General features: G+C 36.1%; 1 protein-coding gene across 1 annotated transcript; it reads left to right on the top strand.

The window, feature by feature from the left end:
* The first annotated feature begins 4,296 nt into the window (after positions 1–4,296).
* LOC129277719 (laminin subunit beta-1-like) lies at positions 4,297–65,576 on the top strand. The gene is made up of 35 exons (XM_054913867.2): positions 4,297–4,429; positions 13,192–13,907; positions 16,141–16,362; positions 17,971–18,091; positions 18,732–18,899; positions 20,498–20,653; positions 21,371–21,483; positions 23,588–23,806; positions 24,946–25,092; positions 25,669–25,798; positions 26,524–26,627; positions 27,037–27,217; positions 27,893–28,042; positions 29,276–29,407; positions 34,524–34,647; positions 35,647–35,786; positions 36,419–36,647; positions 37,206–37,461; positions 40,328–40,450; positions 40,842–40,967; positions 41,616–41,832; positions 43,224–43,384; positions 44,311–44,467; positions 47,972–48,168; positions 48,831–48,924; positions 49,971–50,114; positions 50,868–50,900; positions 52,416–52,520; positions 54,302–54,453; positions 55,674–56,306; positions 56,732–57,012; positions 58,205–58,346; positions 59,982–60,158; positions 62,386–62,548; positions 65,240–65,576. The coding sequence occupies exons 2-35, from the start codon at positions 13,233–13,235 to the stop codon at positions 65,377–65,379; spliced, it is 6,312 nt and encodes a 2,103-aa protein (XP_054769842.2). The 5' UTR covers positions 4,297–4,429; positions 13,192–13,232; the 3' UTR covers positions 65,380–65,576.
* Positions 65,577–125,915: the final 60,339 nt, after the last annotated feature.

Here is a 125,915-nt window from a genome sequence, read left to right as displayed (position 1 = left end):
AGATAGATAGATAGATAGATAGAAAGAACATAATAAGAATTGGGAAAGAAAATAGGAAAATGCGAAAGAACTGCAGCAGCGAGGCAGAAAAGAAAGAAAAGAAGAAGAAGAAGAAGACTAGCAAAGACCTTATTGAGTCTTTTGGGGGAATCCTCCCAAGTACCAAGAAGAAGAAGAAAAGAGAGAAAGAGAGAAACTATAAAATCATTTGGCAAACAAATAAAATTCTATATGCGATTTTTTTTTTCAAGAGAATTTCAATGTTTTATTGTTAAACATATATAATATAATCTTGCATGCAGACTCAATAGACTGAAAATGATGAAATGCATCTATGCGGCCTTTTCCAAACAATTCTTTCTTTCTTTTTATTCTTCCTTCCTTTTCTTTCTTTATTTATTCATTTCGTTCTTTCCTTCTTTCGTCCTTTCTATCTGTCCTTTTTTCTTTTTTTTTCTTTCTTTCTTTCTTTCTTTCTTTCTTTCTTTCTTTCTTTCTTTCTTTCTTTCTTTCTTTCTTTCTTTCTTTCTTTCTTTCTTTCTTTCTTTCTTTCTTTCTCTCTTTTTCGCTTCTTTCTTTCTTTCTTTATTTCTATCTTTCTTTCTCTCTCTCTCTCTCTCCCTTTCTTTCTTAAGTTATTTAGTTTCTTTCTTTCTCTCTCTCCCTTTCTCTCTTTCCAAGAGCGGTTTTAGAAAATGTTCGGCGTTGGTCTATTCAATAATGATGGAAATGGCCTATCATGTTTCCCGCCCATTTCCCCGCCCCCCCCCCCCAAAAAAAAAATATCTTTCTGATGTTATATAGGCTTCCATATTCGCACTAAATAAAGAGAGAGTTGTGTATTTTCCATTAATTTCAGAGTTTATTTTGTTTTGCGAGGGGTGTAGCAACCTGAGCGAGAGAATTTTCGAATTTGAATAGTAACAGCTTTAAGGACAAGTCACAAGTCCAACCCAACAAAAAGTTGATTTTGATAAAAAGAGAAAATCCAATAAGCATAATTATATAACACTGAAAATTTCATCAAAAAATTGGATGTCATAAGTTAAGCCTAAGTTATGACATTTTAAAGTTTTGTTTAGTTTCACAAAACAATTTATGCACATCCTGTTCAGTATGCAAATGAGGGGACTGAATATCACCCACTCGCTATTTCTTTTGTATATTATTATATGAAGTATTCTAATTTTCTCCTCATTGTCAAGTGAATAAAAAACTATCAATTCATTCCCGTGTCTTGCGTGAACTGGCATGTATTCTTGCAAAACCTTTGAGTATTATTTACTCAAACTCTCTTGCATCAGGCGTAGTATCAAATGTGTATAAAAAAAAAACAGTGTTAAAAAGGGTGATCGTAAACTCCCTTCAAACTATACAGACCGATAAGTCTTACAGCATGTATTGTATATGTAAAATCATGGAGTCTATCCTGAGGGATGAAATATATGAGCATGTGAGGAGCAACAACCTTCTCAGTGCAAAACAATTTAGATTTGTATCAGGTCGATCAACAATGTTGCAATTATATGTTTTAGATGATTGGACAAATATGTTGGAGGTTGGTGGTGCAGTTGATGTGCATCTACCTAGATTTCATGAAAGCCTTTGAAAAGGTCCCACATCAGAGACCTTTAGCCAAAATTGAGGGATTTGGCATATCAGCTCATATGTGAGTGGGTCAGGTCATTATTTCTTGGGTCGACAGCACCCCAGTGTTTGTGTAAATGACTTATTTCACAGGTATGACCAGGAGGTAGTGCCAGATTTGGATCAGGTGCATGGGCCTACCAGAGGTCATGATACAAAAATTGTATATAAATTCCGAGGTCAGTAACTGAGAAATGTAGAAATTCTTTTTACATACACTGCAATTTCTGCAAAAAGGAATTAATCCACACCAGAGAAGTGCTAAACAACACCAGTTTGGTTTTGGTCTAACACCAGATAGGTGTTTATATACAACACCAAGCGCGAAGCTTTTGGTGTTTCATGAATTAAAATGAACTTAAGGAGCCGTCTCTCTTGTCTCTAGTACCTATATCAGCTCCAATTCAGTTGACTATATTGTGATTTTAAACCTTGTTTTCAAAAGTGATTGTGAACGCACATAAAAGGAATACAATGGAGGAAATTAATATAATAACCCCGCGCGAAGCGCGGAAGCTGAAGCGTTTTATCAATTTTTTTTGCCATGTAAAGGGTCCAGAGAAAAGGGTATTCTCAATGATATATTGAATACTTCCCTTGGAAAGATCAGATTGATTAGAAACTATTTAGCGACAGTGCACATATTTAACTCGCAAAACAGAGGAGAAGAAGTGTATATGCCGGGAGGAAGATATTCCTCCCCGCGCAGAGCAATGAAACTCTGGAATTTCAAAGAGCGGACGTTTCATCAAATGCAGATATCTCTAATACCCCATCGGCTCTAATTCAATAGATTTTCTAAGATTATTGAACTTCATTACAATGATAATAGTGCGCAAAAAGTTGAAACTTCTGTGATTTATTGAAATTATATAAAAAAGGATGCCTAATTTCTTTGACTTATCTTGAAGCGTTTCATTTTGAATTATAAAGAAACTTAAGTGTCATTCAAAATTTCAAACTGAGGGCGCAAAACAGGACAGGAAATGAATGTGCAGAGAAATGACATGAAGTTTAATAGAATTTGATAAAAAATATTGTACTTTTTTATTTAATACGACACGAATTTTATACCTTCCTCTTTTAAAATTAGGTACCTGTTTGCCCCAAAATCATGGTTGTTTAGTAATGAGCTGAAAAGCGGGAGAAGTTGACTTATGGAGGTGACGGCAGAAATTGATATAAAGATTTTACACGCCCGGAGCCGACCAGACCAGAAGTTGCGCGATCAATTAAAAAAAAAGATAACTCCATATACTTCGGCCTATATAACCTTACTCTAATTCCATGCCCTAATGTATATATTTGAACTTTAACTGGCAAGAAACACATATAGCTGAGGTAGAAAAACAGTGTTGGGAAACAATGGAGAACTTCAGTATTGTCATTTAACCGCGCGCAGCGCGGAAGCAAAATTCATATATACATTTAGAGCAAGAGTGAAGGACTTTGTCTTTTGAGAAAAAAAAAACAAAGAATAAAAAGAAAAAAAAAACCACAAAGCTACCTTTCTTCCCTTTCCTCCCTTCCCTTTTCCTTTTCTCCTCTCTTTTTTCCCTTCTTTTTTTTTTCTTTTTGGGGACGTTTTTGGGGGGGGGGGCGACCGCCCCCACCGCCCCCCTGGCTACGCGCCTGTTTAGAATCGGTGTGTACAAAGGTTTCTCGAGGTGTAGGTGTTATATGTAGGTTAAGGTGTGTTTTACCTGGGTCTATTCTAAGAATCTTATATACACCAGCATTGTGCTCCCCTATCTGACTTACTGCAATGTTGCATGGGGTAATACTTTTAAGACTTACATTGACAAACTAAAAGTTTTACAAAAGAAAATCATAAGGCGCATCAATTCGACTTTCAGACACCCTAGTAAACCTTTATTCCTTCAGCTAAAATTGCTCCCTTTTGACGAGTTAGTTGCATTCAATTGTCTGATTTTCATGTTTAATCTTCATTTTTGCCCCCAAATTTGCCAACTAAAAGACTTATTTCCCCTTAACTCTCAGATACACAATTACAATACACGTCAACATAACTTTATCCACCGACCTTATGTAAGAACTAATGTATCCTTAAATTCTTTCATAACAACCTGTATCAAGGAGTGGAACAGGTTACCTTCTGATATTAGGAACTGTACAACTCTTTATCGGTTTAAAGTGCAATGTAAAAAATACCTCTTTGACAATCTATTATCTTAGTTAACTTAGAAAGTTTTTCTTCCATAGAGTCTATTATGTTTTACATGTATCTCGTAGTTGGCCACCCGAGTCATGTGTTTGTGTTTATGCTGACACTTGTTTAATGTACATTTTGTACATATTTGTAGTCGATATATCTGTTTATTATGTATTCTCCTTTGTAATTTTATACATTTAGATCTACATCTTATTTAGAGGTATATATGGCCCCACTCACAAGCTGTGCTTCTTCGGGGTCCTAGAAAACCGTTCATATTGTATCATGTATTCTTTTGTACCATCTGATCATTGATTTGTACTCATAATATGTCTGGTTTTTTTAATAAACTGAACTTGAACTTGAACTTGTGTCCACAGCGGTCCACAGCTTCAAGAATCGCATATTCGCCTCACCGCCGTTTTATGATCGTCTAACAAATTCTCCCTAATATTAGGTCTCCTCCCTCAATGCTCAAATCCATTGGCTTCATCAACAATCGAAGAACTTGATACGGTGAAATATGGGTGATGATATTGCTTGATTCTAATTATTTGCAGACTGATGTGCACAGTGATGCCTTGCAGTTGCAGTTCGAGAAAAGATAAGGTAAGGTGTGAATTTGGAGGAATGGTATTTTGATTCTATTGATTTTTCTTAGTTGTAGATCAACTTTTTCGTCGCATCCGAAGTAACGATGCCGGGTGGTGGCGATACCGTAGCATGAGCAAGAGAAAGCCTTCATCACCCCGGGAGTTTCGGCTCTCGAATAACGTGCAGTGTAGCTACTGACTGTGGCGGGCTTAGCCTGGTCCTGGAGGCGTCTGGGGAGTAAAAATCATGGTAGGTGGGCTCACGTCGGCGCGCGGGTCGGCTCCTACTAGTATGATGGTGGGCCCCAAGTCTGCGCACCTAACAATTTGAGTTAAGATTTCACATGAATTTCTTCTTATTTCACAAAATCTTTCAGTTAATAAGGTTCCTTATATTATCATGAGTAAGTGTACCAAATTTCTCATTGAAAAATGAAAGAAAATATAGGATTTTCTTGAAAAAACCTCGGGCAGTCATTTTCAGATTGAAAAAAAAATAGTACCCCATGTCTGCGCACTCATTTACTTTGCACACGATTCGGGGATTTTGATGAGAAAGGCTGCATTTTGAGGCCGTCACATGAAATGCCCAAATTTCATTAGTTTTCCACCATTTTGAGTCAGATTTTTTTATGAATACCTGTCTATGTATTGCATGTGTAAACTTAAAGTCTGTATTCGTTGCGTATCTTCTTTTACTAGAATCGCGCAAATATGCGTGTGCGCAGACAAGGGGGACTGCGCAGACTTGGGGGAACTTGCCATACTAGACTAGAGACTGAGTCCTAATTCATGTATTAATATTATCGGCCTTATCATGAAATTTGTCACCTCTCTTCTTGTGTGTGTCGGTGTGTGTAGCCAGGCGGCTTCTAGTTCTAGAGAGTAAAAATCATATTTACTAACGTAAGGTTACTCTCATACGAAGCCAGGCCTTCTATTCCATAGACCCACACAGAGCCAGCCAAAACCTGAAACTTTCACCCCCGAGATTTCTACTTTCCTTCTAAAAGATCTAGCTCTAAATCATGTACATGGGATAAAACTTCATTTCCGACATTTCTACGCTCTCGTTGTTATTTTTAAAACAAGAATTCATCAAAAAAATGAAAAAATATTGTGAAAAGACGGAAGAGACTTGCCCGATGTTTACGCCGCCATCTTGTTTCTTATTGTACTTCCCCCAACGTTACGGACGCGAGCGTCGCGTAACGGCGTAAACATCGGGCAAGTCTCTTCCGTCTTTTCACAATATTTTTTCATTTTTTTGATGAATTCTTGTTTTAAAAATAACAACGAGAGCGTAGAAATGTCGGAAATGAAGTTTTATCCCATGTACATGATTTAGAGCTAGATCTTTTAGAAGGAAAGTAGAAATCTCGGGGGTGAAAGTTTCAGGTTTTGGCTGGCTCTGTGTGGGTCTATGGAATAGAAGGCCTGGCTTCGTATGAGACTGAGAGTAACCTTACGTTAGTAAATGATTTTTACTCTCTAGAAGCCGCCTGGCTAGGTGTGTGCGCGCTCGTTGTGTACAAAGTCAATGGGAGTAGAAAGATGTCACCACCGCTGACGAAATAAACGGCAGTGAATGGACTGGTGACATAAACCACGATAATGCCATATTATCTATATTACTCAGCGCCTCTTACTCAGACTCAGATGAGCTCCTTGTCGACCTAAATTATACGAAGTGACGTTACTTAGTGTAAGTTAGGCTACTCCTTAGTGTATGGCAGTGTTGCCAGTGTATCCTACTCCTCCTAGGCTACAGTATGATGGGGGGACTAACCTCGCATGTTGTGTGAGTGGGGGGGACCTAAAGCTACGCACATTGTTTTCAATTTCAAACAATAAAAACTATCCCAATTTTAATATTTCAACAAATATCTTTCACTAATTTGTGGCAAACATTCTGAAGATCATTAACCAAGAAGAAAATATCGCAAAACTCACTAATACGAAAATCCAGCCATGTTTTTCGAACACCTTGATTTCGCCACCTGATGTAGAAGGGGTCCTAAAGCTACGCACTCGATTTATCATGCAAAAAAATAGTATTTCCTGTGCCTCAATTTCTAGAATATATTCATAATATTAAAGGATAAAATGAAATTTAAGTGAATATAACTCCAAAATTCCAAAAAGTTTTTGGTTTTCTCTGCATTTAGAGATTTACTGCAGCCTCTGTAGAAAAAAATGAATAGGAATCGTTCGTCACACTGCAGTGACAGTTCCACACACAGAGTGCGCATTTGCCATTAAAAACTGCATGCGATAAGTGGTGCGTAGCTTTAGGACCCGCGTAGCTTTAGGACCCCCTACCATACATGTATTGCCGGACACCGGCGGTATACCTTTATTTCACATTTTCAGTGCTTTAAAAATGGCAATTAACGTTAGAGGAAATAAAAAAGAAAAATTTGCACTTGAAAATTATGAATAGACCCTATGATATGAGGCTATGGTAAAATTATTTTATATTTACCAACCGTTTTCTTTGCATCGCACTTGCCGCATGCCCGGCCTCCACAAAAAACAATTATTAAAAAAAAATTTTGTTTGCAAACTAATCTTTTTCGTGTGTGACAAATAACATCATGATTCCGGACTGGACCCTCAAAAAAAGGAAAAGTTAGACATCCATGTCACGTTCATTCACGGTATCGATCAGCCATTTTGTTTTCAATTTTGAAAGAAGGAGAATGAACGTGACAGAACTTTTCCTTTTTTTGAGGGTCCAGTTTGTGCCTTGATGTCAGGATTCTGTGTCACGAATCTCACGATAGACCTTCATCCATATAATCGAGGTAAGTGCATAATTTTATTTTTTCCCCTTTTATTTGGGGTGCTATTGCGACCTCATTCTACCCCAGTTTGGAGAGTACCCGCTGCTTCGCGGGCCGGAGCTCCCTGGATTAATCGAATCTGAGCAGATGTTTGTAATAAATATGTGTTTGTTGGCTAACTAATCTTATTTTTTCTTTTTAGCTGCATGTTCCAATCCATGGCTCTTTATTATGCTATGCTCATTCGTATCAAGTTTTATAGATGCGCTGTCGATCGTCGTCGGCTCTAATTACGGTAAACCTCATGCACGGTAGCCTATATACCTTGAACTAGCCGTCAACAATCACCCACAATACACCACACCTCAACATGCGATCAAAGGAGTGGACGGAACTGAAATTGGGCACATATCAGGCCCATATTTCCGTCAGAAAATATAGGCCTGCATGTATCATTTCTAATATGCAAAACTATGTTGTATGATAAGCATTTTCTGTCATTTCTTAGATGAATAAGGTTATAAAATAAAAAAATGTTCGCCTTGTTTTTACAATCTTGATCTGTGTATTGCTGTGTGAAACGGATGATGATGATGATGAAATTGAACTGCGGAAGTCTCACGGTACGAAATTTTTTTCGTACGCAGTAATATGCACGTTTGGAATCATGATAGTGTCTGGTAATACAATACATGACTATACATCATGCATACAGATGGCTAATTTTAAAAAGAGCAAGGCTAATGCAGTTGCGCACCTGTAATTAACCAATTCATTCACGACTCCATGACTTTTTTATGAGTCTCGTGCTGTGAGACTCATGGATTCATGACTGGTTAATTACAAGTGTGCAACTGCAGTATGAGAACATATGAGGCATGGAGTAATGAATGTTGTGACTTGCGTTATGTTTGATGAAGCTTTGTGTCGTGCAAGTTGGTATTCGGTCTCATAGAAGTCCCGTTTCTATTCGGTTGCAAAAACCATATCGAAATGCATGAGCCGTGATATCAAATGTCAACATTGAACTAGTATCTATCATTCATGCACTGGGCGTGTTTACCAGTTTCTTTTTCTACAATACATATGTTATCTTTTCAATATTAAAATGAAAGTTTGTTTTGGATTCGCACTAGATCTAGACTTTATAATGCTTTTGCCTTTACTCCAGATCTTGCTTTCTTTCTCGTTTTATTGTAAAATATAGAAACATATCTTTGATACTCATCTTCGAACACCTTCATTTTTATTTTTCATTTTATTTGCTTCAATAGTAGAATACAATCTACTCAGATTATTTGATTTAAAAATTGCATTCATGAATTTCTTCACAATACATTTTCTTTTCCACAAACCACAAGTTTTCTTTTCTTCTGATTTCTTTCAAATAGACTTGTTATCCCCGTTATCGGGAAGAGTTCCTTTTGCGACAGCCACCCGAATTTAAAATAAATATGGAGAAGGTTCAAAATAATATATTTAGCCCTAATATTGGACATATATGATGGGAGGGAGGAAATAATACCAAAATATGGATTTATTCCATCAAATTTTCGAGCAAGATTGAGTGCGTGTAATTGTCAATATAGTCAGTAAATGGTCTGAAACCCTAGACTAGTCGAAGTTGTGGATTATGCTTGCTAGAAAACCCCTTCCGGTATCAGCGCTTCTCGCTAACATAGCGGGAAGCATCTTGACTGCAGTTACAAAGACGTATGTAAGTTCGAGTCTCAAGTAAGGTAAGAAACACTACAAAAAAAAGATAAACAGAAAGTGCATGAATCGGAAGTCTCGCCAATCTTTTGTTATTTTGGGTGGTAGTAGACTTGTTAACTGCAAAAAAAGGGGTGAACGCTGCATTTTTGAGTACAAATGTCCCACTTGGCACAAATGTTCCTTGAGTCAAAAGAAAAAGATTCATCCAAAGAGACACGCTGTATCTATGCAAATAAGCAAGTAATTTGCATAAATTTGCATATTATGTCGATATAGTGAAAACAAGTATTTAAGAATATACATTTAACCAGAACTGCCCTAAAATTGGAAATAAAGACTTAGGGTAAGAAAGGGAAAAAATTGTCATAAAATGATTGAGATATCCTTGTTTATTATTACCTAATTTGCATAAATTATGCAAATTATAATTCAAAACAGAGTATTTTTTCATGAATCCTCAACTGTTTTATAAATAACAGCAATTAATACACAATGTCAACATTCTACATGAAAGAGAATATATTAGCGAAAACATCGATATGCTTCATGACAGTATTGGTGTCATAATTTGCTTAGAAAGAGGGCAAATATGTCAAAATGTATGACGTGATATTGCGCTAAAACGAGACCAAAGCAACCACTATGTCACAGTCACACTCACAAATCCGACAATAAAGCGACCAATGGTATGTCATTCGAAATAACACAATCCCAACACAATAGCTTCCATCGGCTTCTCGTATCGTTTTTGTTGGGTGTGTCTGCTACACCGTAATCTATGATATATACGGGCAAAATGCATTTCGGTATCACCATTTGTTTTATTTGTTTCTAATTTGTTCCCCTTGGGAAATTAACAGGAGACATTGCTTTGCAGGTTACTGCTTTAATGAAGCTCTGGACCATGAATCATGACGAATGTACCCCACCTCAATCCATATTTTAACTTTATTGAAATATATATCTTTTGGAGACCCCGAAGTGGCAAAACTGCATTCCCCCGGCATTCCCGCTACTTTACAAAATCAGCTTGACTTGTATTATCGACTTGGAAAAGAAAGATGTATGAGACACCAGTCAACATATGTTTCCTGAAGAAAGTTTTTTATTTTATTTAAGCATAGGCCCACGGGAGCCCTCCGAATTTAGCCCATCCCTTCTCCTTATTTTGTTGAAACTAGATAAAAAATATCGTGTTTTAAAGCCAGCGCAACTTGCGTTTATTGGTATAATAAAGCAACTTTTTATGTTTATATTTATCAATATTAATATTATTATTATTATAATTATTGTTATTATTATTCTACAGTTTGTAATAATGCTCTAGCACAGTAAAGGCTATAACCCAACAGAAGCATGCCTAGGATACCCTTTCCCCTTTTGGTTTTATGCATTCAAAAATAGTTTATTGTCTTTAGAACTCTTAAAAGATTACTTTTGTTTGCATTGATATATTGGAATAGATTGAGTAGAAAATACTGTACAATTGACATGTAGAAGAGCTGTGGTACATTGAAGAAAAGCCACACGTAAGCTCCAAACTACTCAAAGCCCTTTATTGATTCCACTCTATGTTAAATTTAAATATTTTTAGAGCCCAATCGGAATAAATATGCATTTCTATATACTGCACAGTAAAGCCGCTTTACGTTCTCCTCGTGGAAAAAAAAATAGAAGGCATTGTTGTATATCGCATAAAATAAGTTCGTGTATATGACCATGATGACGGTGGCCTGTCGAAGTTGCCCAACCCTTTATTTTGTTTTGACAATATATATTTAGAATATCGTCTAAATGAAGCCCTCATTCTGGAAAAGGGCACTTATTAAAGGCAGCATCTACATTACAGGCCCTAGCACTGGGAAGCGGGGGCTGAAGCACCCGCAATATTTTCGGGGGGGGGGGTGCTGCGTGTATTATTCTCCATAGACATCTCCCCCTGGAATTCCGGCAGATGTGACAAAACGAAAAAAAGAAACTTAACCAAAATAACCTTTATTTTGTAGTGCAATCCTTTTTGTTTATTTGCTTGTTAAATTTCTTGATGTAAATTTGAAATGCAAAAAAGGTTCAATGTAAAATTTTGGGCCCAGGAAATATAACAAGCAAATGAATAAAAAGGATTGCACTACAAAATGAAGGTTATTTTGGTAACGTTTTTTTTTCTTCGGTTTTGTCACATCTGCCGGAATTCCAGGGGGTGCTGTCTATGGAAAATAATACATGCAGCACACCCCCCCCCCCCCCGGGAAATCTTGTGGGTGCTTCAGACCCCGCTTCCCAGTGCCAGGGCCTCCTCTATATAATGTAGATACTGCCTTTAATAAGTGCCCTTTTCCAGATGAGGGTTTCATTTAGACGACATTCCAAATATATATTGTCAAAACAAAATAAAGAGTTGAGCAACTTTGGCAGGCCACCTCATGTACACGAATTTAGTTTATGCGATATAAAACAATGCCTTTTATGTTTCTTTTTTTTTTTTGGGGGGGTTATTCAAGAGGAGAACGTAAAGCGGCTTTACTGTGTAGTATAAATGCATCTTTCTTCCGATTGGGCTCTAAAAATATGTAAATTTAACATAGAGTGGAATCAATAAAGGGCTTTGAGTAGTTTGGAGCTTAAGTGTGGCTGTTCTTCAATGTACCACAGCTCCTCTACATGTCAATTGTAGAGTATTTTCTCCTCAATCTATTCCAAGATATCAATACAAACAAAAGTAATCTTTTAAGAGTTCTAAAGACAATAAACTATCTTTGAATACATAAAACCAAAAGGTGAAAGGGTATCCTAGGCATGCTTATGTTGGGTTATAGCCTTTACTGTGCTAGAGCATTATTACAAACTGCAGAACAATAATAATAATAATAATAATAACAATAATAATGATTATGATAATAATAATAATGATAATAATTATAATAATAACTTTAATAATTTTAATAATGTTTATAATAATATCAATAATGATGATTATAGACTTAAATATATATAGATATAAAAGTTGCTTTATTATACCAAAAAACACAGTTTGCCTTGCCGATGGCTTTAAAACACGATATTTTTAATTTAGTGTCGAAATACGGAGAGGGGATGGGGTAAATTCGGAGGGCTCCCATGGGCGTAGGCTTAAATAAACAAAAAACTTTCTTCAGGAAACATGTTGACTGATGTGTCATACATCTATTTTTTTCAAGTCGATTATACAAGTCAAACTGGTTTTGTAAAGTAGCGGGAATGCCGGGGGAATGCAGTTTTGCCACTTCGGGGTCTCCAAAAGATATATATTTTAATAAAGTTAAAATATGGATTGAGGTGGGGTACATTCATCATGATTCATGGTCCAGAGCTTCATTAAAGCAGTAACCTGCAAAGCAATGTCTCCTGTTAATTTCCCAAGGGGAACAAATTAGAAACAAATAAAACAAATGGTGATACCGAAATGCATTTTGCCCGTATATATCATAGATTACCGTGTGGCAGACACACCAACAAAAACGATACGAAAAGCCGATGGAAGCTATTGTGTTGGGATTGTGTTATCTCGAATGACATACCATTGATCGCTTTATTGTCGGATTTGTGAGTGTGACTGTGACATAGAGGTTGTTTTGGTCTCGTTTTAGCGCAATATCACGTCATACATTTTGACATATTTGCCCTCTTTCTAAGCAAATTATGACACCAATACTATCATGAAGCATATCGATGTTTTCGCTTATATATTCTCTTTCATGCAGAATGTTGACATTGTGTATTAATTGCTGTTATGTATAAAACAGTTGAGGATTCATGAACAAATACTCTGTTTTGAATTATAATTTGCATAATGTATGCAAATTAGGTAATAATAAACAAGGATATCTCAATCATTTTATGACATTTTTCTTCCCTTTCTTACCCTAAGTCTTTATTTCCAATTTTAGGGCAGTTCTGGTTAAATATATAATCTTAAATACTTGTTTTCACTATATCGACATAATATGCAAATTTATGCAAATTACTTGCTTATTTGCATAGATACAGCGTGTCTCTTTGGATAAATCTTTTTCTTTTGACTCAAGGAACATTTGTGCCAATTGGGACATTTGTACTCAAAAATGCAGCGGTCAACCTCTTAGCAAGTCTACTATGGCTGTCGCAAGAGGAACTCTTTCTCAATTATCATTGGAATATTCATTTTTGTCCAATTTTGTTTATAAACTAAATTGCTTAGAACTACAATTATTTGATTTTTATTAAAATTAAAATGTTTTCACTCTTTCCACATTTGCAGCAATCTTTTCAGTCTTGAAGTTTTCAAGGACAACCATCAAGATGAACTTATTTCAAAGGACTAGTACAAGTATAAGTAGAACATTAATGATGAGGCCTGTCTCGACAGTGATTCTTTTTTTACTTGCCTTGCCTTCTTGCCCAGTGTATAGTCAGGGAGCTTGCAACCGAGCATGCTATCCACAGTCTGTAAACTTGATCGATGACAATTCCTTCAGGTTGGTCACGACAGACTCGACATGCGGCAGTCCCCCATCAGAGTTCGATATTCCCGTCGCCAGCAGTACGGGAGACACATTCATGACAATATTGTGCAATGCATCCGATCCGGACGCATCTTATCCTATCGAAGCTGCCTATGATTTCACGTCGATGACATTCTTCGGTCAGGTGTTCACGTCGCCGCTGTTGGACACGTGGTGGCAGTCGGACAGTGAAGCGTCTAACGTTCACCTTGACCTAACCCTCGGGAACGAGTTCCTGTTTCAAAGGACGGTGATCTCGTTTCGGAGTTACCGGCCAGCAAGTTTGGTTATCGAGAAGACGGCTGATGGAGGGGCGAACTGGAGTCCCTTGAGATACTATGCTGGAAACTGTGCTGAGACATTCCCAGGCGTCCCTCTGATTTCCACTGGCTTCAACTTCACGGCAGACTGCACGCAGGAATATGTCTTTGGACACGGTATGACTGAAGCAGATGGAGAGAATATTCAAAGGGTTTGTATCAATCAATTACTTTGTTCTTACAATTAATTTTGTTCTTATTGACCCTAGCCTAGAGGACCTTGTGATTATATTTTTTTAATGATTTTGATATATTGTCATTACAGCACGGAGCCTAGACACGCATATGGGACTGTGCCTAGCGAACTTTCTACACAAGAAGAGAATTCCCTTCATATTTAACATTGCAACTGCTGATCACATTTTAAACTAACAAGTAACATTTTATTAAATTATATACCTTTTATACACCTAATGCGTATCAAGGTATGACCATTTCGCACAAAAAATCAGAAAAGTGAGAGATGTTTCTTACCAGACCGATCTCGTGTATCCAATCGTAAAGTAGACTTGATCCTTGAACCAATTTGTTATGACATAGCTTCGATGAGCCGTTTTGAAGAACAATTTATAATTTAAAATTATTATTTAACAAATGATAAGATTGAAATTTTGATTGTAAATTACCGTATTATTATAATAATGATTATTTGAATATTGATTGTAAATAATTATTATTATAATAACAATTATTTACAATCAAAATTTAGATTTTATTATTTATAATGTCATGTACATGTAGTGCTAACAGATTTTTTAAAAACATAAACAAGGCCATTTAAAAGTTTTTGTCACAACAACAGCAAAATAAACACACAAAGAGCCCAAATTGTAGGATTTATTTTTATTTGTATGTTTTATTGAGTCAACAAAGTTTAACAAAAATAACAAATCAAACATAATTACAATATTTACAAGTAATCATAACATCATTAGAAGAAAAATATATAAGTAATGGAAAATACCACAAAAAGTGGAAAGTTTTATTCAGTGACACAGAGACTTTTACACAGCAACTTTGATGGCAAGTATTTGTTTGCTCATACAGAGCTAACAGGAGACACATAGACAAAACGATAACAAAAAATAAAATTAAAATTTCCATTTCTTGAAATGAGCCAAGAGTTTGTGTCTTTTTTTTGGCTAAACAATATTCAATTTCTTTTTTTTTTGTAGGAAGTTTTTGCTCTTCAATACTTTATGGTCTATTAGAGTTCACTCTGATCCCAAATTTTTCCTCAGCTTTCTCTGATTTTAATTTTGGGTATAAAAGAAGTGAAAAGTTCTTCATTTCAAGTACCAAAATATGGAAATGTTATGAAAGTTCTAGACCTAATTATAATAATAATTCTATTTTTTTAAATACTGTATATAGCTTTCACATAGGCCTACTAATTTCTGTAGGCTTCAGACGAGTGCTGACTTGCGTAGATGGGGAAAGTATCGGCAGTCCAAGAGAATGGGAATGTACAATAGGAATGGGAATGCCACGCTGCCGATACTACCCCATCTACAGCGAGTCGGCTCTAGTCTGAAAAACCCTGCAGAAGCGAGTAGGCGAAAGCTCACAAGGTAACAACCAAATTGATTATGAAAAGATGAAATTTTATTATTATTATTTTATTTTAAAGTTACCAATCAGATGAATCTTATTTTGGATACTTACGATGGAAATTCTGTACTGTCTGAGCAAAAATCTTAATTAAGGTAGATCAATATCTACCCAATGATGTTTGTTTTAGTCAGTTGAGATTTTATGTATACAGTGAATCAGAGTAGGCTTCTGGTGTTATCTTTGTGCACTCACAGTGAAAATGTTGCAATGTTTACCTTTTTGGCAACAGCTGGAGACTCGGTTTTGCCTTTACAACAGTGATTTTTTTGTTCTCACTCTCTTCAATTCCGAGCACAGTTTAATCATTCTTGCAAGATAAGAAAAATTTTGTTCTCATTATTAGACATATGTACATGTAGGCCACTTGTTTTGTATTTTTTTTATTTGATACGAGGAATTTGTTACATATTACTTTTGTAATACATGTATGTTGTACAGCAAAGTTTTGGCAAAATGAAAATAAATATAAGACTTATTTCCAAATAAACACCAAACTACATGTTTATCCTGTCAAAGATCTACATGTATATATATTAAGATTAAATAGGCCCATGCATGATTAACCTAACAATGTTACCGCAATATTGTTTGCCACTTTTTTTAAAGGAACCCATAATTGTGCTATTTCTGAAAAATCATTTGGTAGAAATCATATTTCTTTGTAAGTACATGTATTGTTCATTTCTGTGAAGGTTTTATTTTCTGTTGTTACCGGTAACATATTTTATTTTTAAGCATTGCCGTAACTACTGTTCACTTCATATTTCTCAGGTAATTTACAATCCAGTCCAAGAGTTAGAGGAGCTGTACTCTGAATACGAATACCAGCGCTACTTTGCTCTCACCGGTCTGCGGATCACACTTGTTGAGCCTGGCAACCTGGAGTCCGTCAGTCAGGAGTCTCTGCCGAGGCGTAGCTTCTTTGCCGTGGCAGACTGGATTGTAGAGGGGCAGTGTCTTTGCTATGGTCACTCTGCTTCCTGTGTAGGCACGGTAAGGCCTGAGAATAGGGAGATTTCACTCTATAACAGATTCAAGAACATAAAAAATATATTGTCAAATTCCCTTCATAACATACAAAGAATAACCAAGAAGCCTTCGTCAAAAAATGGGGATTCGAAACAGCAGTTTCATCCTAGAATATGACAAATGACATACTGTATTTGCAATTTTTTGTCAGCTCCAAAACTTATAGGACGAAACTGCTGTACTGGTTCACAAATTTTTGACAAAGACCTCCCAGCTGTTCTTTGTCATTTGACGGGCATTTTTAGTACTGTTTTCTTGAATCTGTCATGCGTCGTTAAAGGTCAAGTCCACCCCTGAAAAATCTTTATTTGAATAAATAGAGAAAAATCAATCTAGCAGAACACTGAAAATTTCATCAAAATCGGATGTAAAATAAGAAAGTTATGGCTTTTAAAAGTTTGCTTATTTTTTCACAAAACAGTGATATGCACAACTCAGTGACATGCCAATGAGAGAGTCGATGATGTCACTCACTCACTATTTCTTTTGTTTTTTATTGTTTGAATTTTACAATATTTCATTTTTTACAGATTTGACAATAAGGACCAACTTGACTGAACCATAGAGTATTAAGCAATGCTAATTCCACATGTTCAGGAGGAATTAATCATTGTTTCACTTGACAATGAGGAGAAAATTAGAATATTTCATATTTCATATAATAAAATACAAAAGAAATAGTGAGTGGATGACGTCATCAGTCTCCTCATTTGCATACTGACCAGGATGTGCATGTAACTGTTTTGTGAAATTAAGCGAAACTTTAAAATGTCATAACTTTCTTTATTTTACATCCGATTTTAATGAAATTTTCAGTGTCATGCTTGTTGGATTTTTCTCTTTTTATTCAAATCAACTTTTTGTTGGGGTGGACTTGTCCTTTAAACTCCCTAATTCCATGCAATCTGATACAATTCATTTAGTTTTGATTAGAGCTGAGGCCGACCAACAGGCCCTCTGGGTGCCACAGCAAATACTCCTACTGGTGTTTAAAGTCTTGAATGGCCAAGCTCCTCGTCATTTTCCAGAATCGTTTCCTTAGAAATACATTCAACCACAAAGAACCTGCGAAGTGGTCATGGTAGATTCCTTTTGAAAATACCCTAAGATACAAGGGCAACTGTTAGAGATTACAAGTGCATTCAATCAACCATTTCCCATTACTATTATAATTCACCTGATCAAGGTAGCCATGCTAAAGCCAGGGTAATAATAATAACATCATCATGTCAAGCAGGGCCCGCTGGGAGAACAGTTTTTAGAACTGAAGTGGATTCCCTGGGTAAAATATGACATTGTTCCTGTTTTCAAATCGTTATTGAAGACCATCTGTGTAGGGGAGCATTCAAGTAGATCATCATTTTAAATGTGCACTATTCAAACAACAGTACCATATCACAGTAGATTTAATATGTCTGTATATAAATCAGAGAGGATGCTTTTGATATTTTGCAAGTATTTTTTCAATGGGTTAAAAACAAGAACTACAAATGGAACAATGTAAATGATGTAAACTGCTTCAATTTTTTTTTCTTGCCTGAAGTTTCTTTTTTTAATGTCTGTCATATAAAGAATGAAGCAGAATGCAGTTGCCAACATAACACAGCTGGACCTAACTGTGATTCATGCCTCCCCCTCTACAACAACAAACCCTGGCAAGCAGCTGTGGGATCAGAGACCAACGCTTGCGAAGGTAAGGTCTTCAAGCTACAACAATACCATAAAGAACCATTTTCTTTGTAAAAAATCACCTTCAGCCACCTTCTGGGCAATTCCATAAAATGATCAACCTTTTTGTACATCCGACCCCCATTTTTCTCTAGTCTTCACTTCATAAACTGACCAAGTCATGGTCAATTAGAGAACATTACAGACTGTCAAAAGAACAAAAAATCAGAGACAAAAAATTTCATTAAGTTCCCACATATAGGGGGTCGGACGTAGATATTTTATGGAATTGCCCTTTTGTATTTCAAAAGGCTTGGCATTGAAGTTTGAAATCTAAAATGCTGAAATTATTACCCATAATGCAACATTCTATAAAGCAGTGTATCTTGTAATAGTGGCCCACTTGAATGATAACATTCTAATTCAGTACCCGATACATTAATATCAATGTGATCATGTTACCAAGTTACAAAACAACCACGGAATTAGTGTCTCAATACATTTTAGTGTATCTAATTCTAATACTATTTTGTGTAGTAGTAATAATCATTATTGCAAAAGGTGTATTTCAAAACTAACTATTTATAGCACACATTCAATGAGAAACAGTTCTCATTGTTGGTCAGGTCGCTCTCCCTTTTACGGTTTGTTTCTTCCTTTTCCAGATTGCGGTTGCAGCGGAAGAGCGCAGAGTTGCGTGTACGATGAGGTCAAAGGTTACGGTGTTTGCCAGGACTGTCAGGAGAATACCTCTGGCGACAAGTGTGAGGTCTGCTTAGCAGACTACTACCGGAATCCTTACACTGACCCTACCTTCAACGACACTTGTATTGGTAGGGTGTTTTTTTTAAATCAAATATTAACCCTTTATCTACTTGAGCCTTGCGGGCCCTGTTTGAAGTCTGTGGGAATTACAGAATTCAGTAGTATATAGGTTGAATCAATGTACAATAAATGCGATTGTTATGTTTATATAGCCATGTGTGTGTACTAATTCCCATCCATCTTCATGAAAATCCCTAATTAAAGTTTATATGAATGTTTGCTGTGTTTTATCTAATAACATCCAATTCTAAACCATTTTCAACTAATCTATTTCTCCCCCCCCCCCCATTGTGTTTGAAAAAATGCTGGCAGCCAATACACAAAAGCTGTTTGTAAGTTGTGAATGACTGGTGACCATTTCTTACAACTGTTAAATGATGTATCCCTATGCAGCTGACTTACAGAAGCACCTAAGAAACATGTTCCCGTCGTTTGTAAATTCTCACATAACTTTACCTTTCTTCTATGATTCAATTTTTTTTTCTGTATTCATTTTGATTACTGGAAAAGAGTAATTATAGATATTCAAGTAAAATTGACATTTTACACGATACCCCTTTCATTATTGTTTCCTTAGAACCATATGTACATTGTACATGTACTTTGGAATAAGGTGGTTTGATTTTAATAGTACTAACTGGTGTTTTGCGATAAAGGTCATGATAAGGGCCTTGTCATTGATGGATTCTACCAGCTGATTTATAAAAAACAGAAGTTGGAAATAGTTAAATTGATCCAATCATGGAAGCTTTGTTTAATGTGACAGTATAGGGACAATGATTTTCAGTTTATTGGTAAATAAAAACAGAAAATCTGTTTTAGTTATTTACATCCGAGTTGTTTTTCATTGTGTTTTAATATGTTAATCAGAATGGTTTTCTTGTCACATAGTATTACATGTCATCATCATAAAAGGCCATCTCATTATCAAACAGTAACTCTACCCATGTTGTTCACCTGTATATGATTATGTTTCCCCCAAAATGTATATCCCACTACTAACCCAATTCTTTGTACTCGGCATGTTTTCTTATTTACCGTAACAGATGTGGATTCCCCTTTCCCCTGTGTACAATATTGCTGGCGTAAGTAACGGCCAATATATGTACATGTACAATTTTATATAGATGTTTGAAAGTATTCACTCTGTGGGGGTGTAACATCACACATTTTATGCAAGTTCTGAGCATTGTAATAAACTAACACTGAGAAAATGTGACGCCATGTTTAGTGGATCAGAACAAATCTATATATTACAGACATTGTTAGGATATATCTTATACATGTATGAGGATGGGATGGAACTTGCATGTAGTTGTTGGATAGATCAAATGGTTTATATTTGAAACTGTTCTCGCTATAGATATGTCTTTAAAGTTGACAAGTTATGTACCATGTTTGGTGTTTAAGCTAAACTGTAGCAATCTATTGGGTATTGTCATATGATTAATCAATACATGGTAACCGTCTGACTTTTCTTGTGTTGAGAGGGATTTTCAAAATTCCAATTTCATTGTGTACATGTATGTATAATTGTTCGATTTTGTAGTTGATTCTGTATTGATAGTAAAAAAAATATATATATATTTGTTTTTTCTTCTTCCAGCTTGCAATTGCACTGTAGAGGGCACTGTTCCAAACAGCGTCTGCAACGAGACCAACGGGCAGTGTGCCTGCAAGGCCAATGTTCAGGGGCGAGCATGTGATGAATGCAAGGATACATTCTACAATTTGCAAGACTCCAATGATCAAGGCTGCCAAGGTATGTTAAAAAAAAACCTATTTTCATGTCAGGGACCGGTTTCATAAAGCTTGTTTTAATAACAAATTTACAAAACAATTAAAAGCTACTGAAATCATTCAATCTGATTGGCTGATTGATATTGTTATTAGAACAAGTCCTTATGAAAGGGGTCCCTGTTTGTTTGTTTCACATATCAATTTGGTTCGAGTGATGGGGGGTGGGGCTTCATATATGTAAGATTATTATTTAAGATCTGGGGTCCGTAACACACAGGTTAGCAATTAATCGTACGCTTGATTTTCACGATTGATTGTACATTGTAGTAAATGCAATCAATCGTAGAAAAATGTTCTACGATCATTGCTAAGCTTTGTGTTACTGGCCCCTGATGTAGTAATGCACAGCAGGCTTGTTGCGTACCCCATCGAATGAAAGTGCTTTGCCTTCTTAAGAAGCCCCCTGCCCGTTACAGCTGCAAAAAGTTACGGTGCGCTGAAGTCAAAGTGATGTATATAGTAGGAAGAGTCTATCTAGGCAAGATATGACATCTTGGGGGTGTTTCGCAAAGGGCAGAGGGCACATTGTGCACTTCCCCATATCAATCATTCTGATTACGCGTTAGATACATGAGCATTGGCGTTTAAACCCGACTCTATTAAGGTCACACTTAACTCTGTGAAACCCCCCCCCCCCCCAGATGGCTTTGATAGACATATCACATTTCTTTTTTCTCAGAGTGCGACTGTGATTCAGTCGGGACGATCAGAAACATCAACCTTTGTAACAAGACTACAGGAGAGTGTATATGTAAAGACAATGTGATGGGAACCCGCTGTGACCAGTGTCAGGTAAGTAAGGAGGCCGGCGGCATGTTGCGGAAAGGGTTGCCATTAACCCTTTGAACCTGAAAGGCTGGAAAACCGACCGCGCAGTGGACTTCCAAATAGCCACAAGGCTGGAATATGCCTACTGACCCAAAGCCACGTGACTTGAAAAACATGGGTTATACATGTACATGTAAATGTCACTTGGGAGGTGATCTTTTAAAACTGACGTCATCTTGCGAGTTCGTTTAGGGATATTCAGGCTATAATTTCAGTCCATAATGGTATTGATTTCAGAAGGATTTTTAGCATTAAAAATAGCCACAGTGTGGCATGTGTGGTAATACACAGTGCAATACACTGTGGGTCATCTGCCGACTATGGGGAAGCTATTGAGCAATCTTACTTCAGTCAAAAGATGATAGTCCGTACAAGAAGCTTCACAATTTGAGCCGGTCTGGGCTGGGTACCAGTGGGAGAAGATGCCACTTGGGCTCGACTCATGGGACTTTGCGAATGTGGCATGTGCATACAGATGTACATGTATAATACAGGGTAGGTTCATGCATGAGAAGACAAAAAAACGAAATAAATATGCAAATTATATATGCTCTGATCAGGAACTGAATAAAAGAAAAAATTAATTTAAAATCACAAAATTTGTTGAATAAACCCCATTTTACATTCTCCACTTCATCATTAAAGAGCATACAAAACGTGGCATGTTACTTTGGGGTAAGGGATATATATACTATAGTATTTAATTGATAAAAGTAAATGATACCTAAATTATATGAACAACCATGTTATCCCATTCAATTAAATCCTAACATTCCCTTTACCATGCACTTTCTATGAACCAAGATCAATACTTCAATTATCTACCACATAATCCTCATTCATAAAAACAAACAATAGGGGATTTTGCACTGCAATAATGTGCAAGGTCACTCGGGTTAATTTCTTTTATCACCAATTTCTAAAGCATTATTGATCCAATAGTTTTAAGTCAATAGAGAGCTACAGTACTCTGTGTATAAACCAAAAGGAAAGTCCCTTGGGAGATGCCATGTGGCATTGGGGCTGGAGAGTGCGTGTGGGGGGGGGGGGTGACTAAATGAAATGAAAGCCAGATGCTAAGGTCTCACTCATGACCGTAAGAATGTACATAATATGTTGAGTGTTTGCTGCAGGGGGGTATGAGTTGAAAGTCAAAATGGAATAACCTGGGGTTGCAATAGGATAGAATTTTGACAATGGTCTATTGAATAAAACCTTTGACCTAAACTTGGGCAGTCACTCCCCTTCCCTCCCTCTTTCCTATATTATCCATACATGCAGTAATAATAAGACTGCATTTGTATAGATAATGCAGGAAATGGGGAGGGAGAGGGTGTAATGTCCAAATTTTTAGGTCAAAATTCAGAAATTTTATTCAAAGTAAAGAAGAGGACAAAGGAGAGGTGGGTAGGGGGAATATAATCTCCTGCTTCATTTACTTGTAATGTATAGTGAAAATGATGATCTGGAGCCCGTCTTACAAAGAGTTGCGATTGATGCGATCAATCGCAACTATGGAAAGCCAGCAAAGTCAACATATAAATGCATGTTTGTTCAAAAGATTTTCTAGATATGAATGTACATGTATATCCATGAATTCATTGATTTCTTGACATTTTGGTGTGTTCTCCTTTGTTTGCAAAGGACATTTTGCATATTGTAGAAAATATTATGGCACTGATGGATTTCCATAGAGTTATGATTGATTGGATCAATCGTAACTCTGTCACTGTGTAAGACGGGGCCCAGGGGTTCGTTGCAGAAAGAGTTGCGTTTAAACGCAAGTAAAAATAATCAATCGCAAGTCCAAAATGCACAGTGTTGATTGGTTGAAAATCAAGTTGCGCATGATTTTTAGAGTTGCGTTTGATTGCAACTCTTTCTGCAACAGGCCCCAGATTTACCACCAAATTTACATTTTCTTCGTGAAATTAGAATACAGATGTATTTTTTTGGTAGGAGTTTTGCCTTTCATTGGTGTTTGAATGTATTGTAAATGGTGTGGATTATCATTTCTCTCCAAATATTTCACTGTCTTTCCATTATAATGCTATCAAATCTTTTGCAGACTGGCACGTTCAATCTCGACCCCTCCAATCCAAAAGGCTGCACGTCGTGCGATTGCGACCCGGGAGCGGCCATCAGTGGATCATGTGACCCCGACACGGGGGCGTGCACCTGCAGGCCGAACGTGATTGGCCGTGCATGCAACGATACTGCTCCAGGATTCTATGTACCGAGATTGGATGGAATAAATATGGAGGGTGAAGTCGCCGCTACTGATCAGGTACGTGTATATCATTTGTTGGCATCAGTTAACCCATTTGCCCCTGAAATCTGTGACTCCCATAGGCTTTGTACAGGGCCTGTCCAGCTCCAGTTGGCAATGGGTTAAACAGGCTTATCTCTGTTATGATGAGATGCATGTGAGCCCAGTTGTCTTGAAATGATACGCATGGATATTTAAGTCCAAGGCCATAGAGATAAAAAAAATTGTCAATTGCCAATATCATACAAGTATTTTGATTGGTCAATATGGGTATTTTGAACAGTGTATTCATATCACTGCAAATTTGATTGGACATTGCAAGATTTTACAATCGACTGCAAACATTTGTATTAAGTGCTATATAAATGTTGCATATTATTATTATCATTATTAAATGTCATTTTCCAAAAGACTGATCTTGAGTTAAGTGGAGTTGTTTGTTCAGAGTCAAGCTACATGATTTACAAAATGCATTGTTGCAATATTTTAACCCCTAGACAAATATCGCAACTACACAGTTGTACAAAATTGTATGACTGCTACACTTTCTAACTTTTTATTTTCTAGTCTTGTGCATCTTTTGAGACCATATCTTTGTGAAAATTAGATGTAACTTTAAGATGCTCTACAACTATGTATACATGCTTGTTATCGCCAAATTCGCTCAAAAACATATAGTGTAAAAACTCAATGCAGATTGTGTTATCAATAAAAAAATCATAAATGTCTTGCTTATTTTGGAATTGATTTATTTTATGCTGTTCAAATTGGCTATTAGGCGTAGTGGCTTTAACAAATTCATCTGGGGCCCGTCCTACAAAGAGTTGTGATTGATCCGATCAATTGCAACTATGGAAAGCCAGCAAAGTCAACATATAAGATGCATGTTTGTTCAAAAAAATGTCTAGATATGAATGTATATCCATAAATTAATTGATTTCTTGACAATTTGGTGTGTTCTCCTTTGTTTACAAAGGACATTTTGCAAATTTCCTGTAGAAAAAATTATGACACTGGTGGATTTCCATGGAGTTACGATTGATTGGATCAATCATAACTCTTTGTAAGACGGGGCCCAGATTCAATTATTTTCTTAGCCTTTTTCCCTCTGATTGATGTATGATTCTCATTTACTACGCCTTGCATTCTTCTACCAGCCTTCCAGGATTGAGGAGAGATCGCTTGGTGAGGGCGCCCTTCACACTGGCCCTGGTTTCCTGGTGGTGTCTCCGTCGACGGTGATTACACTGAGCAGCATGACTGTCCCTCGAACGCAGAATTATGTCCTTGCTATAAGATACGAGGTGAGAAATTATTCTTTCAGCAATAGAAAAATAATAGTAGAAACTTACTGTATTCTGAAAAACGTTTTATTGGACACTTCAACATAATATTATTATTATTATTAATGTTATTATTATTATTATCACTATGGTCATTATTATTATTATTATTGTTATTATTATTGTTGTCGTTGTTATTATTATTATTATAATAATTATTATAATTATTATTATTTATGTACTGCGCTTTTTCCAAATTGGCCCAAAGCGCTTACAACAACAAAAGAACACATCAAGTATATTTAACATGATCACTCAGTTCATGGTTTTTGTAAAGAAAAATTCATTGTAATAGCCCCGAGGGGATTTAATTAAACATTTGTCATATGTAAATTTTATCATGTTAATTTCAATGTTATCAGCTGACAACCTGTCCTTCCTTTGGAGAGACTGCGAAGAATTGCTCTCCGACTGTTACTCTGGTAATAGCTTGGTACTTGCATTCCTATGTTTTTTTATATGTGATCTCATGTTTTTACTCAGGGCTGTTCTATGACCGATTTGAGTCTGAATATGTACTTGTTTATTTCATCCTAGACCTTATCTAATTGGAGTGATGTCACAATAGAAGTCGACCAGCAGAATCCGATAGCATTTGAATGTCAAGGATCATCAAACCCCGGGACCTCATCAACTCCAGTCAGCCTTCCAGCAGCAGAGTATGGAGGTAACATAACCATACTTCTCTATTTACCCAAGCAGAGATATTGTGGATTAGTGGTTAACTCTCCAGAATTTGAACCACAAGATTCTGGGTTCAAACATTTTTCGTCATTTGCCGCTCTTTACCCAGGTGTAAATTGGTACCTGATATGCTTGATGGGAAGTGAATCTAGGGAGGCATTAATATTTATTGTAATATGCCAAGCAGTGGAAATGGATCTTTTGCTGGATTTCTGCATGTACCAAGGAGTGTTAAAAGTGCATAAATTGCGGGCAAGCCATGATCCAATGACTTTTGTGGTTTGGCATTGACTGAGGTAATAGTGCCTAAGGACCACAAATGTCACAAACTGACGGAAACGAATGCTGTAGGAGGTACAAATTATCAATTATTATTTTATTATTTTTCATTTCTGTTGAAGCTACTGGGAATTTGATAATATCTCTAAGAAAATGTATAAGTGTGGTATTTTTTATCACAGGTTATATAGATTTTTGTGCACACTGCAACTTTCTTTGTGGGGAAAGTAAGCAAATAGTATGTCAATTCACAACATTTGTTGAATTCTTTATGAAATGTTTTATCTTGTCCTTTTGTTCTTAATGTGATTAACAGGTATCTACATGTATTATCTATCTGAGTAATGCCTTGCTGGAGGTGTCCCTTACAATGTGACCATTCTAATAAAAAAGTTTTCTCTTGTTTCCATCTGTTCTTGTGATTAACAGGCGTATATGATCTGTCTGAGGGATGCCTTGCTAGAGGTATCCCTTACGATGTCATCATCAGGTTGGGAGTACCAGACACTCAGGAACAGTTCCTCTTGGACTCGGTAAGATTATGAAAGTACAGAGCTGCCAGTTATAACAATCCATGATTGTTTTGAATTTCAGAACGCTTCGTGATATTATGTATGTTTGCACAACATTTATGAATTTGAATACATGATACATGTATATACAGTACTTGCTCCAATAGTACCAGTATATAATTTTCTAGTCGTTTTATAATCCCTTAACGGAAAATCGCAGATTCTTAATTGGCATCGCTGAATCAATACTATGTGTACCCACCAGAAATATGGCATATGATGGGGGGGAAGAGGGAGGGGGTAGGGGGAGATGTCACATGAAGTTCATCCTAAATAACTTGATATGAGAGAAATAAGCTATCATTACTGCATAATCATGAAGTCAAAGCGATCTGAAACATACTGACAGTTTTCTGTCGTCCAATTTTAGATTGTACTGCTGCCTGTGTTATCTGACCTGGAGGTCTACCAATCGAACCGAACTAGCCAGACTTTGCGAGCTGACATGGATGCGTGCTGGTCTGCAGCACTGTCGGCCCAGCACCCAACCAGGATGAACTGCTCAGATATCGAATTTGGAATCATGGCCGAGGTCTTTGATGGGGCTATAGGTAAAGGAGTGCTTAGTAGACTTTAAGAATGTGTAACGCCACAAATTTGCATGAATTTATATAACATCTGAGTTATACTTTACATTTTGAGTTGTATTTGACATGTAGTGAATTAATAATTGCTAAATCGATTTTGCATTAATATGTTAAGATTTTACGGGATTGAATTTAGTTTCCATGCTCATTTTTTCACAATAATAACTTTTGGATGATCAATGAGGTAGTTTCTCTCATGGATTTTTACTTCCTTTTTTTCTGATCACCCCTATTCTCTGAATATGTGACAATTTGTTAATATTTTGTTGTTATGCCTAATATCATGAATATGTTTGTATCTATGTGTTCAATTCAGTCACCAGCTGCTAGATAAATTTACAATTCAATTCAATTTACAATTCAAAATTAACCATGAATAATAATAATGGGGGCATTGTAAGAAAATTGTGAATAAATTGTAAGTTATAAATACATAAAAGTGCCCTATAGGAAAATAGCTATGCCTCTATTGAAATTTTATGATAGAAACATATTGTATCATGCTTGAAGATATGATTGAAAATTTACATCATACATTGTAGATTTTAAAGAATTTGATTTATTTGAACTTCCTGTTTGTGACAAATATTTTCTTCTTAATTTGATAGTAAGCCATATATTTTTAATATATATTTTCAGGTTGTGATTGCAGCTCTCTAGGGTCAGACAGTAATCCAATATGTGAATCTTACGGAGGTCAATGCCCTTGCTTGCCGGGGGTCACTTCCAGGTCGTGTGACACCTGCTCACCTTTCTACTACGGCATTGAATCAGGCAATGGATGCACAGGTGAGGGAACCAGGGCCCTGTCTTACAAAGAGTTGTGATTGATCGGATCAATCGCAACTATGGACGGCCAGCAATGTCAACATATACAATGCTTGTTTGTTCAAAACTTTTCTAGATATGGATGTATATCCATTAATTTATTGATTTCTTGACAATTTGGTGTGTTCTCCTTTGATTACCAAGGACATTTTACAAATTTCCTCTAGACAAAATTATGACACTAATGGATTTCCATACAGACACGATTGATTGGATCGATCGTAACTCTTTGTAAGACGGGGCCCAGGGCCATATCTCACTATGTGTTGTGATTGATCATATTAATCTCAACTATATGGAAATCCATCAATGTCATCTTTTTTCTTACTGGGAATTATCACAATGTCCCTTGTAATCAAATAGCAACATACTGAATTGTCAAGACAATGATAACATTGTGAGTATCATAGCTAGAAAATATTTGAACAAACATGCATTGTAGATGTAGGAGTTGCTGGCTTTCCATTGTTCTATCGGATCAATTGTAACTCTTTGTACTATTTTTATCACTAAGTCCTTAATAAATACATGTACATGCCATAAGTCCCTAGTGAATGTGGATATTCATAATTTGGCAATGGCCATTTCAACCTATTTGTTCCTATTTTGAACTAATTTGTCTGTAGTTGTGTATAGGAAAATCAGGAATGGCCCTTTGATTTTAAATTTATGTCTTTTTCTCTAATTTTTGTTGTTTTAATGTCAGAGTTCACGGGTATATAACTTTTTTGTACATCCCATTATAACAGAATTAAAAAGATTCTGTTCTATCGTAAGTCTTCAATAAAACCATTCTTCTATAATAGAATCAATTTATCAAGTCAGATAAATGTGTTGTTACATGTACCTCTTATAAGATGGCTCCAACAGATTTGAGTGAGGCAGAATTACCCTTACATTTACATCATTAAGAAAAGCAGTTCTTGATAAATCTGTGGCATGCGTATCTTCATTTCCTTCCGTTGTAATTCTCAACCTGACGAAGTTTAGGAATTTATATTACTTTACACACATTAATCTTTATTTCTTTAAATGAATTGAAAATTTTGTCACATTCGTTGACTGAAAATTGAACATTCAAAAGCAATATTTGATTCAATATCCTGAAATATATATTACATTATTGAGTAACAAAGTAACATACCTTGATTTATTGAAGATTTGTTTTTGCTATTAAATTCATTTTATTTTCAGACTGTGGCTGTAACTTAGAAGGTTCAATCACACAGTCATGCAACCAGACATCTGGAATCTGTGAATGTAAACTGAATGTTGAAGGAGACAAATGTGACACGTGTGCCACTGATCATTATGGCCTTTCGACAGGTAAGCAGATATTCTCCATAAGTGATAACCTGTGTACTTCATACATAAATATTGAGATACGTTAATCAGGGTGAGTGGTGGGGGTGCAATCACTGCTTTGCATCCCACATCAATACCATTTTTGTCTCGCCTGCACAGCAGAGCGAGTCTATAGGTGCCGTTTTTTTCGATGGCGGCGGCATCGTCAATTAAATCTGAACCGAAGGTTACCTTTTTGAAATGTCATCATAACTTAGCAAGTATTTGGACCTAGTTTATGAAACTTGGACATACGAGTAATCAAGTATAAGTGAACATCCTGTGTGAGCTTCAGGTCATGGGACGAAGGTCAAAGGTCATTTAAGATCAATAAGCTTTGGCCATGTTGGGGATATTTATTGTGGACATAAGTATCACTTAATATCGTCTTGCACAAGTCTCACATGATGAAGGTGAAATGTCATTTAGGGTATATACACTGTAGTATGTTATTATCATATGAATAGTTTTTATTGGGAATAATTATTCAATAAGCGTTTTCAAAGTCAGCACTGCTGCTACATTGAATAACATTATGCAGGCGTGACTGCTAGAGGTGTTCCACTTGTTCAATATTGACAATACTGGTAGTAAATTTTTTGCCAGAGCTTCATGGACAATAAACGTATTTCATGTGGGTTAGCTGCATGTGACTTGCTGCTGCTATGGGCCTCTTACCAATTTTCTGCACAGTAGACCTCTACCCCTTCAATCACCTACCACTCACCCGGAACAAGTTTCGACCATGTTCAAAACTTTGCTGCGGGTAAACCGGACTTGTGTGTGCACCTGCGGGAAACTACTTGCAAAATATGCGCTAAGCTCTATCAAGTGCCGGCGATCTGCCAAATTGAATGCCATTGAAATAAATATTGCTGTACAGCATAGAAAGTACATAAGGGCAAGTTTGCCCTCTTGACAGCCCAAATTGTCCCTAAAATTCTCTAAAGTTGCTTTGAGGCGACCATTCTTTTTAGAGTCGCCCCAAGATCTGTCTTGAATATTCAAGATTATTTTAAAAATCAATATTTTAACTACATTTATGGCAGAATGTTATTTTCTTTTACTGCATGATTGCTTGTTATCCCTAAAAAGTAGCCCTTGAAATTAAAGAAATAGCCCCCAAAATTCTTCAAATCGCCCCAATGTGGAAAAAAAAGTAGCCCCTAAAATAAAATGATTTCGTACCCTGTTGCTATAAAAAATATATATACTTTTCTCTTGCTCCATTCCATAAGAGGCCTCATTTATTCAATGTTTGGAAACCTATACCATTTACATGTACTATCAAAATAGTAGTGCCCTACGTGTACTTTACCATTGTGTAAATTTCACTTTATTACCTACCCAAGACACGTGTTTCCACAACGGTCAAACGTGTAGCTGCACTTGCCCTCCTCCTGATATACCAAAAAGACCTACATTTTTTGGTAAGTAGTATCAGATGGAAAATGGAATGAAAAAAATTAATTATTGTTTTGTTCTCTTGGACATGGCAAATATACATCACACTTGCAGCAATGGCTTGTACCCATCCTTCAGTGTACATTCCGTCCTGAATATAACTCTCTTTATATATTCCTCCTCCACTTGCTTCTTGTATTTCTTCTGTGCTCTCTGCCCTCCTCCTTGAAATGTTTACCTTATCTCAAAATTCCCTCTTAAATCTAAATGGGCTTTTAATAGGTTGAAATCCGCTTTTAAAGTTGATGTGGTTCCGAAGTAACACAATTATTTTCTGTTGGATATTGGGTTTTTTTCTCGATATAATTTGTTTTCTGTCACTTTTTTTTTAGGCATAATCACAAGGTTAATGGCTGAGATTTCAAAAATTGGGTAGGGGATGGAAGGAATCTACCCCTTTCCCTTTATCCCAGCCTAGTCAGAATTAAGATACATGTATGCTCATCATCTGTCCTAAAAAAACATACACCATAAACCTTTGCAGTCATGTCTTTTATCTCTCCAACCCCAAGCCACCATCTGCATCAATTCTCAATCTTTCCAATCAATCAACTTTGCACCACTTATCCCTCCCACCATTGCTTGCTGTATCCTAAATTTGCTTCTATCCTCTATCAATGTCATCTTCCTAAAAAAACTCCCCCCTCCTAGCTCACCATTATTGGCCCAAGATTCACTCTCCGACACCTTCCATTTCCAAAATCTTTTCCTCGGTCCTTCCAGTCTCCCCATTATCTCTCTTTGGTATCAGTTATTAGTTATTACTCTCCGACACCTTCCATTTCCAAAATCTTTTCCTCGGTCCTTTCAGTCTCCCATTATCTCTCTTCGGAATCAGTTATCAGTTATTACTTACCGACACCTTTCATTTCCAAAATCTTTTCCTCGGTCCTTCCAGTCTCCCATTATCTCTCTTCGGAATCAGTTATCAGCATCTTACTCATTAAATCATCTCTTGCACCCGCTGTAATCGTATCGATCACATTAGAAAGTATAAATGGCGACAGTACAGAGCCTTGATGCACACCCACCTCCCTATCGTGGAATTACTTTACTCTAAATATAAAGACCTGTTCACTTTATACGGAACTGAAACAACCTCCTAAATGTGTCCCACAGGGTAATAAAGTGTATTTACTTGAAAAATGTTTGAGCTTTATGTTACAGTGGCAGTTTGTGAAACAAATGCATGAAGCTAAATACCCCTTGAATATATTCTGTTGGAGAACGGCAAAGCGACAAACCTGTGATTTTTTTTCAATATTTACTATTAGGTACTGGTATGTTATATAGTAATGTATAGGGGATTCAGACTGAACAATTGATTGCTGAATTTGTACCGTTTGTACAGTTCACACTGAGTGTGCCTCTGATATTCTGAGAGAAGAATTTATTGCACTCCTGGTGGGTGAAAAGCGGTCCGTAAGTTAAAAGTGACTTTACAAGCAAATGGTGGTCCTTCTGGTAAATGATGCGCATGATAGTCCCGTAACACAAAACTTATCGATGAATAGCAAATATGAAAGAATTCTTCTGATTGGTTCCTGGTCAGTATTTTGAATTAAATGCGCATGTAACATTGGTCTTGATTGGTCACTCCATTTTTTAGCGATTTATTAGTAATCTGTGTTACAGAGCCCAGATTTTTCATTCTGTTTCTGTTTATGATATCTCGCGTAGGAATTGGCAGGACAGCATTTTTGCTGATAAACGCCAAGCTGGTATATAACCAATTACCGAGGAAACATTTTACGTCGAGGTTAATCATCAATCATAGTGGCTGACGTTATAGACGACAGATATCACTCTCGGGCCTTTTTATCAAAGTGGAGACAATGACAGAGTTGGGATTCGAACTCACAACCTTGCGATTATGAGTCCAATGCTCTAACCACTGGACCACACGACCCACTATTGGTGTTATAGTTCCTATTAAAGAAAGGATCATCTGTTGTTGAGAAAGTCACTCATATCTTTCGAACACCCACCTGAGACATCATCTGGAAGTCTTCACTCCCTACAACTTCTCCTTGGGCCTTACAGAACTCTTGTGGTAGAGTGATAAGACTTTCAAGCACATCTGGGCCCTGTCTTACAAAGAGTTACACTTGATCTGATCAATCTCAAGTATATGGAAATCCATCAATGTCATAATTTTTTCTTTAGAAAATTTGCTCAATGTCCTTTGAAAACAAACAGAAGCATACTGAATTGTCAAGAAAATAGTGAATGTATGAAATATACATCATTTGTAGAAAATATTTTGAACAAACATGTATTTTAGATGTTGAGGTTGCTGGCTTTCCATACTTGCGATTGATCAGATCAATCGTAACTCTTTGTAAGACGGGGCCCTGGGCCCTGTCTTACAAAGAGTTTCAGTGATCCAATCAACCGTAACTCTATGGAAATCCATAAGTGTCATAATTTTTTCTTTGGGAGATTGGCACAATGTCCTTTGTTAAAAAAGAGAAGCACAGTGAATTTGTAAGAAAACAATGAATGCATGAACATCATAGTTAGAAAATATTTTGAACAAACATGCATAATACACGTTGACGTTGCTGGCCGTCCATAGTTGAGTGGGTTTAAAGCAAGTGAGACCTACACTGTAGTAGCATTTGTGATTATTATTCATAGATGCAGGCTATGTTGCAATGGAAAACACTCTGTCCCTCGGATAGGACGTTAAATGGAGGCCCCTTGTAGAGGAGAGTCACCACCTTTGCACTTTAAGAACCCACTGCACTATTCGTATAAGAGTAGGGGGAAACCCCAGTGTAGTGGTCCACCTGCACTCCCCCCAATCAGTTATATCGGGAGGAGAGACCTGCAGGTCACTGTAGTGATTCAGTTCGCTTTTCGCCTCCCAGGCACAGGTGATGCCAAACATAATAATAATAATAATTAGCTTTTCATAATCGACAATATTTTGGGCATAACATGTTGCAGCGATATATGAACTTAATCATAAGACCATGTTCAATATCAGAATTTGATGAAATATCAAAATATCACCCAGCACTAGTATCCATATTTGGACCTCGTCTGGTGTACTGATAAGCAATGCCAGCGGTGACCCGGAGACCGCCTTGACCGTTTTCTGCTTTGATGTTTAGATCATAATTATTCCAGGAACTACTGTACATGTACTTGTCATGCGTACAGAACATATTTTATTGTATTTCACTACCAGCACACTATTTATAGTATTCACAAGCCTTTAGCTTTATTTAGCAACATGCAGTCTCTAAACTTGTATTCTGAGCACCAACATACCTGTTCTAAAATGTTTCACATCGTATTGTTAGATGAATTAATCATGATTCAGTTTGCCAGGTATTCCTAATTTGACTGGGCTATTTGAGACCAGGATATATGGGGAGGGGGGAGGGTCAATTTGATTTGCACAATTGTTATGAAAATATCCTGGTCTGAAATAGCCCAGTTAAATTAGGGTTAACCATGTTACAGGGCATCCCAGAAAAAGGAAAAGAAACCAGATTTATAAAGCATTTTTTAATTTAGAAAAAAATAGTAAATTATGGAAATCTTAAGAACCCAAGAAAGCAAAATTGTATTTTTTTAATTTTTGTGTGTGAATGGTAGCATATTTTCTTGTATCTTTTTGTAGGCACTGGTTGTGAACAATGCAGTTGCACACCAGAGTACTCTCTAGGGACGTCCTGCAACGATGATGGTCAGTGCTCATGCAAGACAGGAGTTGGAGGCCTACGTTGTGATCAATGCGCACCAGAGTAAGAGCCAAAAAGTTTGCTTCTGGGGCCCGTTGCAGAAAGAGTTGCAATCAATCGCAACTCTAAAAATCACGCGCAACTTGATTTTCAACCAATCAACAGCGCGCATTTGGGACCTGCGATTGATTTTTTAGCTTGCGTTTAAACGCAACTCTTTCTGCAACGGGCCCCTGATCTTGAAATTTCCATTTGTTTTGTTTAGGGACTAGGGTCCTATTGCATAAACGTTACTATCATGGTGACCTTGCCATCCACTGGTAACTACCATGGTGACAGTGCTAAGCAGCCAATTAGAATGAAGGATTTCATGAAAGATCCACTGGATAGCAACATTTATATGATACTTTTATGCAACAGGGCCCTCTGGTTCTGGTAGGCATTGGCTAAAAGTAATTTACCCTGTAAGAACTTCTGAATTCTAAACTTCGCACATTGCCCATGGAGAGCTGCGAAGTAGTACTGATTTTCATGTATCTAGTACTGAAATATGAGAAGAATATTGATGGTTTAAGGTAAAATACTGATTTCCAAATTCCAGTTTCACGTGTTGTCCTATGGATTTTCTTTGGATTTCTTCCACACAAAATTACCGGTTTTCAGCTTTTAAAATACTAAAATGTTCTAATTCAGATTGGCAGCTCGGTCCGTGGCCCATCTGAGTATCCAATGGTTAAAATTGTGCTTAATATGTTGAATTCTGAATTCAGACATTCACATTCTTCACACAGGCCATTCGGTTCCCGTAGGCAGTGGCAGTGAATAAGTTTAATCTTTCGCCTACTGATATCAGAAGCTAAAAAAATCCACAGTATGTCAACAGGCAGGGTTCTCTGTATTAAAAATAAAAATAAGTCATTTACCTTATAATCAATATTAAGGAAATTTGCTTATCTGAATGTAGGTTTTGAATTGGGCAACCATGTATTTTTGTCATTCTTTCCTTTGGAAACCTGATATGTATCACACAGATTGTATTAACACAACTCTTTACCCTACCAGATTCTTTAATCTTACGACCGATGGCTGCTCAGAATGTAGCTGTAACACCATAGGGAGTGTGGACGGCAACTGCGACAGCCAAGGCCAGTGCAACTGCCTACCATCAGCCACAGGACTGCACTGTGATGAATGCCCTTCAGGTTAGTTTATTTACACTCCCTTCTTGCAATAAACCTCATGTAAGATGGTCAAGTGATGTCCAGAGTTCCACTATTACCCTAGCTCTCTTAGACTACCAAAGTCAGTTAGAAAATTTAATCCACTCCCCACATAAAAGCTCCAGACTATTTCAGAGCCTAGCCCAAACAATCCTCGGCATATTTTACAGTGTACACAGAGTTGTCACATGATATACCCACAGATTAAAGATAACTGTGGTACCAGTATCAACAGGAAAAAAATGTTCACAGAATTGAGCAAAACCAAACTTAAAACCAAATTATATCTACCAAATTATTTTTCGAGAATGTGTATAATTACACTGTGAGAGATTTTGTCACTTGATTGGCTATGCATTGTTAAACCACAATTTTAGACCAGAGTTTAAATCAAACACCAGGGTCAGCTAGCAGAAAGGTTAGCGATTGATCGTACGTGCGATTTTGATAATTGATTGTACGTTGTGGGCAATGCAATCAACCATAAAATACTTGTTCTACGATGATTGGTAAGCTTTATGTAACAGGCCACAGTTCAGAATACAGACCTATGTTTCTACCTTTGTGCACCTGTGTCAGTACAGGCTATTAATCACAATTCTTTTTGTTACCAGGAACATATGGTTTTGGACCATACAGTGAGCGAGGATGCATCGAGTGTCTGTGTTCCTCTCACACAACGAACTGTACATCAGCAACAGACTGGTTCCTCAACAGGGTAGAAAGCCAGTATTCTCTCCTCAACTTTGAGGGCGCTGTCTCAGATAGATGGACAGGCATTACGGGAGATGGAGACGAGGTTGCAATTGTCAGTGAGCCAATTCTGGAGATCACTGATCCAAGGTATGGTGAATGTACTTTCTAGACTCCATGAAGAGCATTCTAACAGAATTTCTCATGTCTTTGCTTCTCTTTCTGTCCTTTCTTTAGGGTTAACTTATAACGCATTGTCCCTGGAAAAGCACAAAACATTTTTCTTTTTGCACATTATCTATCTATACCTTTGAGGGCATGATCCATATACTTTCTCCACTCAATGTGGAGCATTCTAGCAAATTCCCTCATTGGTTTGCTTCTATTTCTGTCCTTTCTCTAGGTTTGTGCTGAATCATGTTGATATAGGAACACAAATTACCTCTTCCTTTTCACCGTATCTGTTCCTTGGTGCTAACGATACATGCACTTTCTCCACTCCATGTGGAGCATTCTCGCAAAATTCTTACATGTATATCTGTCATTCTCAAGGTTTGTGCTAAAGTACGTTGACCTTTAGGAAACTCTTCTTCCTTCCGCCACATCTTTTTACCTTGGTGCAAATGATGTGTGTACTTTCTCCACTCCATGTGTAGCATTCTAGGAAATCCCCTCATGTCTTTGCTTCTATTTCTGTCTTTTCTCTAGGTTTGTCCTGCAGCTTGTTGACCCTGGAAACACAGATGACCTCTTCTTCCTCTCGCCATACCCGTACCTTGGCGATCACCGCACTGCTTACGGACAGCAGCTGGAGATTAAGCTCAGCCAAACGACATTGGAGAACCAGACCCGGTCTACAGAGGGCGATGTTTATATATTTGGAGGGTGTGGAGCGTGCGAGCCTCTTGTTGCCAGCCTTCCCTACGTTCCTGGCTCCCCTGTCACAAATGCAACTTCTTATCAGGTTTGTGCCCAGAAGGTCTTAACCACCTGTATGATATGATAGCTGCTATGTAGATCTTACTACAGTCCAGGACTCTCGGGACATATTATTTTTGTTTGTACTTAACAGCTTTATGAAACACCAGGGGGCATCAAATCCCTCTTGCTCACATTCTTTGCATTTTCACCACTGCCTTGTACATAGAGTAATGCCTATTCCGTACAGTATATGAGCGTTGTCTTTTTTAATTACATTGTACCTTTACACCGTACTGAATTAGTCTTGTTCTATAATAGGGCAATTCCATAAACTAATAAATGCTCGTTCTCCTCCATTTTTACTTCACTATATGAACTGCTCAATTCTGAATAATTCAAGAGCAATACAGCCTTTCATATGAACTAGAAAACAAAGAATATTTTTATAGAAAGTCCCATGTATAGTGGTCGGAAGTTCATGCTTTATGGAAAGGCCCGGTACTTCTTATATCTCTCTTCAAATAACTTATTTGTAGCCATGCCAGTTGTGGTAACAATTTCAAAATGAGTTCATACAGAAGTCAATGCAATGACCACTCAAGTGTCTGCATGGATGGGAAAAAAAACCTGTGCCAAAGGATTGTGGGAGAAATTGTGTAATTGATCCAGAACCTTATCAGGATAGCCGTGCTACAGCCGGGCTAATAGTATGCAGCGCTTAGAAACATTGTATTAAGCACTGTACAAATGTTGAATATTTTTATTAATTGCTGAGAAATTAGTAGAATTAGCATGAGATCCCTTCAAATTGTTGGATCTTTTTTTAAGCAATAATAATATACTGTCCCATGTGTTTAATTTCAATTCAATTTCAATTTATTTGCTCATAAAAATCCATACAAAAACATACATATACAAAGTATCATATTCACAAAATAGAAAAAACAACAACAACAAATAGAAATAAACATTGGATTGAATATGAGAGGGACAGCAAGAAAGGAACAATTCTTGTGATTAGCTGACCCTATAACATAATAATTATACAAAGACTTCAATAACAAAGATAGAAAAAAATCACTAAACTACAACGAAGGGGGGGGGGGGGTGCCTATAATGCCTGAATGAAATTTATACAAACAAACTTTATGAGTTACTATTTAAAATAAATTGCCTTGATTTTGACTTAAAAACATTTAATGAAACTGATTGCTTGATGTCTACAGAAATAGAATTCCAGAGTTGTGGTCCTTGAAATAAAATTGAGTTTTTAAAAGATGAGAGTCTTGGCTTAGGTAGATGGAAATCCTTTGCATTTCTTGTGTTGTATCCATGGAAATCACTATTGAACTTAAAGAATGTTTTGATATAATCTGGCAAGAGGTTGTTGTTACATAAATACATAAATATAAGAATTTGAAATGCATGAATATCATAAAATTTTAATACATTCAATTCAACAAATAGAGGATTTGTATGGGCAAGGTAAAGAGCATGAGACATAATTCTTATTGCACGTTTTTGTAAATTATATAATCTATAAATGTGAATGCTATTTGCACTTCCCCAGGCTAGAATACCATAATTGAGGTATGGATATACAATGGCATAATACATTAGTTTTAAAATCTCCTTGGGAAATGATCTTAATCTATACATTATTCCTATATTTATGGCAAGCTTATTGCACAGATTATCAATATTATTTTTCCATGTAAACTTATTATCTATTGTTACTCCTAAAAATTTTACTGACGTTACACACTTAATACCTGTATTGCACATTCTAATTGAAAGACTATCTGGTAAAAATAAATTACTAAAAATCATATAATTAGTTTTGGCAAGATTAACTATCATTTTGTTTGCATAAAACCACTCAGATATTAATTCAAGTTCAAAATTGAATAAATTGTGTATTAACATGATAGTTTGTATGTGATAAAAACAGAATAGTGTCGTCAGCAAACATAATACAATGTAATAAGTTGGATACTTTACTAAGATCATTAATAAAGAGGAGAAACAAGAACGGTCCTAAAATAGAACCCTGAGGAACCCCACATGAGATAATCTTAAGCTGTGATTTGCTTTTGGATATTTCAACATATTGTTTTCTGTTGGATAAATAACTTTTAAATAATTTAAGTACATTACCTCTTATGCCATACAATTCTAGTTTGTTCAATAAAATTGCGTGATCAACTGTATCGAAAGCCTTCTTCAAATCTAAAAACATTGCTATCAAATATTTCTTATTATCAAGAGCGTTGGTAACAGTATGGACAAAATCAATAAGAGCCGAAGAAGTTGAATGACCAGCACGAAAACCGTATTGATGTAGAGATAATATATTGCACTTGTTTATAAAATCAAATAATCTATTATATATACACTTTTCTAAAATCTTTGAAAAAATTGGCAAGACTGATATGGGTCTGTAATTTGAAACATTTTCACTCGGACCATTTTTATATACAGGAACAACACGAGCAATCTTTAATTCATCAGGAAATATACCGAGATCTAAACATTGATTGAATATTGCACAAAGGGGTTGACATAAAATATGTATTGATTTCTTTATAACCTTGATACTTATATCATCATACCCAGGACTGCAATCACTTTTTATGTTTGACACATTATCAATTATCTTGGTACAAGTGATTGGTTTGAAAAAACAATCAGTGTTCTTATCTGCGATAGCGATCTTCAGTGTGATTGTTTTTCAGCTTATATTTCATGATTTCACAAAGTTTATTTTTGTGTTTCAGCTTAACTGTTACATAACTAGATCTAGAATGATACAGTGACAATTAACATTGATTTACAAACTTTCTCCTGAAATCGGTGATTTCTGCAACTGTATTTATTTATGTTTTAACAATCTTTTTGTTCTTGAATAGTTTAAGCTGCATGAGAACTACTGGAATCTTGGCAATATGAGCGGAGCGAGACCCACAATCCAACAGGTGGTGAGGATTCTTGCAGACATATCCGAGATCAGGATTCGTGCCAAGTACACTACGGTACGTATTATTTGCAAACGTTTGCAAATGTTTGCTTCTTCAGTTGGTTCATTGCATTTTGCTAAAGATATAGTTGAAGGAAGATGGAAAATTCCCAGCATTTTCTATCAATGTAGAGCATTTCAAAGTGATAGTTGAGTCATTATGACTTCTAATTATACTTAAAATAGAATTATTAATGTTTAAATACATTTATGAATATTAAAAATAAATTTTGGGTTATAAAGTACAAGTTGATTATCATTTTTAGAAGACATGAAGAAAAGTTTGTCCTATTTTCTTCCAAGAATTTTTTTTTTCCCTTTTGAATGTTGGTTTGAAAATCACTCGTGATGCTGGCTTGCATGAAAGAGACTAAGGAGCAAATTTTATTTTTCTGTTTCATATTCAGCTTCCAGGCCAGTCGGTCTACTTTCACGATTCATCTTTGACTGAAGCAAGCAATAATCTCACAGCGGCTTCAAGTGATATCACTGTGGACTACGTGGAAGACTGCTTCTGCCCTCCAGAATACACAGTAAGACTTAGGGGGTGTTGCAAGAAAATATTTTCAATCAATTGCAAATATTCTGCCACAATTTTACAATTGGAAGATCGATTTTAACTGTAGCAGATCATATTACACTGCTTGTTTCAAGAAGCAGATGAGAAATCAATTGCAAAGTTGTAATTGATTTGAAAACTTGTGATTGATTTAGGGACCGAAAAAAGACTTGCAATCGATCGCAAGTTTCTTGCAACGCCCCATTAGAAAACTTTATAACTCTGCAACCACATTGCAGATTGAATCCTTCTTGCATTTCATTACTTGTACTTGAAAAACACTGAGATGAATAGTGGAATTACATTGATAAACAAGCCAAAAAAAAACTTCAACCATGCCAATAATCAATCCCAATTTCATTGACTGATCATATAATGTGATTACTTGTTAGTTTTACAGCCATGTCCACCAAATTGATCTTTTGGAGTGTTGCAAGTAAATATTTGCAGTAAAATGCAGATTTCTATTGCATTTAAAAAATAGATAAATTTTAGCCTAAGCAAATAAGTCTACTCGCCTTGTTGCAATGGCATATTTACAATTAATGCTAGGACATATGATTGATTTGGTGACCTCCATTAGAATGTTGATATCACCTGCAATCCCCTTTGCATTTCCCAGGGCCAGTTTTGTGAGCAGTGCGCTGCAGGATACCGCAGGGCCACCCCTGGTGATGGTTCCTTCTCCACCTGTGTCCCCTGCGACTGCAACGGACACAGTGACCTACCCTGCGACCCTGAGACCGGGGTGTGCAGGGGTTGCCAGGACAACACGGGAGGGGATTTCTGTGAGCGCTGTCTTGACGGTTACTACGGCAATGCCCTCGGAGGGACACCAGGTGGGCTCTAAATTGATTTTATGTTTGCTGATCTCTTTGGCAACAGTTATAGAAACCTAAAAAGAGCTGCCAACCAGTACGTTTTTGGCGTATTTAGTACGTTTTTGCAACCAAAATACAACAGTACGTTTTTTTCTTTGTAAAATACGATTTCGTTAAAAAAAAAAAAATTATTGAGAAAAATCATCTCTATGTCATAAAACTTTCACAAATATGGTTATTGGATCAATGTAATTTCAAGTAACTTGTTTTTTCTTTCAATCATTTTGTTAAAACCGGGGTGAGATATTCACATATTTTAATGTTTTTTTTTTCATCTGCAGGAGCAGTGCGCATTTTAGCTGGCAAGCAGCTTGAGTGCTGCGATGAGTGCATGCGCCACACAGTTTATTATGAAATACATTTTTTTTTAAATACAGCTTTTTTTATCACAGAATACAATTTTTCATTCCCAGAGGTTGGCAGGTCTGCATAAAGAGAGAAGACGAGAATAGTGAAACCATACAAAAAATCATTATAAAACAGAGCCTAAAATGAGCCTGTTTAATAATCGTTTTTAATGAGTGGCAAATGGGATTACTCTCTTTGGTTCTCCACAATTAACAGGCTGATAGAAGCAGGAGGTATATATTTTTAGATTTATAAAGAGAGAAGAGAAGAGTGCAACCATCAAAATAAAAACATACAGTGTGTCCCACAAAAAAGGAAACCATCTTTAGAGCTAGATATCACAATCTTTGAATATGTTTAGATAAACTTATTGTAACATAATAATATTAATAAAATCTCCTCTTTCATTTGAGGCTAAATACTTAGCAATTTTTTCATGCTCTGTGGAGTGAAAACAGTACATGCTTGAGGCATGTCAGGAGCAATTCGTGCAGAAACTCACATGTAAATCTGCATCCATTCCCATATAGAGATTCGTGAAAGAAGCTTAACGAAGAAAAGAGAAAAGTGGGGGCAAAAAAGACAGCCCGACAGACAGAATTTGACTTGGGCTAGTAACACGAAGCTTAACGATCAATCGCACCTTTGATTTGTATGCTTGAAAAACAAAATGACTGACTGTTGTCCTTCGTAAAATTCATACTTTGTGTACATGCATGTTCAAGTGCCCAGTTGCCTAGCAAGGATCACAAATTTGTCAGCTTTTAGACCCGAAGCCTCTGCATTCACCACCAGGGCACTGTAACATAGTCAGTTGCGATGAACTGCAAATTACATGAAAGAATCTCTCCTGATTGGTCCATGGTCAGTGATTGAAACAAAAAGCGCAAGCATGCGGCAATGATTGACTGGCCGTTAGCGATTGATTGCAAACCTTCATGTTACGAATCCAAGACGTGAAGTTAATATATGAAAATGTCCTTTCTTCCGCTGTTTCAAAGGTGACTGCTTTCCCTGCCAATGCCCGGGAGTACCGGGTGCAAACTCCTTTGCTGCTACCTGTGATGCCAATGGCCTGTGCATAGACTGTGTAGAAGGGCACGGTGGGAACTTCTGTGAATACTGTCTGGAGGGTTACTACGGTGTGCCCTCCGACCCAGAGGTGAGGCTGTGATGATTTTTGGGGGGACTGATATTCCGTTGAAAGTTTTGATTATTTAGGTAAATTATTCAGCATTTTACTTGGCTAAGCAAAATGCTTATACTCATATTCAATTCACTTCTAATTATTTTACTTTATCAAGCCAACTTTAAGTGAAATACTCACTAATGACCATTGTGGGGTCATGAAGCCTGAGCCAAATAATGTGCAATTAATACCTCCATCTTTGCGTAGCACGGTTGACTTTGCGTATGTACATTAGATTTAAGCAAAGTGCTGAGCTAGATATGGCATTTGAATAGCATAGATGGTTAAGAATTTTACATGAGCAGAATACTGAGTATAATACTTGAAATTCTGGCCTAAGTATGGAATTGAATACCGGCCCTGAATTTTATTTTTTAAATAGGGAAGCTGTCTGGATTTTTTTTGTAAACCAGTTGAGCTCCAGTTATGGACGATTCTGTTTGTGGGCGAATTTATCCTTTTTGGAGTGTAAGTTAGGGAAGAAAACACACAAATATTGTCCTGTATTTTTTTTCAAGTAAGAGGAGGAATTAAATTTAATTACATGTATCCCCACTTAGATTTTTACTTGATATACATGTGCCACGAGAAAACAAAGTTTGAAGTGGGTATATGATTGGGTTTGAGGGAGGAGACAGTTGGGTGGTCATTCGGTTTGTTGCAAATCTTACAGATCAAACTTCTCCCCGAGTTTACGCCCAATGCTCACAGAACTTGGTACGAACATCTTACCTGAAGTGTAGAAATGCAAAATTCAATCTTTGATTGGATTGGTTATTGCGGTGCCATGGTATCTGCATATTACAACATTAAATCAGAGAAAGTCTTTTCAGATCTTACTACTGTATTTCTTTTGTACATAAAGCACTTCTACCGTTATGTTGATGGTATTTTTACAGAATAATGGAGGTCGTTGCCAGCCTTGCTACTGCAACCTGAGCCCGGCAGTTTGTGATAGCACAACGGGGCAGTGTCAGAACTGCACAGGGAACACTGAGGGACAGGAGTGTGAGGTTTGCAGATTCGGATATTGGGGAAACATTGATAGCTGCCAAGGTGAGGATTAGGAGTGAAAGGATGGATGGATGGATGGACGGACAGTGGCTGATTGGCTGGTGGGATGGATGGATGGAGGAAGGGAGGAAGGAATGGTTGGGTGGGTGGTTGGTTGGATGGATGGATGGATGAAGCAGACCTGCCAACCAGTACGTTTTAGCCGTATTTACATTGTAGTAGTACCTTTTTTTTTGTTACAAAATCGTAATTTATTGAGAAAAATCATCCCTATATGTCTCTATTTTATAAAACGTACACAAATATGGTTATTAGATCAATGTAATTTCAGGTAACTTTTTTTTTTTTTCAATCATTTTGTAAAAACCAGGGTGAGATATACACAAGTTTCAATGGTTTTTTTTTTCATCTGCAAGAGCAGTGCACATTTTAGCTTGCATGCAGCTTGAGCGCCGTGATGGGCGAGTGCGCCAAGCATTTTATAATGAAATACAAAATATTATGAAATACAAAATATTTATCTCACATGGTAAAAATACTGATTTTTTTTGTCAAAATACCGATTTTGGGGGATAAGAATACTGAAAATGCAAAATACAACTTGGCAGCTCTGATGAAGGGAGGAGGGAGGGACTGAAACTTGCTTGAAATCTTGAAATCTAGAAACTAATAAAGAAGCGTATTCACACAATTCCAGTTGTCACAGTACACATTTTCAGGGACAATCTACAGTGTATGATACTAATACAGTTTTAATAATACTTTGAAATTAAAATGTATTCTTTAAGTATCAAAGCTTCTTTATTTCTATTTCAAGCAAGTTTCATTAGTGTTTGTCCAAACACAATCCTTTAAAAAAAATTGTAACTTATATCTAGAACAGAACTCTTAATCAGTGTTTTATAAGTGATAAATCAGTGATTCTATAAATAATGAAAGACCTTTGCCTAAATAAAAAAGTGAAACCATAAAAAAATTTAATCAATGATTTACCATGAAAATGTACCATGCACAGACAATAACGGTGTGATAGATATTTAAAATAAACATAAAAATATGATTCATTTCGAAAGTCTGAACCCCCTCCTCTGGAATGAACATCAATTCATGATTCACATTGAGAGCAGAGTATGTGCTCAATAGCTGGTATAGAAAAGGTGACAGGACAAGCAAATTGAAGATTTCATAAGAACACAAAGATTCTTTTTCTTTTTCATTTATTAAGAATCCAAATTATGTAGGCGTTGTTTTACAATCAGGGTATACTTTCAACAACTTGCCATCTGCACATCATGAGAAGAAAAATATGAACTGTAATCTCAAATCTAATATGGCAAGCTGTTGGTCCCTGTTAGAGTAACCCGCTCGGTATATCCTGATTGTAAACAACCCAACCCATAAGAACAATTTGCATCTAGAACAGAAAAATGTTTTGTAAGTGAAAAGTATTCTGAATAAGTGAAGGCTGGATAAACGAGGATAGACTGTGTTACAAAAAGCCTATTAATTCATGTTTTGTAAGTACTGAAGCATTGGTTATTACATTGAATCACTATTAAAAGTAACTGGGTGACCTTATGCCTCACAATTAAAAATAAATATATTACTTGTTAATGATGCACAAACTAAAATAAGGAAAAACAAAGCAACTTTTTTTTTGTCAAATGAGACAGCTCGGTATACCCTGATTGTAAATGACCCATAAGAACAATTTGCATGTAGAACAGAAAAGTGTTATGTAAGTGAAAAGTATTCTGAAAAGGTGAAGGACAGATAAACGAGGACGGACTGTGTTACAAAAAGCCTTTAAATTCAGGGTTTTGTAAGTAATCAAGCATTGGTTATTAACTTATTAGATTGAACCACTATTGAAAATAACTGGGTGACCTTATGCCTCACAATTTGAAATAAATATATCACTTGTTGATGATGCACAAACTACAATGAGGAAATTCAAAGCAACTTTTTTGTCAAATGAGACAGCTCAGTATACCCCGATTATAAACAACCTGTAAGAACAATTCGCATTTAGAATACAAGTGTTTTGTAAGTAAAAATTTTTTTTATGGAACAAGCCATTTATGAATAGATGAAGGCCGGATAAACGAGGACGAATTGTGTTACAAAAAGATTAAACATTTTTTGTTCGGAAGACAGAACTCTAAGATCAGTGTTTTGTAATGTAGCTTATACATGGATATGAATTACATAAGGGCAATTTCATAAAATATGTATGTCCGACCCCCTCTATGTGGGACCTTCATGAAATTTTATGTCTCTGATTTTTGGTTTTTTTGACAGCCTGTAATGCTGTCAAATGACTATGACTTGGTCAGTTTATGAAGTGAAGTAAAACTTAAGAAAAATGGAGGTCGGACATACAGAAAGGTTGATTATTTCATGGAATTACCCATAAAGTAACTTCAAAGTTATTTTTTAAAATCAGATATTTACTGAAAGGCAACCGCAAATATAAAAGAACTCTTATAAGGCCCTGTCACATTGTTCTGTGCAAGCTTTGCAGGTGAGTTCGAGCAATCATCCGCAACTCGCCTGCAAAAAAGTTTTAAGCATGTTCAAAACTTGTCTTTGGGCAAATCAAACATTACATGCGTGCTCTCCTGCGGGCAAATGCGTGAGCGATACCTGTGAGATACATGTACTGTCAATGCGCTTGACTTGCGGCAGGACCGACTTGCGGGCAACCTGCAGGTCACATGCAAGGCTTGCACGGAATGGTGTGACAGAGCTCTTGAAATTAACTCCAATTCAATGCTGTATTGTTTTTATACTACCAGGCATAAAATGACCCCTTAGCATGTTTAGAATGGTTGCTGAATTTTAATAACAAATTTAATTCTAGGGAATGATACATGTATATACACACGGATAGCTCATGGACTTTTACTTGACACCAACAAGTCTGAGAATAAGTCCTACTTAAGTTTTATTTACGCATTGCTTAATTTTGTGAAGGATATGAAAATGAGGCTTCAAAAGTCTACCGTATGAATTTGTGGAAGAATTGAGTCCTTTTGAGCTTCTATTGAAGTACATGTAGGGTTTCAGGGTTATTCAATTTGTATAGAATCATGATGTGGTAGGCGGGCTGTCAGGTCCAGACTGGTCTCCCTTGTCATTTTTGCAATTAATTTGTAACATCAAAGGTTCAGTATTCATGACTAATTTCATGATTATTTTCTCTCATGTCTATATTTTAATCTAAATTCTTAATTATTTTATTATTTTACCTCTTATTGATTGAAATCATTTAATTTCATGTTAATGATTGGAAAAGTATTGCTGATAATTTCTATCATAAAGACATTCAAAACAAAAAATAAACCAAAAAATACACAAAATGTTCATATACAGTATGTAACAATAAAATACATACATGTGAAATAACATTTTAATTGTTTTTGTGCATTTGATCAGATTACCACAACAACTCTCTCTCTCTAAAAAGAAATATAGTTCAAGGGCTTGATTTATAAATATACAGCTAAATTCTAATTTCCTGCATAAAATTTCAATTTCTCATAGAATGCAACTGTAACCTTACCGGGGGTTACGGCAATTGCACCCAGGACACCGGTACCTGCTACTGCTACCCCAATGTCATTGGCAGTGAATGCACCGAGTGCGCCCCTGATACCTGGGGCTTCGCCAGTGGAACCGGCTGCTTGGATTGTGAGTGTCATCCTGTTGGTACAGTTGATCAACAGACCCAGTGTAATTTGGTGAGTGCTGTGTACCCCAGTGGGATGTTTCACAAAGATTTAAGTTGACTTATATGTAGAATTGTACTTAAATGCTTACTTGTATACATTTTGCAACACAAAATCTTATGGATTAATACGCAGAAGTGCGCGTCCTTTTGGCATGATCTGACCAACGTCATGCCTTTTATAATTTAATTCTAAATCTAATTCATAATTACCTCATTGTGAAACACCTCTAGTTTATTCTCTCTCTTTGTATATGTGTATGCACATGTATATACAGTGTATTTGGATGGTTTACAGGGGGAGTGAACTGGTCAAAAGTTTTTGTTGTCTCCCATTAACTGTGTGTTTTAAATGATTAGTCTTAAAATACACATTTTGAGGTTATAAGTATTATTTAGAGGATGAACTAGCCAACAATTTTATTTGTGTATAGAAACTGAAATATATCTTGTTCTTCTTTGAGCTTTTGGTGAGCACTATGCAACTCATGTAAAATAGACCTACAATAAAATTTAACCAACAACATACAACATAAGTTTTTAACTGATAACATACCAATCAATTGCACCTCAATGTGATTGTTTTGTACCAATTTGTTTGTGCGTTAGAAAATTAGAGAGGAAATTTCAAATCTTTGACCTCATTTTTATATTGTCTTTTCTGAAATACTGCAGGTCACCGGCCAGTGCAACTGCAAGTCATTAGTGACGGGCCAGAAGTGTGATGGGTGCATGATGGGATACTATGACGTAGATCAGGAATGTATTGGTGAGATCTTTGTTTATGAATTTGTTGCTATGCCAGAAAACATTAGGTCTATTTCTAGACCAATACTCCTCACAAGAGATACATACACATGATGGAGGATGAATATTCTTTTGATAGTATTGCTGCGACAATTTTTTTAGGAGTTGTACAGACGTTTATTGAAGCTCCTCCCCAATTACATGTTACCGCTTTTCATTATGATCAGTATAGAATGCGTGATTTCAAGTTCAGTGTTGACCTTTTGGTGTTGGTGTTAGGTCAATTTTTACATGATTATAACACCAAACATATAATGAAGATGGTCCCGAAAAGTCACTCACTAGTTGTTGAGGTGTCAATAATGATCTGGATCAGTTTTACAAACTCTGAGTAAGTTTTGGAGCAAGGGGAAGCAATCAAAATTTCAACACCAACACTAAGGCCAACACCAGACTTGAAATCACCCAGTTAGTTGACAGTATTGTGATTGGAAACAAAGACGGCAGTTTTGAGTGCAGAACAGCCTCTCTTTTGACTTACAGTAATTAACTGTAGCTAATGGTGGAGCCCTTCTTACCAATTGGAAGACCCAGGGAAATGTGCATATATGAATTCGCATATCACTTTGTGCACACTATAGAGAAGACACAAAATTTTGACATAAATACTAATTCTGTCATACTTGTATCTCTGAGAAAAGATGGAATATTGAGAAAAATGAGAAAAAAACATATTCAGAATACCGCCCTTGACTTTTTTCTCTCATTGTAGTCAGTGGCATTTCAAGGAAAGGGCATGACTCATGCACCTCCTCCAGGGAGCACAATAAATGCAAAAGTAAAAGGCCAGAAAGATAAGAGGGAGAGAGAAATAAAAATTTTATGTGATGATGCACTGTTTATGATTGAAGGGGTGCAATTCAAGGGTTAACCCCATCATTATATATTTGAAGGGGGTACTAATTTTAATGTATTCCACGGGCACATGCATTTGCCGCTAATGCTGATTTTTTGTGCTATGGCACTGATTATTGCAGATTGACATTTTATGTTTTCTATATCTTGCAGCATGCAACTGCAACATCAATGGCACCAACCCGGTGACGTGCTCCAACGATCTTTGCGGATGTGATCTTGATACTGGGCAGTGCGACTGCAAATTGGCAACCATTGCTGGACGGACATGTGACCGTTGTGGTCGACTGGATCAAGGTAGGGGAATGTGAGCAGCTTATGAATATTCCTGACGTTGTCTTTGTGAGAGGCTTAACCATAACAAAGCCTGGGGGGTGCACAATATTTTTGCAGTAAGGAAGCTCTTATGATGTTTTGTGACCTTTTTCCTTTCCTGCATCTGTCAACAACAAGTTTGTGGCGCCGGATATATGGTTCCAAAGGTACACATAATTTGTACATGCATGTAATACCAAAAATTTATCAAAACATCACTTTATGTACAATATCAATAGATATTGTGTTTTCAGCCAAATATCACAAATGTATGAATATGTTTGCGTTTACTGATTCATATTGCTTGATTTTATGCTGTTTATGATCTCATAAGTGTCACTGGCAATTTTGATTAAAAAAACAATGAAAAAACAAACAAAGAATTACATAAGGAAATGATATAATACATACAAATTTTTCTGACATTGCAATTTGTCTAAAGTGCATTTGCTTTTAACAACACAAAGGGTTTCTACACCAATACTAAGCATATTTGGAGCTTTATTTATGGGAGTTGGAGCAAAGAGTATGATTTCATATATTAATAACTGAGCATAATGAACAAAAATATTAATAACTACATGTATACAATTTTACACATTTGGTCGCGGGCATCTTGTTTACCAGCTTACCTTAGCATGTACAGTGTATTATTAAGTGCTGTAGAGTATATGCATATAGTAGCTGTGCTACATAGAGTGGACTTACATTTATTAGTTTAATTATCTCTTTCAGATGAAGTGCAAGTTGTTGCGGAGATTTTTGTTGGTAAGTAAAAATGTCACGCTCCTATCATTTTTTATAGATCGCAAGTTTGGGATGTTTTAGAATCCGGAGATCTGCAACTTTGTCATCGAATCCTAGCAACCATTTTACCAGCCACTAAAAAACCAACAATCAGTTGCTAGGGAAGGTTTTGTGTAAAAAAAAATCTTAACAATTTGTTGGGCTTCAAAGAGTAAAAATTAGAAAAGTACCTTATCTAAAAACAGGATGTCTCTTCTTGATACTGGCAAAATTTGAAGTTGTAAAATAAAATAAAGATGAGATACAGTCATTTTTCTGACACCATTTTTTCTGGACTGCATGGAAGTTTCATACATGTAGGAATTGTGCAGTAAGTGAATCTTGAGTGAACCCGGAACTTGTTTTTCTAATAATTTTTTAAAAACCCTCACGGAATTTTACATTTTATCAAGTACATGTACTTGTGGGGGTTATTGTTCATATTTTTTTTTTTACAAGTTACCTACCTACCTACCTAACCACCCACCCACCCACCCTACCTACCCACCCACCCTACCTACCAACCCACACACCCACCCTACCTACCTACCCACCCACCTACCTATCCACCCACCCACCCACCCTACCTACCTACCCACCCACCCACCCCCCCCACCCTACCTACCTACCCACCTACCTACCCACCCACCTACCTACCCACCTACCTACCTACCTACCTACCTACCTACCTACCTACCCACCCACCCTACCTACCTACCTACCCACCCACCCTACCTACCTACCTACCTACATGTACCTACCCACCCACCCACCCTAACCACCCACCCTCCCTATCCACCCACCCTACCTACCAACCCACCCTACCTACCTACCTACCCAACCACTCTACCTACCAACCCGCCCACCCACCCTACCTACCTACCTACCCACCTACCCACCTACCCACCCACCCACCCTTCCTACCCACCTACCTACCCACCCACCCACCCACCCTACCTACCTATCTACCTACCCACCCACCCACCCTACTTACCTACCCACCCACCCTCCCACCCTACCTACCTACCTACACACCCACCCACCCTCCCTACCCACCCACCCTACCTACCAACCCGCCCACCCACCCTACCTACCTACCTACCCACCTACCCACCCACCCTACCTACCTACCTACCTACCCACCCACCCACCCTACTTACCCACCCACCCACCCTACTTACCTACCCACCCACCCACCCTCCCACCCTACCTACCTACCTACACACCCACCCACCCTCCCTACCCACCCACCCTACCTACCAACCCGCCCACCCACCCTACCTACCTACCTACCCACCTACCCACCCACCCACCCTTCCTACCCACCTACCTACCCACACACCCACCCACCCTACCTACCTACCTACCTACCCACCCACCCACCCTACTTACCTACCCACCCACCCACCTTACCTACCTACCTACCAAGTTTCATGAAATGGGTCCTAGACTAACATAATCGATGCAATGTCTTTGGTTACCGTCCATGTTCTCCAGGTAATTTCCCCAACTGTGAGCCGTGCCCAGAGTGTTTTCAAAACTGGAGAGAAGAGCTCGAGATCCTTGGAGAGCTGTTGGTGGAAGAAAGGAAACGTTTACTTGGTAAGTCAGCATCTTGTTCCCAAGGCACCATAATTTGGGCGACCCGCTTGATCAAAATTGAGCAATATTGATCAATAATAATGACAATATAATAATAACGGTATATTTACCCAGGGTAGCCACTTCAGTTCCAAAAACTGTTCTCCCAGTGGGCCCTGCTATTATTATCAATGCTATCAATGATAATGAGGAAAATAATTGATAACTGTAAATCTCAACTAGCAATACAATATCAATCTGAATTGATATAATCACCAAATTTTACATACTCTGACTGTATGATTTCTTGTATGCTTCAGGCATGCAAATAAATAGCCTTATTGCACTAATTGCATTGGCCTTGCTGGTCCGCGGGTTCATCTCAATGATGACCCCCGTCATCTTTTCTAAATTTGATTAGAAAAGTCCTAGACCATGTAGGACTGTTATTTTGACATTTGGTTTCCTTTAATAGTTATCTATACTCCAAGCTTTGGTATTTAGTTCAGCTTAGTTTACATTCTTGATGCTTCTGTTGTCATCCATTTACATTGTAAGTCTGGTGCTTACATATTCATTTGTTTGGATCTCGTTTGGATATTGGGAATGCTCTTCTTTTTCATACAGTCTCACACAATCTCAATACTCTTCTACATGTATATGCTCAGAATCAAGCTGCCAGGGTTTTAAGTGGAATATCTAAATATCTTACACAATATAACAGATATCTTCAGTTCTTAAAAAAAATTCATTGGTTTCCTATCTGGAAGCAAATTTTCTCACTTGGAAAGCTTTGAATGGTATGGCACCTATATATTTTGCACAGGCTCGTAGCCTGAGATCATCAGACCTGCTTCTTCTTCTTAAGTCCCCCAAAACACGAGTAGCCTATAATGGTGAGTGAGCTTTCTCTGGCATACTATCTTCTCTGGAGAATAAGTTACCATCAAATTTGAAAATTATATCACCATTAGAGACTTTGAAATCTAAACTGAAGTCTTATTTTATGATAAAAGTATCAGTTCTTGGCACTCAGACACTCATCCAAACTCTTTTATCCCTTCTTTTCTTTTGTGCACCCTGGAATACAATATTTCTAGATAGATGGTGCCATATGAATGCCTATTATGATGATGATTATTATTATTGTTATTATTAAAGACACATTTAAGTTAATCTGTCTCTTTTTCAGATGATACTACATATGGTTGGTTAATATTTATTCAAACAGTAGAATTAATCACGTGCCAAAGGAATTATTTGAGGCACCTCTCTGCGAGCACGACTAACACTTGATAGAAGAGTTTCTGTTTTTGGAAAGTTCTTCATAATTTCAAGAGAGAAAATTTCAGGTTTTTCATTATCCTTGATGTTGTATGGCTTCATTTATAAATACCAGTTGTGGTAACGATCTCAAAATGAGTTCGAGCAGAATCCAATGAAATTACCGCCAAAGCATTTGTATGTATAAATATAAAAAAATGTTTGCCAAATAACCCAGAAAGAAAATGCGTAATTGCTGAGAAATGAGCAAAATAAGCACAAAATCCCATCAAATGTCGGGTAATTTTTGAAGCAATATTAATACACTGTCCCACATATGCTTTTCTGTGCTAGTGATCATTAGAATTATCGATTTTGCGCTAAGATTTCAGGATTTTACAAGGATAAGTTTGCATTAATGTACCAGATCACGATGTATGACAATTAACCTTGATTTAAAAGACTTTCTTATTAAATAATTGTTTGCTGCAACTACTGTCTTTTACCTTTCAAATGTTAAAAATGTTATTTTGATGTAGGGCTTCTCCGTAACTATGGTAACATGACGGAGACTGACGTTAAAGCTTTGGTCCGTGCTATCCAGGGTAACTTGACGTTGGCGGATCAAGTTATAGAACAGGGCAATCAGCAAACACAGAATCTTATCGGCATCCAAAATTCCTTCTTAATGGTAAGAATAGTAATAAACCCCAAATATTTTTAGATTATTGAAAGAAGAAGCCTGCGTCCTGTGTGCACCAAGCGAAACCCTTGCCTATAAATTTTGATGGTTGAGTTGAGTAAAAAGCATCTGATTTTTTTTTCTTCATTGGATTTGAGTAAGCACCTAAAAATGTCCATGTTTTCACTCAAAGCGAAGCCCCCTACATACATGTAAACCACATTTTTATTGGATGTTAGAGCCTACATGTATGTTAAGTATTGGTAAATCTCCCCAAAATCCATGTCGCTATTCCAATTTATTACTGTATGTAGATTGGGAACTTGGGAATCAAATATTTCTATGTCAGCAAAATTCTTCCTGTGTAGAGAGTATTCTTTTGTATGGTTCAGAAACATGGTCAATCAAGAAGTCCTTAAAAATAGACAAGTGGGCACATATACTCAACTTTTAATAAGGGTACAAAATATTAGTTGGAGAGATCACAAAACAAAATGGAGATCTTCCACCTATCTCCACCACGGTAATTAAATGTAGTTTGAGATTTGCTGGTCACTGTTTCCGTAGTGAGAAGGAAGTTATTTCTGATGTACTATTGTTGCCCCTCATAAATTAGAGGACGGAGACCTTTAAATTTTGTTGATTTCAGACATGTATGTAGGGATACAAATAAATTGTTACATGATTTACCAACTCTCATCGCAAAGCCTGGCGTTCCATTGTTGATTCATTCTCGGATGCGTCCGATTTGTAGTGTAGTCATGAAAGCATGAGCCTTAAAATGATTGTGATGTGAAGCATACAAAAATGAAAATCGGTTTGTTGGATAAATTTTCTGATTTTCCATCAAAATGAAATATCTGGTTATTTTTGTAAATATTAAACTCCTTCTCAATCATAAAAAGGGCAAAAAAAAAGAAAGTTATGCTCTCTGTCTGCAGCTCTCTAATATCTACTTACTAAATTTGTTAAGTACATGTACATGTAAGTGATTAAAGGGCTGTTTGTAGATAAAAGTCAAAACAGTAATATGAGAGGTCACTAGAAGTACATGGTTTAAATTCTAATGGCTCAAGAATGCTTCATTTGCATTGGTCGGTCTGCAGATTAGGGAACCAAGGATGTTGCCTATTGTATTTTATTATACATGTACATATATGAAATATTTTTTCCTCATGGCAATGTAAAATAAGGTTTTATTCCTCATCTCTTGAAATTTCGAAATACAGATAACAGAGTCTATTGAAAACAAGACGTTCCTTTTGGATTCCTTAGCATCGTTAGAGAACAACATCACTTCCCTTCTCTCAGAGTCTTCCAACTTTGATGGCACTGTCGAGGTGGAGACGGGGGTGAGTAGAAATTCTGAAAGACTAAATCAAGAGTTGTTGGCAGTGACCAACACGATAGAGAACATTGTAACAGAGGCAGAAGGGAACTGGGAGTCTGTACAGACCCTCTACCAAGCGATCCTCGACTTCCAGGACCGGGCTCGGCAGCTGATAGCGGAAGTGGACTCCTTGCTTCTTGACGTGGAGGGTGCATCGCAGCAACGGCTGACGGTTGAAGACATCTTGAGCGAGCCCACCAGGACTGCTGAAATGGAGGTGAATTCCCAGCGCCTCGGCCTGATAGACTCTACTCAGGCCAGGTATCCATTGGAAGAGGCAGCCCAGAATGCTTCAGCAGCACAGAGGCTGGTACAGGAGGCTAACCAGACAGCGACAGGTGCCTATCAGCAAGCCCAGAGCGAGAGAACATTGTCAGAAGAAAGGGCATACAGGAGTGAGGTGGCACGGTTCAACGCTACAGGTGCAACCTTGGCAGCAGCTAATGCGTTGTCAGTTGCAAGAAACTACAAGGTATGATCAAATACACTGCTATTATAACTTTTTTGGGGTCATAATTGTCAGTGTTTGAAGATATTTTGGTTCTGTCTCTTATTAACAGGTGAAGTTAGGGGTCATCTAAAAAGAGATTTGGCCTTCAGAGAGTCTTAGACAAAAGTATTATATAAGATGCTTGGTCATACACGATTAATTTTAAAAGCATATACAATTCTTTGTCATTTAACGTCAGTGAACTTGTTATTTTATGATTTCATTTTTTTCCCTCCCTTCATAAAAAATAACTACTAGTCGTTAAAGTCAGCACTGCCGTTATAATTACATAATGCAAGCGCGACTGCCAGATGCATCCCACTTGTATTAAGTTTATTTTGTTACCATCATATTTTTGTTCAAGAATCTCTCTGACATTTCAAATCCCCAAAATCATTTTCTCAAAGGATGTTGCTCTGGAGACCAAAGCAAACATAACTCAAGCCTATGTGGACACCCTGAACCAGCTCTCCCAACTGGACGATGCCCAGGTCAAAAGCCAAGAGGCCAGCGCAGCATCACAGGCAACGGTCAACATGGCAGTCAGGTCACCGACCGACATGGAAGCCCTGGTGAGGGATATCAACGCAACGGGCCTGTCTGATGCTGCCGTGTTCCCCCTGTTGGAAAATTCCACCACTACCCTGGATGAGGCAACAGCAAGCCTAGAGACGGCTAGACGTTCCTTGTAAGTGCTTTGGAGCTGTTGTTGCCATGACAATGTCTCCATTGTTGGAGGCCTCGTCGATTACGCAGAGCAATTAAAGCAATTTATGTCATCATTTAGGTTATAGACATTCTCCCATCTCTCGTGCAGAGTAATTAAAGGGATTGTATGAAACTAATGCCATTCTTATGCCATACATGTAGGTTGTAGAAAAGTCTATTGACTATCATTTTCTTGTAAATTGTTCACAAAGAAATGAGTACCAGTCAGTTAACGCAGTAGCTTCCATGCAATGATACAGAAGCTAGCATAAATATCATCAGAATAATTATGTGTACTCTAAAGGTAAAGTAGTTTGCTACATTCAAGTATAATATGAAAATTATTATGGTAAAGTAGTTTGTTTGATACATGTATCATATGATAATTATATATGATCCTTACAGGTTAGTGTCCTTTATTCTTGTCTGCTCTGATTGTATCGTTCCACCTCTTTGTTTTTTTGTTCTCTCTCTCTCTCTCTCTTTCAATCTGTTTATACATGTATCCCTATAAATCATATTTCCTCCATGTATGTATCCTAAGTGTATGTATTCTCCCATCTCTCTCTATCTCCTATTTTTTTTCTTTTTTTTCCTCAATGTCCATTTCTTTCTCATAAATCATGCAATTAGTACTCACTATATACCTGATACATTACAAAGTATGTCATGTATGTGATCAGAACTTTGCAATGTGCATCAGACTTTGATGCCATTTACAGTGTCATGCTTCTTTGTCTTTTTTCTCTATTCATCATTCAAATCAACTTGACCAGGGTCCCATTTCATTAAGTCTTGTTATAATAACAAATTTACTATCAGCCAATCGGATTGAGGGATTTCAGTAGCTTTTATCTGCTACTGCAGTTTTGTTATTATGACAACTTTCATGAAACGGCGCCCCAGGTGGACATGATCTTTCATACCTTGAACATACCTTGAAGGGCCACACTTCCATCTTCACATAGGTAGATATTAGTGTGGCAGAGTTTTGGAGGCTTTGTAGCCCATTAATAACTCAATTTCGATAGTCTCTGTTTAAAGTTGAGGAGTGTGGACGATTTAATTTGATTCGATTTGATTTGATTTCAGTACTATTGAAATTATACTCTTATTGTAGTGAAAGGCATTCTTTTTGACTCCTTTTAGATTTGTTTACACTTATCCATCAGACAAGATGCCATATCTGTGAAATCCCAGATTGACACCATAGAATATGACATATCGGAGGCAGAAAGGGTTCGGGAGGTCACAGGTCAAAGGGTCATCGACACACAGAACATGGTCACCAACATCAGTCAGATAGCAGCCGAGGTGAGAAAAAGAAATCCATTAAATAATTGTAATAATTATCTGGTTATGTATAATGTACATTGTACGTAATAATGAATTTAATCTTATAAACTCAGACTCAGCATTTGATGTGAAATACATTTATGTACATGTAGATTACAATTTGATAATACTAGCCTCTATGAAAATGGAAACCCCTTTGATATACCTACATATTTTTGCTTGGCTCATTATTCTGATGTATATAGGATCAAATATATTCCATATGGGCAATTTTTTTTGCCAGGGATGGTGGCAATTTTTTATTTTTAGGGGGTATTTTTCACAACTTTTTGCCTAAATCTGCAATGTTTGATAAGCATTGAATAGGGATTTTCCAGGGCCCTTTTGAGCATTTTGGGGGCAAAATCGCCTTGAGCCCCAGGCCCGTATTTTGAAGTCAGGGGGGCGTTTCATCAACATTTTTGTCCGACAAGTTGTCAGATCTGACATCTTTCCTTGATTTTGATTGTCTGAGAAGCACTGTTACTATGGTAACTGTCGGATAAAATGGGACTTGTCGGATAAAACGTCTGACATGTCCTTTCATGAAATGCTCCCCAGGTTTAACTTAGACCATGGTCTAAGTTAAACCTGGGGAGCATTTGGGGAGCATCTGTGCTAAAATTATGGGAAGCCAAAAGTGTCAAAATATTTATTAAGTTGTATTTTTCTTGTATTTACTGTGCTCTTTCCTGATTATTCAATGGTGAAGACAATCATCTATTTATACTTCCTAGACAATTATGAATGATTTGAGAGCCAAATGAGCTGAAATAGATATCTCTACTGGTAGTGATTTATGTAACAATTGGCTATCCATACTTAAACCACAACTTTAAACCTGAGTTTAAGTTAAACCCGACTTCAGAATACGGGCCCCAGTGTCAGGCCAATGAAAGAATATACAGACAATCGCATGATATATGTATGTTGTCCATTGGTTGTAAAATGTATGCAAGCAATGAGGAATGCAGGGAAATCCAAAATGAAATATGTATAGTGCCTCTGAATCTGGCTATATAGGGGCTAAGCTTCTTTTACAGCAGTTTTCTTGCTTTCTCCGATGTTCTATCTGTCACAAATGAATGAGAGAATTTGCGATTTAAAGGTGCTTCCCGGATTCTTGCATCAAATACACTGCTCTGACATTTGCTCAGATGCCTTACCCGAAAAGCTCTAGTGTATCATTTGAACTTTGAACGAGGATAAGGCCCCCCAAATACGAATATTTGCAATCAATTTTAAGTGGTTAAAGTAAATCCAGGGCTCTGTCTTACAAAGAGTTACGATTGATCCAATCAATCTCAACTATCTGGAAATCAAACAATTTCAACAAAATGCCCTTTGTTCTTTCGTCTATTTGCAAATTAATTTTGGAAAGAAATCAAGCTTGACATTGTAGAATAAAAATGTAATTCCGTTCATGTGCATGAAATAGGGATTCACAAAAGAAAAATATTGAACGACACAAGACAAGTTAAGATTTATGCTATTAACAACATTTGTTTTATCCTTTTACACTGTATTTAAAATTTTATTTCAAAATGTTTTGGTCTAAGGGAATCCGTAGAATAATGAATGATGCTGATCCATTTCATGATTTTCTCCCGTCAGGTTCAAGCCCAGTCCGAGTCGAAGAACAGCGATGCCCAGGCCACCTCTGCCCTCTTACAGGATTTATCTACAGAAGCAGCTGATGGTCAACAATGCTTCAGTGCTAAAAGGGCACAAGTGCAGGATGCAGGCCGGAGAATAGACAGGGTCAAGCAGAATGTAGAAGTGACCCAACAGGTTGGTCATCTTTAAAAAAAAAATTATCTGTGGTTGCTATTTTTATCAATATTTATAAAACTATTTAATCAAATTGAATGAATCTGAAAAAGGTCATGGGAGGTCAACAGACTTTGTCCAAGTCATGGGTCATTTGAGGTGAACCAACTTGTCCAGGTCAAAGGTTATTTCAGGTCAACCATCTTAGGATTTTGTTATCAAATGACTGTTTTTTCTCTCTTTGTGAAAAGTTGTTCATCTTAGTTCAAAATCAGATCTGTTGTATTTATTGGCATAATGCAGACAAGACTGCCAGAGGCTGTTCACTTGTTGAATTCTCTTTGGTATTTTGGGGGGTTGTTGTTACTTGTTTGTATTTTTTTCAATAGAAATCATTAGCAACATTATTTCAATAAAAATAAACAAATAAAATGATTTTGAGCTACATTGATTATAATCTTGTTTTCATGTACATAAACTGTAGTCCTTGAAAATGTTATTTTACATCACATATTATTAAGGAAATCACTTTTACATTCTAAGTTCTTTCTGACTGACGGTATATTCATTCATTTTCATTTACTTATTTTTTTCATTTTCTTTTGTCTTGATATTTTTTTTAAGGTTTGCCTCATTATTTACTTTGCTTTTTTTCAACTTGTGGAGTATATCCCTTTATAGCTTTGTAGGTTATCCGCTTCTACGAAATTTGTGCTAAAAATAACTGTAAATTATCTGACATTTTAAGAGTACTGGTGGGTGTTTCATAAAACTGTTCGTAAGTTAAGAGCGACTGGTGGAACATTCTTACGTGCTGAATAATCACCCATGAACATTTAACGGTGAATATCATTTACCGCAAGAAAGGATCACCAGTCATTCTTAAAAGTCACTCTTAACTTATTACGAACAGCTTTATGAAACAGCCCTCTGGTAAACATACTTCATGATATTATATGGTTTCATTTATTTGTTCAATGTCAAATGCAGTATTATGGATTACATCCTGATATCTTTGAATTTTGATTCTTATTTTTAGCTAGTGCGTATCAATATAAAGGCAGAGGTGGAATGTTGTCTTGTCCTATATTGGGCTGTACTACTAAAGAAAAAGAGCTAGAAATAGTTTGTTAGTCTATTTGCTTGCTAATATTATGAAAAGTATTCTATAATTGGAGAGAAAGGCGGAAGAGCAGGTGGAATGGTTATAAAATGGGTTAATAACTGGGGCAAAAGAAGAAGAAGAGGAGGAGGAAGAGGGGAGATGGAGGAGGGGAGGGGAGAGAGGAGATGAAGATTGCAGGAAGTAAAGAGGAGGGAGAGGAATAATAATTTTAAATTAAACAAGGAAAAAGGAGGAGAGAAACATGAGAAAAAGGAGGGGTAGAAGTGATAGAGGGAGGAGGAGGAACAGAAACGAGGGTTCCATTTTTGTTTCACTTACCAGAGTTGAAGGGCATCCTTAGGGATTCCAATGGCGTCCGTCAGTCACAAATGTTAAAGTTTACATGTGAGACTCTTACATGTATGATGCACAACTTTACAACTGCTGGGGGTGTCTCACAAAGATTTAAGTGTTACTCAGAGTACTTAAATTCACAGTAGTGTACGGTATAGAAGGTATCACCACATTGGTCTGATCATGCGCATGGGACGTGCACTACCGCATATCTATCAATAAGATTGCGTGTTACATATCATGTACGCGTCGACATTATAAGTCCGACTCTAAGTCATACTTAAATCATTGTGAAATGCCTGCCCCCAGTCTAATGGCAACCAAACTTGGGTGATAGATGCAGGAGTAACGGCCTTTTGCCATGCTGTCAGAGGTCACATGGTGAGGTCAAAGGTCATATTAGGTTATGTGGTAAAATTAAATAAATTTTCATTAAACCCTTTGCCAAGGATGCGCTTGTTGTACTGTTATATTGCAATACTTTTGGAAGTCATATGGCGAGGTCAAAGGTCATTGGCATCAGACATTAATTACATGTACTTCTGAGACTTTCTTGTGAAATCAAACTTGGCTTATGGGGATGTACTTTGGAAAATATCTTCATGTTATAAATTGGCTGAGTGGGTGGGCAAAATACAATGTGGCTATTGCCTAAAGTCTATCTACTTTCTTTATGAACCATCTCATAGAAGCAATCTAGAGATGAATAATAATTTGTACTTGGACACATCGTAAACCTGATGGAGATGACAATGAATTTTATAGTACTACTTTCTTTTCCCATGTCAGGAACTGAATCTTGTACTGTCAAGTGCAGAAGAAACAGCAAAGGAGATAAATGATTCTAAAAATGAAGCAGTCCTCAATCATAACCTTGTGCAAGAGGTTGATGCGGCTGCCGCTTCCCTTGAAAGAGACTTGATCGGTATTGAAGAGATGATCAATTTAGACGGTACGTCAAGTATTTCATTTCATTTATAAGTTTTCACTTTAAAAAAAAAAATTCATACAAACGTACCGGTAATCATTCAAACAAACAAGGTTAATACAAATGTATTTGGTGGGAGGATCACAAAAAGCACATAAATTGCTTGTTTGAAATTATCACAAATACAGATTAAAAAAAAATGAGTAAGACTGAAGATACATTAAAATGGAAATAGGATTATAAGGTACAAAATATACGAAAATATCAACAAAATTAAGAGGGAAACAAGAAAATTGAAAAATATAAATTTAACTGGGTTCCAAAAGAAACTGATCGAAGTTTACAAGGGCACTGCACAAATTCCACTCAGTCAATATGAACAATATTTTTACCCAGGCTAACTTCAGTTATCTTTATTAAGCACATGTCAATAATTAAGAGATTGGTTCAATCACAGAAAGGCTATACTAATCGCCCCTCACATTAATTTGTTTCAGAATCCAAAGTCACAAAATGGCTAAAGAAAGACCAATGAAAATGAGATGGGATCAAAAAAACTTTCCAGTTTATCATAAATGTCCTTCACATTGATTGGCTTGACAGAAAGAAGCTACAGAGAGTTAAAATCAAAATTTGAAATGACTAGAAGTTCTGGAAAAATCTTACAGCCCCACACAGATCCCCAGGGGATGTCCTGGTAAGCAGGGGATAATGTGAACATGGTGTTATCTGTGTGTTACATTACATTGAATAGTCATTGCTTATATCAATTACAACTTATATCAATTACAATGAATATTCAGTGTTTATATCAATTTCAAAGAATATTCAGTGCTTGTATCAGTTACAATGAACATTCAGTGCTTATAAGTTATATCAATTGCAGTGAATATTCAGTGCTTATAAGTTATATCAATTGCAGTGAATATTCAGTGCTTGTATTAATCACTATGAATATTTGGTGCTTGTATCAATTACGATGAATATCCAGTTTTATATCAATTACAATGAATATCCAGTGCTTACATCAATTGCAATGCATATTCAGTGCTGGGAAATTCCATAAAATATGTACGTCCGACCCCCTATATTTGGGACCTTCATGACATTTTCTGTCTCTGATTTCTCGTTCTTTTGACAGTCTGTAATGTTCTCAAAGGACCATGACTTGGTCACTTCATGAAGTGAAGTAAAACTTGAGAAAAATGGGGTTCAGACGTACAAAAACGTTGATCATTTTAAGGAATTGCCCTGCTGTCACAATTACAGTAAATATTCAGTGCTTATATCTACTACAAAAATTTAGTGTGCTTATCTTTGTTTACAAAGGACATTGTGCAAAGTTCCTGTATGACATTGATGGATTTCCATACAGTTGAGGTTGATCGGATCAATCGTAACTCTTTGTAAGACAGTTGTTGATTATGAAAAAAAAAAATTATCAAATTTTAGGGAATCCCCTCCCAAAACAATACATCAGGAATTTTGGAGTAATTTCTCATTCAGCACCATTTTGAAATTGGGTTTTACCATACAGCTTGTCATTTTCTTTAAACACAGCGATCAGTTTGATTAGAAATCTCCTTTATAATATGCAGTATATGGATGGTCATTTGGAATTCCATTCATGACTTCTGGTGACTTTTGGTAAAGTGATTAGAATGACAGTTTTATATCAAATACTTTCAATGCTATGTGTGTAGACCCCTGTCCAGGCCGTACGTAGCACTTTGCATTCATTTAGCTCGACAGATGAGTGACTTTTTCAAATGATACTGGTGCCGAAAATTTAATGTACATGTATGTTTATTGATATCTGAACCAGTTTATAACCAACGGATCAGCTAGATAACGTCATTGGTGATGCGAGTGCTATTTTCAGTGCTATTGCATGGTGACGCCTAAGATTATTAGAGGGGGTGGAATCCACACCCCTCATAAGGATTTCTGTACATGATTAAGAATATAAAGGAGAAATATTCTATAAGTAGTACTTCATATCGTGTTTTCATATTCTTCCCATCCCTGACGATGGGAACCTTACAGAATGAAGTTCATACAAGCCTTTATTTCTTAAAAATCTTCTAATTAATGCAATGAATTTGTCAAATCAGATATTCTCGTGTCTTAGGATTTAATGTACATGTACATACATGTACTTACATGTACATGTATGATCAAAGGTTACACTTATTTATTTGACTAAATATTGCTTTTTTATCTTGTATGAAGGAGCTTTTCTTCCACATAGAAATCATGAGCTAATGTTCTTTCATTTAACAAATAGTTTTCTTGTAATACATACAGTGTACAGCTAAAGGGTGTGTTCAATGTCAATGTCCTATTTAAATAGCAATATTAAAAATGTTATTACGAACCACAAACACAATCAGGGGCACCGTTCAGTGTAAAAAACAAATATTATAAAGCTGATTATAGGGAAATCGTCTTTAAATTTCCCGCTCTTGCTAGCACAGCTTACTGTGCAGTTTGACCCATCACAAGAAAGATCGATTCTTGAATGTGCTTGTGAAGGCAAACTCAATCGTGTTCAGTGTAGCATTTCGTTGCATTCGCGATGCTGAAGGTCGTAAAATCTGAGCTGATAGTGTTTCCGTACTTTCCTTTTTCAGCATTTAAATTTCCGAATCGTGATCTGAAAGATTTTACGAGCCGCAACATTTCTACATGGGTCTTTAAATTTTTTTTTTACAGATTTGATTGCACAGTACACTACCCAGAGACAAGAGATGGAACAGTTATCCTCGGACTTGGATAACATGGAGACCACACTTGATACTATCCTAGCCAACCTTCAGGGTATCAGTACAGATGATATACAATGCAATGACTGATAGACTATGACATAGCTACCATTGAGTAGGATTATATTCTGTTTATTAAGAATTTTTAAAGGGAAAAGTTGGCACTTTTAGTAACATGATTTTCCCCCTAGAAATAGGATTTTTGAAACTTTTGAAAAATGATGATTTTTGGTATGTTTTTCAAAAGTTTAAAGCAAAAATGGAAGTTTAGACTTGAAAATAAGGATAAAAAGAAATGAAGAATAGGAGTTTTTCACACTTAAGCTTTCCAGCTCTGTTGTGAGGAGACAATGAAGGGGAGTTGGAGAGAAGTTAGAGGGGAGCAGGGGGGAGGAGGAAGTTGTCCGCAGGCACATACAGGCTTTTAGGTAGTGCATAATGTAGATTATGATAAGCCATGCCCCCAACACCCTACATGCACCTACATTAAACACCATGAAAATATTGATGCTTTGTTACAATTCATGGAGCTTGGCTTTTTCTATATATTTTCTGCATAAATTTCTGAAATACGCCCTTATGTAATAGCTGACATTCAAGCACAAAAGGTACGTTGGCCCTGCAGACACCCTCAAAGAAGTAAGTATTTCACAACCAGTGTGTTGGCTCAGTTGGTAGAGCATCCATCTCACAACAGGGAGGTTGGGAAATCAAGCCCCAGCCACGTCAGTCTATAAAGACTTTTAGGCCCGTATTGTGAAGTCGGGGTTAACTTAAACTCAGGTTTAAAGTTGTGGTTTAAGTATGGAAAGCAAATTGTTACATAAATCACTAACAGTAGAGATATCATATTTCAGCTCATATGGCTCTCAAATCATTCATAATTGTCTAGGAAGTATAAATAGATGGTTGTCTTCACCATCATTGAATCAGGAAAGAGCACAGCAAACATAAGAAACATATAACTAAGTACACATTTTGACACTTTTGGCTTCCCATAATTTTAGCACCGAGTTAGACCAATGGTCTATTAAAGTTACACCTGACTTCAGAATACGGGCCTAAAAGATGGGATTTGCTGCTACCCTGTTGGGCGTTTAATGATTTAAGGGATAGAGCAACGTCGATCTGTTGCTGCACATTGGCTGCGGGGCCCGCGATCATTGGGGCAAAATTATTTTTCAGAGTATATCTATGTCAGATTTCTATTTCAAGCAGTATAAAGTTATGGATTTTTCATATTCTTACCTGAAACCGCTGCTTGTCATGTACTAGTTTCAATTATGAAGATGCTTGATATATGGTTTTAAAGTTTTATCATCATATTGCTGTCAGCTTTGTGGTGTGTGTGATACGGATATTGCATTAATAATGAAGAAAGACTTCAATCATCATTGTTAATTGAAGCATGCCGTTAAATTTAAAGTTGTTGCATAATTGTAATCTGATTTTTTTATTACTGTAATTTTTTGAATGGGTTTCGATTAAACAGACTTGACTGCGATGTTTGAAGGGATGGTCCGGGCTGAAAGTATTGATAGCTTAATAAATAGAGTAGAATTCACTGAGCAAAATGCCGAAAATTTTATTAAAATCGGATAACAAATAACAAAGTTATTGAATTTTAAAGTTTAGCAATATTTTGTGAAAACAGTCGTCATGAATATTCATTAGGTGGGCTCATGATGTCGCATCCCCACTTGTTCTTTTGTATTTTATTATGTGAAATTAGGTTTATTCAATTTTTTTCCTCCAAGAACTAGAAAAATTGGATTGACAACTGATTTAGTGCATTAGATATTTATTGCTGCAACTTATTTCATTATAAGGGAGACATATTATTCACACAAGTATGAAATAATGAAAAAATTATGATTTTATGTAATAACATATGAAAACGGAAAGTGGGGATGTGACATCATCAGCCCACCTAATGAATATTCATGATGACTGTTTTCACAAAATATTGCTAAACTTCAAACTTCAATAACTTTGTAATTTGTTATCCGATTTTGATGAAATTTTCTGCATTTTGCTCAGTGAATTATACTCTATTTATTAAGCTATAAATACTTTCAGCCTGGACCATCCCTTTAAGTATTGTCATATATTGCTTTCCCCTTTTGCTGGATGGAGACATGGCTGTCATAGAAGTTTCTACATGCATATAGATTATTTTTATTGAAGTGTATTATTTTATACGGATTGTTTGTTATTTATGTTCTACAATTATAATATCAAAAATTGTTGTGATGTTTTAAAGGCTGATTTTCCTGTTCTTGTGTGCTGAAGTTGACTAAAGTTAATATTTTTTAGTCTTTCAGTCTTATATATCATGTTAAACATAATCCCCAAGAATACTCCTCGTTATTTACGAATTATAAAGATGCATGATTGCATTTCGATGATCATGTTACTATCAGCTTTGGGTGCTTTACGATATGTGTGATATGGTTATTGCATTTTAATGAAGAAAAATATTACGCTTGATTTTAATCTATTGAAGTGTGAAGTTTAATTGAAAGCTGTTGTTGCATAAGTATATTTGATTCAATGTGCTTTATTGCTATTTTCAAGTGTTGTCATCATCTTGCTCTTGGCTTATATTGCTCTCCAATGTAGCTCTCATAGCTTCTATATTAAGTACATATATAATTATACATGTGTATGTGTTTGTTATTCAATGAGCTTGTTATTTATATTCTTTGAATGAAAAATGGGGGTTTTGCCTGGGGGACTTTTTAAAGCCCATTTTATTGTATGTGAAAGCTCCTTGAGACTTCAATTTTGATTATTTATTGGAGTGCGATGCTTAATCGAAAGCTGTTGTTGCTTACATGTATTTATATTCTGATTTGATAAGAGTTTGAATGGGTTTGATTATGAAAAGTCTTGATCATGATAATTTGTTTTGGCTGTAATACCAGCACATGTTTACTGTAGCTGTCATAGACAGTACATATATAGCTTCTTTCTAGATTAATAGCATGCTATTCTGAAGTGATGATGTCACTTTTCTTTGTTTTTCTCTTTTTTTTGCATTTCAGCAGCAATTTTTAATCCATAAGTCGGTGGGGCATGATGAAAAACACCCACAAATGTTTGACTTCCTTGCTGTGTGTTTGTGTGTGTGTGTGCATTAGTCTACCTTGAAATATTTCACTGCTTTCACTAATTGTATCACCTTGACTTTGTATATGTAATCACCTTGATCATGTATTTATAACTTTGAAGTTTTCAGGAGACTAGAATATATTTATGAAAGTAAGAATAAATTTTGTAGTATTTTCTAGTACTAAATACTATAGGTTGTAAGTACAGTAAGTATTTGCTAAATGTAGAACTTTCTTTCGAATTTTATGTTAAATGTACAGTATTTCTGAATAGTTTTTACCTTTAGATTTGAGCAACGTTCTTTATTTTATGAAATGAATTTAAATGTTCTTCTAAATGATGAGGATCTTAATTCTTACGTCATCTCTAATTTGAAATATTTCCGTTGCTTTGATTGTATAATGAGCTATGAAATCAAGAGATATTGAGAATCCTTTGTTTTTTATTTTTTCCCCAGGAATATATGATTTAAACCAAAAATAATGTGTTGAAACTTATGTCCATATACATGTATTTTGTGAAATTAATGCATATCACTGGGGTTTTATATTTTTTTCACATTGTAAAATGTGAACATAAAATGTAAAGTTTGTTTACACTGAATTGGAGCCTGTATCACAAAGGTTTGCAATAAATTAATGTTGGGAATAAAATTATATTGATTGACAAGCCACCACAAATCAACAATAAGTCACCAAAGATCAATTTTTAAAGTTTTATTGAACTTCAAAAAACATACTATTAAACTGTCATATAGCTTTTTGGCAAAATTGATCAACAATGCCCCTTACTGGCACTTCATGGAGTGCAGAAAATATGTAGCAAGAGCTTCAAAAAATAAGGAGTAAACATGGTTCGAAGTTCGGGGGTTCACTCAAGCATGAGATATGCACACTGTGCAATCTCTGTGAAACGTCCTAGCAGTCCGCAATATGAATGTCCAACAAATTCTTGTATATTGTGCCTTATTAGCTTTACAATTTCATATCTTGACAATATGAAGAAGAATTAGATACAGTCATGATATTTGCTTTTATGAAGACCAAATCACTATTTTGGCTATTTACACAGAACCTTTTTTGGTTACCTATTGTTGGTGGTGGGGTGCGGGCAGGCCACATGCGTGTGACTTTGATCGGCCATTGACATTCTGCAATGAACCTGTGTATTACAGTTCCTTTGGTTTTTAATTCAAGGTAAATTTTGTAGTATTATATTTTTATATGAAAATCATGCACAAGTTCCTCAAGCTAAATCCGAGCTACTTATTCCCAAAGTTAGGGAATCAGTTGACTTCTCAGTCGGTTTAGCCATTATTAGGTACTAGGAAAAAAACATTCCCTGCCCAACTTTGACAGGTAAAGATGTTTTCCTCTGACACAATTTATTGTTATCATTAAGTTATTAGTGTTATTGTATAAAGTGAAAATCATGTATTATGAAGTCAGGTTTTATTTAAACTCTGGTCTACAATTGTGGATTTAAACAATGTAAAGCCAATTGTGACACTCATCTCTAAAAGGACAGGTTCATTTTCATCTTAATTTGTTACTAGAATCATTTTACTTGTTGGAATAATAAGTGAAATAATTTTATGCACCTTAAAAGCATGTGGGAAGAGGATGGTAAAGAAATGAAATGTACACTGTAAACAATTTTGTTACATTCTCGACCACTAATAATTTTTAGCGTGGATTCATACTGGATTTCAGAATATAGGGTGAAGTGTAATAATAATAATAATATAGGTATATTTACCCAGGGAAGCCACTTCAGTTTCGAAAACTGTTCTACCAGCGGGCCCTGCTATTATTATTACCCCGGCTTTAGCTGAGCTGCCTAGGCGCTCAAGCATTCAAGGAATTCCTTCCTACCGGGTACCCATTCACCTCACCTGGGTTGAGTGCAGCACAATGTGGATGAGTTTCTTGCTGAAGGAAATTACGCCATGGCTGGGATTCGCCATGGCTGAGTGTAGTTATTGGTATTGTAGTTATTGGTATAATCAAACATCGCAATCTTTGCTACAATCAAACAAAGTACACAGGTTATTGATTTCATAAAAACAAGAATTGATTAATGATTTATTAAATGACTGATTATTGCATAGTATATATGTGTGTAAGATTTATAAGGCCTGGTCCCACTGGCCGATGGACACAAAACGTATTCATAATGGATAGAGCGGACAAGTAAAATTTCAGGGTAGCTCCATCTAGTCCGTTTTCATCTGCTCCAGACAATGGACAAAATGGGCGAACATCGAAATCACATTGGACGGATGCTCGATGGATATAGAGCGTATGAAATATGTATGCAGAGTTCACAACGGATACGTAACGTTTTCAAACATATGGCCATATTTTTTTTTACGTACTCTCTGCATCCGTAAGTGCAGTAGGACTAAGCCTTAAAGAATGACAATTTACAGGTTGTGTAGCGCAGTCAATATATAGTACTTGGTACAATATATATCTAACTCAAGGATACATGTACAATGTGCTGCATTAATTTTCAAATTTTGATACATGTACATGGAAATCATTGGAGTGCTCTATAGATATAAGAATGTCGATATAAAGTTATATAACCGCTGGAATACGAGAATAAATGAATAATGTACAGTTTTCATAAAATGAGAAGATTGCGTATTATTTTAGTTTGCAGTACACTGTTATCAAAAGATGGTGTGCATAGTGTTTGTTTGTACCATATGATTGAGGAATAGTCATATACTGAAAGTTGCTCTATTTTGGGTACCAAATAGAACTTTTATAGTTATTCAATGCGGTTTTTTTTCACTTAAATTTTCATCAGTATGAATATATACAATTTATCTAATGTTCAAAATATTTGATATGATATACATGTAAAAGCCTCTGCTCGCATTTCTGGCACAAATATTTCTATTCTGTAATCTGCAAGTTGTGACCTCTAATAAAATCCAAATGATGAAATCTGACATGATTTTTTAAGAAAAGCCCTTTTATTTTCTTATTTCAATTTATTTTATTTTATATTTATTCTTGTTTGTCCCAATTTCCTTTATTTTTTTCTTTTATAAAGGTTAGTCAAGACTGCAGCTTTTGATAAACCTTATAATGTCGCTGAATTAGGGGGTTTGCGTCAAGAAGTTAGTGGGATGATTGGCTAATACTTTATCAAGAAATTGACCAATTAGTCAGTTCATTAATGTCTCTGAATTTGGGGGTAGTGGACCTTTTTTGGAAGGATGTTGCCAATACAAGTAATCCATCAAATGACTGCGTCAGGAAGTTAGTAGGATGATTGGTTAATACCTTAGGAAGAAAATGTTTTAGTTGGTAAACATAAGGTTTCCTCTAATACTTCCGGTTAAAGTAATAATTAAGTATTGATGGATTATTGAAAATGAAAGATTAAGGAAAAAGATATGTAATCTTTGTTCTGACAAAAAAAAACATTTTGGTTCCCAGAACTTTAAAGTGCCTTTCTCAATGGCAAAAGTGCCGCGTACTTTTATCGATAGTATCAATATTACATATCGTGCTGACTTTGCGATCAAATTGAGAACACAAAAGCATTGTAGACAGAAAGTGATTTCCATATTCCAAAAAAAATTCAAAAGTTGAATATTCATTGTGAAATATTTTTGGAGAAAACTACCCAAAAGTATAAAAAAAATTAAGCCACTGTTAAAATGTTGGTATTTTATATCTTGGTAATGCGGTGCATGCGATATCTCAGGCCGGGGTGTATGGTTAACCAGTTTCATAGCAAAATGAAGCTGTCTTCAATGGGTGTAAGGATGTTTAAGGGCGTGTGTTTGGGTGTATGTGCAAATAGTGAGACGAGTATCAAATTCAGATTTAAAAAAAGATCCGCCGACGTACACCTTTTTTCAGTTTTTATTGTTATTACATTTTTTAGGGGGTGGCCTTATCTTAGCGAGGCAAAGTCATTTGTGTCTTATCTTGCCTTCATACCAGCATGATCCTACGTACGTTCTTTTTTGCGACGGGTGCGGCGGCGTCTATCTTCCGATGGCTGTGGCGGCGGAGTCGTCGTCAACATTGAAATCTTAATCAAGGTGAAGTTTTCGAAACCCTGGGGGGCCACTTCCATTGACGAGTGAATACCATGCGCGACCATGAGGTCTCGAAAAGCACCCTAATCACGTATTTTCCATATTCTGAAAATGCACCCCTTAACAAGTATTGGCATGTGAAACCCTACCCTTAAGTATTGGAAACAAAACGATACTCTTGACAAGTATTCCCCGAATTGACCCCCTAAACAAGTACAACGATACTTTTATTGTTATGTCACTCAGTCGTCGGTTTTACCTTTACCTGATTGGGTTTAGTACAGCCCCACCTCCCACATCTCGCGCAAAATCGTACTCTAAACACGTAATGTTGTCTCTTGGGGCAAAAAGTACATCCTTTATCAAACATTTTAGTCTTAATTTTTTACACCCTCGCAAATTTGACCCTAAACACGTAGCTTTCCTAGCGAAAATAGATACCCTTTTTTATTCTTTTAGTGTTTTTGACACCCTTATTTCGTTACGTACGTAACGTACCCTCTCTTGAAAAAGACATCCTTTTACGTGTGTTTTTTGGTTGCGCATGGTATCCACTCGAAACGTCAATGTAACTTCGAAAGCATCAGGATATAGTTCATGAAATTTGTACATGCTGTTCAGGGCAATCCAGTATCACTGATCATCGGGGGGGGGGGGGTGGGGCGTTACATGAAATGACTTGTCGGACGTTTTATCCGACAATTACCATAGGAACAAGGCCTCCCAGCCAATCAAAATCAGGGAAAGGTGTCAGATCTGACAACTTGTCGGATAAAAATATTTATGAAATACTTCCCTTTCATGACTTTCAGGTCACATGATTATAAGGTCAATGGTCATTTAGATTCAACAAACTTTGACCATGTTGGGGTATATTAACATTGAAATATTAGCAAGGGTGTCATAACTGAAAGTATGGGGGTCTATTTCCTGAAAATTTGGCATAAGGGTAATCAAGTATTGATAATCTTGCATTGGTTTCGGGTCACATGATCAAGGTCAAACCTCATATGTGGTCAATGAACTTTGAACATACTGTGGAATCAACATTGATATCTTAACCAAGATGACATTTTTGAAATGTCATCATAACTTTGATAGTATAAGTCCCTATTTTATAATAATTTTATTTATTGGTATTCATGCATCGGTAAATGGATTGGGCAAATGTCATTTGAGGTCACTGAGCTTATGGTTTTATCATTAAGTTAACGTTTTGGCTTTTCCTCTCTTGAAAAAAAACACATTTATTTTAGTTATTTTCAAAGTCATCACTGCTGCTATATTGATTTGCCAGACGACTTTCACTTTATTGTTGGGGAAAATGCGCCGCCCCCTTTTCTGTCATAAATCTTATAATTACACTGATTTTTTTATATTATGATATCTTCCACACGCATCAACACACGGCGATATATCTTCTTTAAATAAATGTATTATACTATTTGATTCTTATATATATTAGGTAAAAATTTCCAAGGGATATCCCTTGAGCGACATCAAATGATGTTTCATATCCGGAATAATTTCTTTCATTTCCTTCTTATTGATGATAGCCATGTTGACGATCATGATGTGATATTTTTTTTTTTTATCTCATTTGATATATTCATAGAAGTATGTATCATATCTACAGGGCGTCGCAGAAAAAAAATTAAAGAAAACGAAACTGAGATTTATCGGTGACTTAAAATAATTACAGTTTACATGGTTCATAAGGAATCTTCTGTATATCAAGTGAAAAGGGGAGATTCTATGCTTTACAGTGATAAAGTTTTGATCAATCATCGATTATTTTCGGTTTCGTATTTTTCAGGCACGCACTGTTCCACACAGGATGTGGCAGCGGACTATTTAGATGCCGTCGCTGCAGTGGGCGCTCATACTTTTACAGTATACAAGTTATTGGCGCTTCTTGTACATTCGTTCAAAATATTTGTTTTTTCTTCTCTCGCTTGTGTAGCAGGCCGGGGTAGCAGGATACATAATAGGCGCCCAATTTCCCGGCGTCGTCAACATTGAAATCTTATCCCAGGTCATTTTTTTTAATGTTATAGCTTTGAAAGTATATAGATCTATTTCATGAAACTTTGACATAATGGTATCATAATTTTGCAAGAGTTTCAAGACTCATGATTATAAAGGTCAATGGTGTTTTATGATCAATCTTGTGCGTTTTCTTTAAACGAATGTTATGAATTTTCAGGATAATCTATAATGGTTATCGGCAATTAGATGAATTAAATTCATGTTACTTCGCGAAGGTCAAATGTCATTTGAGATCACAGAGCTTGGTAATATTTAATCATATGTATGGGTTATTTTTTTAAAAAACATATAGATACATGTATACCTAACACACACACCCACCCTCACACTACAAACCACACATGCCTAACCACACACGCAAAACACCCGAACCCACCTCTACACAACTTTCGACACACCCACATGTGCCAACCCACTCTTCCACTTACCTTTTCACATCCAACATGTCCAACACACCAAACCACCTCAACTTTTTTTCAACATGTTTTTTTATTAAGGATTTCATTCAAACGATTTATATAAACTCAAGGCGAATAATACAACACAATTTACAAATCTTCATTTTTAATCAAAAATAATATTAACAAAATAGTTACCAAAAAAAAACTGAAACAAATAATACATGTATATTTTTATACTTAAGAAAAGTAAACTGAGCCCCGACCCTCTATGTAAACCTAATAATATATACAAAAAAGAGTAATTTTGAAGAATGATTTGCACAAAAAGACATGTTATTATTGCACCCCTAATTCCATTTAACATCAAGCTTCCCCATGAAATGAATAACAAACAAATAAACAAAAACATACATATACACACAAAACACACACCCGCCACACGCACACACATACATAAACACACCCATATACAACAAATGATTATGTTAATGATGTTATGTATAAGAAGAATTGTAGAGAAATCTCATTTTATTCATTTAGTTATTTTTTTCTCTAAGGAAGTTCATTGCGTAATAAAAAAATTCGAGAATGGCTCAATTAAGCTTTGTTAGGCGCACGCATATTAAATTAGACTGAGTACTGTTTGGTATTTCTGAAATGTACAATGGACAATTCACAATAGATACTGCTAGCAGGGAAAAGAGGACAATAGGATTAGCTATGTTGATTAAATTGTTAATTTCACTGAGGTTATTCAAGAGTCTTCTAGAATTTGGATTGCTCTAGAAAGAAGGAGAATGTTCCTTTTAAAAACAATACAATACAATATAAGTATTTATATAGCGCTCTTGACAGTAATTGTATCACATCGCTTTACAAAATGAGCAAAATCAAAATTGTGGGGGAATAATACATACATACATAACAAGTAAAATGCTGGAAGCTTCCGGAATACTGGAAATTTATATATATAAGTTGGCAGTTTCTTCAAGGACATCATCAAATCAGATCAGTTTCACACCAGACTTTATGTCAGAGCATAGTTTATTTCCCACTGGAATACAACATTTATCTCCTGTGGAATTATTTGCACACCATCAATTAACTGCATTTATTTTGAGCAAAGAATTCTGTTCTCATCGTGGTCATCAGCCTGTTCTAGAAAACATGTTTCAACACATGGATTGCTGAAATCGACTGTTTATCGTCAACTTCGTCTTCTTATTATTCATCGTGTTTCAACATCAATTTCATCATCGCCAGCATTGTGGACTCTAATTTAAGGAACCTTTCCCAGTCAAATTTGATATTTTTATCATTTGGAATAACTCGGAACTGAATTTTTAAGATATGTAAGATAATTATTACTATTTTGTTTTGTTTATTATGTGTAAATAATTAAAAATTAAACATAATCTAATCTTATCATTTTTTCTTAATTATTTGTTCGGTGGTGTAGTGGTTCTGACTCTCGCCTTGTAAACAGAGGTTCTTGTGTTCGAATCCCACCACGATCTGACGTCCTTTGGCAAGGCGTTAATCCTCACTTTGCCACTCTCGACCCAGGTCATAAATGGGTACCCGGTAGGATGTGAAAGTCATTGTAGCTTGTCCAGTACTGTGTGCGCCTCACCGGCGACTGACTGGTATACTCCCCAGGGAGTGGAGGATGTGCACACATTGTGTGAGGGAATGACTGATTGAATCCGATGTCCGGGGTAATAATAAATCTGTAAAGCGCTTAGACACGTCGTTTCTTTGTATTACATCCGCTATATAAAAGCGGATAATTATCATTATTCAATATCGTAACAATGATCATTCAATTTTCCGCAACATAGGGCACAGAAAAAAAAAAGAATCTGCCAATCAGATTGATACAAGAGAAGGAGAAATTGTAAAGAACTAGCACAAAATCAATCATCAACATTCACACCAAGATTTACACTCGCACCCCATGGACACACCATACCTGTTCACACTCCACACCTCAGTTTTCCACACCTTTTCACACGCAACACGCCAAAGCACCTCCACACAAATTACCACACGCAAAACAACCACCCACACTCGTCACCCTTACCTACCTCTATAAACTTTTCACACTCAATACACCTACACCCACACACCACCCACGCACCCTCGCACCGTTTTCACACACATCACCCCAACCAACCTCCACACACCTTTCACGTGTAATAAACCAACCCATACGCATCCCACTATCCAAATACCTTTTTCACACGAAACACACCTAGCCATCTCACCTTCCCACACGCAACACCTCGCACTCACCCTCTCCAACCACCTCCAAATACCTTTTCACACGCAACTCACCCACACACATCTCCCCAACCCACCATCCCAAACCTTTTCACACACCACATACAGGCGTTTACCCTAGCTCTCACGTCATGTAGGGCTCAACACACAAACTGACATACATGTATATGAGGGGGGGGGGTGCACAGTGTCCGCACACTTTTTTTTTTTTTCGATGAAAAGTCTTGAAAATCAAAATCTTCTAAGAGCACCTCCTTTCTCTTCCGTAAGTGACGCTCATCACGTGTCATTCGGCCAAAATTTCTTTTCAACTATAATTATACCTACCGTCAACAGAGCTTTATTTGTATCCTGTACGGTCTTTCTAGTTTTTTTCTTAGCATATTCATCACTAAACATCAATTTCAAGATTAATATGAGAATGCGTCTGTGATTCTTACTTTCATTTTTTTTTATCAACCAACAACAAATGTTGATAGTCTCACCATGTTTGTTAGTTGTAATTTATCTACTTTGTAAAATATGAAAAACACAGCTTGAAATATGACGAATACAAAATATTTGCTTGATATTTGTTAAAAGAACACGGATGATGAAACCTTTATTCACTCGGAATTGATTATGTATAACTGATCGATCGTCATGGTCCCAATGATGAATGTGTCATTCAGATAGCAAATGTGATGACATTGTGTTTGACGTTATGCTGCGTGTTTAGTGTTCATAATTGCATTACCCTTTTCTGCTTTTCTCATCTAAAGATTGCGATTGTTTCTTATCCATGATCGTAGCTGTTGGAAAAGTAGGGCCATTTGATTTTCATTTCTTACTGATTATTCAATTCATAAAGGGATTCGCGGATGGAAGCTGACAAGTTCCAAACTGATGACGAGAATGTCTGAAATGTCTGAAAGTCACGCAGATCCTTGGTTCAGTGTACGTGGAATATGAGATTATACCTGTCCGGGAAATTTTGATGAGGGTGGGGGTGAGGAGCATCACCCTAAATGTTACGTCACTAGTATTTTTCTCAGTAAGTTGAAGATGAACAACAGGAGTGATATGGGTAAATTGTCAATTCGTCTATTGCCATCTCGTCCACTCTATGGTCTACCTTCCTTTAGTCTAATGCCATTCTGTCCATTAACATTTCGTCTAACAACCATTAGGTCCAATAACCATTTGGCCCAATCATCACTTCGTCTAATCACCAGTTCGTCTATGAGCATTTCGTCTCATAACCAGTTGGTCTAATGTCCATTTTATTTTCATTCATTTCGCCCAACATGCCCAATTAACACTCAGTCCAATTAGGCCGAATGGTATATGGACTAAATGGCTCTTGGACCAACTGGTTATTAGACGAAATGGCAATCAGACCAAGTGAATGGAGGGCGAACTGATGGTAGACCAAATGATAGTAGACGAGTTTGGAATTGGACGAATTGGCATTAGACCAATTGAAAATAAACCGTGATATGTAGTTACACTTCTCAGATCGCTAATTTTACACTCGCCTTTCATTCCCTCTCTTCCTCCTTTTCCTCCTCTTTTCTCCGTTGTCCTCCCTTTTTACATTTCTCTTTTCACATCTTGAAAAGGGGGGGAGGGGCAGTCGTCACACCCTTTACAACCGCCCCTCCATTTTCGATGCCGCCCCTGATTGAATGTAATATAATTAAATGATTTTGCTAAAATACCAGTGGTTCAGTGTTTCAATTCTATAATTTTTTATTCTGTTAAGTTGTTTTGTGTGATAAGAATATCCAAGATGAACAAGAAATTGTGTATCGAATAGAAATTATCGGAAAAGAATTATGCATTTATTTTTGCTCTTATGTGACGATCGCTTGATTGCGTGTCAAGGTTCTCCGAAATTATTCAGCCTATTCTGGGTTCTTTGCCTTTGAAGCGAATAAAAAACAACGAAATTATTAGCACGGATTTCGTAGTATTCGTTTTATGCAAGACTGATATCATGAACAGTGACTCTCAGTTTCAACCAATTCGATATATCTTTTTTACATACATTTGGAACAAAATCTGACCTTTAAGTCGCTTTCGTCTGTCACACAACGCACTATCGAGAAGCTTAAGTCGTAAATATTTTATTTGTTTAGAATTTCATTCCGGTACTTGTTTGAGGACGAACGAGATGTTTTCCCTGGGACATGTAAGAACAGATAATTGAGTAATAGCCGATACCCTTGTGACTGTTCGTCACGATAATTTGATTTTAACCCAAGAGCAAAATCCATCTGATAGCGACATGCGAGGAGTAAGATAAGTGAATAGAAATGGAAGGGTAGATAGACTTGTTGATAGATAGTTTGAAAGATAGATAGATAAATAGATATGGATCTAATATATGGAACTTAAACATAATGGTGATCAGGTAAATTTGGTCATTTTGTACGAATTTCAGGTCACATGATCAAGGTCAATTGTCATTTATGGTCAAGGAACTCTATGTTGTAGTATGATGATGATTTCTAATTAAGATAATATTGAATGCAAAAGTTCCTATTGCATAACACATACCTAGTACAGTGGTCATTAGGTATCGAAGTGTATATATATATATATATATATATTTAACAAAATAATGCTGAAGATAATTCTTTGATTGCCAATAAATGTTTTATTGTTCACTCGAATTTTCGACGGTCCTCCGTCTTCTTCAGGAGTTTACAATTCAATTCAAAATGGTTTATTAAAAATACTTTCTTTGCGGCAAAAGCCGAATTGCAAAAGTTTACATTTCAAACAAAATCATCAATAACAAGGTAAAAATAACTTATAGTACTACGGACAAATTTCAATATAGATATATATGTAACTAAGTATATCATAAATAAATTTAAATCGATGCTCACTGATCAAATAGGAAAATATGCAAAGTACATGTAAACATACCTGATGTGTTACAATGATCATTTTAGATTTTCTCGTTTGTAAGAAATATGTCAATTTAAACCTGATATTAGATTGTAAAAAAAATAATACAAGAATATGGGTTTAAGTGGGTGTGTTTGTAAAGAGAGACAGATAGAGCTGATAAATGGAATGTGAGATGTAGAAGAAAAAGAGAAAAGCAGGAAAAAGGAAGGAAGATGGAGAGAGAGAGGGGGATTACACCCGGTTATGCTGAACAATGTCTTAATGATTTGTGTGACAAATGGCAAGACGTGATAACTTAGAATTATAAAAATTACATTCATATAATGTTCACATTTATTAGATAAGAATAAACTTATCCGAACTAAGATGAGTGGATACAGGAAATGCAGATAGGAATAGAAATATGTGGTATCAGATCAATCAGAGAGTACATCCTCAGACAGATGTTGCTATGATGACTGGCTGAGGATGCGCGCCCTTCACAGAAACAGATATAGTCATAGTAACGCTTGTTTGTTATGATCATATTGTTACGTAACAGTAAAGAAAATATTGCGCAATAACATTACTCGTTACGTAACAATAAGAAATTTAAGCGATTAGATGATAGAACGAAGATCAAATTGGTTCAGAGAAAATGATTCTCCCCCGAAAAATATCAAGTACGAATAGGTATTTTTGAGCAATTAGAGAAATTCCTGTGTGATACGATACCAAACATCGTGGCACTTGTCAATTTTTTTTTGAAAACTAACGAAAGAATGAATATCTGCTGAGGAATCCCAGATCTCTGTTCATACCATCACCCTCAAAACATATATACATAATATAGTTGGGGTCACTAGGCAAAGGCAAGAGGTAATTCTAGGATCAATAAACTAATAGCCAAAAAGTTAAGATTTTGGATTTTCAGGAAAATTTTGAAGCTACATGTATATTCCTTTATTATATTAAGCTCAGATGTCAGAAAGTATATGAGTGTAATAATGGGTCGAGGTCAAAGGTAATTTCAGATAAGTTATCTTGGATATGAAACGCCTTGTTATTTTGCGTTTTTTTGTTCTTTTGAAAATATTTAATCAGATTAAATGAACATTTCAGATTGTTATTTATCACAACTAATATGAAATGAATACCAAGTATCTTTGTCAAGGTAAAAAAAATGAAAAAGAAATTATTCTATTAACAAATAAATTGGTATCTTCTCCTCTAGTAAATATAGTATTCATCTTAATTGTTTTCAAAGTCGGCACTGTTGCATATTAAATCCGATTACTAGAATTTGAGACCAATATGCAGACAGAAACCACTCCGCAATTCGTAAAATGCATGTAAATGAGATGGGTATTTAATATTATTACCTTATAAATCCAAACGGATGTAAAACCATCTTGGATTATCAAATGTAATATTCGAAATTAATTGTAAATATAGCACATATAGTCTAATATTCAGGACCATTTTCTCAAATGGAAGTTTATACGGGTGACGAAAGCGTATACCTACCCCGGCTTATTCATCACTGATGAAAGCATTTCTTGCTGCTATACTCTTGAAATGGCATCTCGCTGATCTCGTATACATACATACATACATACATACACACACACACCCACACATACACGCATACATACATGCATACATACATACGTACATACACACACACATACATACATATATATATATATATATAAAATAGAAATAATATATATATCCCTATCTCCCTATGGAGAAATCATGTGAGATCAAAAACACTTAACTGGTTCCACAACAAATATTAAAATATGAATAATCCACATATATGCTGTATGCTGTAAGTCAATAAAAAGAAATCTGAATTTGATAGTTATTTTGTGGAATATGACCTACATAAATATCAGTTTTTCATGCTATCATTGATAAAACTATTTCAAATATAGTATTGTACAACAAACTCCCTTTTTGGGACTTCAAATCATTGAATCAAATCATCTAAGATCAAGAATAAGGCAAGTCATTGAATTTTGGCGGCCATCTTGGATTTATGCAAATTAGATGCCTCTCCCCTATTCGGATCTCGTCGTTATTACTATTATCGTTATTTAGACATTCATTCTTATTGTTATTGATATGATATACAAGGGACCTGACATAAAATCATTGTGGTGAAAAAAATTGTGTTGCAATTTGTTTCAAGTTTGGAAAATTTGGGGGCTAAAATGACTGGGCTAAAGTATTTCTTATTAGTGATAGGGTGGTAGTATGTAAATTACCTATTTATAAAGTGATTTTCATTCTCACTTTCGAATCATGCATTTATAAGGAGATAGCCGACGATGTAGCATAATGAGAAACTTGTAATAAAAATACAATGTAATGGTGTAGAATCGCCAAAAAGAAGGCAGAGACAAATGAAATAACAAATATAATTATATTCCAAGTTGTGACGATTATTAAAATAGGAGTGGAATCAATAACGGTGGTGAAAATGATGATAATACTAATATCAATGATGATGAGAATACCATGAAACATTACTTATCATTATCATAATCATCATTATCATTGTCATAACTATATATTGTCATCATTATCATAACCATCACAATAATCTCGTCGTTATTACCATTATCGTTATTCTGACCTTCATTCTTATTGTTATTAATGTTTTCATCAATATTTTATTGAATATAGTATTAACTTTTTTTACTGTGTCCTGTTTGTTTTCAGAGAGAGGGAGATATTTGGAAATAAATGAATTTGAATATTATTATCATCGTTTTGAGTACAATCATTATTAATATTTTTTTACTAATATCAGTGGGAATAAAAACAAGATGAAAATCACTGCGTAACTACCAATGAAGATACAGTTAACAGCACATCGAACTAATTGTAATCGGAGGAGAGAAGAATCAAACGATATCGGATTGTAAATAAATCTGCAAGATCCAGATTGACGCGTCGTGTCCGTGCTCTGCTTCGGGACCGACCATTATTTAACGCTTGTGTATCACCCGGGGCATTCGTCGGATAGATCCAAGTTAACTCTGTGCTTTCCTTTGAAATTTAAAGGGAATTCCAACCCAAGTAGATATTTGCTTGATGGAACAAAAATCCACAGGAACATGAAGGGCATGTTTGAATAATTGTACAAACAATATTAAGAAAACTATGAATTTTTAGAAGTCTTAGAGAGCAGTTATGGGGACCAAGATTAGCCAAATTGGTGCCAATTCATCAAATTGCTTTTAAAAGAAGTCCATCCTTCCAACAAAAATGATAGTAAGGAAATGAAAAAAATCAAACTAGATCACGGGTGATAATTTCATAAAATCGGATGTAAAATACTTGGATTCATCTTTGAACATCTGGAATTGTCATTACTGTGATTTTTGTGAGTTTATAAAGAATTTTCTTATTGTCAAATCCACACAAAAATAAAAACAAATTATTATTCAAACAATAAAATATAGAGAGCAATTTTCCCTATGTTTTGCAAGGAAGATTGGAGACGATTTTTTAAACTAGGGGGTGATGGTTTTTAAGAAAAGTTTAACAACAAAAAACGTTTAGAAAATTCAATTTTTAGGTCTACATAGAAAAATTACGTAAACTATATATTTTTCAAAATGAGATTGCTCTTCACGTTCGCATTGTTTATTGAGGTCTTATGAGATACCTTATCTTGTTTCTAAGTATAAAATTAAGATATACATAAAACTTCATTTTAAAGTTAGGACTACCCCTTCCCCCAGAAAAATCAGCTTTTTCGGCCGATCGGGGAAAATGGATGAAAATATTTTTCCGCACCCCTGTTACACCCACAAATGTAATAATCGCCCACAAATGTAATAATCGCCCACAAATGTAATAACACTTTACCCACAAATGTAATAACGCCCACAAATGTAATAACACTTTACCCACAAATGTAATAACACTTTACCCACAAATGTAATAATTTTGATCGCCCACAAATGTAATAATGACTTTACCCACAAATGTAATAAATTTGAAGGGATTTTTGGCGAATCCGTTCTAAACTGAAATCCTATAGTAATTCGTTCATATAGCACAAAAGTGCAAAGTCTTTTTTTTCCAGACCCGGTTAATAAAGAAAGTCTAATATGATCCAAAGTCTTTTCTTCCAGACCCGGTTGTTTCAATAATTATAATATAATTCCAAAGTCTTTTTCCAGACCCGGTTGTTTAAAAAAAAATTATAATATAAGTCCAAAGTCTTTATTCCAGACCCGGTTATTTTAAAAATTATAATATAAATCCAAACTAAGATATGATAATGATATTCCAGTGGAATAATAATGAGAATCAAGCTTAGTCTTTTTCCAGACCCAGTTAATTAAAACTGGTGGAATTTGTGTCTTTGTTGTTGTTTTCACTTATACGGCGCATATTGTGAATATATGCGCTAAGAGTAAATTGAGAACCAAGCATAGTCTTTTCTCCAGACCCAGTAACTAAAAACTAAAACCCTATAGTAATGTGTTTGTATAGCACAAATGTGCAAAGTCTTTTTTCCAGACCCAGTTAATTAAAAAATTATTATAAGTCCAATGTCTTTTTTCCATACCCGGTTGTTTAAAAAATTATACTGTAAGTTCAAAGTTTAAAGTTTCGCTTAATTTGTATTTTTCAGAGAACTGGGTGTGGGGTACAGACAACACTCTAAACCCAAGCATTTTAACTGGGCTTAATTTGAAATTTGGTCTTAGTTTTTTTTTTTCAATATTTCTTTATTTTTTAAATAACCGGGTCTAGACGAAAGACTAAGCATAATACTCGTGTTATTCCGCAGGAATAAGAATATGACAAAGTCTTGCGTTTTTAAGACTGTTTGAATTATTTTTTAAATGACTGGGTCTGGAATAAAGACAACGCTCTAAACATGTGCTTTTCTACATGGTTTTAATTTGGAGGATTGTTGGTTCTTAGATTCGTTGTTGGGGTTGGGTTTTATTGCTTTTTTATTCTTGAAATAACTGTGTCTGGAGGAAAGTCTACAATCGAACTTCATGTTATTCCACAGTAATTAGATTATTGGGTATTCGTTTTAGAATATTTGTAAAAACTATCTTTTTTTTCGAATAATAACCAAGGCTGGAGAAAGGATGTTTGCTTTACCCATGCATTATTACAATGTTTTGTAGGGGTCTTAGTATTATTTATAAAAAAAAACTGGCCTGGGTGCGGAGTAAATACATATTTTTACACCCAGTAAGGGTGTAACTTTTGAAGATTGGTCTTAGACTTGAACTGTTGAAGTTTTTTTAATTCATTTTTTTTTAATAACCGGGTCTGGAGAAAAGAGTACGTTTTAAAACTCGTGTTATTCCAGAAAAATTAGAATATGATATAGTCTTACGTTAGAAGATTTTTTTTTGTAATTTTTTTTTATGATTAGGTCTGGAATAAAGACAATTCTCTAAACCTCTTTTTAAAACAGGTTCTTAGGTTGAAGGATTGTTTGGTCTTAGATTTGGAATTTTCTTATTATTACTGTTAGCGTTATTTTGAAAAAAAATAACTGGGTCTGGCTGAAAGACTATGCTATATGTCCATGTTATCCAGCATTAATAAGATTATGGGGTCTTTATACTGTTTTTGTTGTTGTTGTATTGTTATTTATAATTTTCGAATAACAGGGTTTGGAGAAAAGACTAAGCTCGATTTTTATTTTTATTCCACTGGAATATCATTATGGTATCTTAATTTGGACTTATATTATAATTTTTGAAATAACTGGGTCTGGAAAAAAGACTTTGGACTTATGTTGTAATGTTTGAAACAACCGGTCTGGAAAAAGACTTTGGACTTATATTATAATTTTTGAAACAACCGGGTCTTGAAAAAAGACTTAATTTAGACTTATGTCATAAATATTTAATTAACCAGGTCTGGAAAAAAGACTTTGCAATTTTGTGCTATATGAACGCATCACTATGAGGATTTAGTTTTTAGTAACCGGGTGTGAAGAAAGACTACACTTGATTCTCAATTTCCTCTTAGCGCATATATTCATAATACGCACCGTGTAAGTTCAAACAACAACAAAGACATTAATTCCATCAGTTTTAATTAACTGGGTCTGGAGAAAAGACTAAGCTCGATTCTCATTTTCATTCCACTGGAATATCATTATCGTATCCTAGTTTGGATTTATTTTATATTTTTTTCAATAACCGTGTCTGGAAAAAAAAAGACTTTGGACTTATATTATAATTTTTGAAATAACCGGGTCTGGAAAAAAGACTTTAAATTATATAATAATTTTTTAATTAATCGGGTCTGGAAAAAAGACTTTGCACTTTTGTGCTATATGAACGCATTACTATAGGATTTTAGTTTAGAACGGATTCGCCAAAAATCCCTTCAAATTTATTACATTTGTGGGTAAAGTCATTATTACATTTGTGGGCGATCCAAAATTATTACATTTGTGGGTAAAGTGTTATTACATTTGTGGGCGTTATTACATTTGTGGGTAAAGTGTTATTACATTTGTGGGCGTTATTACATTTGTGGGCGTTATTACATTTGTGGGTGCAACAACCCCCCCCCCCTCCATCTGCGAAGCTGCATCCACCCCTCAATTGGTCTCATGCCAAGTCGTCCAATTACCAACTCGTCTACTATCATTCGGTCTATACCATCAGTTCGTCCAATATCCACATGGTCTCACTGCCATTTCGTCCACTCACCGTTTCGTCTAATAACCAGTTGGTCCAATAGCCATTTAGTCTAAATACCATTTGGTCTAATTGGAAGTAGCGTTAATTGGGCGATATGACTGAAAATTAAATGAATATTAGACCATCTGGTAATAAGACGAACTGGGGATTAGACGAAGTGGTGATTGGACCAAATGGTCATGGGGAAGTTAGTCCATGTGATGAGCGGACGAATTGGTAATAGACGAATTGGCAATTTACCCTTATATAGTACAACATATCAATATCAGGAAAAAAAAACATCGTTCAACATTCGTTCAAATAAAAAAAAAATACATAATGCATCTCAACGATTATTAAGATCATTAGAAGAAGTGTCATTGAGAAAAAAAAATCCTCATATCCTTTTTAAATGATAAAATATTGTTACAAATTTTCGTATTTGCAAAGATAGTGAATTTTGCATCATCCACGTATCTAATAAATTTATGGGCTAAAGCACTTCTCGAAGAGAACAAATGGAGAACAAAAAATCTCTAGTTGGATAGCAAATATGAATGTCTCTATTCAAAATAAAATCATCACCGACTGATAGAGGTAGCACTTTTTTAATTCAAACTATATATAAAAACAATAAAGTTGTCCTTGCCACTTATCGCAACGTACTCATCAAGTTGTCGATATACAATTTACACAGTGATTTCCTTTTTGAAACATTTATGTCAGTGATAGAGAAAGATGATATTGATTTTTGTAATAATAGTAGTAATAACAACATCAATCGCAACAATAACAGCTAGAGATATAACACATAAGAGGAGAAGGACGAATAATGATCATAATAAAAATAATAATGATGATGAAGATAATACTAATAATAATGATAACGATAGTAGTAATAATAATAAGAAGAAGGAGAAGAAGAAGAAGTAGTAGAAGAAGAAGAAGAAAACAAGAAGAAGCAGAGGAGGAGGAGGAGGAAAGAGAAGAAGAAGAAGAAAAAGAAGAAGAAAAAGAACAAGGAGAAGAAGAAGAAGAAGTAGAAGAAAAAGAAGAAAACAAGAAGAAGAAGAGGAGGAGGAGGAGGAAGAAGAAGAATAAAAATAAAGAAGAAAAAAAATAAAGAAGAAGAAGAGGAAGAACAAGAAGAAGTACAAGAAAAAGGGGGCGTTATATATGACTATACAATTTACAAAGAAAAGAAAAGAGTAAAAGGGTTGGAAATTTGAAATCAGCCATAAAATTTAAATGAAAAGAAGGAGAGAAAACAAACAAGAGCAACAAAAGAAAGAAATGCAGGAAAACATTCAAGAACTCCGTCCTCATCAAAGGTGATTGTAAGACCGTCGTGCCTTGGATATAGAATGTGAATGGTCAAGTTTAACTGCCAGAATTTGACGAAAGGGTGGTGATCGATTGAACCATCCAGGCTCTTTGGATTAAATCGAGCTTAAAAAAAGTACTCACTGAACCAGATTATTTTCTCTCTGTTGGTTAAATGTGATATATACTTTACCGACGTGTATGTTGTTTCAACCATTTCCTTCAGCGAGTTGACGCTTCTCGCCTATTTGACTCCGAATAAAACACGATTTACAATTTACATAATCATATAGGTGCACAAGAGGACAATCTTATTACTTTGAGGGTCCTTCCTGATGAACGATACATAGCGTTTAGCCGGCCTTAGGATAAACATATCACATAAAGCATCGGACGTATTCATTAAAGGACAAGTCCACCCCAACAAAAAGTTAATCTGAATATAAAGAGAAAAATCCAACAAGTATAACACTGAAAATTTTATCAAAATCGGATGTAAAATAAGAATGTTATGACATTTTAAAGTTTCGCTTAATTTTACAAAGCAGTTATATGCACATCCTGGCTGATATGCAAATGAGGATACCATGACGTCATCCACTCATTTTTTTTCTTTTGTATTTTATTATATGAAATATTCTAATTTTCTCCTCATTGTCATGTGAAACAACGATTAATTCCTCCCTGAACATGTGGAATTAGCATTGTTTAATACTATGGTTCAGTCAAGTTGGTCCTTTTTGTCAAATCTATGAAAAATGAAAACAATAAAAAACAAAAGATATAGTGAGTGATGGACATCATCGACTGACTCACCTATAGTTGTGCATACCACTGTTTCGTGAACAATAAGCGAAACTTTAAAATGTCATAACTTTCTTATTTTAAATCCAATTTTGATGAAATTTTCAGCACTATGCTAGTTTGATTTTTCTCTATTTATTCAAGTCAGCATTTTTTTTGGGGTGGACTTGACCTTTAAATGGTGACACTATAGAGTTTCTGCAACTGCGACGTGGACGTATTCTACAACATAGAAAATCTATTGTTAAAAATCCTTCATGACAAAGCAGTCTTTGCCGACTAAAATCAAAACAACAGTTTCGTCCCGGACACATGGCATATTTGCAATTTTCCATCAGCTCAGAATATGACGAAGATCACCTGTCCCTGTCCAACATTGACCTCTGAGCTGCCCATTGTGATTTGAAGGGCATTTTCTATGCAGCAGAATCGGTCCAAGTCGTGATTTCCGAAACTTGCTGTTTGGATACGAACCTGCGAGAGAGATGTCCCTGCTATGACGTCAGTGTTTCCATTCACTCGTTCCCTATTCAAAAGACAGAGACGAAAGAGTGGAAAATAGGAGAACACTCCCATAATTCTCCATCACCTTCATCGAAACACTCATAGTTCAAACATTTTGATAAACATAATCTTATGTCGCTTGTCAAGGTATATGCTTCTGCACAATTATTATTGTTATTTTTATTAGTATTAATATTATTATTGCTATCATTATCATTAGAAGAAGAAAAAGAAGTTCTGAAGAAAGTAAATAAATAAATTAGTAAATAAATAAACAAAAAACAAAGACGAAAAACAAGTAATCCATGTAATTTATCATTTTATTTTAGAATTAGGTACCAAATCTTTGTATGATAGTTATGTTTGTCGAAACAGGAGACAGGCTACAGTGACACGTGATACATAACACATATTTTTTTCCATAGTATGGAATGCCTTTACAAAAGGTGTCACTTCTCAGAAATGTTTTTCAAATACTAGATGAAAATAAACCGACGGATACAAAACGTCTTCATAAAGGACACAGCGGACGAGCAAAATTTTGCGGGTGGCTCCATCCGTCTTCTTTTGCTCTAGGCAGAAAAGGATAAAATTGGCGAACATTTTGAGAAGACATAACGGAAAAGAACGAACGTGGGTAGTATGTAGCGCGGATGTTAAACGCTTGTTAATCGGAAACCTTGTTGATATAAACGGATGGAAGTGGACGACAGCTCCGAAGGGGTTACCGGTGCATGGTTTCGATTTCTTTATACACGAGATGCATCCGCTTACATCCTTTCTATTTCTGTGCTTCTAACGATGTATCTAGATGTTCCATGTACCTTATTTTCCCTGCCTCTTTCCGTTGTTCAGCTTCTGTCAGTGGATCTGAGTTGCGAGGATGCCCAGAGGATGCAGAGAGGATAAAGCGGACGTTTAGCGGATGATAACGGACATGGAACGTTTGTTGCTCGTATGTTGCGGATTTACATCGTACCTGGCAAAAAGTTCCTCCATTCTATAAGTTTTGTGCAGCTCAAAACTTTTTGCGCGGATGAAATCACAGTGAACGGATTTTCGATAGATAGAACGTACGAAGCACGTAACCTATGCAATGAGTACACAACGGATGCGTTTTCCAACATATGGCATGATATGTTTCCTTTTTATATCCTCTTTGCAACCGTGAGTGCAGCGGGACCGGGCCTTTAGTCTTGAAAATTGAATGCATCAAAACATTCTTTATCGAACATCTGTTAAAATATTTTTAAATATCCATTAGCATGTCACATTTCAATACCTTTATATTCTACTTAAATCAAATTCAATTTTATTGCAAACAGATTGTATGTATTGCAGGTTGGATTATGTACAAATAAAATGGTTCAAAATTATATTCATTTCACGTTTCAAAGATGAATAATTAAAAATTACAAAAATGGTCTTAAAAAGTGTGCACTCATATAAACAAAAAACCAGTTAAGTAAAGAAAGGATACTATTATGCATATTAAAACATAGACAAACGTACACACATGGGCAAAATGTCAATATATTTCTGCAATAAAGTTTACTTGAAAAATTTAAATAGATTGATTGATTGATTGATTTTATTCGTCAAGAATATCACAGGAGATTACAATGAAATTGAAGAATACCTTGACAGGATAGCCCATGAAAGCCGAAAGGCTTATTTCCAATGGGGTCCTATAGTTAGTATAAAACATTAACATGTTGTCACAAAAAGTATAAAGTACGACAAGTACTGGAATATGGTTTAAAAAAAATACATACATACATATCCATCAGTCAAATAATTTGCAAACATCTGAAGCAAACAATAATCTTCCTAATATATGAAACAAGATATTTTAACTTACCCTACATTATCTACAATACTAGAAACCAACTGTACAAAATGTGTGATTTTTACTAGTAATACTGTTCTCGAGTAGCTTCCAGTATTAGGTGCTTCTTTAATGCACATTTAAATTGAGAAAACAATTTAACAGCTTTTACTTGATTAGGAAGAGCATTCCAAGATTGGATGCCATTAAAATAAAAAGTGTTCCCTACATGTCCTTCACGTTTTGGTAATACAAAATTAAAATTACTATTTCGAGTATCGTACCTATGGATATTTGATACACGGGTGAAATTTTTTGCTATATAATGATCTAATGTATCCGAATATAATATTTTATACACGTGGTGTAATATAAAGTGTTGTGATCTGTGATATACATGAAGTAATCCTGCCTTTTCAAGTTCATTACATCCGACATGTGCTCTTGGTCCTAAAACATTTATGTATCTCACAATTTTATTTTGAATTATTCTTAGCTTTTTCTTATCCGTAACACCCAGACTACCGTACCAAGCCGCATTAGCATAGTCGAATATACATTGTATTAAAGCAAAGCATAAAATACGTTAGACTTTATATTCAAACAGGTTTGATATCTATACAAAAATTTTAGGCGTGAATTTGCCTTTTTGGCGATTGAGTCTACCAAACCCGTCCATGATAGGTTACTTGTGAAATTAATTCCCAAATATTTTACTGAATCTTTTCTGTCAATTTCCTGATTATTATATGAAACCTTGAAATCGTGTGTATATCTTAACTTTCGTTTCGAACAAAATAAAATGCTTTCCGTTTTCCCAACGTGTAAACTAAGCTTGTTGTCAGAGATCCATTCGATGCAATTTGCCAAATCTGCACTAAGTTTTTTATCAATTATCTTGGGATTTGTATCTGAATATGGCAAGACACTATCATCAGCATATAAAATTAATTTAGATTCGTTAATACAAGTACACATATCATTGATGTAAGACATAAAAAGAATGGGGCCTAGAATGCTTCCTTGAGGGACTCCGCATTTAATAGGCAGTGAATCAGAAAGAACCGTCTGCATGGTAACTACTTGATGACGGTTAGATAAATATGATCTAAACCATGTCACACATGCAGAGTCTAAACCCATCACTTCTAATTTCTTAAAAAGTATGTTATGATTTACAGTATCAAAGGCTTTTTGTAAGTCTAGGAGAACCATTCCAACCATGCGCCCATGTGAAATTTCATTCCTGATAAAATCTGTTAAATGTATTAAACAAGTTTCAGTGGAATATCCGTTGCGAAAGCCGGACTGAAATTTATATTTTATTAGCTTGGTTTCTTGAAAGTATTTCTCCACTTGAGCAAGAACAGATTTTTCAAAAATTCTCGACACTACACTTAATACACTTATAGGCCTATAATTACTTACGTCAGTTTTATCTTTCTTTTTATGTAGCGGGGTAACTTTTGCGAATTTCATATCATCAGGAAAGGTAGAAGACATAAGAGATAAATCAATAACATAATTCAAAGGTTTGTACAAATTTCTTGCCCCATCTTTTAAAAATCTTGCAGGTATCATATCTAGACCAGTACTTTTTGATATTTTCAACCTATTTAGTTCATCTACAACACATTTTTCTGTAACAGAGGAAAAATGAAAACTACCTTTTGAAATGCCCTTTTCTTCGTAAAACTTTTGAAATTGGTCACTTTCTGCATGAAATTTGTTTGTATTTACTGGTAATTTACAAACTAGCTTGTCGGCCACAGTCGTAAAATAACGATTAAACTCATTTGCAATTTTAGCCTTATCGTGACTTGATTCACCTTGCACATTAATAACCGTTTTTGATCAGATTTCCCTTTACTTTTAGACCTAAACCTTTCAAATTCCTCCACAATTTTCTAGAGTCTTGTTTGTTTTCTTCGATTTGTTCTTAAAAGTATTCGTTTTTGGCACTTCTTACCTTCCTTTGAACTAAATTCCTTAAAACTTCATATTTTTTTCAAGGTCTAAATTGCCAAGATTCCTTTTCATTCTTTTGAAAGCTACATTTCTCTCTTTAATTAAAACAATAATTTCATGGTTCATCCATTTTTCAGTTGATTGCTTAATTCTTACCTCTTTCAGAGGTGCGCTCATATCTATAATTGATAAGAATATAGATTTAAAATTTGCCCAAGCCATATTTACATCGTTACATTTAGTTACCTTGGACCAGTATGATCGGGATAAATTTAAGTTGAAATCATCTACATTATAACCTTTTAATCTCCTGATGGATACAGTTCTGTGGTGCCCAAATAAGGACCTAACAATCTTTCTTGAACAATAAATTAATACATGATCACTTATACCTAGGTCAATAACACCACTTTGACTAATATGCTCTACTTTACTACATAATATGTGATCTATCACGGAGGAAGATGTCTTAGTTGTACGTGTGGGCAGCTTTACAAGTTGGCTTAAACCACTTAGATTAAGTATATTCTCATATTTCTGGGATAAAGGAGACTTTTTCGAAAGGCAAATATTCATGTCCCCTAAGACTATAATCTCATCATCTTTTTTAAATTTTTCTAAAGTGTCAGAGAGTGATTCAATGAAATTATTATCTTCAGGGGGTCTGTAAAGAGCTGCACCCAGTGTAATGGGCTTTGTCCGAGGCAATAGAATATTGATCCACAATGATTCAATATTTCTTGAAGTCAAGTCTTCTCTTATATTAAATGCAATGTTGTTTCTTATGTAGAGACAAACACCACCACCTAGGCCACATTCACGATCTTTACGTAATATACAGTATCCATCTATACATACTTCTTCATAGCATTACAAACTCACATAGAAGTGTATTTGCCGGATAACCTACATTTTGAAGTTTTCGGATTGTTTTTATAACCTGTAGCTAACACTAAATATGATATTGTGACAATATTTTTGCGAGTTGGGAATAAGTAACGACATCGATAAGCACACCTGGAGAGATGGATTGCAAAGCACTTAACATAAATCCGCGTGATTTATAACAGAAGATTATACACTGAAAGGCAAAGGCAATGACTTTTTAAAGAAATTCTTTCTTCAGAAAAGTTTGATCATCAACAATATAGGACAAGGGACTGTCACCCGCTAACTGTGGTCCTGTAGATTATGAAAGGATCACCGTTGTGTTTCACAGGGGTGGATCCAGGGGGTAAAGGGGGCCTCCCCCTAAAAAAAAAGGGGGGGGGTGAAGAAAACGAAGGGGAAAGAGGAGATACAAAAAATACGAAAGGAAAAAGAACAAAAAAAAAGAGGGGAAGAACGGGGATATGCTGAAACAGCCCTGCAGCCCCCATAAATGATAACAAAAATAGTGAGAGGTGTGGTGGGGGCTCAAAAATTGTCCGGGGTCGAAATTTCCCCCATCCTTACGCTGCTGGCTCACCTCTCCTCCCAACAATAAATAAACAGAGCATAAAGAAATATATGATATCAAAGGAAATAAGAGGAAGAAAGAAAAACAATTGCTGATAGAGAGAGCGTAAAAGGAAAAATGTCAGTTGTGAATAATATTTACTCACAAAATTGTAAGTTAAGGAGCCTAAATGTCCTTGGATCTCAATATACAAAATGGATATAGAGGATGGGAAAAGAAAGACAGAGGAGGATATAGTGGCAGTCGAAGTGGCCCATATTGGCGATGCAACAAATGAGAAAATAGGGGGAAAATTAAAGAAAAAGAAGGAGAAGAAGAAGAAGGGAACGAAGAAGGAGGATGAGGAGGAGGAGAAGAAGAAGAGGGCAAAGAACCAAATAATACCCCCCAATCAAAAAATATTATCATAATTATGAATATTATTATCATTATTATTCATTTTTCCGTCCTCCTCCGTTTTCTTTTACTTCTTCTTCCTCTCCTCCTCTTTCTTCTTCCTCTCCTCCTTCTCCTTGTTCTTTTTCCATCTTGTTCTTCTTCTTGTTTTCCTCCCCCTCCTCCTTCTCCTTCTTCTGTCTTTTCTTTCTCTTGTGCTCCCCCTTCTCCTCCTTCTCACTCTCCTCCTCCTTTTTTTTAAATTTCATGTTCTTGTTCTTCTTTTTATTATCATTATCATGTCTATCTGTACTGAGGGCAATTACTATTTTATAAAAGAAGATCGTTACAAATCATGGCGCTACTAAAACCATGTAGCTCCATCGATATTTGGCTCTTTGGTTATCCTTTTTTTTATATTGTTCTGCGTCTACATTGGTGACATCACACCTTGCAAAAACATATTTTTATAATATTGTCGGCGCCAGGATGCTGTGATTGAAGGAAGGGGGGGGGGGGTCAGGGCACCCTCAATTTGGCATCATATTTTTTCTCAGTTTAATAACATTGGTAATATCAAGTTACATGGGTTGGACCTCTCATTTTTAGACTCTTCCTGCTTCTCCTCCCTCCCCTCTCTCTCTCCTTTTTCTCACTACTTGAAATATCATATAGAGAGCGATCACCAATGGCGCCACTCCTGTTTGCCCCTACATGAATGGGAAACGATGCAGGGAATTCTGAGAAAAGCGATTACAAATTGTTTTCTGGTTTTGGCCCATTGTTACCATTGAATTTCATACAAAAAAATAAAAACTGAAACTATTGAGTCGGATGCTCATTGATATAATAATGGATGATTAAATTATTCACGAAATCGGTTCTTTAATAAAACCAGGTACACATCATTTCAAAATACATAAAAAAAGAATCTATCAATCGATTAATTAGTGCCAGAAACATTCGTTTAATTAACATTTCAGGTTATTTGATTCATTCGAGAACCATCATTTTTTGTTGTTGACAAAAAGAAAATCGCAGTTTTAATATGTAAATTTTAGCTCGATTATTTTCTAACCTCTCGTGTAAAGCCCAAATAAATCCAATAAACCAGTAAAATCAATGATGCGTGTTGTCATCAATCCTTTGTAATCAAAATCCATTAAACAGCCAAATTCCTTGAAAGGTTTTATCAATTCAAGATAACATTCTTTAGATTTACTTAAGTATAATTGACATGTAGAGTTAAAAAAACACTTTATTGATGTTTACGCAGAAGTCAAATTGATCTGTAAATTAAATTCGAGTGTCATCTAAAATGTCTAATAATCAATATTGTAGTGGCCGTTAAAGCTACTACATGTTTCAACCGTCGGTTTTCTTTTGTGAAATGTGATTTTTTTTTCAATATCTAACGTCGGTTCTCGCTGTTTTTTAAATTCTCTTTGAACACTTATCTTAAAAATTTAGTGTTAACATACAATTTTGTTCATACTATTTTTTTAAACTAATCACTGCTTGGAAACAGGTTACATTATCATAAAAAAAATGTGCCGCCAGATATTTTATTTTGATCCGTGAATTTATTTGTTCAGTAAAACGCCACGTTTATCCATTTAAACACATTCTTATGTTATATTTAGTGCTTACTTGCTCGCTTCCTCTCCCTGGAACCAGCTAAAAAGTGTGTTGTTTAATTATGAAAGCCTACATGTACGTGGATTTAAATTTTGTAAACAAAATTAACTTCGATGATACTGACTGAAACCACCATCTTTTTTCTGCAAGAAGCCTATGCAGAGAATTGACAAGCATTACGCCGTTTATTGAGATTCACCTTCTGTGAACAAGTTTAATATTCGTAATGCTGATATAAATCTCAACCCCTATTTCTGCCGCACCCCTATTCAGCAGGGGTCGTGGAACGGTTTTGAAGGGGGGGGGGCTGTAATCATGCACACGATCACAATAAGATGGCCGTTTTCCTTTTTTGTTCACGGTTTTGGGGAAAAAAGTTGGGGTGGGGCTGAAGTCCACCCAGCCAACCCCCTCCCCCGTTTCCGCGCCCCCTGTTCAGGGTATTGGCAACATTGCTTTACATCCACTACAATGCACATTGAAGTGGTGAAAGAGATTTCCATGGATTCCATGATTTCTGTGGTAGTTTCTGCGTAAATTTTGAAGAAAAAAAAACCCCGAATCATTATGATGAAACGATGGATTACAATTTCATGACTGGGGGTGCTGGAGTGAAAACAAGACCGAATCTAGCGAATTATATCGCAACAAAACTGACAATCCGTTGAAAGCTCTTTCACCCTTTGAACCGAGTGTTGCAAAACTACACATTCGTATGCAATTAAATCTAGCAAAATTTGATAATAATTATGGTGATAATAATGACGATGATGATAATAATAATAATAATTATACTACTGCTACTACTATTACTATTACTACTATTAATAATAATGATAATAATAATAATAATAATAATAATAATAACAATAATAATAATAATGTTTACCAAAGGTAGCCACTTCAGTTAGGAAACTGCTCTACTACCGGCCCCGCATAAACATTAATATAATTACCCTTCTCCAATAAAATTGCTAAGCGCCAATCAAGAAGGCAGAAGGTTCCATTTTTATAAGTCTTTGGTATGTCTGGGACTGGGATGGGACGCATTCATAAGACGGGCGCTCTACCACTGAGCCACCCCCAACTCGTTTCCTCCTTCATATTTGTACCAGTGGAGCCTAGTGTGGAGCGTTGTGGCCCAGTGGATTAGTCTTCTGACTTTGAAACAGAGGGTCGTGGGTTCGAATCCCAGCCATGGCGTAATTTAATTCTCCACACTGTGCTGCACTCAACCCAGGTGAGGTGAATGGGTACCCGGTAGGAAGAAATTCCTTGAATGCTTTGAGCGCCTATAGGCAGCCCGGCTAAGGCCGGGGTAATAATAACAATAGCAGGGCCCGCTGGGAGAACAGTTTTCAGAACTGAAGTGTCTTCCCTGGGTAAATATACCTATATTATTATTATTATTATTATTGATAGCAACAATGTAGGAATAATACAGTAATGCAGTAAGATCTACAAAATAATTATCTGTATAAAGAAAGCATCAAAACAACAAATCAGAAATTGATCCAGTGTTCAAGGAGTTAGGAAGACGGCTCTTATACCAGGATAGGCCTCGTTGAATAAGTATAGTATTAATACGCCATAAACATAATAGACCGCCCTTGTCCTAGGCTCTGCCCACGGATAAACGAATCTGCATCTCGTTCCATCATTCGAAAGACACTAATTCATCAACTCATCAGGCCTCGCCAAGTACGACTTAAGTGAATCGTTTGGGCGGGCCTTTGCATGCAAAATTGTGACGTCACCTATCTGTACTGCATTGAATAGCCGCACGAACGATACAACTTGCGAGAGATGACTGGAAAGCGGGCGTTTGCATCGTGCTTGCTTGTAGCTAGTTTGTATCCAATTGTAGCCGAGCGTCCGACTTCCTGTCAGTTTTCGCGTCTCTTCTTCATTCTCTTTCCGTCTCTCCGTTATAAATTAAATCCTTTGGGGGTAAAGCCTAAGAAAACTTCTGGCGATTTGCCGCTCTGCTTGTAAGGCAGACGTACACACACCAGCAGAGATATGACTTCAACTTTCCAACACATTAGGCTATACTGAACTAAGGGCTCAACTTTTCACCATCGCTTCATCAATATATCACATATCAACTCAGCGTTCTAGATGACCCGAATCGGCCTATTATAGAGATATAGTCATTTTCTTTTCATTTTGTTGCAATAATTGGCGGGAAAATAAATGGTTGGACTCGGGTGACAGAGACGTTGAGGCGGTTTTTCTCGACAAGCACCAATCGACCCGGGAAACAGGTGGGTTAACTTCTTTCATATCTACCATAGATCCGGGAGCCGTTTCATAAAGCTTGTTATTATTAAAAAATAGCAATAACAGTTAAAATCTACTGAAATCCTTCAGTCTTATTGACTGATAGTGAATTCGTTACATAAATTGTGCATCTGTTGTTTTAAGAAATCTTTGTGAAACCGGGTACTGACTTGAAATTTAGGATTTTTTTTAAAAATAGTATGTACATTATAGAATAAATACTCTTTGAATAAATAATCTTGAAGCTGATATTTTTCATGCGTTGCATTATGATTTTTGTTATGTTACAACTTTTATATCATAAAAAATTGCTTCGTTTATCATTATAGATTTCTATCATTTCTATCATTTCTTTTTTTTTTTAGAGTAACGCTCCTTTTAAAACCTTTGTCATGATTGTATTGATTTTTTTTGTCAATGAACTAATCAAGCTAATTAAGTGACATGGACAGATGCAAAACAATGTTCTTTTTCGAGAATGAACACTTTCCCTTTTTAAACTTGGGCGCACCTGCAAAGGACGTGTTGATTTTGTATTCTCCACTGTGGGAAAAATGCAATGAAGCATTAATAGTTTGATATCTTGGAAATTAGTAGGAGGCTTGAAGTGCATTCGGATGAATGCTTATACTGACGCTGCGAGTGTAAAAAGGAAATGATTTAATCACAAAATACAATGCTTCTTTTTATATGGCCGCACCATGACCCAAAACTAGGCGAACTCTGACAACAGTAATAGCTATGTAATATACTATTCATTTTATGAGTTTATTGTATCGTCATTGCCTGGGAGATAAATACGTCAAGAATCTAGAACCGAATACCTATAGGGCTTCACATGTAGAACTATAAACAAATACGATATTAGCGAACACCATACCCGAATGTATCATGTATGGTCAGCTGCATTCCCGTTTAAAAATTACAGAGATCTAATTGAGTTTCAGTTCTCAAATAATTTTCCTATTATATCTTGCAATATACGGTATCAGTTTTGTAAGAGAAAATGATATATACGTAGGATGTTTCGGCGTAAAGTAAGTATCTGCAGGTTTCTTCGTCTATGTGCTGATGATCTTTCAGAAATACACCCACTTCATATATATGACCTCGAATGTTTCCTACAGAGTCGACAAAGCCGCTCAATTATCATTTGCTGTTATACCCAAGACCGAGCTCCAATTCTAACAAAATCAATTCTGCTGTCATGGATGAGAAAATCAAAGTATGTTAATTGACAAAAATCAATTACCCGTTACAAAAGCCCGACCTACTTCATGATTATCAACAAAAACATGGGTGGAATAGACGGGCAAAATGTGTGCATTTTCGTTGGGGCGTATCCAGGATTTTCAGGTGGGGGATTGCGGGTGGTATTCAGAAAAAAATGTCGAAAAAAATTTCACCACGAATAAAAGTAATTTATATCACACACTCACACCCTTCCGCACATATTAACCGGTGTGTTGGCTCAGTTGGTAGAGCGTCCGTCTCACAGCCGGGAGGTCGGGAGTTCAAACCCCGGCCGCGTCTGACCAAAAGACGTTAAAAGATGGGAGTTGCTGCTACCCTGTTTGGCGTTCAACGATTAAAGGGATAGAGCCTCGACGATCTGGCGCTGCACAGCGGCTGCCGGGCCCACGATCAATAGGGCAAAGCAAACTTTCGGAGTATTTCATTTCATGTCTATTTCGAACGATAAATTATGGATTTATCATTTATCGGATTTATCACATAAGGTCTTCACTTGTGTGTGCCCAACATTTTTTCCACTACAAACATGACAAGTAACTTTTGTGATAATTGAATAACAAGGAATATGATAGAGTAACACGATCCATATCTGACTTCCTGATAGGGCCTAGTCAATATTCTTTCTTCCCTTCTCCTTTTATTTTGTCATCACTTCCTCCTCTGTTATTTTTCACTACTTTCATAAGCGTAATTATAGGGATGCATTCGCCCCCGTAGCGACGCCCTGGACCCGGTACGATCGGGTATCCTAATGCGGTCTTCATAAAGCCATGCGCAATGCAACAGACTTATAAAAGTTGGGATAAGATTAACATGCTTTATTCGCAGTCATGCGACGGCACACTTAGGTTATCTCTATCACTTGTGTAATTTCTTGGTAGCTTTGTTTTCTTTGAAAGACTAGAAAAAATTGGCGGGCTATTTAGCGAACTTAAACACTCCTCTAATTCGGTCGTTTATTTTTGGCCCTTATGGCTGCCCATAACAATTTACACTAAACTTACGCAAACTTGTTATATAACAAGCCCCATAACCATGATAATGATGGTGATGATGATTATCACCATGTTACTAAAACAAACATAAACACATATTGATTTGGTCATTTTGACTAACGTTTCTGAGAATAATCACCAGTCTCAATAGCAGGAGCAGCATTTTGTCTCATTACTTCAAATAAACACGAAAAATCAACCCATCACAATGTCATTGGCTTAGCTGCAACCAATTAATACATTCAATTTCTTGCCTACAAAGAATAAAATGATCCTGAGAAATATTTCTACGAATGGTCAACTTTCCCAGCGCACTGCATCCGGTCTACATGTGCATGTTAACATCGCCGTCGTGATTTAGCATTACTGTATTATTTGTGATGTTCGTTTTAACCTAAAACTTAGCTGAAATAGTGGATGATATCATATTTCTGGCAGGCAATCAATCAAACGAATACATTCGTGATTTCATTTTGGAAATCACAGAGGCCTGTGCCTATTAAGAGAAGGCAGACATGACAGATGCTGCCACATGGGCAAAGAAAAAGGAAAATTATTTCACCGTTGACGAAAGATTAAGAGCTTCCCAACATCGTCACGGTTGTGATGAAAGAAATTGAATTACGATTTCTCGGAAAATTGTGTCGGTACGAGTGATGAAGTCTTTAGATTTTTGTTTTTATTTTGTTCTGATTTGTTGAAAACGAACAATGACAGCCTACATGGGGTTAATACTTGCCTTCACTTCTCTGGCACTCTTGTCCCCATTCCTTTATTTTTTCTCATCGCATTCCATTATTTAAAAATAAATTGTCTAATTTTGTGTATCCATTTATTTTCAAAAGTATCGGACGTCATTCATTTTCTTAACTTCACTTCAGACACGAGTGGTTGGATGTAAAAAGAACCATTCCTACATTATTCTGATTAATTATTTTTAAGAAGTTGCAGTCTGTTCATATAAGGGGATGTCATGTTGCTAAACAAACTGAACGGAATTCCATTTTTTTCTTGATCACATGCCCTTTCTGCAGTGAACATGCTTGCATTGTTGGGACATCATTTGTAAATTGTAAATCATGTCTGCCTCATTTGCAGCAAATTCGGGCTGTAATCATCTCCCCTTCTGCCTGGGGTACTCATTTATTTATTTCTCGTTACGTACGGAGCGAAAATCTTCAGTGGAGCCACGCTCAAATAGCACTATGGGACCATCGGCAACATGGAAGGTTCCGATAATGAGACGAACATTAAAACCATTCAAAGGTTGCTAAAACTCGAATCCAATGTCAAATCATCGCCGATAAGGAACGTATACATAATGCGTTGAAATTATATAAGAAAAAAAATATCTCATGTAATTGATGACTTGATGTGACTTTCACCCCTTCCGGGACCCTAGAAGGATTAGGCTACTTGAATCTGTATGTATTGTTTGGAATCATATTACGGCATCAGTAATGTGTATTTTCAAGATTGCCGATCCATCATTGTAATTGGTACGCTATTTGATTGATTGAAAGAAAAAAATGACTGCTCAAAGGATTATGAAACAGAAGAAAACAGATAACAACTTAGCTTGGAGTAGAACCTTCGGCAAGGAAGGGTGCAATACCATGAATACCTAACAATGATCTGTCTAAAAACAAATAACATTTTCTCACAAATATATTGGGCAGTGGGGATCAACGGGTGGGGGGTGGTTTGGCTGCCAAGTAAAACAAAATGAAATAATGGCCTACATTTTGAAGCCAACCCCAAATTACCTTCATTATACATGTACAGTGAACCCCTTTTTGCTTGTAAAAAAATATCGGTACCAAAGTGACATTCATTTGGTAGTGAAACCCTATTTATTTTTTCTTGTCAAATTTTCTCGTTACCAAAATGACCTCCATTTTGTAGTGAAGCCCCTTTTGTTTGCTCGTCAAATTTCTCAGTCAAATCCCCTCCTTGAAAAAACAAAAATAGATCCGCCCCTGTTAGTTGAACGCAATTGAAAGTTTTCCGCAGTAGTTCGGCATTGAATGTATCGATCCAGTTCCAAGCTAACCTTAATTTGTAGATCAACTGAAAATAAAACGCATTCTCCAATTGTCATAACCGACTAGTTCTTAATTTGCGTGTGTATTAGCAAGGAGCTGGAAGCTCCTTGGTATTAGTCTTATTATTCTGCCGTAAAGAAAAATGCTTTTTGGGGGTGGGGTGGGGCAGGCATCGAATAATTTGGCGATGGAGGGGGTCCATGGTGATGTCCTCAAGATCAGTAAGCATGTAAATTAACGTCAGTCATTCTTGCGCATGCCATGGTCAGTCAATATCTTACCGGCGTCAATATTTTGTATGAGGTAAAAGTCAGACCATGACTAGAGAACGAATCTTGCAGTCCCGACACGGACGTAGAATCCGCGGTTGGTGCACAAAATGGATGTTACCAAGGCAATTAGATCGGTCTAATGAATCTACGACGGTCCGTGAAGTCCGTTCAGGCCATAAGCCTGTTTCTTGGAAGCCACAACCAACCAACACACTCGATCCGGAATCGAACAATCTCACCCACACATGCGGTAACTTTGGAATTGCAAAACCCAAAAATCAGAAAACGAGGGATGATCGAACATCACATCACAGGCCTAAATAATTTCCAAAAGACTCGTGTGTTAAGGTGGCACTTGAAAAAAAAAATCATAACAAATAAGGAGGAAATTCGAGGGTTGAATGTTTACTACCAGTGAATAGGATTTTGTGTGACATTCCATATCTGACCAGGAAAGTGTACCTCGACCGGGTCATTTTAAAAATAAATCGGCATTTACGACGACTATACATGACGGGATCAAATTCATCACTTGTGAGAGTAAAATGGCCCTAATTCTTCCGCCAGTGAGAAAAAAATAGTTCCAAAGTGGTGATATATCTTTCCAATTTGGAAAAGTTCAGTCGGTATCCTCCCTAGAATTAGTGGTAGATTGTCAGTCATATTCATTCATTTTTGTCAATCGGCAATATCAAATTAAAAAAATTGAGAATGGGTTGGCTCGAATGAATATCTTTTGCCTGCCAGTTGTAGTTAGGCCCGTGTAGAAGCACATCCACGTGCGAACACTTTTTTTCTGCGCATGCGGGATCGCAATATTTTTGGTTTAATTCCTTATGTTTATTTTTTTATTTTTTTACAATTGAAGACGAATAGTATGCGTTTTCAGGTCTCACAGGACGTGAGGTCAAAATAAAAGATAACTCAAGGGCGAAGGCTGGAGGGGGGGGGGGTGCACGTGCACACTCCCGCTGGGGCAGAGGAGTTCCGACACTGCAAAACGAAATTTTTACCCCTTCTGCTTTCAACAGCTGATTTTCGAAACTTAAGTTCCACCTCCAGGATGTGCACCTCCCCATGCTCAAACCAGCCTACACCCTTGCTAACTTGTATCTTATATAATCTTGCGTGCTGACTGTTATGTAAATAACAAATATTGTATTCATCAGTGGCATTCCAGTGTAAATAAAATGATGTTATGATCCACTGGGAGCTATATTTCTACCTTTTCTACCTAATCCCCACTGTCGTGCGATCCGTTATGAACGCCAAGGTGTGCACCCCGCCCCCACTCCTCTTTACTTCCACCTCCCCAGGATGTGCACCTCCCCATGCTCAAACCAGCCTACACCCTTGCTAACTTGTATCATATGTTATCTTGCGTGTATACTGTTATGTAAATAACAAATATATTAGTGGCATTCCAGTGTAAATGAAATTATGTTATGATCCGCTGGAAGCTAGATTTCTACCTTATTCTACCTAATCACCACTGTCGTGCGATCCGTTATGAACGCCAAGGTGTACACCCCGCCCCCACTCCTCTTTAGTTCCACCTCCCCAGGATGTGCACCTCCCCGTGCTCAAACCAGCCTACACCCTTGCTAACTTGTATCTTATGTTATCTTGCGTGTACACTGTAATGTAAATAACAAATATATTAGTGGCATTCCAGTGTAAATTAAATTATGTTATGATCGATTGGAAGCTAGATTTTTACCTTATTCTTCCTAATCTCCACTGTCGTACGATCCGTAATGAACGCCACGATTGGCCTTCCGTAACTGATTGCGAGAGTTAGTGAACTATTCAACTTTTTTTTTCAGCGATCTGTACGATTGCCATCACTGATCTGATAAGATCACTACACGATTAAGATCACCGCTTCAATCATGGCGCGAATCGTGAATGTGGGAACTTGATAGTAAATCACTAAGATAGCCTTTTCACGAAGAAGGCAGTATCAAACTCACAATATCTTCCTCACAAAGGGAATAGTGTTGATGGATTCGATGGATTAAAAAAAAAGTGAAAGTGCACAAATTCTAAATGGTCCCACTGGCCGACGGACACAAAACCTATGCATAAAGGATACAACGGACAAGCAAAATTTTGGCCTGGCTCAGTCCGTTTTCATCCGCTCCAGTAATGGAAAACAAATGGCGAACAATGAAATCACAGTGGACGGACACTCGATGGATATAGAGCGTATTAACACGTATGCAGTGAGTATACCCAACGGATGCATAGCGTTTTTCAACGGATGGCTAGATATTTTTACGTTTTACGTTCGCTTTGCATCCGTAGTGCAGTGGGACCTTTTAGGCCTCGAACGGTGGGGGCACTAGCGAACCTAAGGGAGGGCAGGGGGGGGGGGCAGACTGCCCCCCTGACGAGTCACAACTCATGCAGGGGACGTATCCCTGCCCCCCTGACAAGTCACAACTGATACAGGCGACGTGCCCCCTCCTTTTGTGAAGCAAAATTAATAATTTGTAATGTAAATATGCAATAAAAACAGACGTGTACTCCGTCTTTTGAACCTGAAGACCTTTTTTTTTTTTTTGCTTGTCAAATTTTTTTCTGGTAAGAAATCCTTTTTTTTTGGTTGAAGAAATATCCTCCAAAAAATTTGCCCCCCCCCCCTTCTGGAAAATCCTAGGTACGCCAGTGGGTGGGGGTTTGATGAACTAATTGTTTCAATTTTCAGGTTTATTTTTTTCAATCAGCAACATCATATCAAATCTTCTCACAGTAGGCAGAGGTAGTCTAGAGCTAAGGTACTTGAGGGATCCACTAGCAACCAGGGTTGGTTGTCTGGGGACCCCTCAACTGAAATTCCTGTCATTTAGTTGAATTAAGGTACAAAAAATGGACGTACATGATGCGGAAAAAGGAAAGAAGAAAGTCGTTCAAAGTTTGTAAAGATCATCAATCCGACATCATGCAGTATGGATAAGATAAAGAAAAAAGGAATATTCCATAAACATATATTCGAGACTTTTATTTTCCGGTAATATTAGGTTGTTTGTAAATTCGAGGACTGAAATTTGGGTCAGTAGACGAGTAAATACTTAAGATTAATTTCGTTTTAATAAACCTTCCAATCTCATGGACTTAGCCTATATAGGCCTAACTTCATGAGATCAATTAGGTCAGAGAAAATAGACGGCTCTGTTTCACATTCGCTCCACGACGTACGGAGATTTAAAAATACATATGCTCTGCAACAACGAAGAATTCTTCGTCGAAAATTCGTTAATCAGAACAGGACTCTGGACAAACGCCATAAATTATTTGCATTTTTTTGTCAGCTCCGAAACTTAGGACGAATTGCTGTCCCGGTTCACCAATTTCGAATAAAGATATCCCAGCGGTTTTTTGTCATTTGAATGGCATATTCAATACATTTACTGTGTGCTGGAATTCTCCGTACAGCGAAAACTCCGTATTTTCAGATGCTCTCGCATGTGTAAAGCAATCAAAGAGGGGATTGGGATAAGGGAGGGGGGGGGGGTTAGACAGATGATTCTCTGTTTTGACTAAAAATATGTTCATTTACACCAGGTGCATACAAAAAGAAATGTTGCAGTAGGGCTTTTAGGTACCCCTGTTTTCAATTTTACGTCTGTATGCGAAAGCTCATCATCGTACCAAATAATTTAGGTTTAAAAAAAAGGAATTTAGCCATGTAAGTCCGTTTTGTTGTAAATTCCAGCTTTTCTTTTGAAGGAGTATTGATGTTTAGGTTTTAAAATACAGTAAAAACATCCTCGGGTGCCTTTGGCAGATTTTTGTGCGTTATAAGTACACAATTATTATGATTATTTTTTTCCTAGAGGAATATTAAACACCTTTCTGTGATCTCCATTATAGACGGCGTAATCCGTAACGGTTGGCCGTTCTTGAGGTATTGATTTCTTTTTGCAATATCCTCTTAGGAAAGATATGATCCACAGATGTTGCAAGAGAGGCGTATGGATTTCTCTTTTGATTATGATTTGGGTAGACTGTAAATTTGAACTTGATTTTCAGGAGTAAGCAAGACTCAATAACGCAAAGAATCAACGTCATATGGAGAACATTCATAACAAAATGAAAAAAAAAAAAATCAGACACTCTTGTCAACATATCATATATAATGAATTATTACCCGAATGGCGCATTTTGGAGACAAGATATTGTCTGATATTGTCTGATATTGTATTTTGTCTGTCTAATTGATTGCCAAAAATAAAACATAAAAACCAAAAGACGAAAACACCCATATATTGCTCTCGTTATCACTCGTGGAAATATGAGACTACTTCGAGAAATATATATATATATATATCGTATCTCCCTCAAAGCCAGTCAATTTTATACACACATTTATTTTGTGTTGTAACCCCATCATATCATGAAATTTATGATTCTCTCTAAATTCCGTAGACTAAAAAGTCAATATTATAGATTATGGTCAGGCCTGGGACCAATCCAAAATTGGATCGAAAGTTTCAATCGAATAAGATTGAATTCTAAATCTATTGGATTGAAAACTTCAGTGGTCCCTGATTGCTATCTTTTTCAATCTTAATAATTTAGACACTCGAGGGTGAATACACCTTTGCATTTTTTTTTATCTATGATAATATCCAGGGGCGTCAAAGGGAAATCAAGACTAAATTGATAATCATCAGAATTAAATTACCTTACAAGTCGTTCTCCTTTTGGAGTTGCTGTTTTGATTAAGATATTATGGACTGGGGTAATACCTTTTATTAGTGTCTGTCTATTTTTTATATCAGTGATGGAATGATTTACGACGACAATGATGTAATTGTATATGAATTCAAGTCAATACCAAATAGAAAAAAAATAATTTCCTGTATAGCTCCGTCAAAAGCAAAGACGATCAAAATTGATAATTACCTGTTGATGAAAACACTGGTATTTTCAAAAGCAGCTAAGAATTAGTCCGGAATGATCTACAAAATTGTCGCCCACTTATAACGAATGATGATGATGATGATAATAATAATAATGATAAGCAATTGTGTTGTTGACATGTGTTAATCAGTAGACGAAATAAGGACGTGATAACGAACTGAAGCATCGATCGGTTTCCTTTACGAAGAAATTAACTTATTTACTTTCAATGTGTTTTAATGTATTTATATAATAGGCCCATGCATGAAAATCACAGGTGTGTCCCTGGGGCCCGTTGCAGAAAGAGTTGCAATCAAACGCAACTCAAAAAATCTTGCGCAACTTGATTTTCAGCCAATGAAGCACCCGCATTCGGGACTTGCGCTTGATATTTTGACTTGCGTTTAAGCGCAACTCTTTCTGCAACAGGCCCCTGTACATGCTGTGTGATTTTAATGCAAACTATTCCTCCTTTTAGATACTGACAAGATATATATCACATAGACCTACTTTAGCATCCGCCACAGACTCGAGCAAGCAAGCTTATGTTATCTATACTCGAGAGAAAATAGAAAATAAAATTAGTTCCCATGGCAACTCTACAGTGCACATTTTACGAGCAACTTCTCAATTTGAAAACGTTGTTGGGAAAATAATTCTTGTTTTAACACATCGCACGTTTCTGGGGGTTTATGATCTCTCGTAAATGGTATTGAGTGGCCGTTAAATTAAAACCCCTGGGAAACAATAGCGCTACCTTAAACCGTCACAGTTTTGGATGAAAATGAAGAAAACAGCTTCCCCATTTCCCCCTATTCCTGAATTATTCATATTTATTTCCACACATAATTTTTATATTTGCAGATGTTTTTTTCCATTCAACAAATCAAAAAAGAAAAAAAAAACACTTGTCAAATCTGAGTTTTAACGTGAGTTATGTGTGTGTGTGCTTGATATTTTATATACAGATGTGCATAAATCAGATATCTTTGCGTTTGGGACCGATATTTAACGTCCTATCCGAAAGATGTGACCAGGGCTTGAACCTCAGCATCAATTCAAAACTTCCCCCATGTGGCTTGGATTACTGACGACGCCTCAGCGTCCAGTGTTATGCAACAGTTCAAATAGTTTATATTCTAGTCTGAAACATGGTTAGATACATGATATTCATTACAAAAAGACACAAGACGGGTAAAATCGAATAGAATATTGTCAAAATAAACTGAAAAAAACGTGACCAGGGCTCGAACTATAATTGTTTTTTAAACTGTCAATTTTATAACTTATTTATTATTTTATAAGTTTAATTTTAGGTACATGTTTTTGAAGTAATTTCCTTTATTTCTATGATATTCTTTGTCTTTTAAACTGTCTTTTGATCTTAATCTAGGTTTTTACTTTTTGTTTAATTCATTTAATGTGATAGTATTGATATGTCATGTAATTTCGATTGTGTACTGTATTTTACTTTATATTAATTGTATTTCCTTTATTTTGTCAATCTTTCTATGTCTACAGGGCTCTTTTGTAAAGTAGGCCTTCGGGCTCTGAAAGGACTACCTTGTTTTAAATAAAACTGAATAAATAAATAAATAAATAAACTTCGAACCTCTGCATCAGTTCAAAACTTCCCCACGTGGCTTAGATTACTGGCGACGCCTCAACGTCCAGTGTTATGCAACAGTTCAAATAGTTTGAATTCCAGTCTGAAACATGAATAAATTCATTATATTTACACAAAAAATACACAACACGGGTAAATCAAATATAATTATTGTTAAAACTTACTGAAAGTTACTGCTCAATATATTTCAAACAAGAATTTGAATATAATTGAAAATGAAACATTGCAGCAACAGCTCGATTGACGGAAAAGATCAAAATCAGTCCAAAAACACCTTCGTATGTGTAGGCATATAGGTAGATACATTGGATTCACCTCTCCCTGTGATTATTGCTTCGTTTCCAAAGTTTACGAATTTCTTCAGCTCTGTTTATACCATCATTACGTTCTTTTGGCTCGGTAAAAGATATACTTTATTACACTCACTTGCCAAAACTGCAAAGCGATATCAAATTATTATTTTTTTTCTCCAATTTTTAGCTAGTTAGAATTCATTTCTTCATTGAGGTGTATTATTTCTCTACATTAAATATAAAATGTACATTTTGTTATTTACCATCCTTCAACTCAACCTTGCCAGCTTGGTTATTTTAAAAATATTGTATGAATACCACTCGCTAAATCATGATATTAAAATTCATAGTATACTTTTTGTTATTGTAAAATTTGCTTGAAACCTTTTTAAGAATTCAAGTACATGGTCATGCAACCTGGGTTATTCGGGGGGCTTAACGATCAGCCAGACCATGAACTATGAATTTTAATAAAGAGAAGCTACGGTAGATCAGCGTAGCAAATTCCAAAGGGAATTTGTAAAATTACACAACGCCTTGATTCTCCGAAAGGCTAATGCACCGAATTCATGAATTTCGCAAATGTTAATTTGTTTGGTAAAAGTTCAAAACTTATAGTGCACAAACAAAGAAAACATATTTCTTTGCAATTCTTTGCAAAACAAAGGTCCTTCTTCGTGTCACTGAACTCTGATAATAAGAATTCACATTATTTCTATTGGATTGAGGCCGGACGTTTCAAACAATCCTTGCAAAACCCTCTCAAATCCTATTTTGCAACATATGGTATCAGTTCGAAATCCTAAATTGCTTCAAGAATCTATGTTTTTTTTACCTAGAATGCAACATTTGGATTCTTAGAATATCCAATAAGACAAACTTCTTATCCACTTCAAAAGTCATATCAAACATGCCAAATAAAAATTATGTTTCCCATGAATGTTTTGTAAAAAAAAAATGATAAAATATACAGACTGTCCTCAATCATTGCAATTCGTTGAAAGGGATCAAGTTGAAACGATAATTAATACCAACTTTCGATTCATATGTTGCGAAAAAGATATACAGAAATCAAGAAGAATCGGCAGTAGATATGAACATACTGCACTATTGACTACCTAGGGAACAGTTGCCTTTACAAATAAATGATACATCCTCCGTTTAAGCAGGGTTTCGTTTTATTATTCACTTCACGGCAAACGTTTTGTTTCAAATGAAAAAGAACATTTCAAAGGTTATGAATACACAGTTGTGAAAAGTTATCTCGAAAGCGAGGACTCGTATTGAAGTTGAGGGGTGTCTATAGCAAATATCCTAGGTGACAACTTGATGTAGATCCTGTAGCGTGAATTTAACTATGGTTTAACACCAGATGAAATTCTTTGAAATGGGCCCGTAACGTAATACAAAGCAGAGCGATTGATCGTTGGCCGATTTCTACGATCACGCACGCACAATAATCAATGTAGTAAGTTGTAGAAATGGTAAATTGCCAATTCGTCTACTGCCAACCCGTCCACTCACCACGTGGTCTATCTTCTTTGAGTCTAATGCCATTCCGTCCATCAACATTCCGTCTAACAACTATTTGGTCCAATAACCGTTTGGTCCAATTATCACTTCGGCTAATCACCAGTTCGTCTGTGACTATTTCGTCTCATAACCAGTTGGTCCAATGTCTATTTTATTGTCATTCATTTCGCCCAATTAACACTTAGTCCAACGATTCCAAATGGTATATGGACTAAATGGCTATTGGACCACCTGGTTATTAGACGAAATGGTGAGTGAACGAAATGGAAATTACACCATGTGGATAATGGATGCACTGATGGTAGACCAAATGACAGTAGACGAATTGGTAATTGGACGTATTTGCATTAGACGAATTGAAAATAAACAGTAGAAATTAGCCCCACGAACAATTGCGAAGCTTTGTGTTACAGAGCCAGGTTTTTTTTCTGGGCTAAGAAAAGCGACTCGCAATAAAGTTGGTTTATTTACTCGCATCTGCCAGTGGGAATGGACGTTTAGAATGTGCGGATACTCGGCGGATATGAGACAAAACACATAAACTTGATGATTTTTTTTAGAAGAAAAAAACGATTTCTAATGAAATATCATCATATATACACTTATTTCTTTTGGCTGATGATACCTGTCGGTGTTTTCTTGCTTCAGATATGGCGATTAATTCTTCCACGGTAACAAAACAAAACTACTTGAAGGAAACTAACAACTTTTTTCACATGAATGCCCTCATCAATCATATCAGCAGCTCGATACATGAGAATAACTGTACGAAGTACTACTCATATTTGAAATGAGACGCAAATTTGTACATTTGACCTTTAATCCACAGTTGAGTTACAGATCATTGATGCGTTGGTTTGCTCTGATTGCCTGAAGGTTCTTACAACTATAAGTGTTATGCCAACAGTGACAGAGTCTGCTTTAAAGGTCTCCTGTCAAACGTTTACTCCCATGAATGCCAAAACGTTGAATACCTTTAGAGAAAAGAATCATTTCATTTGTTGGGGTGGTGCAGTGCAATCTTATCATTGTTCTTCACATGCTGAAGATCCTCACTGATGTCTGGGAATACATGATGGTAATCACATTTGCAGTTTACCAAATATTTGCCAAGATTGATCGGGAAAAATTCCGAATCCCCATAGTAAGGTGAAACAAGAAACCAGGAGAGCTTTCACATTGAAAGGGTCTGTGACAGGTTGTTAGGACAGCTTGTATCTTTTTTTTCACCAAGCTTAGCTATCCAAAGCTTTATGCCCCTACAAAATTAATAGATGAAATAGAAGGCAGAAAATATCAAAAAATGTTGCAATATAAACTGCATGAAATTAAAAGGGCAAGATGAAGTTTATATAATTGTCTTTTTAAAACATAAACCAAATTTTCCGAAATAAAACCTGGAGGAAATAGGGTGAAGGGCATTCCCTCTAAGCAAATAGGCCCGTATTCTGAACTCGGGTTTAAAGTAAACTCATCTAAAATTGTGGTTTGAATATGGATAGCCAATTGTTACAGAAATCTGTTATGGCGAGGGTTCAATTTATCAGCCAATTCATTGTATGATTGCTCAAAACTCGGGTAAAATAGTTTTCCACATCATTAAAACACGAGCATATAGCAAACTAAAAATGTAACTAAATTTTTGGCATGCACTGATTCATCATGTTCATCTCGTCTCGTCTCGTCTTTCATTTATTTCTGTATTTTGTGAGGTCGCATGGAATAGCGTCATGACTGTGCACAGAGGCTTGTTCAACTCAATAAACAACGTTCTGCACATAGCTGCATATAGAATACCGAAGTAATGACGTCACAAAAAACTTTTTTTTAGCATTTCAGCGTTTTTTATAACATATGTTGGTAGAGCATGATGAAACATACCCACTACCAAAATTCGGTGGGAATCGGTCCATGGGGGCCTTAGATTTGTTGAATATATTGAAGTCAGTGTATAATTGGCCTGGTTTTAAATGTAAGGAACCAGGCTAAAAATATATTGACTTCAATGCTGATGGGGCTATCATGAGGTCATATTATCTTGGGGCCCCATGGACCGATTCCCACCAAATTTGGGTTGTGATTTTTTTTCATCATGCTTTACCAAAATATGGTATCAAAAGTGGTGATATGCAAAAAGTGAAGATTTATGACGTCACACTTCGGTGCTGTATAGGCCTACTCTTGCAAAATCATGCAGTTGTGCTCCGGGTAGGAAAGCATCTTACAATAGAAACTAGCAGCTTCTTCAAGATACAACTGACAACGTCACTAAGACCTGAATGTATCCCTTTTTCAGAGAATTTTTATTCATGTAGCATTGCGGAGATCGGCAGCCAGTAGACATGGTAGATAATCTCTTTCCCAAAAATGCATGGCTACACTGGTTTTATATTTAAAGATTATACATGTTTGTAAATGTTAAGAGAATGAAAGCATTTGGAAACGAAACGGCTTTTCTGCGTTTGCTATAAGAAAAGTGATAGGAATGGCCTAAAGCAGAAACGGGAACAGTTTGGAGGGCCACAGAATGCTTTCTTAGAACTAGCCTGCATAATATGTTTGCCATAGCGATCCTCCATCGTATCTTCGTGTATCTAAGTATCTACGTGTGCAGATGGAAAAAGGGAAATAGACGAATTTTTCATGGATGTGAATATGTGATATCTTCAAAGAACAATGTTAACCATCGACTCTTCATATCTAGTGTAGACAATGGCAAACTGAGCTATTTTTGCAAAAGCGAGCTATCCTCACCAAAACAGAGTTGGCGACTTCCATCACTAGATATCGCATTGCGGTGCGTACATTTCGCACTTCATACGACTCCGGCAGTACTCCATTTGTCGTATCATTTTTCACAAATTCAGTCATTTTTTGAAAGTTCATTGCACTTATAATTCTGTTATTGAACTAGAAGTGAAATATATCTTGCAAACTACAGAAGGCTATATTTGTACAGGTCATAAAGGCTGGCGACGATACGAATACAACTAATGTTCAGTATTGACAAAATGCGTTCTCAATGTAATCTAATTATAAAATTTTTTAAATGTGAATGGAAACGACAATAGCGCAATGGATTTTAATAAAGTAGCAGAAGTTGGAGAGACGGGTAATTTTAAACATAAACTCAATTCAAAAAGTAATTTGCCTACTATAACAACAGAAAATGAAAGTATTAGTTAATATTAAAGAGAGCTTGAGAAGCACGTAAAAATATTAGCAGTGCGTGTATACATACAACAAAAAAGAATAAATCTTTTAGCAACATAAAAGTACAGTGCTCCCCAGTGATAAAATAGGCAAAAAATGAATCGAGACCAAAACCAATAGGAGCTTAATCAGGTGGGCACATCTGGAAATCATGTAAATTTAGCAATATGTGTATATCACTGGTTGTGTACTAATGCCCAGACCTCATTTCTAGGGGGAGGGGGGGGGGTAGAGTTGAAACACGACACCCCATCATCAACATGGTTATCATGGTAGTGTTAGTGTGTAACTGTCGTGAATGGAGAAGATTATGACTGCAGGGGGTCTCTGATTTAAGCGTGATGAAACCTGGTGGGTGTTTCATAAAGCTGTACGTAAGATAAGAGCGACTTTAAGAACGACTGGTGAACATTTCTTACGCGCTTAACCATCGCAAATGAATATACCACTTACCACAAGAAAGGATCACCAGTCGTTCTTAAAGTCGCTCTTAACTTACGAACAGCTTTATGAAACGGCCCCCTGGAACCATATGCGCAAATTTAAAGGGGAAGTTCACCCTGAAGAAAACTTTGTAGTAAAAATAGCAGAAAAAATAATAAAACATATTGGTGAAGGTTTGAGGAAAATCCGTTAAAGATTAAGAAAGTTATTACAGTTCAAAGCTTTGTATTTGTGACGTCATAAACGAGCAGCTGCCCCATATGTAATGTAATATAAAATGCATGAATTTCAAATTTTGTATGGTTCCTGATGACTTAATTTTGTTTTCTATTCATGATCGGGTGTGAAATGATTTGTCTATTGATATACAAAAGGTACAGTGAAAACCATTTTCAATTTTCTGAGAAAATGACATTTCATTGATTTTTTACCATTCGCTATGTAGGAATGCGGCTCGCATATGACATCACAAATCAAGTAATTGAATTTCTAATAACTTTTAATTCTTTGATGAATTTTTATCAAACCTTCAGCAGTATTTTTTTATTATTTTTTTTAACTATTTTTACAATAAACTTTTTGTCAGGGTGAACTTCCCCTTTAAGCTTTTTAAAGTCCAAAACCTATTAGCTATCACTATTTTGTTTTAACCCACTAACAGTTATTGTACATCACCATTCACAAAGAATGTAATCTTTATAATGGTTAATGACACTTGGACTTTACACTGTAAAACTTGGGGGGGGGGGGTCAAAATTTACACCATTTGGCGTCCCTAGATGCCCACACCATTGAGAGTTAAAACTACACTCTCAACACAGTAAAAAAAAATATACAACGCTGTTTACTATATGAACCTTACAGTAACTGTTTAAACAGTTTAAACAAGTGTTTAAATCTTAAACAACAAAGTTTAATTTTCAATATCTTATCTTCAATAAATTAAACATGACTGTTTAAACGGTTAAACAAATACTGTAAGGTTCATATAGTAAACAGCGTTGTATAAAATCTTAAACAGCGTTTTTACTGTGAAGATTGGACATAACGCTACAGAGTGTAAAAGACCAAAGACTGGCGTTGTATTGACACCAATATGTATCAAACTAATATGTAAAAGTATTAAAACCGGAGTGAAAATACTGGTGTTGCACTCTGTGCACCATTAAACACCATAGTTTGTGATGTGTACGTAATGCTCTGTATATGCCTTGTGTTTCTGCTTTACGAGGAGCTCTTGAGCTTCGTTGGTATGCATTTTCTATCGCTGTGGATTTACAACCCGGGATTAAGAATCTTAAGTTGGGAAATACCTTCCATGGATACTTTGATCTCGTGAAGAATCGACGGGATTTAGAATCATGACATTTATTAAATAACAATATGCTATTTTCCCCACCACACTTAATCATCCCCGTATTCAACGGATCTATTAAACGGATTGCCTTTCCTGGTCTGAAACTTGAATAGAATAATTGTATGTATTATGCGTCATCAATATGATCGTTGATGATTTTTTAAGAGACATGTGTTAATTCTCTTTGATTTGCGTCACATTTGACGTTAAATGTAAAATTGCAACACGATCAATCAAATATAATCCACTAACTCCCATTGTAGTGGATGCCTCATATTGTGGTATTCTCTTTATAAAAGGTCATGGGTTTAAATCCTGTTCCCGGCTCAGCAAGAAATTCATCTATATTGTGCTTCAAATTAAAGGGGAAGTTCACACCTAAAAAAGCTTGCTGTAAAAAGACCAGAAAAAAAAAGAATAAAAAATATTGGTGAAGGTTTGAGGAAAATCCAATAAGGATTAAGAAAGTTATTAGAATGTAAAGTTTTGAATTTGTGACGTAATAAACGAGCAGCCGCCCCATATGTTATATTATATAAAATGCATAAATTTCAATTTTAATGGTTCGTGATGACTCTTTTTAATTTTTGTTTTCTTTTTAAAAACGGATGTGAAATGTTCTGTCTATTGATATACTGTACATACGGTACCATTTTCTATTTTCCGAGAAAATGACATTTCATTTCCACGTCAACATTTTCCATTGTTCGTTATATTGCAAAACTAATTGTTCGCTATTTCTATCAGTGTTTAAGCCGCATTAGGGGGTAATTGCGAGACTCACGTCGCCTTTTAGGTGGACTCAGTCCAGTCCGGCAATCAAAAATAGTGAACTGATACACATATGTCGAGGCGCCTCCGGGGCCGGCCTCATTCCACGTTTGACGTATGTGTATCTTGGGCCATAGATACATGGCTAGGAACGATGTGCAAAAGATTCGCATGAAAATAAAAAATGGAATCTTGACACATGGTGAGTCAGACAACATAATTATTTTATTTGTACAAACCGAGACGCATATTTAATTTGGATTGACAATAAGGCCATAATTTTGATAATTGATCACGTTGATTCGCATGCGAGGGGAGTGTGGGAGGCACCCCTACTGGAAAGAATACAGAGGTTCCATATTGTGTTACAATGTGAAATCGCCTTTAAACTGTTAAATTTGAGCATTTAAACAGTGTGAATCCCATATTCACATACAGTAGTTGACCATTCAAACAAGCTGTGAACATTCTCACTGTCGAGGTGTCCACGGTGTGAAAATATATTCACACTGTTAACTTTGAGCATTTTTACAGAGTGAAAAATATTTTCGCATAGTCCACTATGTGAACACTGATATGTGAACACACTGTGATCTCACTGTGTTCTGTCCACAAAGAAGTTGTTCCCGCCGAAAAGCATTGTGTCAAAGAGTGTGTTTACAATGTGGTCACATATAGTGGATTATGTGAAGGTGTGATCTACAACGCTTACTTTGTTAAAACACTCAAACTCAACAGAGTGAAATTAATTAGTAACACTGTTGACACCTCGACAGTGTGATTGTTTATAATAATCATGTTCACATAATATTAGGCTATGTGAAACCGTGATTCGTACCATTAGCACACAGGGATATCCCTAAACATTGTCTTTTAGAAAATATTCTTTATCAACAAAGCAAATTATAGAAAAATATAAATATATATATATTCTCTGGTAACCATAGAATGTTGTCTAAAGTCACTTGTGTATATATAATACGTCACTTCCAATTAAAACTGTTCTGATTATATTCTTGGACACCTTGTCGGGTTTGTGATGTTAAGACTGTCAAGAGCTGAAGCTCGTTCCATGTCCGTTAGGCACACCCTTCCGATAAATGTCAGTGGAGTGGTCCATAAAAAATAATTATGAGCATATATGTATATAATATATATATATATATATATATATATATATATATAGACATGCATATATATATAATTTGCTATCTCTTCTTGTTTCCATTTCATTTTAATTGGCGCCGTGAAGCTTTCTTTGCATTGAAGCGTTCACTAGGTTGTTTATTCTACTACAGGGAATTGAAAACCTTCCCGCCTAATTGCTTATAGTGGATAGTGTGTTTGGGGAGTGTGTGGGTGTCGATGTGGGTGTGTCTGAGTGTGGGTTGTACGTCTGTGCGTTCTAGTTTGAGCAATGAGGGCTCCATTGGTTGATCCGTGCTTGGTAAAATCTGCCCAGACACCAATCAGTTAAAAGCAGGAAACAACTATTGTTCCGCCAAAAACACTTTAGCTCAAATTGCAAAAAGGGGAGTAGCGATAAAGTTGTCAGATGAGTTATCTAAAAAAAGGAGGGTAGATTCGAATAATCGTATATGCATTAATAAAAGTTGTGATTGACTTAAATATGCTCTTACGTGAACTTACTCGAAACTTTTTATTTGTTGCTAAATGAACATTTTCAGCATAATTCACTTAGTGAATTAAATCAAATAAATCTCTTTGCAATACATTTCTTCGTGAGTTACGGGCGATTCTACGAGCAACTGGTGATCCTTTCTTGTGGTTAATGATATGCACAAAATTTTCATTGATGTTGATTAAGCGCATAAGAAAGGATCACCAGTCGTTCGTAACTTACAGACAGCTTTATGAAACCCTTCAAGTGGACCATTTTCATAAAACTTATTACAATAAACATATTTGCAATAACTCTATAAAGGACAGGACAAATCCACCCCAACAAAAGTTGATTTGAATAAAAAGAGAAAAATCCAACAAGCATAACACCGAAAATTTAATCAGAATCGGATGTAAAATAAGAAAGTTATGACATTTTAAAGTTTCGCTTAATTTCACAAAACAGTTATATGCACATCCTGGCTGGTATGCAAATGAGGATACTGTGACGTCATCCACTCACTATTTCTTTTGTATTTTATTATATGAAATATGAAATATTCTAATTTTCTCCTCATTGTCAAGTGAAACAACGATTAATTCCTCCCTGAACATGTGGAATTAGCATTGTTTAATACTATATTCAGTCAAGTTGGTCCTTATTGTCAAATCTATAAAAAATGAAATATTCTATAATTCAAACAATAAAAAACAAAAGAAATAGTGAGTAATGGACATCATCGACTGACTCACCTAGTTGTGCATATCACTGTTTTGTGAAAAATAAGCGAAACTTTGAAATGTCATAACTTTCTTATTTGACATCCGATTTTGATGAAATTTTCAACACTGCTAGTTTGATTTTTCTCTATTTATTCAAGTCAGCATTTTCCTGGGGTGGACTTGACCTTTAAAGCTACTAAAATCATTGAATATGATTGGCTGATGGTAAACTTGATATAGAAATCGTGCATACCAAGTATTTATGAAACGGGACCCTAGTCAGTATGCGCAAAATTGTTTCACGGGAACGTCCCTATATTTGTCACTGATTTTGTATAGTTTCTTAGATAAGGATATGGAATTTGTTGTGTGTGTGTGTGTGTGTGTGCCGTGGCCGAGTGGTCTCAGGCGCCTGGCTATACATGGAAAGTCCGGGGTTCGATCCCCGGCCGCGGCACCTATGCCCGTGAGCAAGGCATTTAATCTACAATGCACTTTTATCTTGCTTTCAAATAAATGGAAACGCTCTATGCATTATTGGTAACTAGGTGTGCAACTGTTTAAAAAAGTGTGAGTGAGGGTGTGTGTGTGTGTGTGTGAAAGGCCTAGTGTAATGTAATTGATTGGAATGGGTGGAATTAACAGCTGAAACTAAAATAATGATACAAAATTTGCAACTCTCCCCTTGCAGGGTGTTTATTTCTTTCTTTATCAATTACACACCCACTGCCACTGACCCTCTCACACACTCAGATACAAAAATTAAAACAATTTATGTTTTGGTATAACATAAAAACACCTGTTTCTTGTAACACTAATAAATGATTGCTTTTCAATTATGGATTATTTTCTCGCATTATATTTCCGAAACATATCTGTTTTGAAATAAGTCGGGGGAAAAAAAATTACGGAAAGCCTACGAATGGTGACACTTCCTGAACGATATCAGAATCAAGTAGGGATGGCATGCACTTAGCGATTGGAAAAACTAGGTTTTGAATCGATCTGTCGAATGATAAACCTTTTAAAAATTTTGGTCTAACAATGCATGGTTTTTGTTTAAAAAATGTAATGTGATGCTTTTTAGAAAGAAATGTATTACTACTGACAAATCTAATCATTTTACAGACTGGTATTGCAATCCCAATTAGTCAGAACGCCAGTCGTGAATACATGAACAAAGATAAGTACACTACGATGCTCTATTCCCCTTTGACTTGAAATTGTAACATAATGTAAACAAGTCAATGGACGTGTTGTGTACTTATAGTGATGGCAGAAAGCGCAGAAAAGAGCTTGGGACTTGACACGCTCTTTCGAATCCCAAACTATGACGCACACTTACCGAAATGAAATCTGGGTTTGGGGTGGATTCCCAAGAGATAATCTAAAAAGTATTAGCCCTGCATTGGATGAAATAATGGGGGTAATTATACTGATAACCGATCATTCTCACATTATTGGGTAATTTCAATAACCATTTAACATAGCATTGGTCAAGAGATGCAGACAAGCACAAATAATATGTCTGTGAATTAGTAAGTATACATGCATAACGAATAGGAGATCCACTGAAAGGTATGATGAATTCCCTATCCCCGCCCCAACCCCCAAAAAAAAGCATTGACATGAATCAAACAGTGCATGAAATGACCATCTCCTCAAATAATGAGCTTCTATACATCTTTGACTATTTTCTTTTTATTGAAGCCATCATCCCCTTCCTTCCTGTGAGAAAGAAAGAGTGTCCTACATGACCCGTTGAGCGATGAGGGGAGGGGGTGGTATTGAAAATAGATTGGACATTAAAGACAGGTGTTTTTGGAATGGAATTTCTTATTTCACAGTAGATTGATGAAGAAGCATTGGACATATTTTGGCTCTGTGCAAAGTGATATACTAAAATAAATATTATAATTACCTTGCCTTTGATAATATGACATCATTATCACTTTATATCTTTATCTATTTTCATATTGTCCGTTGGAAAAAAATACAAGTCAATAGAAATGTAAATGTGAACAAAAGGGGTCAATCGCTTGTCCATATCATCCGAGAATGAAATATATATATATATATATATAAGAGACAAATAAATAACAAATGTAAAACTACTTCTCGTACATGGAATGGGATGAAATATTTGATATAATCTTTGTATCCTTCTGAGACCAATCATTAACGAAAAAAAAAAATCGGATTTCCCTTAAAATGTTAAAAAAGAAATAATTCATTTCGGGATTTTTTAGGAACCTTTCTAACGGACTGCATTTGTTGTGCAAAAAAACAAAACAAAACAAAGCAACTACCACACAAACAAACAAAGCAAAACAAAAAAACTTGGTCGTAACTATATCCCCCGAACAAGAGCCCAATGACCAAACTGTAAACCTCATCATGAGCAGTGTTGTGGGCGAGATGGGGAATCCGAACCCGATGACTAGGTCGCGGCGAGACTATTCCAGGTCAAGGACAAGGCCAAGGCCGGACTGCCCAAGACCAATACTAACGTCTAGTACTATAAGCCTTCCGAGGTCAATGACAAGGTCAGTGTCACATAATTGTCATCGAGGATCATAAAGCTTCGTATGATTGACTACCTTCTGATATTATCGCTTGTCTCTTTTGAGGACCTGCCCGAGGTTACCAAGGCCAAGGTCTTCTGAACCTCGATGCCAAGGCGAAGTACTAACTCGAGGCAAAGCTAGCCTTGAGGAGCACATTGCTGATCCCTACCTAGTATCCTTCCTCCGAACCCAAACCCTACATCTTAGACGAAATAAAGCTCAGAGCAATTGTCGCAGGAGCGAATGTCGTTTCTCCCACACTGTACCCAAATCTGGCCCAACCGTGATATTGATTTGGTCAGGGGCATTTTTATTTTGTGAAATTTTCAGTTGTATCAATCAATTATAACATGCAACTTTCCAACGTGTTGGTTGGGTGAGTGAGTTCCTTGATGGAAGATATGAATTATATATTAGTTTGTGCTTTCTTTGTAGCAAACGTCTATTCCCAGGCACCTCCATTAGCATTATCAGTTACTACTTTGTCGATATCCTGGTACAGGTCTTCGATACTTCGATAACAATCTGATGGCAAACTAATGGCTAATGCGAATGAGCAAAATGCTCCTAGGTTTTTCTTCTATAATGATGATGCCGATAATGATGTTATTGATGATTCTTATCATTGCGATGATGATTATGGTGGCGGAGATGATGATAATAATGAAGGAGGTGTTGACAGTAATGGTGGTAGTTATGATTACGGTGATGATGATTAAGATAGTGTTAAATTGATATCAAGTGGAATGTTTAAGTAAATATAAATGTTTAGGGGTTATTAAAGATAACAATCTCGACTTAAAAAAAACATGTTGAGAGTATAGTTTTAAGTGTGAAACAAAAACTAGGAATTATTCGTCGCTGTAAATAGTATTTTGATAAAGCACAGATGAATAAGCTGTATTGGGCTTTTGTAATGCCTCATATAATGTATTGCTGCACCGTCTGGTCGGGAAGATCTGAAATTAATTACAGTAAGTCAGAGAGATTACATAAAAGGGCAGCATACATGGTGTCTAATTTCTCTTTCTCATCTGAATTAAAAAAAAATATTATTCTGGCCAAAAATACGCAATGTCTTTTTAAGAGCATCTTGCTTAATGGTTCGTAAATGTTTGCACGAAGCTACTCCTCAGGTGCTTTGTGATAAGTTTATTTATATAGAAGCAGTATCCTCTCGAACAACAAGGAGCACAAATAAGACGATAATCAGGGTGCCATATACTCGTACAACCTTCTACCAGAAATAATTTTTTGTCACAGGCCCATTGCATTGGAATGAATTACCCGAGCGCCTTCGATTCATAGAAGACATTAAACAAATTAAACGGGAAATGACAAAATGGGGAAAAACATTTCAGTTTCAGTTTCATTTATTTCACATTTCTCATAAAAACATTCAAATAACAGATACACTGTAAAAACATATTCATACAAATATACCAAATAGACATGAAAAAGAAAAAAAAAACGATAAATCAATTGTAAAACAGTGGACAGATAGGAGTGAATAACATTAAGTAGCAGTGGATGTGGGGGATCAGCAATAAGCCATTGGCCTGTCTAGGCTGATCCCTTGTATACTGCAAAAAGAAACCAGTTATGGATTTAATAGAAATAGAAATGAAAGACCCTACATCAAAACAAAAAATGATATGTAATAGGGACTAATGGTGGAATATTTTCTATTCTCTCTCCTCATTTTGTACATGTTATCTCTTTTCATGTGTACATACAATTTTCGTTTACTTTTAGGTAACATTTGCACATTATCATATTTCATTTATTTTGTTATTTTCCATGGTAAGTTATGATGATTTCTTTATTTGATTTTCAATATTAGTGTTTATGCTCTATTCTTTGTTTATATTTGAATATGTCACCATGTTTGATATTTGTGTTTGTTACGAAGGGCCCCAACGAAAACCAGCTTGTTGCTGTTTGGGCTATCCTTCCTCTAAAAATATTTGACATAAATAATGAATAAATAAAGATGATAATGATAGGGATGATTATGATAATGGTGATGATGTCGGTGGTGGGAATGATGATGATGCTTAAGATGCTGATGATAATGATATAGGATATGTATAGCGCACGTATCCACCTTGGCAGGTGCTCAAGGCGCTCCTATATTACCCCGGCTAAGCTAGTTTACCGATTCCGGTGCGCACAGCTTTTGAGGAATCACTTCCTGCCGGTACCCATTTACCTCACCTGGGTTGAGTGCAGTACAATTTGTGTAAATTTCTTGCTGAAGGAAAACACGCCATGGCTTGGAATTGAACCCACGTCCTTCAGATTGAAAGACGAGAGTCTTAACCACTAGACCACGACGCCCCCATGATAAATGGTGATAATAGTGACGAAGCTGATGATAATGATGACGGTGGTGTTGACAACAATGATGGTGGTTATGATTGGAATAAAATCTAGTGTGAATCTGATGATAGGAAATGAAATAGTACTGAAATAAATGTCGATTTTGTAATGGCATGATAACATGCAGACGTGGAAGGGTGCGTGATCTTGCATTCTCATTGGCACTCGCAGAGTGCACACTGTAACTGTAAGTCATTAGCACCCTGGCACCCAGGTTTTAATGAGCACACTTGCAAAAATGAAATGGTTGAGCCGGCGAATTTCAACCTGATTTGTAATAAAAGGTTGCTACCATGGCAGTCGACGACACATTAAAAAAAAAACCGACATTAATAACATGAGATGATATATTACAACATGCCCAAATATGGCGATAACACATCAAAAGATATTTCTCTGGCGCTATCAATTTGGAACCATTTTTATCTTGAATAGCACGAACATTACTTGAAAAGTGAGGAAAAATTGGAGTGTTAGTTTGTCGCCCTTCTTCATTTGCAAGGATATGACACTGCCATATCAACGTGATTCCCAAAACATTATCGTTTCAATAAAAAATAAATAAAAGAAGAACCCGACTCAATGTAAAATATATGTAATGGTCCTATTGTGTTACAGCTGGGCAGAACTTCATTGTATGAATGTGATATTTTGGATCAATCCCTTGTACGTTTAACTTCGTATTCGTAGGAATTGGGATACAGTAGGTATAGACAAATCTGCATACCTTCTTATGCTGCTCTCGATTTATATCTGGGGACCATTATTTAGGATAAATCATTTTTGTTTCTAGATTTAACAAAGAAAATTCTCTGTTTATCACTCAGGTTTTTTTTTTATTTCTGTTTGCAGTGTTTTTTCGCAGGTTTAGCGAAGGAAAGCGAACAGAGGAAAACCTATTGTATATCACAAACGAAACAGGGTGTGCTTGCAGGAACCTTGTGCTATACAT

The sequence above is a fragment of the Lytechinus pictus genome, chromosome 15 (assembly GCF_037042905.1).
Source record: "Lytechinus pictus isolate F3 Inbred chromosome 15, Lp3.0, whole genome shotgun sequence".
Lineage (NCBI taxonomy): Eukaryota > Metazoa > Echinodermata > Echinoidea > Temnopleuroida > Toxopneustidae > Lytechinus > Lytechinus pictus.
Note: the sequence above shows the minus strand (reverse complement) of the source record. Positions and strands in the feature narration are given on the sequence as shown.

Coding starts and splice junctions, on each gene's coding strand:
- LOC129277719 (XM_054913867.2), top strand. CDS start 13,233: ATGAACTTATTTCAAAGGACTAGTACAAGTATAAGTAGAACATTAATG. Junction 50,115..50,867: donor TTGTGGTCGACTGGATCAAG/GTAGGGGAATGT, acceptor TATCTCTTTCAG/ATGAAGTGCAAGTTGTTGCG. Junction 60,159..62,385: donor ATGTAGAAGTGACCCAACAG/GTTGGTCATCTT, acceptor TTCCCATGTCAG/GAACTGAATCTTGTACTGTC.